The sequence below is a fragment of the Prionailurus bengalensis genome, chromosome D2 (genome assembly GCF_016509475.1).
Source record: "Prionailurus bengalensis isolate Pbe53 chromosome D2, Fcat_Pben_1.1_paternal_pri, whole genome shotgun sequence".
Taxonomy (NCBI): domain Eukaryota; kingdom Metazoa; phylum Chordata; class Mammalia; order Carnivora; family Felidae; genus Prionailurus; species Prionailurus bengalensis.
Window position 1 is genome coordinate 53993357 of NC_057351.1, and position 119597 is coordinate 54112953.

The 119597-nt window shown below is 37.4% G+C and overlaps 1 protein-coding gene across 3 annotated transcripts; it reads left to right on the forward strand.

Moving 5' to 3' along the window:
* Positions 1-2161: 2161 nt before the first annotated feature.
* On the forward strand, positions 2162-102908 carry TBC1D12 (TBC1 domain family member 12). 3 transcript variants are annotated; one of them, XM_043597022.1, is made up of 14 exons: positions 2166-3702; positions 39641-39764; positions 43221-43257; positions 64576-64691; positions 75924-76006; positions 79342-79459; positions 80648-80754; positions 86015-86095; positions 88978-89066; positions 90093-90164; positions 97037-97165; positions 97430-97539; positions 99970-100228; positions 101026-102908. In XM_043597022.1, the coding sequence occupies exons 1-14, from the start codon at positions 3639-3641 to the stop codon at positions 101092-101094; spliced, it is 1458 nt and encodes a 485-aa protein (XP_043452957.1). In that variant the 5' UTR covers positions 2166-3638; the 3' UTR covers positions 101095-102908. The 3 variants fall into 3 exon arrangements, with proteins under 3 accessions (XP_043452955.1, XP_043452957.1, XP_043452958.1); XM_043597020.1 differs by lacking the exon at positions 43221-43257 and having other exon boundaries at positions 2162-3702; XM_043597023.1 differs by lacking the exons at positions 2166-3702; positions 39641-39764; positions 43221-43257 and adding an exon at positions 46077-46128.
* The last annotated feature ends 16689 nt before the right edge of the window (positions 102909-119597 follow it).

Below are 119597 nucleotides of genomic sequence, written 5' to 3' on the forward strand. Positions count from 1 at the left end.
CCATACTTCATTTCTTTTTATGGCCAAATAATAGTCCCTCGTGTAAATATCACATTTTGTTTATTCATTCCTCTGTTGATGGACATTTGGGCTATTTCTGTCTTTTAGTTTTTATGAATCGTGCTGCTATGAATATCTATGTATAAGTGTTGCATGAAAATCTATTTTCACTTCTTTTGGGGTATATATCTAGGAATGGAATTACTGGGTCATATGGTAATTCAATGTTTAACTTTATGGGGGAACCACCAAACATTTTCCATACCAGCCATATCATTTACATTTCTACTAGCAAAGTTTGAGGATTCTACTTTTTCCACATCCTCTACAACAATTACATTCTACTTTTTTGAATATAGCCATTCTAGTCTGTTTGAGTGCTGTGCCATTGTGGGTTTTTTTTTTTTTAAGAGTTTATTTATTTTGAGAGAGACATAGAGAGTAACCAGGGAGGGGCAGAGAGAGGGGGGGACAGAGGATCTGAAGCAGGTTCCTCCATGACAGCAGTGACCCCAATGCGGGTCTCGAACCCGTGAACTGTGAAATGATGACTCTCATTATCTGATGCTCAACCAGCTGAGCCACCTAGGCACCCCTTAATAATTTTTAAAGTCATTGTGCTTTTGAATTTTTTTTTAATGTTTATTTATTTTTGAGAGAGACAGAGACAGAATGTGAGTGGGTTAGGGGCAGAGAGGGAGACACAGAATCCAAAGCAGGCTCCAGGCTATGAGCTGTCAGCACAGAGCCCGATGCAGGGTTCGAACCCATGCGCTGTGAGCTCATGACCTGAGCCGAAGTCGGATGTTCAACGGACTGAGCCACCCAGGTGCCCCAAGTCATTGTGGTTTTGATTTACATTTCCCTATTGACTAATGATATTGAGCATTACTTCATATGCATATTAATAGCTATTAGCATATCTTCTTTGGAGAAATGTCTGTTCAAGTCCTTTACCCACTTTTATTTTTACTCAAAAAAAATATTTATTTTGAGAGAGAGAGAGTGCATAGGGAAGAGGCAGAGAGAGAGAGGGAGAGAGAGAATACCAAGCAGGCTCCATGCTGTCAGTGCAGAGCCTGGGTCGGGGCTTGATCCCAGTAACTGTGAGGTCATGACCTGAGCCAAAATCAAGAATCTGAGGCTTAACCAACTGAGCCACCAAGGTGCTCCCTTTTACCCTCTTTTAAATTGGGTTGTCTCATTGAGTTGTAGGAGTTCTTTATATATTCTGGACACTAGATTTTTATCAGATATATGATTTACAAATATTTTCTCTTTCTGTATTAATTTTTCCAACTGTGTCCTAGAAGTAAGTTCTTCTGAAAGATCTTGACAATAAATACATTACTAACTATGCCTTTGCCACTTAGTCCTTCCTTAAGGCCTTCAAATATACTCATTATAAAAGACACCTGATGTTTCTTAAACTGGTTGCTGGGTACAAAGGTGTCCATTTTATTTACGTATTTTACTACTACTCATATATAGGTTATACTCTCTCTCATATAAAGAAAAATATAAAGGCTTGACAATGCTGCTTCCTGTCATTACTACCCCATTCTCCTATTTCTGTCCTCTCTGTTCATTGACATACTTCTAGAATGAGTTGTCAATATTTTCCCCTTCATTTTATCTACAGCTAGTTCCTCTTTAATCCTTTGCAAAACAACTGTGTTGCCCATCTTGAAATAATGACAGCTTTGAGCCTCTGCCCCACCTCCATCTTCATTCTTTCTTCCTAGGCCATGTCACTAATGACTCACCTTGTTGCAATATACAGATGACTCTTCAACCCTTGTCTCCAAACCCAAGCCCTTAACCCAAGTTTTAGAATTCTATCCTGGATATTCCCGGCCTTTTACTTTACCAGATATATTTCCCCTATTAATCAAGTTTTTTTTCCTCCCAATCCAAATCCCCATGTTTTCAAACCACATTAGTTTCAGTCTCAAGAGTTTTGTAGTAATTGCTGGTTCCTCCCTCTTCAATCCCTCCTTATAGCTGATCAGTTATCATGTCTTGTGACTTCTAAACGCCATCATTTCCACTCAGTGCCTATCACTCCATTTTAATCCATTATCACAGGGTGCTGGAATTATTTCAATAGCCACTCTGTGCCCGACTCCATTTCCTCTCTCCTTGAGTGATACTGGAAGTCTTTAAGAAAAGTCATATGATGTAACATGGTGCTAGATAAGAAAGGTAACTTAATATTAATGGAAGATGAAGTGGAGAGGGGAGAAGGGAGGGTGAAGCGCTGAAGCCCTAAATTATAGCAACGGCGATAGAGAAGATGCATGAAAAAGCGTAAAGTCTACTGAACAAGTGGAGCTGGGAGGGCTTACATCTAATATCCTGTATTCTACTCCTATAAATTAAGTACGTCAAGTGAATTTTTGTTAAGCGAGTCAAACCCGTGCCTCTGTAAGAATTGTCACGCTCGGAGAGAGCCAACCAGCCTCCACCATCCAGATGGCGGATCCCAGATTGGCCGCCAGAGTGTCAGGGAGTGGGCCTCTCTAGCTACTGTCTCTATGGTTCGCAGAATATCCAGTTCGGGGGTTTGACCCGGCCGGCGTTAGTGCGTGCGCGAGCTCTGGCGCGTGCCCGCTCTCCCGCAACTGCCAGAAGCCCGGGGTGGGAGGGGTGGGTCTGGGAACGTTGCGGCGGCGGCCGCCGCGGCCCCAGCCCCCAGGGCTATTCCCGGGCGGAGTTTGCGCCGGGGACTCTTCCGTCGTCTCCTCAGGCGGCGCTCACCCGGCCCTAGATGGTGGGTCCGGAGGATGCAGGAGCCTGTTCGGGAAGAAACCCCAAGTTGCTCCCGCTGCCGGCGCCGGAGCCCGTGGGCCAGGACAGGAAGATGATCCGGGCCACGGGCGGCTTCGGCGGAGGCGTCGGCGCGGTGGAGCTGCCGGTGGAGGAGGAGGAGGAAGAGGAGAAGGAGACGCCGCCTCAGCAGCTCCTTCGGCGCTACCTCGCGGCGGCCGGGGGACAGCTGGAGCCGGGGCTGTGCTACTGTCCACTTACCGCTGGCCAACCCCGCGCGCCGCCGCCCCCGGCAGCCCCGCGCTCGGACGCCTGCCCGCGGGACTCAGGCTCCAAGCACCGAGGCGCGGAGGCGGCGGATGCCCGTGCGCCGCGGCACAGAGGCATGACCAACGGGGATTCGGGCTTTCTGCCGGGCCAGGACTGTCGCGACCTGGAGGAGCCTCGAGAGCTGGCCCGCGCGGGCGGCCGGGACCCGCGCCACCGCCGCCTTCCCCCGGAGGGGCCTGGCGACGAGGGCGCGGACGGTGAGGGCAGTCCGTCCGACTGGGCCGCGCCACTCGAGCACCCGCTGCGGAGCTGCTGCCTGGCGGCGGCGGACGCCGACAAGACCCAGGGTGCGAGCAGCGGCTCGGGAGGCAGCCCGGCCAGCGACAGCAGCAGTAACGAGGACTTGGAACGGCCGGGAGCCGGCGCTGGGGGTCCACAGGAGGGCTCGTTGGCCGCCGCCTCCGCCGAGAGGACTAGCTCGGGCGCGGAGCCGCGCCCCGGCGTCTCGGACGTTCACGTGAACTCTCGGAACACGTTCGAGGTGAGCCGCGACCACCTGCCCCCAGCCGGGCCGCCGGTGCCCGCGCCCGCCGCGGAGCATGGCGCCGCGGGGACCTCGGCCCGGGCTCGACGGAGCGGCGGTTTCGCCGACTTCTTCGCCAGGTACAGCGCAGGCTGCGCCGGGGCTCGGGGAGGGTTAGGGGTCGCGACGGGGACCGGGGCCAGGGCGGAGGTCGAGGCCAGGAACTGGCCGAGAGCGGCTTGGGGGCCGTCTCCGCGCGGGCTCTTGCTGGCGTCAGGACTTAGCTTTGATTTGTCACCGGCAAAGAGGAACTGGGTCTGCATTGTGTTGTGTGTAGGAGAAGTTGCCAACTTTGTGGGGAGCGAATCTCTCTCCCTGTGGGCTGGAGGCTATACCTGTTGTTGACACCTGGTTTCCGTGTATTCAGGCCTTGCCAGCGTGCTAAAGACATAGCTGCAGTTTTGCTTCCTCCGGATAAGCAGACAACCTGCTCTGTTCTCGGTGTATTTTTACTGTACTACGAGGAGTAGGGTTGGGGAGTGGGGGTGAGCGCGGCGGTCTGTGTGTGCGGGTGTGGTTGTGAAAGAGAAAGGGAAGTCATTCTGCAGAGATGTCTAGTTGCGTGGAGCCTAAACCCATTCAACTAGCTTGGGAATTCCTGAAATTAGAAGTGATTATGTTTCATAGTGTTTAACTATTCGTTTTAATGGCCTTTATTAAAATGCAGTCAGTTTGGAATTTAGAATTTGATTACAGCCCTTAAAAAACCAAATAGCTATGGCGCTTTATCTAGAAAATCCCTCTTCTCTACTGCCAGATAGGCCTACGCTTTTTTTCAGCAACCTTTTAGTTTTTGATGCTATTGTATTTGTGTTTTGACCTGCTATTCTTGAAATTGAGATATGGTGCTGGACATTGCAGATTTCAGAATAGGGCTTTGATAGGGATAAATAGTAAGAAATTACTCATCCTATTGCTCATTAACGAAATAGCAATTTTCCTGGAGTCAGATCTTGATATGCTTTTTTCCCCCCTTAATCTCTAGGCAAATAGGAAAGCATTCCCAACTTGTAAACTCTTCCAGAGTTCTCCTGTGTTTTTGTTTCCTTTTCAGGGATCTTGATAGGAGTGAAAGAAACAAATTATACAGCTCAAGTTTTAGAGGATTATACAATTAGTGTGCATATTTGTAGACACAGGCACAATCTTCTCATTGTAATATTTTTTTCTACTTTATTATCCCTTATTTTTCCTGCTTATATAAATTCACAAATAATTTATAGTTTTTAAATCAAGATTGGGAAATCGTAATCTTGTGTTACTCATAGGATAAAATGTATAGTAGTGAGATCTATGTGGGTATAGTTGCAAAAACATACTTAAAGCTTATAGTGGCAGTATTCTAAAAGCTCTCAAGGTGAACTAAGTTTATACATTTGTGAACTTGTGTGGCCTTTGGGTGGTTTAGTGGTCATGTTTTGATGTCAGGCAATTTTAGACTTGGAAGGGGCTTTGGAGATCACTAATTGAACCAGTATACCCAGAGTGCCTGCTTTGTGCCACCACTGGGAATAGAGATAATTTGGACACTGGTCCCTTACGTGGTGGTGGAGGGCAGGCTACTAGGGATTAAGTTTGAAGACAAATATGTATATATACATCGCAATTTATGAATAATAGGGCAAATTTATTATAATAGGCTTTTTCATATTAACAGTAGGCAGGAATTTTGATGTAACTAAATTTTTTCTTTAATCGGTTCATAGGACTTCACTAATAGTACTTCAGTTAATAAAGCTATTTGACATTCACGTAGCCACATTACTCATGTGCATCAGAGCACTGAATTTGAGTCAAAACAGGTACCATGAAGTTAATTTCTTTAAGCCCCAGGCTTGCTTGCTTTCTATCTATCTATCTATCTATCTATCTATCTATCTATCTATCTATCTATCTATCTATTTTGAGAGTGAGCTGAGGAGGGGCAGAGAGAGAAGGAGAGAGAATCCCAGGCAGGCTTTGTGCCATCACTGCAGAGCCAGACGAGGAGCTCCAACTCAAAAACGGTAAGATCTTGACCCCAGCCGAAGTCAAGAGTCGGATGCTTAACAGACTGAGCCACCCAGGCGCCCCTAAGTCTTGGTTTTCTTAATTTAAATCTGAATGTCAAGATTCTAGATGTCGTTACTTCTTTGTATAACATTCTTGGAAAAGGGCACAGTCACATTTAACCAAAACCTTAACTGAATTCTGAACACCCTAAAGGCAGAGACTATGATACTTTCTGAATCTACAATATCTAGCAGTGGTATGAAGAACTTTGCTCAAGTTGTGTTGAATTGGAAACTTTTATGGACTCTTTGTCTATTATTCTCTAGGTAATTTTGAAGAGATCTTCTATTCCTGGGCAGAATGATCAGAAATTTCCCTTGCCCTGACAACCTAAGAGGTTTTTTCCCCCCCTTCGTGTGTATAATTGTCATTCTTAACTCGGAAGCTCTAGATAAGGGATCCCTTTGGAGATATCTTGTTCTTGGATGTACTCTTGTTCTTGGGGGCAACCCCTACTGCAACTTAATTTTTTTGATGAGGAAGCACACTATCTACATAAGGTGGTTTCGTTAGCTCATGGCAGAGATGGAATTAGAAGCCAAGATTCCTGATTTTCAGACCAGGGTTACATTTGATCATAATTTGTATTCACCTGTGGCTTTTTTTTTTCCTCTCTCACCTGATTGTCCTCCATCTTTTCCTTCTTTCCACTGCCTCTCTTTTCTTGGCAAAAATCTGTCATAAATACTTTTAAGGAATAGTTTCATGTTTGCTTTAAGTAAAGAGGGGAGTATTTTACAGCAGCATATCTATTACTACAGAGTTATCTTAAAGTTTTCTAAATTGACAGAAGCTTCATTGAGTAGAGTAGAAATTATGTAGGAGCTAAAGGAATTTGGTCCAAGGTGAGACTGCTCTATCCTCATCTCCTGCTTTTTCTCCCCTCCCTTCCCTTCCAGGTGAGGTGAGTTGTATTTCAGTCCCTGTTGGGAACTTGCCTCAGCTTCACATGGGCATCTCTCTGTGAATTGTGACTTGACTATGGGAGCCCCGCAAGTAATATTCCCTCAGATCCTTGGCCTTTTCCTGTCCGTAAATGTTGTAAAATGTTAGGTGACTACCACTGTCTCTACTATCACCAACTTAACAGTGAGAAGGAGATGAAAACTTCAAAAAATCTCATTTCCAGGTTAGCCTTCATTCTTCGAGGATCTCTTCATTACTCTTTTAAAAATAAATTTATTTTATGGGTCCTTCAGGCAAATTCATGTCTTTTTTTTTTTCAAGCTAGAATGGTTTATTTTTCAGGTAGATACAACCCTTTATAGATGTATTTTTTAAGCCATTTAATTCTCTTGCGTTTTCTTCAGATTGGCACAGTTATGGTTATTTAGAAACACACAGGTATCTGTGTCTCCAGGTAGTGCTGAGATATATATATATATTTATATATATATATTTTTTCACAAAGTCTTCATGTGAATTGTGAGAATTTGGTGGCTTTAAAGGGCATAGCTAATATTGAGAAGTATTGAAGACTCTTTCCTTCTTTTTAAAAAGAAAGTTGACTTTATAGATTATGAAACCTACAGATCCATGTAGCTTTTTCTAGAATTATTGACTTCTGAAACTTACTAAATGTTGTGGCAAAAAACTTTTCACAAAACTCTTTTTATTACACTTAGGCTGCACTTGATCTTAGCCAAAAGGCCGAGAAGCGATCACACTTAGGCTGAATAGTGAATACGAAAAGCTTTTTTAGTGATTTCTTTTTGTATCTGTACAAACTCCATTCTCCACGATATCAAAATTATTCAGAATATATATTTTTGTTAAATATGATATTGAGAATTTTAAATTCCTACAATTATAATTTTTCTTTACTTAACGTTCTCAGAAACAAGATGTACCACATTCATTTTTCACCTAGAATTTACACTCTTTGGCAAAATCATAATTCACCTAATTAACATAATTCACAAGCCATCATAGATTTCTGTCAGGTAGGACTCTCTTATTTGTTGCACAGTGTGTATTCCTCCCAGCCGACTAAAATAAAAACTACAGTGAGGCGCCTGGGTGGCTCAGTCGGTTAAGCGTCCGACTTCGGCTCAGGTCACCATCTTGCGGTCCCGTGAGTTCGAGCCCCGCGTCGGGCTCTGTGCTGACTGCTCAGAGCCTGGAGCCTGTTTCAGATTCTGTGTCTCCCTCTCTCTCTGACCCTCCCCCATGCATGCTGTGTCTCTCTCTGTCTCGAAAATAAACGTTAAAAAAATTTTTTTTTAAATAAAATAAAATAAAATCTACAGTTTCAAAACCTATTTCTCAAAAAAACTAATTTAACATTTTAACAAAGAGGCAAAATACCAAACTTCTGATAAGTTTTAAAAAAAGCTTTTCTTTTCTTTTCGTTTTTCTTTTCTAATGTTTGTTTACTTATTTTGAGAAAGAAAGAGTGCCTGCAAGCCAGGAGCAGGGGAAGGGCAGAAAGAGAGAGGGAAAGAGAATCCCAAGCAGGCTCCACACCCAGTGCTGAGCTGGTTAACAGGGGCTCAATCTCACAACTGAGATCATGACCAGAACCAAAATCAAGGGTCGGGACTCTTAACTGACTGAGCTACCCAGGAGGTCCAGCATTTCTTTAATATAGGTGTGGTGTAATTCTGTGTAAGGAGAATGAAGGAATATCTGGATCTAAATATTACATTTTTGTTACTACACAGAGATTATAAAAGTAAACATGAAAATAATCATTTCTGTGTCTGTAATGAAACTCCTTTGGACATTGCTTATATGTTAATATAAGTAAAATGTTTGAAATTTTTAGGAAAGCTGAAAAGAATATGTAATTAATTGCTCTAGAATAAAAATAAGAGTCTCTTAAGATTTTAGAGTGTCATGAAGCAACCAATTATATTAGACTTAGGAGCTAATGGCTCAGGAGTGTTTTTATTTGTTTCCTGTGTCTGATACCCAGCCCCTCAACTCCGTCAACTCCCCTCCCCCTCTCTAAACACAAAGCACTAAATCACTGGAAATCCAGCTCTGGTTTTCAAGGATTTTACCTTAGAAATTCATGGTTTTAAGGTGGATGCTTGAAAATGTGGTAATCTGAATATAAATCAGGTATAAAATAGTGGGAAACTACAATTTTTATGAGACTAAGATAATTTTAAGTACTCAAATATTATTTTGAAGTGTGAGATTAAATCAACATTTTTAACACAATATCCCAATAACAAAGCAGATTATTACTCTTTGGTAGAAATTTTATGAACTATTAAAAATGGGCATAGAGATTTACTTTATTTTTAAAATACTTTTTATTTTAGACTAGTGTTAGATTTACAGAAAAGTTGCAAAGATAGCACAGGGAGTTCTGGTATACTCCTCACCCAGTTCCCCTTTTGTTAACATCACATTGTGGTACATTTTTCACAACTAAGAAACCACCATTTGTGTATTACTATTAATTAAACTTACATGTCATTCAGCATAGAGATACTGACTAAAAGATTTTTATTTGGTGCATAGTTGTGTTTTACTGTATAATAAACCTTTAAATTCGAAGGGACTTCAGGGATCACTTCATTCATCACTTAATATCCTACATAAAATCAACAGTGCTGTTATCAGAGAAATCTTTTATTTGCTAGATATCACCTAGTAAGGTGGTATTAATTTAATATTGGAAATGAGTTAGGCATGGTAGTGAGTTGTTCTTTCAGGGGGGTCCTAGAGCATTGATTTTTTAAGCTTTCAGTTCAAACTGTTTGGGGCATGGGGCACCTGGGTGGCTCAGTTGGTTAAGCGTCCAACTTCTGCTCAGGTCATGATCTTACAGCTCATGAGTTCAAGCCCCACATCGGGCTCTGTGCTGACAGCTCAGAACCTGGAGCCTGCTTCAGATTCTGTGTCTCCCTCTCTCTCTGCCCCTTCCCACTCATGCTCTGTCTCTCTGTCTTTTTTTTTTTTTTTTTTTTATTTTATTTTATTTTATTTATTTTTTTTTTTTCTGAAATTTTGACAAATTGGTTTCCATACAACACCCAGTGCTCATCCCAAAAGGTGCCCTCCTCAGTTGTCTCTCTGTCTTAAAAATAAATAAAACATCAAACTATTTGGGGCAGTATTTACAAGATTTAACAACCAGTACCTACCTATGTGCCTCTAGAAAAATATGAAATCATATTTTAATTCTACATAATTTCATATTTGTCCAAAATTATTTTTTGTGTATTTTCTAATTCTGTAAATATTCCTGTGACCTTTTAAGGAATTTTTTATTTTACAATTTTATTTTACAATTATTTGCCCACAGTGAATTAATAAAAGAATCAGAACTAGACCAAAGATCTGATTCCTAGGATTTGAAGCTAATGTACCAATTTCTGTGAATCATGAGAAGTTTATGAACAAAAACATAGCTTTTGGTGTAGTGAAAATACTATTTGAGAGATAAGAAACTTGGGTTTTATCCTGGGTAGCTTTTGCCATTAAATAATTGTGTGACCTTGGGCAAAATAATTCTAGATTTTTTTTCCTTATAATTTCTTTGGAGTAGGAGAGAGAATAGGGTAATGAAGTAAATTCTAGTTAATCAACATATTGGAATTTGAGACCTTAACTTCCTGACCATGAGTTATGTCTCAAAGGTTGCCAGTGTTCTACTTGGGCAAACTAATAGCTTAATGAATAATTCCTAACTTTTGTTATACTTCAAAATTACCTGAAAACACATTTAAAAAAATTGGATTCTCCAGAATCCACAACCCCTACCTTGTCAGATTCAGAGGACTTGCTTTTTGGCAGATGGCATATACAAACTACAGGATAGTGTAGTGATAAAAAATGCTGGTTCTGGAATTAGATCGCCTTGGTTTGAATTAGTTTACCTAGCTGTATAATTCTGAACAAGTTACTTGACCCCTCTGGACCTTCGCCAAGTCATCCATAAAGTAAAGATAATGGTGATACCTACCTCATGAGATTGTCCATGAGATAATGTTCTAAGTGCCTTGTACTTGTTGTGTGGTATAGGGGGAAGGTTCAGATGTTGTTACTTAAACTTCATCAAGACAGCCACAGTCCCTTCCCCAGCTTCATCACTGAAATCCATTGGTAGAGAAAGAAAGAAAGAAAGAAAGAGAGAGAGAGAGAGAGAGAGAGAGAGAGGAAGGAAGGAAGGAAGGAAGGAAGGAAGGAAGGAAGGAAGGAAGGAAGGAAGGAAGAAAGAAAGAAATGAATGGATTTTTTTGTGTACTACCTGAAGAAACATTACACAATTTGTGTAGTAGATTTTTAAACATAATTTGTATTTGGTATTGGATGGGTGTTAAAATGGACTGTAATGTAATAATCTAAAATTTTCAGAAGTCTTTGAAGCTTTGACTAAAAAGCAAATCTGAGAAGGAACTGAAAGGAAGGAATGTTGAGAAAGATTAAAATATTTGTATCTTTTATTGTTTTAAGGAACTTATAGACAGGCAAAGCCAGTTTTTAAGTTAAATTCATAAAATGTTTAGCTTGGCTTACTCATACATTTCATGCTTAGTATGTTGTGGTGGGAAAGCTTTGGGAAGAGTGGAAACATTTGGAGATTTTTGAGGTGACACATCTGTTACTCATCTCTATGTGTACTGAGAAGGGAAAGTCAGTCCTTTTTGAGGCTGCATATTTCTTCCTGGGAACTCCTTTTAGCTACGCTCAGTTGTCCCCAGGTAGTTTTGAGTGATAGTTGCTTGGACCCTACTACAGTAATTCTTAAACTTTCGTGTATTTTAAAATTACCTGGAGGGAGGAGGTTGTTAAGAATTCAGATTCCTTAAGTTCCCCCCCCCCCCACCACCCTAATCCTTTGATTCACTAGATCTTTTGTGGGGCCCAGCAGGAATCCAAATATTTAACTAGGACTCCCCAGAAGGATTCTGATGCAGGTGGTTCCCAGACATTATTACTGAAATAATTGTTGATAGGCAGGTCTCCTCAGATAATAATTGAAAGAAGGTGCAACATGCATTTATAGCTCACGTTACCTTATTGTTTTAAACTTGGATCATATGTAGGTCCTCTGTAATTGGAGAGTGTAAGTACAGATACAGTAGAGAAATATTTTGCTGACCTTCACTAGATTGAGAAGTTATCTCTGCCTGATTAAATCTTAGCTTCCTTTTTTTATTCCCCCCTTTAGTGGGAAGGGTCCTTTACTTTTATTTTATACTATGTGGAAAGCCTTGCTTGCCTGTTCTGTGAAAAGCTTTAACTTTCAAAACCTTACTCAGATCTTTTCAACATAGATCTCTCTTTATTTATAGCTCATCAAAAAAAAAAAGGTGTTAATTTTCCTCCTTCTGCTGCTAGTTGTAACTCTTTTCCATGCCTTTAAGAAAAACTACTGCAGATTGCACATGGCTTATTTCCCTCTAGAATTTGCTGTTTCAGCCTTTCTTGGACTTCTTATTTCTGTGGCCAAAAGAAGAAAGAGATGGAAACCCATGTGACTGTCTGGGTTTTCAGCAGGCTCTTTCCTGCAATTAAGAGAAGTTTACCTTAGGAAACCAAACTACAGGTTGTGCTCCTAGTTAGAGCTTGTTTGAGAGTGAGCTTGATAATGTGTTTAATTTACCTTTGAATTTGGCTTTTTGATTTCTTTTTAATTTGAATTTTATTTTGGGATACATTTCTTGGCTAAAAAATATTTCCATCTGTCTGTTTCTAACCCCACAGAGATTAAAACATCTTAAGTTTGGAACTGAACATGATAGTTTTGAAATCAAATTATGTGCTATTTTCTCATATTTTCCAAAATACTGTAATGTATACCTACCCATCATACATGGGGCATTATTTACAATTTCCAAATCTGGTTTTCATCAAGAATGTTTGTAGTTATCGTCTAGTCAAGGAGGGGAAATACTTTTGTTCCCCCAAGAGAAAGGTAGTCACAAACTGTAAGTTTAATTGTTTTTTGTAAGAAAAACAGAAAATGCTCATTTTTTGGCTTAAAAAATAGAAATTTATTTTCTGCGAGTTCTGTAGGTTAGAAGTCCAACATCAGCCTCAATGGACTAAAATCATGATGTCAACAGGGCCCCATTCTTCTCTAGAGGCTTGAGGGGAGAGGGTCCATTTCCTTCAGAAAATGCTCATATTATTTGCTTTTGAAAAACAGGACGGGTTATGAAATAAAACTGAGGATAAATACTTTGTTTCCATACTATTCCAGTTAAGGTGGTAAGAAAAAAGATAAAGAAGATTGAAAGTTGTGAAGGTGTAAGTTAGAGACAGAAGAAACTGTTAAGAGAATGAGTTTGAAGATGTATGTACAGAGAAAAATTGTCGAGGAACATACATGTCGTCGGTTGGAATTTAGCTCTGCACTTTGGCCTCTAGGCTTAAGAGTATTACTACAGATTATGCTTATATTTACTTTTCTACTCTGCTTACCTCAATGCCTTTGTAGAAGTTTCTGGCAACTTCTTAAAGATATCTGCTATACCTCCCTCTTAACTTCCCTAGTGTTCCATCCTCTCATGGCCTCATAATAGGTCATATTGTGCAGCAGAAATATCTTTTAATGACAACTGATATATATAAAGTTTTAATTAAGGCTCTAAAAGTTTAGGTATTAATATGATAGATTCAGATATTAGTACAATTTGGGGCACCTGGGTGACTCAGTCAGTTGAGTGTCCGACTCTTGGTTTAGGCTCAGGTCATGATCCCAGAGTTGTGGGATTGAGCCCCACATCAGACTCTGCATGGATCCTGGAGCCTGCTTGAGATTCTCTCTCTCTCTCTCTCTCTCTCTCTCTCTCTCTCTCTCTCTCTCTCTCTTTTCCTATCCCTCTGCCACTCTCCCCCACTCGCACGCTCTTTTTCTCTCCGTAAAAACTTAAAAAAAAAAAAGAGAGAGAGGTGCCTGGGTGGCTCAGTAGATTACGGCTGTAACTTCGGCTCAGGTCATGATCTCACGGTTTCGTGACTTTGAGCCCCTCGTTGGGCTGTGTGCTGATAGCATGGAGCGTGCTTGGGATTCTTTCTCTCTCCCTCTCTCACTGCCCCTCTCCTGCTCATGCTGTCTCTCTCTCAAAAATAAGTAAATAAAAAAACTTAGAAGAGACACTTACTTTGGTGACTAGAAGGTTACTATATTGCTGGAAGATAGGTTCTATGATGGGTACCATCAGTTCAAGAAGTACTTCTAGGTTGACCTGAGCAAAAGGTCAACAAAACAAACCAACAGTAACCACCACCTTAGAGCTAAGTGTGTTTGTCTCTTTATTCTTAGAGAGTTTAAGGCACCTGATGGATGTTGTTTAGCCTCTGCTTGATTTCTTTTACTAACAAGGTCAGTTTCCTCAAGGCAGCCTATTGAGGGTGGTATTAATTGTTAGAAGGTTCTTTATGTGGAATCACAGTGTATCTCTTTGTAATGTTTCTGGTCCTGATTTGCGCTTTAGAGCCACAAAGAATAAGTCAGGTTTTTTTTGTTTGTTTTTTTGTTTTTGTTTTGTTGTTTTGTTTTGTTTTGTTTTTACATAATCACCCTTCAGAAATTTAAAGATTATTTCTGAACCTCTTTTTTGTTTTTGGACCCTCTGGCCTAAGCATACATAGTTCTTACGAGTTAGTTTGCAGTTTTCTTACCATTTATTTATTCAACAAATGGTTTTCAGCCCTATTATGTATATGAGGCACTAAGGAAATTAAGCAATATTAAACTTAAGGTGGGGGAGTCACATAAATCAGTAGTTACACAGTACTTGATTAGTGTTATAAAAGAAGGTACAGGATGAATCAGCAGCACTGAAGGAGTGATTAACTTTGGGGTAGGAAGTTAGGAAGCTTAGGGGTAGGTAGATGAAACAAGAATGCTTGGGAATGGCCGAGATTGGAATGAGGCCAACTGAAGACTGTACAGGCACACAACATGATGTGCGGAATTTATACATGAAATAGCACAGCACTTTTGGGACTGCAGATACTCAGTGTGACCGCCTTTAGTGCAGGTAAGGTAGAGTGTCAAAAACTGAGGCAAAAAGGTTGAAGCTACATTATGAGGAAGTTTATGACAGAAGTTAACAATTTGAACTTATTCCATGAAGGGTAGCAGTGCACAGGACCTTTGATGGACTTTTAAAATAAGGACAGCATGCTCAGAATTGCATTCTATTTTATTAAAAAATTTTTAACTTGATTTATTTATTTATTTATTTTTTTAAATTTTTTTTTTCAATGTTTATTTATTTTTGGGACAGAGAGAGACAGAGCATGAACGGGGGAGGGGCAGAGAGAGAGGGAGACACAGAATCGGAAGCAGGCTCCAGGCTCTGAGCCATCAGCCCAGAGCCTGAGGCGGGGCTCGAACTCCCGGACCGCGAGATCGTGACCTGGCTGAAGTTGGACGCTTAACCGACTGCGCCACCCAGGCGCCCCAAACTTGATTTATTTTTGAGAGACAGTGCAAGTGGGGCAGAGTTGGGGGCAGAGAGAGAGGGAAAGAGAATCCTGAGCAAGCTCCCCATTGTCAGCGCAGAGCCCGAGGTGGGGCTTGAACTCACAAACCATGAGATCATGACCTGAGCTGAAACCAAGAGTTGGACATTTAACTGACTGAGCCACCCAGGCACCTCCATTTTATTTTATTTTTTAAATGTTTATTTTTGAGTGAGTGAGAGAGAGGGCGAGAGAGCACACTTGAGCCTGAACTGGGGTGGGGCAGAGAGAGAGAGAAGGACTGATGGGCCGAATGGGCTCTCTTGCTGACAGCAGAGAGCCTGATGTGGGGCTCGAACTCACAGACTGTGAGATCATGACCTGACCCACAATCAAGAGTCAGAAGCTTAACTGACTGAGCCACCCAGGGGCCCCTCAGAATTGCATTTTAGAACACTGACTCTTGCAGCAGAGTGGCAGATGATTTGGGACTTGTGAAACCAGGGCTTGGATATACACTTGTGGTAGTTGATGTAAATAACAGTCAATCTTTGTCAGAAGGAATCACTAACAAATTGAATGACATATCTTACACACCAGTAGCTTTTTTGTGAAGCTTTAAGGGGGGAAAACTTTGAATCTGATTTTTGTTTTGAGGGAAGTGGGATGACATGAAAATGGAGAGTCATGTGAAAAATTATGTCTGTCATGTTTTATAAGGAATTTGATGAGGGGGAAAAGACCCCATAATAGCTCTTAGGCTTGTGGTTTTGCTGTCATGGATCAAAAAGGAAACAACTTCAGGGAAAACCCTGAGAGTGTAAAGTTGTAAAATGAAGACTACAGCCAGTGTGCACACACGTTCTGTACATTGCTTCATAAAAGTGGATGCTGGCAGTATGCCTTTTGGCCATTTTTGAGGATTGAATGAGGTAGACGAAGTAGCGAGACTTTGTAATTACTTGTATGTGTATGTATCTCTTCTAGTAAGATACAGATTCCCTGGAGAAAGGGAACATGTCTTTCTTGCTCTTTTTTTTTTTTTTTTTTTTTTTTTTTGTCTCTGCATGGAAACATGGAGCCTTGTATGTATAGGAACACAAGGATTTATTGGATTAAATACTGTTTAAAAGGTATAAGAATGTAATACAGTTAAACGTCTGGAACCTTTGAAGTGGTCACTCTGGGAGGCTCTCTACTTGTTACTTTAATAGGTATCATTTCTCAAAGTATTTTGGTGCCTGTCTTCGGGGAGATGTTTCTGTAGGAGAGAAACCAGTTGGGCAATGTAGGATGGGACTGAAGAACTGAATGTTGGAGGGGAGTCAAAGCTAAAATACATTAGGAAGCCAACCAAGCAAATTCAGTTGTACATTAACTGTACTGGAAGAAGTACTCTAACTAATATCCTAGTATAATAGATTTATCCCCATATTAGACATAATATGTGAATAGTTGAGGTTTGTACAAACAGGCATAAATGATTTCACTTTCATATTCTTTTCAAGGATTAAGTAAAGTCAGAGAGACTTGGGGTCTACCAACCCTTAAATTTGGTTATCTTGGGTAGATCTGGCTATATCAGTTTAATTTTGGTGGAGCCTAAAACTCTTGTTACTTACCACTGGGTTTGCAAAACAGTCCATATTTTAAAGGACTAACTTTTATATAGATTATGAAAAAATCTATACTACACCGGCTATAACTGACAGTGTTACAATGTAAAAGAAATGTGAAACTCTGATAAATGTTGCCTTTATGATGTTGCAAGTTTTGAAATATCCTTTATATTTTTTCCACTTGTGAGGTAAATCATTTTCTTTAGCTTTTCTTTTTTTTTTTTTTTTTTAACGTTTATTTATTATTGAGAGACAGAGACATAGAGTGTGAACAGGGGAGGGGTGGAGAGAGGGAAGACACAGAATCTGAAGCCGGCTCCAGGCTTTGAGCTGTCAGCACAGAGCCCGACACGGGGCTCGAACTCACAAACCTCGAGATCATGACCTGAGCCGAAGTCGGTTGCCCAGCCAACTGAGCCACCCAGGCACCCCTTCTTTAGCTTTTCTGACTAGCAAAACAAATTATTCTCAATTTCAGTAGAACTAGATGTATCACTCTTTTATATTTTTGATCTTTTACTGATAGCAAACACACTCATCTTTTATCATTTTATTCATTATTCATTCTTTATTCATTCTTAAGAAACCGTACCAAATAATATTTGTTTACTGTCACACATTTGTCTATTATTAGCCTGCATTTTAGATTTGGTAAAACTTAAAACCAGCTCATGTAGGGTAAATAGCTTTCAATATAAACAGTTTTGTATTTTCTTTAAAAAGCTTTAAACAGTGAAATTTAGTTTTCTGTTTAATATTTTTAATTCCAGACACAGCCAGAAAAAAAAGTGAATCTCCTTGAAATAGTTCTTACTTTACAAAGTTGTGTGGTTTAGATACAGTTTTTGGTTTGGCATACTTATTAATACTGAAAGATGTGGGTTTAGTCTGTTAATTAAACTGGTGACCATGTTTTAAGAACTGATAACTGGAAGTTTAGTTTTAGAAACCTGTTAAAATTTTATTATAGTGAAATACATATAAAATTTACCATCGGTAGCATTTGATGTATTCATGCTGTTGTGCAGGCATCACAACTGTTTAGTTCCAAAACATTTCATTACTCAGAAAGGAAATTCCATGTCCATTAGCAGTCACTCCACTCCCTTCTCCCCCCAAGTCCCTGGCAACCACTAATCTATGTCCTTAGTGGGTTTGTGTATTATGAATATTTTGTATAAATGAAATCATATATGGCCTTTTGTGTCTTCTTTCACTTAGCATAATGTTTTCAGGGCCCATCCATGTTGTAGTGTGTATCAGTACATAGTTTTGATGGCTGAATAGTATTCCACTATGTGGATATATCACATTTTGTTTATCCACTTATGCATTGACAGACATTTGGGTTGTTTTCACCTTTTGGTTTTTATGAATAGTGTGAATATTTGTGCGCAAGTTTTTTTGTTTTTGTTTGTTTTTAATACCTCTCAAGTTATTTTGGGTGTTATATCTAGGAGTGGAATTGTTGGGTCATATTCTAAATGTTTAACGTATTGAGGAACCACCAGTTGTTTTCAACAGCAGCTGCACCATTTTACATTCCCACCAGCTGTGTACAAGGATTCCACTTAATCACCTCCTCTCCCAACGCCTATCATTTTCCTTTTTTTTTTTTTTTTCTTTTTCTAGTTATAGCCATCCTAGTGAGTATGGAATAGTATCTTATGGTGGTTTTGCATTTCCCCAATGGCTAATGATGTTGAGCATATTTTCATGTGCTTGTTGAACATTTGTGTATCTTCTTTGGAGAAATGTTTATCAAATCTTCTGTCCATTAAAAAATTTTTTTTAATGGTTATTTATTTTTGAGAGGGAGGGGGAGGGGCAGAGAGAGAGGGAGACACAGAGTCTGAAGCAAGCTCCAGGGTCTGAGCTGTCAGTACAGAGCCCGACGTGGGGTCCCAACCCGTGAACCCGTGAGATCATGATCTGAGCCAAAGTCTGACACTTAACTGAATGAACCACCCAGGTGCCCCACTTTTGCCCATTTTAATTGGGCTGTTTGTAGTTTTGTTGTTGAGCTATATGAGTTCTTTATATACTCTGGATACTAGCCCTTTATTACATATTGGTAATTTGGAAATGTGTCCTCCTGTGGCTTGTCTTTACACTTTCTTGATAGTATCATTTGATGTACAAAAGTAGAAACTTTTTAGATTGGCTATATTGCACTTCTAAGTATGTGTAACCAACTTAGTTTGTACTTAGGGGAAATAAAATATGTATATAAGCTATCTAGAGCATAGAGACAGGAAAGTACAGGATGTATGAAAAAGTATAGAGTTTGGCTCATATGTTAGGGTTATTTTCTGCAGTTTTAAGGAACAGAAGCCCACCTAAACTACCTTAAATGAAGGAAGGTTTATTATAGGCATGTAATAGGCATCTTGTGGATATTTTGGAAATACGAAATAAAATATATCTGGACTATATAGAATGCCTGAAACAGTGGTTTCTCGGCTTTTCAAGGGATGGTTTTTCTCATCTCTTTTCTGTCTCCTGGTTGTTCGATGCATGGTTTCCACCTGCAAAAACCCTATAAAGCTATCTCAGCTCTCTCTACCTGATTATCAGTTCATGCATCTTCCAGCCTTCGACTGACTCAATCTCTAAGTCTTCTATTTAAAAATCCTGGGAGGGGGCGCCTGGGTGGCTCAGTCAGTTAAGCTTCTGACTCTTGGTTTTGGCTCATGTCACTATCTCATGGTTTGTGGAATTGAGCCCTGCATTGGGCTCTGTGTTGGCAGCGTGGAGCCTGCTTGGGATGCTCTGTCCTCCTGTCTCTCTGCCCCTCCACCACTCATGGTGTCTCTCTCTCTCTCTCTCCAAATAAATAAATAAATTAAAAAAAAAAATCCTGGGAATCTGATTGTCTCAGCCTATGAATGAATTTGTTCCTATTAGAGTGCAGTCTAATCAGCACTGAAGCGCAAGGCCATATGATACAAATGCAGTCACATTGGGCTACTGCTTCAGCAGGGATTGGTGCAAACGCACAAAGAAGTGGGAGCAGGTCGCGGGTATGCTGCAGCTACATATGTTTTTCTTAGTTGTGGAAATAATAGTGGGAACTAATGATGGAAAGATTATATGGGTACAAGTGGTGAATAGATTTTAATACTAGGGTGAAGAATTAAAATTTTTCCATAGATATTAGGGACTGTTGAGGATTTGGGGGCAAAGAAATAAAATGATCTGTTCTTTCCTATTCATACTTTGGAGTTTATCCTAGTCAGAATGAGTTGTCATTCTCCTCTCTAATTTCTGTTTGCCTGAATCCTCCCTTGTTCATTCAACAAGCATATTTGGACACCAACTCTATTCCAGGAAAGAAAGGAGCTAGAATAAGGCCTTTCTGGTAAAGTCAGTGATGGTCATATTGTGGACATAAATTGAAAGGCTATGATGTGATACTAGCAGGGAGCATGAGATGGGGGAGACAAGATTTACTTCTCTTCACTGAGTCTGGCTTATAAGTCTACCTTCAGATTCATTCCAGTGCTTTACGTGACTTAGGAGAGAGGGTGACCACAAAGACGTAACATGACAGAGTGTTTTGGGGTGATGGAACTGTTCTGTACCTCAATTGTGGTGGTAGTTGCACAAATCTGTATGTGTGGTGAAACTTACAGAACTGTACATCAAAAGAAAAACAGCCAATTTTCATTTTGTGTTAGTCTAAAAAATAAAGTATGTACTGACTTATTTTAAATATCTTATATGCAGGGCATTGTCAATGTTGCATAATCCTGTTCTCAGAACATTTATAGGTTAAAAAAGCACTCAGATCAGTATATAAGATAGTGAAAAATATCAAAAGGGAATGATTCAAGAAGAAATGGCTCATAGAGGAGAAAGGTTTATGGAAATAATAATGGCTCGTTAGATTGCCATTAGACTAATGCTATAGACTGAATGTTTGTCCTCTACTCCCCATCATATTTTGAAACCTAATCCCCAGTGTGATAGCATTTGGAGTTGGGGACTTTGGGAGGTGCTTAAGTCTTGAGAGTGGAGCCCCAATGATTAATGTCCTTATGAAAGAGCTCCCAGAGAGCTTTCTCACCCCTTTCACCCTGTGAGGACAGAGGCAAAAGACAGTAGTAGTCTATGAACTGGAGGGAGACCTTCACCAGACGCTGAATCTGCCAGTGCCTTGATCTTTGACTTTCCAGCTCCAGAAATGTAGGAAATAAGCTTCTGTGGTTTGTAAGCCACCAAATTTGTAGTATTTTGTTATAGTACCCCAAGTGAACTAAGATAGCTACAAATAGTTCTCTGTAGCCACTCAGATTTGCACACTTTCATGTGTGTAAACACAGCACTTGGGATAGAGTGATGAACACAGAGCTCACAGTCTAATACAGTGATAACATCAGAAAGATTGTATTCTAATGAGGTATTCTAATTTTCAAGTATTTTTTGGCTCTTTTACTTCCTTTACCTTTCCATATCAATTTTAGAATTGTCTGTATCTTACAGATAATCCTTACTAATTAACTTGGGGAAGAATTGGCATTTTTACCAAATTGAATTTTCCATTCGTTGAATACAGCAGCTCTCTCCATTTATTTTGGTCTTTTTTGATTTCCCCCATCAGTGTTTTATAGTTTTCAGCATACACATCCTGCTCATGTTTTGTTAGATTTATATGTAACTACTTAATATTGGAGATATTATAGATGATATACTTCTTAAAATATTAGTTTCCAATTATTCATTGCTAATGTATACAAATATGATTGATGTTTGCCTTACATTCTATAACCAAGCTAAATGTATTTATTCTAGGAGCTTTTTTTACGGATTCCATGGGATTGTTTAGGTAGACAATAATGTTTTGTACAAACAGGGAAGCTTTTTTTTTCCTCCTTTCTAATCTATAAGACTTGTTTTTTCTTATGTTACTGCACTGGCTAGGACTTTCAGTATAATTTTGAATGAGAGTGATGACAGCAGGCGTCTTTATATTATTCTAATATACAAAACATTTGATCTTTCACAGTTAAGTATGATGTTAGCTGTCGGGTTTATGTGTGTGTATTTAAAGGTACCCTTAACCAGGCTAAGGAACTTCCATTCTATTTCTGATTTTCTGTGTATTTTTGTTTTTAATCAAGATTGGACTTACGATATTGTCAAATGTATCATTTGATATGATCATAAGGTGTTTCTTCTTTAGATGGCTAATATGGTAGATTACTCTGATTGACTTTACAGTATTGAGTCTTTCATTCTTGGGATAAACTCTACTTTTCTTTTGCTCTTATTTCTGAATATTGTCACTGTTGATTTTTTTTTTTTTTTTTTTTTTACTTAACACTTATTGAGGTATCATTGACATGCTATATAACCGGTCCATTTAAAGTGTACAATTCAGGGGCGCCTGGGTAGCTCAGTCAGTTAAGCGTCCGACTCTTGGTTTCAGCTCAGGTCATGATCTCACAGTTTGTGGGTTTGAGCCCCACATCAGGCTCTGCACTGGACAGCTGCAGACTCTGCTTGGGATTCTCTGTCTCCCTCTCTCTCTACCCCTCCCCTGCTATCTCTCTATCTCTCTCAAAAATAAACATTAAAAAAATTGTACAATTCAGTGGTTTTTAGTATATTCATAGAATTGTGCAACCATCATCACAATTAGTTTTGAACATTTTTATCACCCCAAAAAGAAACCCTGTATCCATTATTGAAGGTTAAGTATATATGAGTATATTTTACCTTTATTATAAATTTAAAAAACTAACATAATTTCTTTTTTGTTTATGCAAGAGGTATAAATGGAAAAGTATCCACAAATGTGGATTTTTATTCATCATCATCAGTGGTTATCTTGCCTTTCTTTCCCAGCTGTCTTTTAGAAAAATAGCTTACCTCCTGGTGATTGCAGTACTTTGTTCATGTTTTGCTGATGTTGTTCCTTGTTACTCATGTTCTTGTTCTAAAACTTCTTTTCTGTACTCTTTCTCTTCTTCTGGTGGTTTCTATCTTCCCTCTGAATGTCTTAGGGTACTACATGGGGAATAGAGCGATGAAGATGTTCCTCATGAAGCATTTGATACATAGTGTAATTAGTATGTAACACAAAACAAAAAATATTTTTGTAAGTTTTTCTTTCCCTTTAATTCTATTCTGTTTTGCTCTCTTCCTGCAGCAAAAGAATAAAAAGATTTCTATTAGTAAAGTATTGCCCAAAACTTATATACTTTAAGATATAAGATAGGGACACCTGGCTGGCTCAGTTGATAGAGCATGTGACTTTTGATCTTGGGGTCATAAGTTCAAGCCCCACATTGGGTGTAGAGATTACTTACAAAGAAATAAATAAGATATTTAAAAAAAGAAAAGAAATAAGACCTACAATAAGGTGACTTGCTGACATGAACACAGAAGAAAGAATAAAAATAGTTTATGTTTTTGAACTTTAAATGAATAACAAGAAACATTTTTGCAAGGTCTAGAATGGAAGAGAATAGGAATGGTTGTGAAGCTCTTACAGGTCCCTAGTGATGTGACTTTGGCGAGTGATTTTGTAGGTTTTCCTGGGGTGGTAGGGTAGCACATTGAATCCTTGGGTAATTTGATGACAGCTGTAGACAGCTACCCAAGAAAAATTTACATAAGCACATCGTTTACTTCAGGTTATACACAGAGGGGCGCCTGGGTAGCTCATTTGGTTAAGCACCCAACTCTTGATTTTGGCTCAGGTCTTGATGTCATGGTTTGTTAGATCACGCCCCATGTCGGGCTCTGCAATGACAGAGCTGCTTGGAATTCTCCCCCTATCTCTCTGCCCCTCCCCTGCTCGCTCGCTCTCTCTCTCTCTCTCTCTCTCTCTCTCTCAAAAGAAACTTAAAAAAAAAATAAATAAATAAAAAACAAATTGTGCATACTAAGAAGACTTGTGGACCTCCTCTAGCTCATTCATGTAGGGTCATTGTGATGAGAACTTTTGACCTACTTACTCTCTAAAGTCCCTAGCAGCTCTAAAATACTTAAAAAAAAAAAAAATTATAATCTTCACTTTCAGCCTTAAAATTCTGTGTGGGATTTTTTTTTTTTTTTTGACAAAGAGTAAATAAGACTGAATTCTTTTCTTTTTTTGATAGTTCTGATCTCTGAAAATATATAGGTTAGTCTAGCAGTGTATATTAAATAAAAATTCTGTATTTTTTGATTTATACAATTTGTAATAACAAAGACAATATCCAGAAACAGCCTGAAAAAGAAAATTCTTGGAATTAAAAAAAGCCTTAGTTATCTGGCAGAAAAAGTACTTTTTTTTTTTTTGCATATAGTCAGCTGAAAGTCTTTTTCAAGTGAAAAATGATTGAGGTTTGGAAAGAATGTAAGTAATCTTCATGCCAGATCTTTAATCCAAAATACTCAAGGGTAGCCAAAGTACTGAATTTTAAAGAGACAGTACTACTACTTCTTTGAATTAATTATGCAGTCAACTGTGGCATTCCATGATCACTAGATAATGTTTTCTTTTTGGCCTTTTATTATGCTTCAGGGAAAGTTAAGTACAAAGTCCAGGAAGTTGATGTGTTTTCAGCAGTCCAGCTTCTACTGAGACAGAGTTGGAATATAAGGTCAGGATTTCTAGTTGTTGTTGCTCTTGTTGTTGTTTTCTTTTTATTTTTTTAACATTTTATTCTTTTGATTAAAGTTGGATTCCTGTTTGGAAAAGCATTCTAACCCCTTTTCATGTACAATTCCATTTAAGTGATGATTAGAATTTAATCTAAAAAATTAAAATAGTCCTATAGATGTAAGTGTTAGGCAAAACAGTCCCCCCCCCCCTTTTTTTTTTCCTGGAGCTGACATTGTGGGCAATAAGAAGATCGAGAACTTAGGTGTTCTCAGTTTTCTATAGTGTCAAATTCCATTGTCCCAGAAGCTATGGAATTTACATGGTTTTGTCTTGGGTATATAAGTGGGTTTGGCAGTTCTTGAAGACTGAAGCCCTGGAGATTTTGCTACTTTAGAAATCATGGTGTAAGTTTTGCCCCTTAAAAAGGTTAGCTTTATCCTTTAATAAGGTGTAGCAGGCAAGGAGTCTGATTGTTTTATCATATGTTATTCTTTTTGTGTGATAAAAGAAATCTTGGAAACATGAAATACACAGGTATGTTAAGCAAATATTAATAAGTATTAATACACAAGAGTCATTCACCAACCTTTATTATGAAAGCCATGGAGAGAGAAGAGCAGACCTTTTTTTCTCTTTCTCTTCTAAAACCCACATCAGTTTTTTTCTTGGTGTGTCTCTTTTTCTTTTTTATATTTTCAGCGATATGGAAACCCTGAACTGCTGTTTCTCAACTGGTACTATTTCTTAACTGATGCAACAGATTTTCTCATTTTCTTTTTGCTAAAAAGAGCAGGCACAAATTTAGAGGAGAGAATGGAAAATAGTGTGTTTGTGTCTCTCTGTGTGTAGACAGTTGTGTGTGTGAACATAGTGTTGATTGGGGATAAGATGTCACAGACTGAAAAAAAAAAAAAACACAAAAAAACCAACCCACTCCAAACAGGAAACACATAGTTTCTAGTGTATCTGAATAACACATGATATTTCTAGTATATCTGAAGCAATAAGATACTTTCAGGTTATAAAAACTTGACTGTCAGAATTTGGGGAGAACCAGTAAATAGCATCTCTTTATCATACTGTCTGAGTTTGGAATCAGTAGGAAAAAGAAAACACAGGACACAGACAAATGGGACCTAAAAACATCAGCTTTATGCTGATGTAATTTGTACTGAACGACGACGTGTCTTTGGCTGCAGTGTGCCTCCTAATACTTCACCTGATGGAATACTCCAGCTGGTCACTAGCACTGCAGGCCTTTCCTTTGAGGGTCAGAGGCAGGGAGCTACAGAGGAAACTTAACGTCGTGTTAGGAAAGCAGAACAAACTATCTTTGCTGTTAGCAATGTCTTTCACCAAAATTTAACCCTGCAGGTGGAAGAGTTACATAAGAGGGCAGAAAAAAGCCGGGAGTGTCCCTCCCCTTCCATCTCTCCCCTGAAACATGAAGAATACAAAATAGGAGTGACCTTTTCCTCCCAACACTGCCACATAAATATCACTCATACAGTCAACCTCTATCTCTGGAATCCAGAGAGGAGACTTGTCCTCTTTTTTTTGCGTATGTGTGTGTACTTGAACACATTTGGTTTGTTTTGCTAAGAATCTTTAGTATTGGTTTTAATTTAAGAAATTTGAATATGTTGGGGGATAGGAAAAAAGAGAACTGTGCGCGCGCGTGTTTGTGTGTGTGTGTGTGTGTGTGTGTGTGTTTAGTTTGAAAAGGTGGTGAGGAGGAACGTAGTCCCACACATTTGTATGCATTGAGACCTCAAATTCACCAGTCCCCTAGTAGTGGATTGGGGGACTATGGACGGGGCATAAGAAGAATGACAGCATATGACATATTATTTGGACTATTAATGTACCTTTTCATTGTGTTTTCCCTTAGGATTTAATAAAGTGGTATTCTTTTCCTAGACTAACCAGTAGAGCCCATTTGATCTGTAATGTGTGTTTTTTTTAAACGTTTATTTTATTTTTTTGAGACAGAGAGAGACAGAGCATGAACGGGGGAGGATCAGAGAGAGGGAGACACAGAATCTGAAACAGGCTCCAGGCTCTGAACTGTCAGCACAGAGCCCGACGCAGGGCTCGAACTCCCGGACCATGAGATCATGACCTGAGCTGAAGTCGGCCGCTTAACCGACTGAGCCACCCAGGCGCCCCTGATCTGTAATGTTTTAATACAATTTCATGTATTTGTAACAGTTTCTTAAAATTACTTTTCATTGCAAATGTATGCCTTTTATTTACAGTTTTTGTAGCAGGGGATAACCTGAAAACCTAATCCAAAATTTCTTAGTGGCATAAGAAATTAATGTGGAACATTATCTGGTGGCCTTTCTTAGCAATTGGATACCTGTTGGCTCATCTTTCTTTTACAGAAATTTCTTATAGTAACCAGTGCTTATTGGATATGTAAACTTTGATTTGTTTTTATGATTTAATGAAAATTTAAACTTCATGCTGAACTTACATTGTAATATTATACCAGAATGTATATTAAGCCAGGCTTTCTGTTGTGGAGGCTATAAATTTATTTTGCTTTTTTCCTTTTTTATCTTTTCCAGTCATATCAAGATTCTTCAGAAACTACATCCATAGAAAGGCCTACTGTTGTTTAAGAATTTAATATTCCTTGACTTTAATTTTGGAAGTCTAAAATATCCTTGTAAATTAATTTCACATGTAAACCCACAACACATCTTAACAGATTTTTTTGTGATGCAGGATACTTTCTAATGGTCTTTACAGAAAGATTCATGTATATTTGGCATTTTGGCTGTGATTTATAAAGAGTTACAGAGTTCTAATGCATAATATTAGTATGTATAGACTAGTTTTTCATATGAGAATGTGTTTGGTAGCGATTACGATACATTAATTGTAGGTACAAGTATAGAGACATGACCACCCCCAAGGGATCTCTGTAAATCTCTGCGCTTGGAGAATTTTCTGGTCTGTGGTTATTACCCTCCTTTGGTAGAGCTACATCTTCATGTGAGGTTGTGGTCTCCTCATTCTGTTGCTCTGTCTGCATTCTCAGCCAGGTCACATTATTTGAAGCTGTTTTTTACTGCATTTGAAAAAAATGCACAACCCCTTCTATTTTATGTTAGCCTGCTTTAATTATAAATGTAATTCTGCATTTCTAGTATAGAGAATGAAATGCTGTTTTTTTTTCCCCCTTCATAAAGCTACCTTGTTTATGCATTGTGAGGAGAGAAGCGATTTATGGGTTTTTAGATTTGAAACAAGATTGTAGTGAAAGATCTGACACTTGACACTGGACAGTGATTAGAGTTGGTGGTAGTTGTAAAAGAACAAACAAAATTTGTTGCTCGTTGTATACTTCTTTCCCCCCACAAGAGCTAATTGTTAGCATGAAGTCTTATGATCCAGTAACTATGTCAGTCTAATGATTGAGACAAAATTATATATATACGTGAATTGACCTTAAGACAAGTACTGGGGTACCTGGGTGGCTCAGTTGGTTAAGTGTCCGACTTTAGCTCAGGTCATGATCTTGCAGTTTGTGAGTTCAAGCCCCGCGTTGGGCTCTGTGCTTACAGCTCAGAGCCTGGAGCCTGCTTTGGATCCTGTGTCTCCCTGTCTCTCTGCTCCTCTCCTATTCACGCGCTCTCTCTCAAAAATAAATAAACATAAAAAGAAACTAAAAGAAAGAAGAGTACTTAAAATCTGAAATGTTTATGAGCTTCATCCCAAATAAGTGTACCTAAGTTTATGAAAAAAGTGGATGCCCAACACCATGCAGGAAAAGGCTAGTTTTATAGCTCCCCAAATGGTAGATTCAGAACATGCAGTCTTTTAACTGTTTTAGTTAGCACTCTCCAGTTACCAGGGAGTTCCAATCGAGATATTAGGTTTACATAACTTAATAAAAACTAGTATTTTTTTGACATATATGGAAGAAAATAGGTAACAGATGCATGAATTATGGCGCCCAGTGTACATTGGTGAACCCTTTGCCCAGTCTCAGAAATAGAACATTATCAATACTGTTGAAAATATTCCTATGACTGTCTTACCATCCTGTTCACCTCTAAGAGGTAACAACTAACCTGAACTCATTTGGCAATATAAGCAACAGTTTTTGCCACAACATTTTTCTTATTATTTTATTATATAGATTTTTAGCTTCAGAAAAATGGTATACTGCCTATACTCTTGTGCATCTTGCTTTTTTGTTGCCTTTTTACTTTTAATTTTTGTTTATTTATTTTGAGAGACAGAGAAAGAAAGAGAGACTGAGAGAGCATGAGCAGGGGAGGGGCCGAGAGAGAGGGAGAGAGAGAATCTCAAGGAGGCTCTGTGCTGACAGAGCTGGATCTCCCAGAACTGCAAGATCATGACCTGAGCTGAAATCAAGAGTTGGACGATTGACTGACTGAGCCACCAGATGCTCCTTGTTTGTTTGTTTGTTTGTTTGTTTGTTTGTTTTAAACTTAGCATTGTTTTTAAATGTTTATTTATTGATGAAAGAGTGCGTGAGTGGGGAAAAGGCAGAGAGAAGGGGAGATAGAGAATCCCAAGCAGGCTCTGCACTGACAGGCTGGCAGGCCCTGCGGGTCTCGAACTCATTAACTGTGAGATCATGATCTGAGCCAAAATCACAAGCTAGACACACTCAACTGACGGAGCCAGTTGAGGCGCCCCTTAGTTTGCTAATATTTTGTTTAGGATTTTTCCTCTATGTTCATGAGTTAGATTGGTCTGTTATTTTACCCTCTTAAGCTGTTCTTGCCTGGTTTTGTTACTGATTTCATATTGGCCTTACCTATATGATTAAGGATTTTTCTCTCTTTCAAGTCTCTAACGCAGTTTATACAATATTGGTATAATCTGTATCTTGAAAATTTGGTAGAACTCTCATGTAAAACTACCATGCCTGATTTTTGGGGGGAGAAATTTTAACTTTTCAGTTTTTTGAGTGAATTTGAAACTATTGATATTTTCTCTTTCTCCCAAGTCTGTTTTGATAAGTTATATTTTTGCATAGTTCTGTCCATTTTGAGAAATGTCCTCAATTATTGGCAAGGAGTTGTTTACAAATTTCCTTCCCTTTAAAAATTTTGCTGCATCTTCTCATTACTCCTAATTTATTTATTTCTATTCTTTTTCGCGTAAATCTATTTTTTGCATAAATTTGTTTTACTAAACTTGACAAAAGACCAACTTTCGGCAGTATTAGTCCTCTATATTTGATCGTTAGTTAAATAGTCTTTTAATTAACAGCTTTGTTGAGGTATAGTTTACATACCATAAAATTCACTCATAAGAGTACAATTCAGTGTTATTAAATTTATATAGTTGTACAGCCATCAGCAAAATCTAGTTGCAGAGCATTTCTATCACACCAGAGATCCTTTGTACCCATTTACTGTCAATTCTTATTCCCACCCCCAGGCAACCACTAATCTACTTTGTCCCTATAGAGTAGCCTTTTTTGCAAAGTTCATATAAATAGAACTATACATGTGGTCTCATACATCTGACTTCTTTCATTGAGCATGTTTTTTAGTTCATCCATGTTGTAGCGTGTATCAATTGTCTCATTCCTTTTTATTGCTGAATAGTATTTCATTGCATGAATGTACACATTTTGTTTTATACATTTAGTAGTTGCTGGATATTTAGCTTGTCTTCACATTTTGGCTATTAGGAATAATACTGCTGTTAACATATCTGGGCAAGCCTTTGTTTGGACCTGTGTTTCATTTATCTTGGGTAGACATCTAGAAGTAGAATTGTTGGGTTGTATGGTAACTTTATGTTTTACTTATAAAAGAAACTGCCAAATTGGTTTCCAAAATGGCTGCACTGCTAAACATTCCTACCAGCAGTGTTTTCCAAGCTTTTGCACCATTTTACATGTCCATCCGTTCCGGTTTTTTCACATCCTTTTAAACTTGTTATTATTTCTTTTTTGTTGTTGTTTTTAAATAATAGCCATTCTTAGTGGGTGCGATTGATAGCTAATTGTGGTTTATGATTTGCTCCTTCCTGATACTAGACTGTGGACCATTGTTTGTGGTATTCACATATACTCCTTTTTATTGGTAGTAATGTCCCACTTTTATTTCTGCTTTTAGTGATTTGAATCCTGCCTTTTTTTTCCCTTAGTCATCTAGCTAAAGGTTTGTCAATTTGTTGGTCTTTTCAACAAGAGCTTTTAAAATTTTTCTGCTTTCTATTCTCTATTTCATTTATACCCACTTTAATCTTTATTATTTATTTCCTTATGCCAGCTTTGGGTTTAATTTGCTCTTCTTTTTGTGGTTTCTTCATGAGTGTAGTTAAGTAATTTATAAGAGATGGTTCTTTTTACATTTTTTTAATTTTTAATTTTTTTATTTTTGGGTGGGGAGGAGCAGGAGGGCAAGAGAAGGAGAATCTTAAGTAGGCTGCATGCTCAGCATGGAGCTGGACTTGGGGCTCTATCTCATGACCCTGGGATCATGACCTGAGCCAAAGTCAAAAGTTGGACACTCAGCTGACTGAGCCACTCAGGGACCCTGTGTGTTGTTTTTGTTTTTGTTTTTTTAATTTTTAAAAAAATGTTTATTTTTGAGAGAGACAGAATGAGAGTGGGTTAGGGGCAGAGAGAGAGGGAGACACCGAATCTGAAGCAGGCTCCAGGCTCTGAGCTGTCAGAACAGAGTCCCAACACTGAGCCTGAACTCACGAACTGTGAGACAATGACCTTAGCTGAAGTTGGATGCTCAACCAACTGAGCCACCCAGGCGCCCCCAGTTCTTTTTTAATGTACGTGTTTACTGTAAATTTCTCCCTTAGCCGTATCACATAAGCTTGGGTATGTTGTTTGTTTCAGTTCATCTCAAGGTGTTTTCTGATTAACCTTGTGATTTTATTTTCTTTGATCTACTAGTCATTTAAGACTGTTTTGTTTAATTCCCATGTATTTGGGAATTTTCAGTTTGTTTTCTGTTATTGATTTCTGGTCTCACTGTGGTTGAAAAAGATACTTTGCACGATTTCAATCTTTTTAAGCTTATTAAGACTTGTGGGTTAACATACATTTCATTTTAGAAGATGTCCTATGTGCCCTTGAGAATGTGTATTTGACTGTTTGGGTGGAGTGTGCTGTGTATGCCTTTTAGATTAATTGATTTATAATGTTTTAGTCTTTTCCTTTTTGATCTGTCTGGTTTGTTTTATGTATTATTGAAAGTAGGCTACTGATATATCCAGTACTCTAGAACTATTTCTCTGTTCAATGTTGTCAGTTTTTTGCTTCACATATTTTAGGGCTCTTGTTAGGTGAATATATAGTTATATATAGTTATATATAGTTATAGTTACATCTTGGGGTGTCTGGATGGCTCAGTTGGTTAAGCGTCTGACTTTGGTTCAGGTCATGATCTCGCGGTTCATGAGTTCAAGCTCTGCCTTGGCTCTGTGCTGACAGCTCAGAGCCTGGAGCCTGCTTCAGATTCTGTGTCTCCCTCTCTCTCTGCCCCTCCCCCACTCATGCTCTGTCTGGTTGTCTCTCTTTCTCTGAAAAATAAACATTAAAAAAATAATAATATAGGGGCACCTGGGTGGCTCAGTCAGTTAAGCGTCTGACTTTAGCTCAGGCATGATCTCGAGGTTTGTGAGTTCGAGCCCTGCATTGGGCTCTTGTGCTGATGGCTGAAGCCTGAAGCTTACTTCTGATTCTGTGTCTCCCTCTCTCTGCTCCTCCCCTGTTCATACTCTGTGTCTCTCTCTCAAAAATTAATAAACATTAAAAATAATAATAGTAAAATAATGGTTATATCTTCTTACTGGATTAAGTATTTTTTCAACATATAATGTTCTCCTTTGTCTCTAGTAACCTTTTTTGACTTAATGACCATTTTGCCTGACAGTAATGTAGCCAGTCCAGCCCTTTCTTGGTTATTATGTGCTTTCAATATAATTTTCAATTCTTTTATTTTCAACTTCTTTGTGTTTTTTTAAATGTAAAGTGAGTCTCTTGCTGTCAACTGTACTTCAGTTTTAAAAATAGTCTTTTAAAAATAAATAAAAAATAAAAATAAAAAGTAGTCTCTAAGACACATATGGATAGTTTTTAACTCAGTCTGCCAATATCTCTCTTTTGGAGGGTTTAATCGACTTAGCTTTAAAATAATTGTTGGTGAGGAAGGATTTACATCTGCCATTTAGCTATTTGTTTTCAGTATGTCTTTTATGGTTTTTGTTCATCAATTCCTCCGTTACCCCTTTTTGGCATTTAGTTGAATTTTTGTAGTGGACTATTTTGATTCCCTTTTTTCCTTTTCTGTATATTTTTAAGTTTAGTGGTAACTTTAGGGATTACACATAACATCTTAAACTTAAAACAACTTATTTTCAATAATATCAAGTTAGTCTCATTAATATACATACCCACTGCTACTACATCTGTGTCCTTCTTTCTTTATATTGCTATTGTCAGAAAGTACATTTACATTGTGTGTCCGTTAACATAAATTTATAAATACTGTTTTATATATTTGCCTTTTGAATTACATAGGAAAAAAAGTAGTGTTATAAACCAAAAATACAATAATACTGGCTTTGACGTTTACCTACGTAGCTAATTTTACAAATACTCTCTGTATTTCTTCTCATGGCTTCAGGTTGTTCTCTAGCTATTTTTCATTTCAGCCTGAAGAGTTTCCTTTTGCATATAATCTGTTGGTAATGAGCTCCTTCAACTTTTGTTCGTCTAGAAATGTCTTCATTTCTCTTTCATTCTTGAATGATGGATTTGCCACATAGAATTTTTGGTTGCTAGTTTTGTTTTGTTTTGTTTTGTTTCCTTTAGAATTTTAAATGTTATCCCATTACTTTTTGGCCCCCAGGGTTTCTGATGAGAAATCAGTTGTTAATCTTATTGAAGATCCCTTCTTTGTGTTATCTGGTTCTCTCTTGGTGCTTTTAAAATTTTCTCTTTGCCTTTGGGTTTTAGCAGTATGACTATAATTTGTCTCAATGTGTATCTTCTTGAGTTTATTCTGCTTGAAGTTTGTTGAGCTTCTTGGTTGTGTACATTCATGTCTTTCATCATATTTGAGACATTTTTAGCCTTTATTTCTTTTTTTTTTTCAGAGATTTTATTTATTTATTTTTTTATATATATGAAATTTATTGACCAATTGGTTTCCATACAACACCCAGTGCTCATCCCAAAAGGTGCCCTCCTCAATACCCATCACCCACCCTCCCCTCCCTCCCACCCCCCATCAACCCTCAGTTCTCAGTTTTTAACAGTCTCTTATGCTTTGGCTCTCTCCCACTCTAACCTCTTTTTTTTTTTTTTTCCTTCCCCTCCCCCATGGGTTCCTGTTAAGTTTCTCAGGATCCACATAAGAGTGAAACCATATGGTATCTGTCTTTCTCTGTATGGCTTATTTCACTTAGCATCACACTCTCCAGTTCCATCCATGTTGCTACAAAAGGCCATATTTCATTTTTTCTCATTGCCACGTAATATTCCATTGTGTATATAAACCACAATTTCTTTATCCATTCATCAGTTGATGGACATTTAGGCTCTTTCCATAATTTGGCTATTGTTGAGAGTGCTGCTATAAACATTGGGGTACAAGTGCCCCTATGCATCAGTACTCCTGTATCCCTTGGATAAATTCCTAGCAGTGCTATTGCTGGGTCATAGGGTAGGTCTATTTTTAATTTTCTGAGGAACCTCCACACTGCTTTCCAGAGCGGCTGCACCAATTTGCATTCCCACCAACAGTGCAAGAGGGTTCCCGTTTCTCCACATCCTCTCCAGCATCTATAGTCTCCTGATTTGTTCATTTTGGCCACTCTGACTGGCGTGAGGTGATACCTGAGTGTGGTTTTGATTTGTATTTCCCTGATAAGGAGCGATGCTGAACATCTTTTCATGTGCCTGTTGGCCATCCGGATGTCTTCTTTAGAGAAGTGTCTATTTATGTTTTCTGCCCATTTCTTCACTGGGTTCTTTGTTTTTCGGGTGTGGAGTTTGGTGAGCTCTTTATAGATTTTGGATACTAGCCCTTTGTCCGATATGTCATTTGCAAATATCTTTTCCCATTCCGTTGGTTGCCTTTTAGTTTTGTTGGTTGTTTCCTTTGCTGTGCAGAAGCTTTTTACCTTCATAAGGTCCCAGTAATTCACTTTTGCTTTAAATTCCCTTGCCTTTGGAGATGTGTCGAGTAAGAGATTGCTACGGCTGAGGCCAGAGAGGTCTTTTCCTGCTTTCTCCTCTAAGGTTTTGATGGTTTCCTGTCTCACATTTAGGTCCTTTATCCATTTTGAGTTTATTTTTGTGAATGGTATGAGAAAGTGGTCTAGTTTCAACCTTCTGCATGTTGCTGTCCAGTTCTCCCAGCACCATTTGTTAAAGAGGCTGTCTTTTTTCCATTGGATGTTCTTTCCTGCTTTGTCAAAGATGAGTTGGCCATACGTTTGTGGGTCTAGTTCTGGGGTTTCTATTCTATTCCATTGGTCTATGTGTCTGTTTTTGTGCCATAGCCTTTATTTCTTAAACAGTTTTTTCTGCCCCTCTGTATTTCTCTTCTCCTTCTGGGACTCTTATGGTACATGTGTATGTGTTTACATTTGATAATGTCCCATAGGTTACTCAGGGACTGCTCTTTGTTATTCTTTCTCTCTCTCTCTCTCTCTCTCTCTTTTTTTTTTTTTTTTTTTTTGAGGGCACAAGTGAGCAAGGGACAGAGAGGGAGAGTGAGAGAAAGGGAGAGAATCCCATGGAACCTGAAGCAGAGCTCAAGCTCCTCTGAAGTGGGGCTTGAGCTCACCCAAGGCAGGCATCGAACTCAAGAACTATGAGATCATGGACTGAGCCACCCAGGGACTTGTCTTCTTTTCTTTTTTAAGTTCATTTATTTTTGAAAGAGAGAGAGCATGAGTGAGCACACATGGGCAGAGAGAAAGGGAGAGAAAGAATCCCAAGCAGGCTCCATGCTGTCAGTGTGGAGCCAGATGTGGGGCTCAATCCCATGAACCATGAGATCACAACCTGAAGCAAAACCAAGAGTTGAATGCTTAACTGACTAAGCCACCCACGCACCCCAACACTGGATAATTTCAATTGTCTTATCTTCCCTTCCCATTTGTTCATTCTTTCTTCTGCTTGCCATAATCTGATGTTGAACTCCACTCTGAAACTTTTCATTTTAGTTATACAAATTTTCAGCTCCAGAATTTGTTTGGTTCTTTTTTATAATACTTTTTCCTTATTAATATTCTTATTTTGTTCATACATTCCCCACCCCACCCCCATTTCTTTGTGGTTTCCTTTAGCTTCTTGGGTATATTTAAGACAGCTAATTTAACATCTTTGAGTAGTAATTCCACTTTCTGGACTTTCTCTGGTATGTTTGTTACCAGATCCTCTCTTTTCTGTAAATGGCTCTTTCTTTGTGTGTATTGTAATTTTTTGTTGAGAGCTGGACATTTTGATTATTGTAATGTAATTCTGTAAATCTGTTACTCTTCAGTGATTGCTGATTTTGCTTGTTGAGTGGTAGAGTCATCCAGTTATGATATTTCTAAACTATTTTGCTAAGTGTATAATCCTTTTTTTAAAATTTTTTTTTATAACGCTTATTTATTTTTGAGACAGAGAGAGACACAACATGAATGGGGGAGGGGCAGAGAGAAAGGGAGACACAGAATTGGAAGCAGGCTCCAGGCTCTGAGCCATCAGCCCAGAGCCCGACGCGGGGCTCGAACTCGCGGACCGCGAGATCGTGACCTGAGCTGAAGTCGGACGCTTAACCGACTGAGCCACCCAGGCGCCCCAGGTGTATAATCCTTTTTGTGTGTGGTCACAAATTTATGTTCTTATTATGTCTGCAGTCAGTTGGTAGCCTGACAAAGATGTATTCCTTAAATATCTGGCTCAAAAACAGGGACAAAGAGAGTTTAATCTGTTTTAATGTTCCAGTAGACACCACCAGTAAAAGGTATTGCAAGATGATTGAAACTGATACAGGTGTCTGTGCTGGTTCCTCAGGGTTCTGTCAGTCCAACCAAAATTCATGACCCCATATTTTAGAAGGCCATGATCCCAGCTATTCCTCCTGATACCAGTCAATCACTTCAGAATGATGGGCTCCTAATCCTCATTACTTTGGGAGGGAGGGGCTGAGAAATTGAGGGAAGGTGGTTGGTTTACCCATGCTGTTCACTTAGGAAAGATCAGCACCCTCTTCCTTCATGTACTTCCCTGTTTGTTACAAGTGTTTGATAAGGTTCTAAAGTAGTTGATTACAATTGCTCTTTCTAGCTCAGTTTTTACTTTGAGGAGGTACTGACCTCTGGGTCTTCCCCTTCCTCCATTTTGCGACAGTGATGCTTTTGAAGTGCAAATCTAATTTAAATTTGTTTTAAATTTGATTAAGGCCAATTTATTTTTTTAAATGTTTATTTATTTTGAGAGAGGGGGAGAGCATGAGCAGTGGAGACAGAGAGAGAGAGGAAGACAGAATTCCAAGCAGGCTCTGCGCTGACAGCACAGACATGGGACTTGATCTCATGAACCATGAAATCATGACCTGAATCAGAAATCAACAGTCAGACAACTAAGCCACCCAGGTTCCCCTGTTTTTATTTTATGTATAATGACTTTGTCATATTCAGTAATTTTTTGCATAAACCATGGTGACAAAGATTTTCTCCTGTTCTTTAGCATGGCTGTATGACAAACTTTTGGAGTGTTAGGCAGGCCACATAAGGGCTGGTAGGGGGAGCATAGCATGGCTTGGTGAGAACTGGCCAGGGAGTACAGGTGAGTTGTGTGGGGCTTACCAAGGGAATTGGTATATCACTGCCCCCAGGAAGTCTTTGGGGTGCTAGTTTACACATTAAGAAAGCTGCGGGAAAGCCATTTTCAGGCTGAGTTTGTCGATGCCGTAGGTTTGCTGAGGGACTACATGTTCTGGGCACATGACTGAGCAGAGTTCTCCTGGATGTCCTCACACCCATAGCACTGACCTACTCTGCAGCAGCTGGAAACCGTAAGACAGCCTCTTTCTCATGCAGCATCTCTTCAGTGCCCTCTATCAAGAACACTTAACAGTTTCACATTTATTTTGAAGGAGAAATGCTCATTCAAGTTCAGTCTGTTACTACACATGAGATGTCAAATATTTAAAATTTTTTTTAACATTTATTCGTTTTTTGATAGAGACAGAGCGTGAGTGGGGGAGGGGTAGAGAGAGAGGGAGATACAGAATCTGAAGCAGGCTCCAGACTCTGAACTGACAGCACAGAGCCCGATGCGGGGCTCGAACTCATGGACCGTGAGATCATGACCTGAGCTGAAGTCAGACACTTAACCGACTGAGCCAGCCGCGTGCCCCAAGATATCAAATATTTAAATTAATAGGCCATCCTTTGAGACTTGAAATTGCATGTTATAAATATACCACTCCTCCAACCTAGATCTTATTTTTTTTTAACGTTTATTTTTGAGAGAAAAAAGCATGAGTGGGGGAGGAGCAGAAGGAGAGGCAGAGAGAATCCCAAGCAGGCTGCACACTGTCAGTGTGGAGCCTAATGCTGGGCTCGAACCCACAAACCATGAGATCATGACTTGAGCCAAAGTCAAATGTTTAACTGTCTGAGCCACCCAGACACCCCTCCAACCTAGATCTTATTAAGTGGAAAATTGAGTCACTCGATATTGTCCCTGAGATGAAACTTCCAGAGTACCCTAGGTAGAAATTACTCTACATTTTTGTCAGTTCACCTCCATGGCACACCCAAGAAAATGAGAGTGTCTCTTTAACTTATTAAGGATTAATTATCCTACATTCTTTTGTAGGAGCTCATTTTTACCTTTCTAAACTTGAAGAATAGCTTTAACATTATGCTTTAAAATCTAAACTTCTTATTACAGTATTGTTTTTTTAAATAACATATATGATGGTTTGTACATAAACCAAGTTATTTAGGCTTCAGATAATCTGTAACTATTACTGTATGTAAATTAAAAATTTTCTTAATGACTATTTATATCACAGCTTATAAAAAGGGTTCCTATTCAGTTGGATTCATCAGTACCTTTCTGAGGGTGCCCTGGTCATGCTTTATTGATGGATACATATATTAAATATCAGTCCTGCTTACGTGTACAAAATATACTTAATTTGGTTGGTAAGTACCTGGAGATAGATAAAAATTTGATCCTTGTGCAGGTTTTCTTTAGACTTAAGTGAGAGATACACTTTCTTCCTTGGCTGTATATTGACTCTTTGGCAATAAGCTTTCTAGTATGTACCTGCCATAAGAAAACAATTTATATAAACCTGTATTATAGCAGTGGAGGATCATTAGATGACCTTTTATTGCAACAATAACAAATTGTTACTGAAAATAATTAGTATTTTCCCAACAATCTGTTTACAGGTTCTCTTTAACTTTTTTTTTTCTCAAATTCTTGACTTTTATTGTCAAGTACACATACAGTCAATTCTAGTATTCTTTGTAGTTGACTCAAAGCAGATGTTTCCATTTTATTTAAAGTTGTCATTTTCTACAGTTCCCAATTTGTTTATCTAGTATTTTTGTTGATGATTTTTCTAATATTTCTTTATAAGTCAGGTATTCTTAATTCAGCTTATTAGTCTAATAGTAGTGTAAGTAGTAGAGATACAGTAAAACCTTTGTTTACAAGCATAATTCATTCTGGAAACATGCTTGTAATCTAAAGCACTTGTATATCGATGTGAATTACAAGAACCATTGGCTCAGTGGTGATCATTTGACATTCGACGTCACATACCACTCCTGTTGCAAGCCATCGCTCATTTATCAAGTTAAAATTTATTAGAAATGTTTGCTTGTCTTGTGGAACACTTGTAGAACAAGTTACTTGCAATCCAAGGTTTTATGGTAATTTCATTTGGGGTGCCTGGCTGGCTCAGTCAACCGAGCATGCAATCAAGAGATCTCAGGGTTGTGAGTTTGAGCCCTGCATTGGATGTAGAGATTACTTAAAAATAGAAAATCTTAAAAAATTTTTTTTTTCATTCAAAAGTATTTTGTATTTGTCTTGGGAATAAATATACTTCAAAAAAATTATTAAAGGGTGCCTGGGTGACTCAGTTGGTTAAGCGTGACATCAGTTCAGGTCATGATCTTGCAGTTAGGGAGTTTGAGCCCTGCATTTGGCTGTGTGCTGACAGCTCAGAGCGTGGAGCCTGCTTTAGATTCTGTGTCTCCCTCTCTCTCTGCCCTTTCCCCCATCCCCTCAAAAATAAACATTAAAAAAAATAAAAAATAAAAAAACATTAAGTAGTACTCTGGTTACAAAAGACACAATTCATGTAACTTTTTCTGTTTCAGAAACCTTTTTCCAAAAAGGACAAAGGAACTCAAATCAGTTGTCCATAGTGCTCCTGGTTGGAAATTATTTGGTAAAGTCCCTCCCAGAGAGAATCTTCAGAAAACTTCCAAAATCATTCAACAGGTAAGTACTAATATTGCCATGTGGTTTGTCTTAGCTTTTGAAGTATTTTTTTCTTGATAATCATATTACACTTTCATTCATATTTTTCTACATATAAAATTTGAGGATTATTGGCTATTTGTAGTAACCTTAAATCTTTTTACAAAACATGCACACATTTTCAGTTATGTTTTATGGTACAGTGATTTTTTTTTTCCTACTTATTCCTTGGATAGCTTTTTGGTTTTTTGTTTTGTTTTTCTTCTTAGCTAAGCACTCTTACCACATATTCTGACTTCTAATTGAACATTGTGGTGTTTGCCAGTGGCACAGATTTTATGGATATAGGGAGATGTCAATTGATAAAACCATAGAAAGCAAAAACTGAGTAGATTTTGAGGTTGAACTTTGTCTTTGGTCACTTTTCTGGTGTTCTACCTAAACCAAGGACTTTGTGAAATAAGTGGGTGTGTAATCTGTTTCTAGTAACTTAGGAGCCAGTTCTTCTAATAGCTGTACTAATATCCATATTCTGAAGTTCTTAAGAATTTCAGATCTCAGGCTTCTGGGTGGCTCAGTCACTTATGCATCCAACTCTTGATCTCAGCTCAGGTCTTGACCTCAGGGTGGTAAGTTCAAATCTGGTGTTGGGCTTCACGCTGGCCATGAAGCCTACTTAAAAAAAAAAAAAAATGAATTTCAGATCTAATTTGTCTCCTGAACTAGTGTTTCATTAGTATTAGGAGATCAGTGAGGCTGGAAAGCAGTGAGTCTAGATCAGTTGCAGACATTTTTAAGTTCCTAGAAGTTGTTGCTCAGAAGACGATATGTACGTAATACATTTCCTGTTTCCTCTTTCAGATTCAACACAACAAGTATGTATAAAAATTATTACATTAAGACAATAATCATCATTCAAATTGGAAAAAATATCTTCCATTAAGGATTTAATAGTATTCCTTTTATTGCTCAAAGAAAAACTGGTTTCCCAAGTAATATAAGAAAATAATTTTTAGATCTTTACAAACATTTGTTATAGTTAATTTTATTTACAGTTAAAATACTGACTAGTTTATTTAGCTGCTGGGACTTGAAACTGTAGTTTGTGTTTTCCAAGCTGTGAGCCCAAGCACCCCATGTGCTGCAGCTTAGGCACAGCGAAACTGTGGCTGACTCCGTGATTACTCTACATTTGTTGGATACAGTGCAGACTGTTAGCTTGAGATTGTACACAGTTTCAACATTAAATGGCATCATATCTTTGTGAATCTGGTTTTTCTAAGACTGCTGTAATGAAAATCAGATACTGGGCAAAAATCAGTGTTTCACAGGAAATGAGCGTGATCATGTCCAATTTGATTTCAAAGTTTGTGAAATGATACAGTGCACAACAAGCATACATTTACAATTAGTAATTAATTGTGGTTATTTAAGAATGAAACCTTTTTTCCTTTAATTTATGTGTATTGTGTTTTCAAATGGCTACAAAGTGTTAGGACATAAATCCTTATTAAATTGTTAGACATACCTAGAATGATTTAAGTATTTCTGTTGGTTTAGGGGGAGCCATGAAAAAATTAATGGTATGCTAAGAGCACTGTTAACTAAGAAAGTTTGGAAATCTTTGCTATCTCGACATCTTAAATTTTAACTTTTTGTAAAGTCTGAAAGTAACTTCTCTTGTCTAGAGTTTTCCAGAAGACCAAGTTCGCCCTCTAGAGGCAAAACAGTGGTCTTGCTATTGAAGGTTTGTATTTTTGACTTTATGGTAGTTTACCTTAAATATGCATGTGCATACTTTTATCTTCATGTACGCAAACATTCTGCGATAGGTCTCTAAATAAATTACTGGTTGGATAATTATCTGTTTACTTATATGTTGTATACTTTTAGTCAGCTATTTTCATTTTGGAAAGCTAAGGTGTCATATTCTTTTTCATATATATTCTGTGAAAATTTGATGAGTGGTTAGGAAAAGAACAACTTTTCATATGGGAAGAGGGAGTGGAGTTGAAATGCAGTTGCTCTCCTCTCTAGTCCTTTGTCTGGCTTTTTACAGATGCTAGCTGCTCCTTTTAACTTTTGACCTTTCCAGCGATGAGTAGGTACTATTGTGTATTTTGGTACCTTTTTAATGGTTGGTGGTTTTCTGGGAGGTATGGTGGGTCATGAAGTCTTTGTTCTTCATAATAAGAAAAATATGTGTCCACCCTCAAAATATGTGTCTCCCATGTGATTGAACCTGTTTCTGCCTCTCCCTTTTTGCTTTCTCTTTCTCTTTCTCTGTATGTCCTTTATTCCCCATCTGTCTGAGTTTGCTGTCCTCTTCCCTGCAGTTGTCGTTTTCAAGGTGGGCATGATTTTCTTTATTGGTAACAGCACATTTATAACTTTGTGTCTCTGTTCCTGCTTGAAAACGTGTTTTCTCAGCCGTGACTTTTAAACTCTGTAAAACATGAATATAAAAATATATTTGAGACCCTTTACCATGTACTCCTTTTGAACGGATATTATATGTTTGGAGCCAGAAATCAAAAATGAAGATATCAGTAAAGCCATGAAGAATGTTAGGACACATCTTTCATGTTTTAAGGTAGGGCCTTATGCTATTCAGGCTGTAGAAAATGAAGGTAGCTAGTAATTGCAGTGTAAAAGTGCCTGAAAAAGTGAGTCAATGGTAAAAATTCAAAGGAAAAATACATTCCTTTGGGCTTTTTAAGCATTCCTTACTTGCTTTTTGAATGTGGCAAAATAGTAAGATTTATTGGGAGATTAAAATAGTAGTATTTCATAGTATATATATATTTTTAAAGCAGATATTCAGAAGGGAGTTGCTGTATTCTTGAGTATGAATGTTATTGGGCCAGAATTTTCTTTCTGGTAGAAAGACATCTATAAGATTATAAAGAAACTATATAGAAAAAGTAAAGGTTTGATTTACAAACTTTTTTTCTTCCTTAATAATTACACATGATTACATTCTTTATAAAACATAAATCATCATAGGAAGATATGTTTCATTTCACTTTCCCTTCACATTTTTAGGCCTTTTAAAATTTTTGTATGGAAGCACATATAATTATTTTTGTGTGTATATATTTATATATATATACGGTGTTATATATATTTTTATAACTCATTTCAAGAATAGAATGTCACTATATATATAATTTTTTTTTGCCTTATTTAACTTCATATGTTTTGCACCTACAGCTTTTCAGAGATACATGAACTTCATAAGTGAAAGATATTTGTAGATTAAGTATTTTTTTTTTAATTTTATTCTTCTAGTAAATTTATTAAAGGTCTGATCAATTTTAGTGCTTTTCCTTTAACATAAAGCAACATAAAAATCATTTTAGGATACTAGCAAAGTCAAACTGACCCAGGTTTGGCATTTAACTTGAATCAATTCCCAAATCACATGAATATTCATAATATTATTTTATGAGGATTATCACATGTGTTCTCTTGTAGGTGTGAAATTCCTGCTTGTGGCCTTTTGAACCTGTTGGTGAGCCATGTTAAAAATTGCATCTATTAATTATAAATAGTATTTCAGTTATATTGTGATTCAATTGACCTGTTTTTGGTTTTCCTAAATTAATAGGCCAAAGTTGGAATATAGCTACATAGCTTGTCTTATGACCTCCAAACTGCAAGTAAGAATGATTACAAATGAGCCATGTTATGTATAATTGTAACATGATTGCATAGTAGATTGAATATACCCCATTTATGTCAAACTGACAGTATTTTAGTAGAAAGTGACCTTTTGTTGCTAGACACTTTTATATTGGCATCTTTAAAGAGAAAATAAGATTGTAGTATTTAGATGATGATTCTAGTTTTTCATCACTCATGTCTTTTTCTGAGTGAAGTTTTAGTTGGATGGTTGAATCACTTTTATATAACTTTTGACAGGTCAGGGAAAAAGGTTTTAAGACACTAACGAATTCCTTAATCTGAGCATCTGAAAGTCTAAAAGAATAGGTTACTCTCCTCAGTTCAACCTTTGCCTTTGAAACGTTTTATTGCAGGAACAATAACATTATGGAAAGGACTAGAATATGTGAGCTTTGTGAGCAGTACTTAAATATATAACATTGTGAAAGTGTTAGAGCTTAATATTCTGGTTAATAGTTTTATTGGTGTGTATAGCATTAGAATATTTGAAAACAATTTGTTGGCTTTAATTATGCTTAAACATAGATACCTTTGGTGTATAATTTGAGTAGTTCATAAAGTACCTATCTCCTTTGTGGTTAAATTGTAGAGGAACTGGACTATATGCAGAATTTATTTTTGAAAAATCCTTAAAATTGTTACACCCTTGTGTTTTATTTTCACCTTTATTTACCTAATGTAATGTCACCTTGAGAAGGTAGTGAATAACTACCTTTCCAGCTGCATGTATTCTTTATTTTATAGTTAATGATAAATTATTAGGTCTTTTTTATGTGTGAATAAATTGATTTTATAAAAGCTAATTTGTATGGTCTGAAAATTGAGAGAGGAATTCATAATAGCTCAGCCTCTGCTTCTTGGAGAGGAGAAAAGCATAAGCCCTAAGAGAGAAGCTTATGTTAGTTAAAGAAAATTAAAAGAATAAAAGCAGTAAGTTCTCACAAATTGAATAGGGTAGGATTTGGGGAAAATTTTTTTTCTATTATCAGAGAAATAGACTTGGGAAGAGGTTACAGTCTGTAAATACTGACTACCTGTTATTTGATTCTGTAAATACAGTTTGAATATCAAAGTTATATTAAAAGTTATACTCATTCTGTCTTTATGTCAGAATTGTATATTATGTTAGGCATCAAATTAGACTAAACAAAATTGTGCTAATAACTACCAAAATAAAGCTTACTGAGGCATTCCTGTATGCAAAAGGGCAATGAAATGTATTACCCCAAGGTTTCATTTAAGCTTGAATTATGGGGCAGATTTTATTTCTGCTAATTCACAGCTTCTGGAATAAAATTTAGAATCAGCAAAAGCATCATAATTGGCTTTATCCTCTTTACTCCGTGCATGATGGTTTCCCTAGCTCTTGGATCAAGTTGTTGTGTGAGAGAGCCTCTTTATCTTGGGTACACATGTAGAGATGTCCACATGGGGAGTTACTTCCATTTCTAAAGTATTATTTTGGCTGTCTATAAACTGTTCACAGCATACTGAAACATGAGGGTTAATTTGGCGATGCAGTTTTAACATTAACTCCTTTAGGAGAGGTGTTCTCACTGTCTACTGAAACTCAAAGTCAAGTCAGTTTATGTGTCAGGCTGTTTTGGTTTTCATGTTGTCTTTGGAAGAGAAGCTCCTATTTTATTCTTTCTTCTCCCCAGTTCCAGTATTTTTCTTCTTTAAGAAGCTATTCAGAGACTCCTGCCACCCTCCCTTTGAACCCATAGTCTGATCTTTTCTCACATTTCCATCCTAGTACACCTTCCTTCTGGTAGAACCCTTTAGCTACAGAGCCCAAGGCATTAGAGTGTGGCAGAATACCATTCTGCTGCCAGCTCTCACCATGTGACCTCATGTTAGCAAACTCTAAGCATTTTCTCTAGCAGAAATTGAAGAACAAAATTCTTGAACTGATTCTAGATTCTTCTCTAAAATTGGCTTTTGTTTCAATACATATATAATTTATTTGACTTACATTGACTGTGTATAATACAATAGGTATGGTTCAGGCTCTTGGGATAGAAGTAAATGTGAGTCCTAGCCTTTAAATTATTCCGTATAACTGTGGGGGCGGGGGGAGGCAAAGCTTCCTCTGTAATTTTAATGATGTTGAGTGCTGTAGTGGAGTTGTGAACAAAGTATGAAGAGTATATATGAAAGAGTAATTAATTTTGCTCAGGGATGACCTAGGAATTGTGTTCTGAAGTGTAGTAGGTAGACAAGATGGGGAAAGCCATTCCAGAAAGAGGAAATTGAATGAGCAAGCAGGAATGCACAAGACTTGTTAATAGGCTAGTATATCCAGGATATAGGGTAGATTGTGAAAGGTCATTAGCCACCAGATTAGAGAGTTGGGTTTTATCCAAAATAATTTTAAATAAGGTACTGAGACACCAAACTCATACATTAGGAAAGTAATTCTGGAGGCATTATAGAAGCTAAATTAGAAAAGAGTGAGTTGCCAAACAAGGGCTTTAAGATTTATTTTAATAGTCTATGATTCTGGTTCCTAAATACAGTGGATTACCTAGAGAATGTACCAAGAATATAGCCCCATACATTGAGTTCCTAATGTCAGATTTGTGTTTTTCATTTCTTGTGTTTCTGGTTGGTTCTTTTTCAAATCTGCTATATCACTTTTTACAGTTTACAGTTCCCTGCTGAAATTTCAAGCTTGGCCTTTATCTCCTTAAACATAGTAAGTATAGTTGTTTCATAGCCTGTGTCTGATAACTCCAGTGTCTGGAAATTCTATAGGTCTGTTTGTATTGAAAATCATTTCTGCTAGTTTTTGTTAGATGCTGTTTTATCTCTGTGTGTGCCTAGTTACCTTTGCTTGGGTCCTGGATATAATATTTGAAACACTGTATGTAAAAAACAATTTGAAGGCTAAGGTGGTATCATCCTTGAGAGATTTGAATTTATGTCTCTCAAGTACCTGATGGCACTAGCTATTTAGTTTTTTCATTCATCAAGATGAGGCAGAGTTCTGATCCAGTCTGTTTTGGACATTTTTCTTACTGAGTTGAAAAAGTTTTTTGATTGTTAAACCAACTTATTCCTGGGATAAACTCCCAATTAGCCACAGTTGTTACCCATTTGGTGTATTGCTGGATTTCATTTACATATGTATTTCTTAAATTGATAAACTACTTTTTGAATAGTTTTGGATTCATAGCAAAATTGAGCAGAAAGTACAGAGAGTTCCTATATATGTCCTGTCCAGACACATGCACAACCTCTCCCTCTGTTGACATCCTGTACCACAGTGTGGTACATTTGTTACATTCAGTGACTCTACACTGACCCATCATAATCACCCAAAGTTATAGTTTACATTAGGGTGTACTCTTGGTGTTGTATGTTCTATGGGTTTTGACAGATGTATAATGACATTATAGTAGCATATGGAATATTTTCACTGCCCTAAGTGCTCTCTGCTCTGCCTGTTCATCCTAACCAGCACGCCAACCCCTTGGCAACCAGTTATCTTTTTATTGTCTCCATAGTTTTTCCTTTTCCAGAATGTCGTATGATTGGCATCATTCAGTATGCAGGCTTTTCAGTTTGGCTTCTGTCACTTAGCAATATGCATTTTAGTTTCCTTCATGTCTTTTCATTGCTCAGTAGCTCATTTCTTTTTAGTGCTGAATAATACTCAATTGTGTGCATGTGCCATAGTTCATTTATCTATTGTCTGGATGTACCATAGTTCGTTTACTTACTGAAGGACATTTGGGTTGCTCCCAAGTTTTGGCAATGATGAATAAAGCTGCTGTAAAACATCCATGAGCAGGGTTTTTTTTTTTTTTCTTTTTTTTTTTTTAATGGGTATAAGTTTTCATTTCATTTGGGTAAATGCCAAGGATTCCGATTGCTGGATCAATATGGTAAGAGTTATGTTTAGTTTTGTAATAAACAGCCAAACTGTCTTCCAAAGTGGTTATACCATTTTGCATTCCCATCGGCAGTGAGTAAGAGTTCCTTTTGCTCCACATCCTCACCAGCATTTGGTGTTGTCGGTGTTTTGGATTTTGACCATTCTAGTAGGTGTGCGGTGGTATCTTACTGTTATTTTAACTTGCAGTTCTCTAGTAGCATATGAGATGGAACATCTTTTCTTATGTTTACTTGTTATCTGTATATCTTCTTTAGTGAGGTATCTCTTGAGATCTTTTGCCATTTTTTAATTTGGTTGTTCATTTTATAACAATAAGAACAACTCAATAGACAAATTTTAAGAGTTTTTTGTTTATTTTGGCTAAATATGCTGTTCTTTATCAGAGGTATCTTTTGCACGCATTTCCTGCCAGTTTGTGGCTTGTCTTCTCATTCTCTTACATCATCTTTTACAGAGCAAAAGTTTTTCATTTTAATAAAGCTTCTCAATGATTTCTTTCATGGATTGTGCTTTTGGTGTTATAGCAAAATAAAATCATTACCATGACTAAAGTCATTTACATTTTCTTCTGCCTTCTAGGGAGTTTTATAACTTTTTCTTTTACATTCATGTCAAGTTACTTTTTGTGAATAGTGGAAGGTCTGTGTCGACATTCATTTTTTTGCATGTGGATATCCGGTTATTCACTGTTTGTTAAGAAGACTTTGTTTGATTGTGTTGCCTTTGCTCCTTTATCAAAGATTAGTCAACTATTTTTGTGGGACAATTTCTAGACTGTTTCTTCTGTCTCATTGATCTGTCTCTGTCAATACCACACTATCTTGATTATTGTCGCTTTCTTATAAGTCTTGAAGGCAGGTAGTATGAGTCTTCCAACTTTATTCTTCAGTACTGAGTTTGCGATTCTGGGTCTTTTGCCTCTACATATAAACTTCAGAGTCACTTTGTTAATATCCACAAAATAACTTGCCAGGATTTTGAGTGAGATTGTGTTCAATCTGTAAATTTGGGAAGAATTGACATCTTGGCAATACTGACTCTTCCTAACTATAAATAAACATGGCATATCTCCCCATTTACTTAGTTCTTCTTTGATATCTTTCATCAGAGTTTTGTAATTTTCCCCATGTACATCTTGTACATATTTTATTAGATTTATACCTAAGTATTTCATTTCCTTGGATACTAATGTGTTAATGTGTTTTAATTTTTAAATTCCATTTTTTATTGCTAGAACATAGGGAAGCAATTGACTTTCATTGTATCCTACAACCTTGCTATAATCTCTTGTTCTAGGCATTGTCTATTCTTTCAGATTTTGTACAGTGATGATCTTTTAAAAATTTCATTAGTGGTTTCCCTAGAGTTTGCAATATGATTTTATTTCCTGCTAGTCCAAGTTCATTTTCATGGAACACATACTATTTCACAAATAGTGCCAAGTACTTTATCATATAATCAAATCCCTCCCTTCCATCCTTTGTATCATTGCTGTAATTCATTTCATTTATATATGAGTATATATACTTAAAGATGTATGTGTATATACACACACAAATATACATATTTATAAATACAGATGTAATTGGATATGTCATTATTTTGAACAAGCTGTTATCTGTTAGATCAGTTAAGAATGATAAAAATAATAAATTTTTATAGTATTTTTTAATGTTTATTTTTAAGAGAGAGAGACACACAGAGCACAATCGGGGGAGTGGCAGTGAGAGAGGGAGACACAGAATCCAAAGCAGGCTCCAGGCTCTGAGCTGTCAGCACAGAGCCCAACGTGGGGCTTGAACCCGTCAACCATGAGATTACAACCTGAGCCAAAGTCAAACGCTTAACTGACTGAGCCATCCAGACACCCTTAAAAATAATAATTTTTATTTTACCATTATATATTCCTTCCTGATGCTCTTCCTTTCTTTGTATACAAACAAGTTTCTGATCTATATCATTTTCCTCCTCTCTAAAGAGCATCTTTTAACATTTCTTGCAAGACAGAGCTTATTGATAACAAATTCCTTTAATTTTTGCTTGAAAAAGTCTTTATGTCTCTATTTCTTTAATTTCCTTTTGAAAGATCATTTAGCAGAATACAAAATTTAGGTCGTTGCATTTTTTGTTCCAACACTTTAAATATTTCTTTCTTCTTGCATGATTTCTAAGAAGTTGAATATAATTCTTTCCTTCTTTATAGGGAAACAGGCTCCCCACCAACCCCCTCAGTGATTCTTTCAAGATTTTTTCTTTATGTTTGGTTTTCTGTTGTTTAAATATGATCTGCCTATGTATAGTTTCTTAGGCATTTATTCTGCTTGGTGATCTGTAGTTTGGTGTTGACATTAATTTGGGGAAATTCCTAGTTATCATTGTTTCAAATATTGCTTCTCCTTTTTTCTCTTCTCTCTTCTTTTGATATTCCCATTATACATATATTATATACCTTTTGTAGTTGTTCTGTAGTCCTTGGATATTCTGTTGAGTTTGTTTTTTCCAGTCTTTGTTTTTTTGTTTTTGTTTTTGTTTTTGGTCAGTTTTGGAGGTTTCTATTAAGATATCCTCAGGCCCCGGGGCGTTTGGGTGGCTCAGTCGGTTGAACATCCGACTTTGGCTCAGGTCATGATTTCATGGTTTGTGAGTTCAAGCTCTGTATCGGGCTCTGTGCTGACAACTCAGAGCCTGGAGCTTGCTTGCTTCAGATAATGTGTCTCCCTCTCTCTCTGTCCCTCCCCTGCTTGTGCTCTGTCTCTCTCTCTCTCAAAAATAAACATAAAAAGCAAAATCCTCAAGCCCAGAGATTCTTTCCTCAGCTGAGTCCCATCTACTTATCAGCCTATTTAAAGCATTCTTCATTTCTGTTGTAGGGCTTTAAAAAATGTTTTTATCTCTAGCATTTCTTTTTCATTCTTTGAGTTTCCACTTCTCTTACATTGCCCATCTGTACTTGCATGTTGTCTACTTTTTTTCATTAATATCTTTACCATATTAATCATAGTATTTAAAAAGTCTTTGCCTACTGCCTCCAACATTCCTGCTATATCTGACTCTGGTTCTGATGCTGCTTCAGCTTCTTTAAATTGTTTTTTTTGCCTTTTATTTTGCCTCATAATTTTTTGTTGCACAGTGGACACAATGTTCTAAGTAAAAGGAACTGTAGTAAATAGACCTTTAGTAATGTAATAGTAATATGGTTTGGGGAGGGAAAGTTCTATACTCTTAAGATTAATTAGTAGTCTTTTGGTGATCTGGTGTGTTTTTGGATTGTGAACTTGACCAGTACGTCTTAGTATCTGTCCCTGCTTAGGTGAGAGAGGATGGCCAGAGTGGGCTGGAGTTGGGTGTTTCCTTTCCCTTAGGTAAGTTAGGCTGTGGTAAGATAGTTTCTCCTGAAAACAGGCCTTGTTAAGGAAAACAGATGCTCTAGAGTATTTCAGAATAGTTCCTTTTCCCTGCTACTGCTAGGGGCCTGAGGGCATTTTTCTCTGATATTGACAGTGAGGACTTGGTAGAGTTCCTTTAGAGGTAAAACTCACAAAAGTATGTGAGATTGGGTCCTCTTGGAGTTTTAGTTCTTGCCCTGTCCGCATTGAGCTTCCAGGAATTTTTCAATGACAGAATTATAGTTCATGTTTTCCAACTCTGGCATTTGTTCCCACAGAGGTTTTTGCTCATGGTTTTCTGTCACGTTTCTGTATATCCACCTATCTGTCTCCATATTTTGGTCACACTTTGCCCTGTGACCTGACTTCTCTGATGGCTCTAAGAAAAATCAGTAATTTTTTTAGTTTGTTTGACTTTTTTATTTTTAGAATGGAGTGGCAGCTTCTAAGCCTCTTACATGCTGGACCAGAAACCACAAGTCAATTTGCTAATCATTTTCATTTGAGATACTGGTCTATAATTTTTTTTTTTTTATGTTTATTTTTGAGAGAGAGAGACAGACAGAGCTGAAGTGGGGAAGGGGCAGAGAGAGAGACCTAGAATTCGAAGCGGGCTCCAGGCTCTGAGCTGTCAGTACAGAACTGATGTGGGGCTCCAATCCATGAGCTGCAAGATCATGACCTGAGCAGAAGTCAGATGCTTAACCAACTGCACGCTGAGCCTTAGAATCTGCTTCAGATTCCCTCTCTCTCCCTCTGCCCCCTCCCCGGCTCCCCGCTCATACATGCTCTAAAATAAAAGAAAATAAATACATTTAGTTTCATAGATTTTTACCTCTTCTTTCTGTTTTTTATTTCATTTATTTCTGTTGTTCATTGTTTACTTCTTTGCTCTTGCTTTAGAGTTCTTTTTCTCTAGTTTTTTTAAGATGGATCATTGATTTTAGGGCTTTCATCCTTTTAATGTAAGTGTATGAAGCTATAAATTTTATTCTAGCCTTGCTTTAACTGTGTTCCACAGGTTTCATTATTTTCATTTTTCATTCCATTTAAAATGTTTTCTCTTTCTGTTATTTATTTTACTAATGATTATTTAGAAGTGTCTTTTTAATTTTCAGGTTTTTCAGAATTTGCCAGAAAAGTTTCTATAAATGATTTTTAATTTAATTCCATTATGGTCATAAAATATACATTATGCAATTACAGTCCTTTTCAATTAGAGACTTGTTTTGTTTTGTTTTTTACTTTTTTCCCCCAATGTTTATTTTTGAGAGACAGAGTATGAGTGGGGGAGGGGCAGAGAAGGAGACACAGAATCCGAAGCAGACTCCAGGCTCTGAGCTGTCAGCACAGAGCCCGATGTGGCGCTTGAAACCGCAAACCATGAGATCATGACCTGAGCCGAAGTCGGACGCTCAACCCAACTGAGCCACCTAGGCACACTGAGACTTGTTTTATGCCCAGGACATAGCTTGTCTTAGTGAATATTCCTTGTGCACTTGAGAAGATTTTGTATTCTGAAGACGCTGGGGGAGCATTCTATAAATGTCAGTTAGGTCATGTTGGAAGATAGTGTTGTTTGAGGGGCGCCTGGGTGGCTCAGTCGGTTAAGCACCCGACTTCAGCTCAGGTCATGATTTCGCTGTCTGTGAGTTCGAGCCCCGCGTCGGGCTCTGTGCCCACAGCTCAGAGCCTGGAGCCTGCTTCAGATTCTGTCTCCCTCTCTCTCTGACCCTCCCCCGTTCATGCTGTGTAGCTCTCTGTCTCAAAAATAAATAAACGTTAAAAAAAAAAAAAGATAGTGTTGTTTGAGTCCTGTATAATTTTGCTGATTTTGTTTGTTCTATGAATTACTGAGACAGTAGTAATAAAATCTCCACCATAATCTACTTCTCTGTTTCTCCTTTTGCTCCATGTGTTTTGAAGCTTTGTTTTTGTCTTCTTTTTTTTTTTTTTTAATTTTTTTTTTCAACGTTTATTTATTTTTGGGACAGAGAGAGACAGAGCATGAACGGGGGAGGGGCAGAGAGAGAGGGAGACACAGAATCGGAAACAGGCTCCAGGCTCTGAGCCATCAGCCCAGAGCCTGACGCGGGGCTCAAACTCACGGACCGCGAGATCGTGACCTGGCTGAAGTCGGACGCTTAACCGACTGCGCCACCCAGGCGCCCCAGTTTTTGTCTTCTTGATGAATCAACCTATTAAATATTTGTCTGACTTTGGCCACTGCAGCTTGCTTTCAGTTAGTGTTTGCATGATATTTGTTTTTCTATCCTTTTTCTTTTTATTGATCTTTATATTTAAAGTGGGTTTCTTATATAACATATATTTAAATCTTTTGTATACTGTCTGGTAAGTTTTGCTTTTTATAAATGAGTGTCATTTAATGTCGTTATTGATGTGACTCTTTTTTGAATTTACCATTTTGCTATTTCTTTTCAAATTGTTCCATCTGGTCTTTGTTTCTTTTTTTCTTTTTTCCTGCCTTCTTTTGGATTAAGTGAGTATTTTTAGTACTCCATTTTCTTTCCATTAGTTTATTACATATACTTTTGTTTCAGATTTTCAGTGGTTGACTTGACAGTTCTCAAATGTTTTAATTTCACAACTCCTTTGGATTTGTAGTTATTAGTAAGACCTCAAAGACTTTTTGCTTCAGGCGATTATCAGTTCTTATACCCAAAATTAAAACTGAAATGAAGTATTTATTCATTTAAAATAATGATAATAAAGTCATTACATGGTAGTGTAAGTAACATGGTAACTCTGTTTTACAAGTATGTTAAAACTAGTGGGAAGAGTGACATTATTTTACATTTTTTTCATATCTCTTCGAAGTCTGGTTTCATAAAGAAGGCTGGCTGCTTTCAATTTCTTGCTATATGTTATTTTAGATTACATCTGTGAAGGAATCTGGCTTCAAACATAATGAGACAGTGTTAAAAAACAAAATTCAGCCGGTCTAATTGGTTTTATTTAAGTGATTTATGAATTGAATAGCATCCCATTCAGCAAGTAGAGGGGAACTCTGAGGAGTTGTATAAAAATGGAGGGTTTTTATAGGAAAGAGAGTAGTGGGTCAAGACGTTATTAGCAAAAGAAAAGAAAGGATTGTTTTAGGCCTGGTTGCCTTTCTTTAGGGAAGACCCCTTAAGGGGTCTTATCATGCAGATTACTTCATCTTCCTTTAGGGGAATGGTGAGGGCCCATGTGACAGATTACCTCTCTGGTGCTGAGCAGAAAATTCCTGACCAATTATACTGTTTTCTGGGGAAGGTGGAAACGGTAGTCAGGTTAGGTCAAGTCATTGAGTAGCCTAAGTGACTCCATTTTGGGCCTGTGGTTTTCTTTTTAACAACTGTAAAGGGAGGAGTGTTTTAATAGCCTTTTCAGATAATTGTGGATATTCTTTGGTACATTCAGACTCATCAAGTGGTAGTTTCTTAAAGGTAAGTTATATTGTGGAACCTGAAACTTTATAACTCTGTTACTTTAAAATCCATTGGTCTCTCTTGCACTTTGGATGTTTTTCTCTGTGTGTGGTTTCATAATATCACACATTGATCATTTGGAAGATACTGGTTTATTATATTGCAGATCATTTCAATGTTGTAACATTTTCTTATACAGTTTTTAACAATTACAGTAATATCACCACCGATTTCATCTGAAAATTTTATTGGAAACTGTCAAACAGATGGTGGCATTTACAGGTTTTGCAGAATTTTAGTTTGACTTGAAAGGTTGACTTATATTGTTGGCAATAATTACTTTCAGTTGCTTTCCTTGAAATCACGAGATCACTTTATCCTTTTTTGTTTGTTTTAATAAACTTTATGTCGGAATTGCTTTAGATTTATAGAAGGTTGAGAAGAAAGTACAGAGAATTCCTATACAGTCATCAATTTTTCATTAATGCTAATATTACTTGCATTATTCTGGACTTTTGTCAAAACTAAGAAACTAACATTGGTATACTGCTGTTAACTAAACTCCAGACTTCATTTGGATTTCACCAGTTTTTCTACTTATGTCCTTTTACTGTTTCAGGATCCAATTCAGAATACTACATTGTATTTTGTTATAACGTTTCTATGTCTTTTGCCCTTTGACAGTTTCTCAATCTTTCCTTGTTTTTATGCCCTTGACGCTTTTGAGGAGGTCAGATATTTTCATGTATGTTGCTAAAAGAAAAACTCCACTATTTTTTCTCTACCCTCAGTATTTCTGACACCAACTGTGTAGGATTTTTCCCCTATTCTGACCAATTTTTTGATGCCGGCTGGGTGTCTTACAATTTAGTTCAATTCTGACACTATTTACCTGGAGTGAGGGTCAGATTCCACAGGTTAAGAGCTCAGCCCTATAAGACAGCCTCTCCCTTTTTTTTTAATTAAAAATTTTTTAATGTTTTCATTTATTTTAGAGAGAGAGAGAGAGAGAGAGAGACAGAGTGTGAGTGGGAGAGGGGCAGAGAGAGACAGACACAGAATCTGAAGCAGGCTCCAGGCTCTGAGCTGTCAGCATAGAGCCCGACGCAGGGCTTGAACTCACAGGTGGTGAGATCATAACCTGAGCTGAAGTTAGATGCTCAACTGACTGAGCCACCCAGGTGCCCCTTTTTAAAAATTTTTTTAATGTTTATTTTTGAGAGAGAGACAGACAGCCGGAGTTGGGGGGAGGGGGGAGGGGGAACGGGACAGAGAGGGAAATACAGAATCCGAAGCAGGCTCCAGGCTCTGAGCTGACAGCACAGACAGATCCTGACATGTTACAGAAACTGGTCTGGATCACCAAGCAGAAGAACCAAGAGACACTTGGAGATCTTGGAAGGCAGGAGATTTATTTTATACCGGTGGGCTCAGAGGAGATTACTCTCCAGAGGTCTGAGCCTCGAGCATAAGCAGAGGGGACAATTTACAGTCTGTTCTAGCCTGGCAAGCAGGGTGGGAAGAAAAACCCAGTAGTAAGAAAAACCCGGAAGGGAAGTATTCAGGCAGGGACTGGAATTCCCCTATCAGTCTTGTCAGCCATCTTACAACAGATTTTTCTCTATCAGTGTGGGGCTGAAACTCACGAACCTTGAGATCATGACCTGAGTCGAAGTCAGATGCTTAATTGACCGAGCCACCCAGGCATCCCGACTGCCTCCCAGTTCTGAAGCCCATTGCAAGTTCAGGCTTCTAGTACTTCTGACCAAACAACTATAAATTGCAGACTCCCAGGATTCCTTCCTTGGGTTTGATAATTTGCTAGAATGACTCACAGAACTCAGGAAAACAGATTACTTACTAAGATTGCCAGTTTATTATAAAAGGATACAACTCATGAATAATCATATGAAAGAGATACATAGAGCAAGGTATATGGAAGGGGCATGGAGCATCTATGACCTCTCCAGGTGCATCACTTCCCACATGCCCATATGTTCACTAACACAGAAGTATTCTGAGCCGTTTGTTAGAGTTTTGGGGGGAGTCTTCATTGTGTAGGCATAATGGATTGAATCATTGGTCATTAGTGATTGACTCAATCTCCAGCACCTCTCCCCTCTCCAGAGATGGGGGGTGGGGGGTGGCGGTGGGGAGGGGGCTGAAAGTTCTAACCACGTCAGTACTTGGTCTCCCTGACAACCAGCCCTGATCCTGAGGACATCCAGGAGACTTCAGCTATCACCTCATTAGCATACTAAAAGCCACTTGTTTAGGAGATTTCAAGGGCTTTAGGAGCTGTGTGCCAGGAAACAGACCAAATATATGTGTTTATTATGTCACGTCTACAGTTTGGGTTTGTTTGATGATTTCCCCATGACTTGACTGGGGTTATGTTTTTTGTTTGTTTGTTTGTTTGTTTTCGAGGAATACCATGGAGATGAAGTGCCTACTTTATACAAATTTGAGGAAATATCTACCAGATACTCAATTCTGAATGACTATACTTGCTATCAGTTTTTCTTTTAATTAAAAATAGTGCCCATAATAAAAGAGGTTTGTCCAGTTTGTCACTCAAATAACTGGACAAATGCTTTTTCTCTAGACAACCATTGTACTTCGTGTGCAGCAGAAGTTCCTTATGTATATGTCTCCTTTTATCACATAGAATATTAAAGCGATATTAATTATATTAAATCTTGACCTATAATAAGTGATATTTACTATTTAATCATAGACATTCTTAAACTGGCCAGACCTACTCTATTCCCCTTTAGTTGTTTAACTTTTGAGTGCGTGCCACAAAGAATACAGTGATTAGTAGTACAGTTTCGTGCCATTGCCTTGATTTGTGCTAGTTATATTTAACATTGCTTTAGCACCATTAGAGCTCATGTTAATACATTGACAAACCATTAAGAATACAGATTTGACTTTACAGACTCCGTGGAAGCATCTCCGGGACATTGTTGAGAACTGATGAAGTTGGGTTTGTGATACTTTATCACAATCTACCCTCAATTTGAATACAATGTAATAACAGTATATTGCCATTCTTTCCCTTCTGATTTTTCTGCTGTAAACCCCTTAATAAATTGGTAATATTTTTGCTCTAAGTAGTCATATATCCTTTAACATTTTTAAATTCTTCATGTCTTCCAAAATGTCTTATATTTTTCCATATTTAGTATTTTGGTGCTTTTCATTTCTTTGTGTAAACTCATCTTTTCATATGATATATTCTTTCCTCCTTTTTAAAAAAAATGTTAGGGATGCCTGGGTGGCTCAGTCAGTTAGGCATCCAGCTTCAGCTCAGGTCATGATCTCACGGTTTGTGAGTTCAAGCCCCACGTCAGCCTCTGTGCTAACAGCTCAGAGCCTGGAGCCTGCTTTGGATTCTGTGTCTCCCTCTCTCTCTGCCCCTTCCGTGCTCAAGCTTTGTCTCTCTTTCCTTCAAAAATAAATAAACATTAAAAAATTTTTTTAAATGTTTGTTTATTTTGAGAGAGAGCAAGAGAGCATGAGCAGGAGAGGGACAGAGAGAGAGGGAGAGCGAGAACCCCAAGCAGGCTCCTGCATTGTCAACGTGGAGCCCAACTTGGGGCTTGATTCCATAATCGTGAGATCATGACCTAAGGCAAAACCAAGAGTTGGATGTTTAACCCACTAAGTCACCACCCAGACACCCCTGAAAAATGCCCTTTAAAATATCTTCTAGTTCAGGTCTACTGACCTCAGATTCTGGGGTTTTGTTTGTTTGAAAAAAATGTTAATATGTGCTCTCTCTCTCTCTCTCGCTCTCTCTCTCTCTCTCTCTCTCTCTCTCTTTTTTTTTTTTTTTTTAAGTAAACTCTGCCCAGTGTGAGGCTTGAACTCAGGACACCAAGAATAAGAGTCACATGCTCTACCAGCTGAGCCTGCTGGGCACCCTATGCTACACTTTCATTTTTGAAAGATCTTTTCTCTTGGTATAGAATTCTAAGTCAGCACGGTTCACACACACACACACACACCCCGTTTTATTATTTTTTTTCTTTCAGCATTTAAAGATTTGTCCATTCTCTTCTGACTTGCATAGTTTCAGATGGGTGTGAATATTTAGGTCTCTCCTAAATGGCCTGTGTATTCAGTGATGACTTTACATTTTGGTTGGTGGTAATATCAATACTTCTCATCCCTGAATGAGCTCTGGGGGACTGTTTTGCTTACTCTTCCCAGGCAATTGTTCTTTCCCCAATAGTTGTTTTTTTCCCAGACTTGTGTTTGGCCTTACCATATGTACAGGTTAGTATTCAGGTGAAGACTCAACAGGACTCCTATACAGATTCCTAGAGTTCTTTCTCAGTGGAGTGTTTTCTTTTCTGCTACTCTGGCACATAAACTTTGGCCTCCTTCAGCTGTTCTAAACTAACAGCCAGTTTTTGTTTGAATTTTCCCTTTCTGTACTGATGTCCAGAATAGCCTTCATGCACAATGGGGTGATCATTAAGCTTGCCTTGTTTCCCCTTTGTCAGGGATTGTCACAAAGGTTGTTTTCACCAAGAAAGTTGGTATGAATTACCTAGTCCACCAAAGGGGAATCTACCTATGTTTCTGAAGAATTGGCCAACATGTGTGTTGGTATGTGTGTATAATTTTTAGGAATATAGATGTAAGTAAAATGCTTATTTAAATTTCTAATTACATATTCAAATCACATAGTATATAAAATAATGTATTAAGAAATAGTGCTTTGGGGTTACCTGGTGGCTCAGTTGGTTAAGCATGTGACTTTGGTTTCAGCTCAGGTCATGAGCTCCTGGTTTGTGAGACTGAGCCCGGCATTCTTTATTGTCACCACGGATTTGCTCTCTCCTCCTCCTGCACGCACATGCTCTCTTTCTCTCAAACTTAAAAGAAAGAAATAGTGCTTTTTTATTCAAAACTGTTGTATACATCTTTGACATCAATATGTTCAGCATCACTGTGACCAGTTTTGAAGTCTCTAACCCCAGAGCACATTACTTTCACTCTTGTTCAAGGTATAGAAGATACAGTGCTTTTTGATTCTATGTATTATCTTCTTATGAGAAATTTTGTGTCAAGTCTTAAATTTCCAAATGCATTACATTTTTTCTTTTATTTGTTCCATAGCTATAAAATTATCATCTCTGCAACAAAGTCTCTTAGTATGTTGCTTTTTAACGTTATGTTTAAAGGCTCTTTACTGTAGTTTGCAGTTGGATGGTTATACCTCCAGAAATCCTTACTTTACTTTCAGTTTCTTCTACTCCAGTTAAGCAAACAACAAAACTCCCTAATCAACAAGTGACCTTCCAGATTAGCATTGATTGAAGTAACTTCAGGATAATGTGTCTTCTCCAAATTGTACTTTGCTGTTCAAAATTAATAGAAAGCACCTATAATATGAGAGATGTTTATTAGCAAATATGCTACCTGTTTTCTGAGAGATTATTTTGTGGAAAAACATCTTTTCTCTTTATGTGTATAGAGTATCTCCATACCTTGGAATTGTAAGACAGTTTTTCTACTTTACATTCATGGAAATAACAACAATTAAGTACCATCTTTTGATCAGGCTTAGAATTTATTGCTTGTCTGATGCAAATTTTTTGTAGTAGCAGAATAAATTATTCTACAGATATTTGCCTGCCTGCCCTAAGCATTAGTTCACCTACTATTCTAGTTACTGCAGTTAAACATATTGCATAGGACAGATTTTTTTTGAGTGAAAAAGAACAAATTAAATGATAAAAATAATAAATAGGCTTCATTACAACATCCCATAGAAATACATTGCATATATTAAATATTTCTTTTCTTATATTTGGCAACTACTCATAAAATAGGTCAGTTAAAACAGATTTTTTTTTGACAGAAAATGAGGCAGAGTCTTAACAGTATTTTCAGACAGTGGATGTACTGTAGATAGCATTATTTACTGATTTCCTTGGACTATGATATTTCCAGTTGGTCTTTAATATTGTAAAGTTCCTTTATAGCCTATAAAATTACCAGTGCTTAGCTCATTATTAAACTTTCCTTGAAGAAACATATGGGGAATTTTTACGACATGATACACGTGGAATTAAAGTGAATTCCATCCATGATATATTGTTTCAACTACTTTTCCATCATGTGAGCACTGTGACTGCCTACTGCCCTGGACTCAAGAGTTACTTGAGAGTCATGTGATCTGCTTCAGCTATATAGGCTCTGATGGACTCATTGATGAGGTTTATTTCTCAGGTCACTGATGCTTGTGGAGTGAGATATTTACTGAGAACTTCCAGGAAGTTCTCTTTTCTGAGAGTTACTAGAAGAGCAGCTGAGGGATCTTTGAACGTTACATCATAAGGATGTGACAACTGGCATTGCTGCATTCATTTCTGTGAGCAGCAAGCCAGCCTCTCGATGAAGCCCACACTCAGAGGACATGGCTGAGAGACTGGCAGAACCTCTTGGTCAAAGACCAAAGTTAGCTAAGTGTGTGGAATATTCAGTCCTGTGATCTGATAAATTTGCCTACGTCTGTTTGAGTTGGGTTTTTGTTATATGTGATTGAAAAAAAAAAACCTGGGGCGCCTGGGTGGCGCAGTCGGTTAAGCGTCCGACTTCAGCCAGGTCACGATCTCGCGGTCCGTGAGTTCGAGCCCCGCGTCGGGCTCTGGGCTGATGGCTCAGAGCCTGGAGCCTGTTTCCGATTCTGTGTCTCCCTCTCTCTCTGCCCCTCCCCCGTTCATGCTCTGTCTCTCTCTGTCCCAAAAATAAATAAACGTTGAAAAAAAAATTAAAAAAAAAAAAGAAAAAAAAAAAACCTAACTAAAGGATATCATCATGCGATCAGTTTTGAAAGTACTGATGCTTATTAATATTTTACTATTTCTAATATAATTTGTAACTTTAATCACATTAGAGTAGCATTTTTAGTTCAATTCAAATTAATATTTGAGTCATTTGGGTATATAAATCTATGCTGTTTTAATTTAGGGCTGGATTGATACTGTGTTTCTAAGGTTTTTTGGTTCATAACCCTCTAGAATCTTAAAGCATTTTTATGCTAAGGATGTCTGATGGGAAATGCAAGACCTACAACTTCTTTCTTGTGAAAAATTCTTGAATGACAATTGTGTATAAAGCTCATTTGTAAGGTAGATACATAAATGATATTTAGGTACCTCTTTTTGTGTCACCTTTTATATTAAATGTGTACTTATTCGGTTAATTTTTAATGGCTTTAGGGGTACCTGACTGCCTCAGTCAGTGGAGCATGCAGCTCTTGGGCTTGGGGTTCTGAGTTCAGGCCCCACATTGGCCATAGAGCCTACTTGAAAAAAAAATAAGAAAGAAGGTAGGCTTTATCTAGACTTTCAGTGGCTCTCCATTTTGCTTATGAATTCCAAATATTTATATGAATGGAAAATTCCATAATTTAGCCTACATGTTTCCAGCCTTATTTCTCATCCTTTTCCATATTCAGTGAAATTAATGTGTTTCCCTGATCCATGCCTTTGCTTCCCCACCCCTTCCCTCTGACTTGTTCTTTCCAGTCCTTTCTGCCTGTGGAATTAATACCCATCATTTTTGCCCCAGTTCTGATCCTACCTCTTCAGTAAAATCTTTGTCCATTATCGACCATGACTGTAAATGATCTCTCTTACAAAATACTTTATTTCTTCTTGTAAGAAAATTCAGATAATACTGAATATGTTAAAGTAAAACAAATCTCCTTCATTCCTAGTCCCGTCCTCCATAGGAGAACCTCCTCATAGTTCAGATCCCTTGGTGTTTTGTTAATGTATATTTAAGCATATGTGACATACTTGGTTATCACTTCTTTTTTAAAAATTTTTTAAATTTATTTTTGAGAGAGAGAAAGAGCTGGGGAGGGACATAGATGTGGGGGACAGGAGATTCAAAGCGGGCTCTTCACTGACAGCAGCGAGCCCAGTGTGAGACTGGAACCCACGAACCGTGAGATCATGACCTGAGCTGAAGTCGGATGTTCAACTGACTCAGCCACCCAAGCACCCCAATTATCACTTCTTTTGACTACCATATTGGAGAGCACAATTCTAGAGGCTTAATAATATTAAACTTTGATTTTTCTTTTGACAAGAATATTTCATATTGCATCATAACAGGAGACACCAACTGGTGTCTTCTTGTGATGTTTAGTTGAATCAGTGATACAGTGTCAGCTTGATCTATCCACTTTAAAAATCCCCATTATTCTCTCACTGAATGATTTTATCTAATTCTTTTAAATTGTTAGAGACAGCAACTTGACTGTTAATGTAGTAAGGTAATAGATTGTTAGAAAGCCAGGCTCTGGAGCTACGCAGTCTGCCATTTATGACCTTAAGCAAGTCTATATGTCTTTGTGCCTTAGTTTCCTCTATTGTGAGTTAAGTGCTTCACAGGTTTATTTCAAGGATCAAATGTGTTAAATGTTCAAAGCATTTATTTGGGAAATACTTCATTGGATGATATTCATTGTATTCTGTCTGGCAATGAGACCAGGTCACATTGTAGGAAAACAGAGTGCCATTTAAATGATTAAAGAAACCTCATGTATGTCTAGCATCTATGATTTTTAATAAGAAAAACATTAGCAGTAAGGGGGATTTGTTATATTTGAGTTTGTAATAAAGAAAAGAAACACTGATCATGGAGCGCCTGGGTGGCTCAGTCTGCTAAGCATCTGACTCTTGATTTCAGGTCATGTCATGATCTCACGGTTTGTGTGAGTTCCAGCCCCGAGTTGGACTCTGCACTGGTAGCACGGAGACCACTTTGGATTCTTTCTCTCTCTGCCTCTCTCTCTGCCCCTCCCCTGCTGGTGCGCACACACTCTCTCTCTCAAAAAAAAATCAACATTAAAAAAGATTTTTAAAGAAACATTTAAAATAAAAAAATATTGATCATAATTACATATATATATCCTAGATGTTAGGAAAGAAAATTTATGAAAAAGAAAAATGACGTTTTGACTCTGAAAGCTGTACAGTTCTTTGGGATGGGAGTTAATAAAAAGGGCATACAGAGTGTTAAATAACTTGAGAAAGAAGTCTCTAAAAATCCAGCATAATTATCCAAAGGAGCTCTCAGATTAACAGAGCATAGATTTATTAGATGGAAGGGGAGATGCAGAACTAAAGAATTATAAAATAATAATATAAACCTTTATAAACACTGGCAGTAACCGTAAACTGGAGTTTATAGAAAATGATTAAGACAGCATAAATTTTTTTAAAATATCTCAAATTAGAAGATTAAGTTTCAATAAGACCATCACATTTTTAAGAAAGGTAGAACCATCAGTTTATTATTTTACAACTGTTTGATTTGGTAGGGGAAAATAGAAGTTGGAAAAGATAATACAAAAAGAATTGTAGGCCATGGTAGGAAAACAGGCAGTAAGTGAAACACTTGATCACTTTAAGTGCATTTCATTTTCTTCATTTAAATTAATGTTTTCTGTAGCTGCCAGTAAAGACTTGCAGATCTACTCATGAAATTGTGTGTTATCTTTGAGAATTTCATTAAAATTGTATTTGTTATCTGGAGATGATCAAATCTAGATCGATTTGTTTTTATTTACTTATATTTTTAGAAAGGAGAAAATGTGGATTCTGGAAATTATAATCCTGTAAGCTTGTTATTGTTCTTAAATTTCTAGAAATAATTTCAGTATAAATCTGTGAACATTTATGAAAAAATGCTCAACTGTAGAAGTATAAAGGTGTCCACCAAGAACATGTCAAATTAATTTCAGTTGTTTTTTGAATGATAGGATCATCATTTCAGATGAATTAGAAAAATACCATAATAATAGTGTCTTAATTTTAATTATGTATTTGACAATCTTTTGCCATATTTTTAGATAATATATGATGGTAAATTGCTGTTTAAATTTAGAGTAGTGGGTAGATTTATAGTATTTAGATTCAAAGTAGGTCGAAATTGAAAACCAGTATTTGGTTACAGGTTCAGTGTTACTTTTGAGAGAGATCTTCAAAGCATTACAATAGGATTATCTATATCTTGTGTCAACATTTCCATTATTGATCTGGCTGAAGGTTTAGAAAGTAGGTTTATCTGATTGTAGATTATTCAAAGCTGGACTTGGGTAGCTGATACCATAGAAGGCACCCTAAAGCCTTCCCTCATTAACATAGTGCATTTGTATCTTCCCTCTCTCTTAACATACTTTGATACTTTATATGTAATATAAACTCATGATTTAGTTTGCTTCAGGGAAAAAAGTGACTTTTTTTTTTTGTCTGCCTGATATTTTTACCAAATTAATGTATGAATTCAATATATTTTTTACAATAGTATAACATTCTTAATGATACAGATTTAATAATACAAACTGAAAATTGGAAAAGACTCTGCATAAAGTATATTTTAATCTCTTCTAGGAGTATGAAGCACGAACAGGGAGGACCTGTAAACCACCACCTCAGTCTTCAAGACGTAAGAATTTTGAATTTGAACCACTTTCTACCACCGCCCTGATTCTTGAGGATCGACCATCGTAAGTATTATGGTGGTCATCAGGCACACTGTTTATATTTTAAACTTCAATTTAATCTTGCTTACTATTTCACACAAAATGTAAGAATTGAATACAGAAATGGCTTTAAGAAAATTTTAAAAATCTCAGTCATGTATCCTAAAACTAATAAGGAAGAATATATTATTGATGTGCAAACTTTATACATATTTTCTAGAAGTATCTCTAAGCCAATGAATGAAACATAAATCTTAGGTGGCTTTTTATAGCTATTCTTACTTCAACCCTCCTGCCTTATCTTAACAAGATAAGGCATTTATTTTTCCTTTCTTGCCATTTAATAGGTACTTAAGATGTATTGGTCTTTGCCTTTTGGACAAATTTTGAAATTTGGGAGCTTGAAATAATAACTACTGATTTGTCAACTAGTTAGTTTACTATTATTAAGAATATATTCTTGAAGCACCTGGGTGGCTCACTTGGTTAAACGTCCGACTCTTGATTTCAGCTCAGGTCATGATCTTGCAGTTCATGGGATCGAGCCTCTCATCAAGCTTTGTGCTGACAGCGTGGAGCCTGCTTGGGATTCTCTCTGTCCCCCCTCAACCCCTCCTCTGTGCACGCGTGCACCTTCTCTCGCTCTCTCTCAAAATAAAGAAAAGCTTTAAAAAGAAGAATATGTTATTTTTTATTATTTTGTTTTTGAGAAAGAGACAGCTCAAGTGGGTAAGGGGCAGAGAGAGGGGGACAGAAGATCCAAAGTGGGCTCTGCACTGATAGGAGCAGGCTCCATGTGGGGCTCAAATGCACGAGCAATGAGATCATGACCTGAGCTGAACTCATATGCTCAACCGACTGAGCCACCCAGGCGCCCCAAAGAATAGAAATACCCAACAAAACCAATTTAAATTCTTCCCTTTTTCTGCCCTTCCCATCTCAGCCTTCCACAAAGCTGCTGTTCTTTAAAACACTGTCTCTGATTTGTTATCATACAAAACACACCTTCCCTAAAGCAAGACCCCTTGGTTCTTCACTTCTTCCCCCTTCTTGGGCTCTCTGGATCTACTCTTTTTCTTCTAGACTTCTCTTTCCTTCCAGTGTAAAAAATTCCTAACCTGTCTTGTCATTTTCCTGATCTGCACCTTTTTCCACCCATTATCATGGGAAGCATAATAAAAGAATCTGGGGCCAAACAGGTAGAGGTTGAATTGAATATTTTTTAGACATTCTGAGAGAAGAAAGGTTGGACATAAGTACATTATTTTTTTTTTTTTATTCTTGTTACATTCCTTCATACTAAAGAAAGTGTGATCATGACACTCCTTTTTAAGGATTTGCTGAATATGTTCATATTTCATTTTTCCATTGGTTTAAAAAAAAAAAAAGCTTTTTAGCGGCACCTGACTGGCTCAGTAAGAGGAGTATCCTACTCTTGATCTTAGGGTCATGAGTTCTAGCCCCATGTTGGGTGTGGAGCCTACTTTAAAAAAAATTAAGGGTTGCCTGGGTGGCTCAGTCAGTTAAGAGTCAAACTCTAGATTTCAGCTCAGGTCATGATCTCGTGATTCATGAGTTTGAACCCCGCATCAGGCTCTGTGCTGACAGTGTGGAGCCTGCTTGGGATTTCCTCTCTCTCCCTCTCCCTGCCTCTCCCCCACGTGTGTTCACTCTCATATTCTCTCCCTCTCTCTTTCTCTCTCTCAAATAAACTTTAAAAAAATTTTAAAGAGTTTTTCAGAAATTCAGTTATGAGAACATGTCAAAGTTTCATTTCAGTCTTGCTGCCAGGGAGAATTAACCAGGCCAATTCAAAGAGTAGTCAGATAAGCAAGAAGAGAATACCTGGTTAAAGATATTCAGACTCTTGACGCTGAGCAGGTAGATAACTGCATTCGGAAGAGTGTTCGTAAACTTGTTAAAATTCATCCAAAGTGGATTAAGCTCTTTACCAGGACTGTTCATTTCTTCCCAGAAGTTCATAAAAATACCATGCAAAAAGTTCCGTTCTAGTGTTCGGGCCATATTTTTCTTTACACCACACTTTATTTACAACCAAACCTATTTCTTTAAGTCCTGCCTTCATGCCTTTGCTCGTTTATTGCCCTCACTTGGGATGCAAATATCTTATTTCCACTTCTCACCTACCTAATTCTTTAAGGACTAGGATTTACCTTTTTTTTTTTTTTTGTAAGTTTATTTATTTTGAGAGCTAGAGAGAGAATACAAGCAGAGGAGGGACAGAGAAAGGGAGACACTGAATCCCAAGCCAGCTCTGTGCTGTTAGCACAGAGCCTGATGCAGGGCTTGAACTCAAGAACTCAAGAGATCATGACCTGAGCCAAGATCGAGTCAGACGCTTAACCGACTGAGCCACCAGATGCCTCTAGGCTTTATCTTTTCCATTCAGTTAAGTCTTTGGCTTCAACCTTCAGTGATTTCAATATATTAAATTTTTCTTATAACTTATATAAGGAGTTCCATGAAATTGGAACTTGAAATAGTACACTAGACAAAATAAATTTATAAGAGGATCTCAGTGTACCAAAAATGTATAAACAACTGAAAGAAATGACTTTTTTCACTCTACTCTCTGAAATTCATATATTAGTTATAAATATTACAGCTTCTATGCTGTTTGTGTGAGTTTGTTCATCTGTAGTACAGACATTCAAGTTGATAGCTACTGTTCCACTCAGCTCTGAGGTGCTGTGATTTTTAAAAAAAATTTTTAATGTTTATTTATTTTTAATATGAAATTTACTGTCAAATTGGTTTCCATATAACACCCAGTGCTCATCCCAACAGGTGCCCTCCTCAGTACCCATCACCCACTCTCCCCTCCCTCCCACCCCCCATCAACCCTCAGTTCTCAGTTTTTAAGAGTCTCTTATGTTTTGGCTTCATGTTTATTTATTTTTGAGAGGCAGACAGAGCATGAGCAGGGGAGGGAGGGAGGGAGTGAGGGAGGGAGGGAGAGAGAGAGAGAGAGACAGACAGACAGACAGACAGACCCAGAATCCAAAGCAGGCTCCAGGCTCTGAGCTGTCAGCCCAGAGCCCAGTGCAGAGCTTGAACTCACAAACCATGAGATCATGGCCTGAAGTGAAGTCGGATGCTTAACTGACTGAGCCACCCAGGTGCCCCTGAGATACTGTGATTTAATTACAAATTTTGTTCACCTTTCTAAAATTGAAGGGGTCTTTTGGGAGAAAGTGATTTATATGAATTAACATTTATATAATCAATAAACAATGCAGGTTTAATTGTTAATTTATATAATATTATATAATATAATTATTAATTTATATAATCAATAAATATTATATATATAAATATATATAAAAATATAATAAATATATTTGAGCCAGTTCAACCTTGCCTTCACAAGCTGAGAATTTGGAGGAGAAACCTATGTAATCTGTAGTTTTGTTCTGTTTCGGAATGCAGCCAAGTTCTGTTAAGGTGGCATCTGCAAGGGGGTGGAGAGAGGGACAGAAGTTTTCCCTCAGCATGAAATTGATGTTGGAAACTTCCTCTTTCATAGATCACAGTGATAATGGGAGGAGAGGAGGAGTTTCCCCTTGCAAAGGGAATTTGTGAATTGGTGCCACTTTTCTTTTCTTAGCTTCTGTAATTTTGCAGAAACATCCAGAATCATTGGCTGCGTAGGTTTTTATAGTTGAAACTTCTTTATGTATGAAGCAGCTATAGTATTTAATCATCTGAAGTCCTCAGATTTCAAATACAGGAATTTTCTCTCTGCCTACTCCTCCCTTAACCCACCTCATAATAAAGCCAGCCTTGGACAGGAAGGTAAGAGTATCCATATGAGCTGTGTTGATAGGAACCTCTTCTATGTTACTGTTTTTTTTATAAAATTTTTTTAATGTTTATTTTTGAGAGAGAGACAGAGCATGAGCAGGGGAGGGGCACAGAGAGAGAGGGAGACACAGAATGTGAAGCAGGCTCCAGGCTCTGAGCTGTCAGCACAGAGCCTGACATGGGGCTCAAACTCGTGAACCGTGAGATCATGACCTGAGCCTAAGTCAGATGCTTAACTGAGCCACGCAGGCGCCCCACTCTTCTATGTTTTAAATCACTGATGCTTATGGGACTTTTTTTAAAACCACCAATGGATAGAGCTACGTCTCTTTCTCTTCTGGCTTCTTGGCTGAGTTACTGTACACACAGTACCAAACAAAGTGGAGAAATTCTTAAAGGTGCAAGTAAAAGGTGACAAAAAAGTAAAGTATAAGGGCACCTGGGTGGCTCAGTCGTTAAGCATCTGACTTCAACTCAGGTCATGATCTTACAGTTCTTGAGTTTGAACCCCCCCATGAGGCTGTCTGCTGTCTGTGTGGAGCCAGCTTCCCATCCTCTGTCTCCCTCTTTTTGCTCTTCCCCTGCTTTTTCACATTCTCTGTCTCAAAAATAAATAAACATCAAAAAAAATTTTTTTTGATATAGGTTTTTATGTGATAGCTTTGAAAAACAGCAAATGTTCTTACCATGTTTTTTAGCATGATCCACTATCTTAGATATTCATTAATGGCTTCTTCTCTTGACCACCTAACTAATTGACATTTTTCTAAGGGACAATAGTAAACCATATCTTTTTCTTAGAGTGCCTAAGAGTACTGAATGGGGTGCTTAGTTTTTCCTGGTTGATTTTATTCACTCAGCCTTTGATTTTCAAGACTGAAGAATCCTATTTTTTTAATTAGTTCCCTAGGCAAATGACTGTAAAATTAATGATTTTTTTTTGGAAGAAAAAAACACAAAAAAACAAGTCTGTGTATGTATTTGTTTTATGTTTTATTCATTCACTGTCTAGCTTAGGGTACTAAAAATTCTGGTCTTCCTCAAAGTATCAAAGATTGGTTAGGACGTTTACCATATGGACTCTTCATGTTTGGACCATTGAATTTGTACTCTATACTATGTACCAAGGCTTTTGCGTTTATGATGATTGGAAGAAGGGGATACCAAGACTTATAATAATTAATAAGCCAATTATTTATTTACTATTTTGTGTTGGAGTACATATATAAGTACTCATTTTCAAAAAACTGAAATCACAATAGAAAAACCTGACATAGGACTATCTGAAAAGTTCTGTTTCCTGAACAGTGTTTAACTCCTTCCTGCAAATTATTTCATGCTAAGACTGACGTACTTACGACTGGCACAAATAAAGCTATCTGTTTGCCTCTTCTCGAAATCTTTCAGGACTAGGTCAACATAGTTTGGGGAGTTATCTGGAAAAACCAAGGTGTGAGTGTCAGTGAAACAATAATGCATATAAAGGGACTGTACTCTTTTTATTAATTAAGTAGGCCTTTATAATCATGGTTTTGAGGCATAGTTCTGTGTTTACTTAAAATCTGTGATCTTTGTGCTTATTCAAATTTAGATCCGTTCCCTTACATAAATGACCTGGATGGCAAGTTACGGTTCCTTCTTTTTCTAGAGTCTAGACCTAGAGTCTCCATTATGGTAACAACTAGCCACAGGTGGCTATCTAAATTTAAATTTAATTAATTAAAGTTAAATAAAATAGAAAATTCATTCCCTCAGGCACACTAGTCACATTTCAGGTGCTCAGTAGCTACATGCGGCTAGTGGCTACTACATTTTAACAGCACGAAAGAACATTTTTATCATTGCAGCAAGGGTTAGTACTGGTCTAAGCCATGTGAAGGGACTGTAAAGTTGTGCAGAGGAGAGATCTGTTTAGATCTAATTCCACTTTCTCAGTAAATAGAAGACCAGATCCCCCAAGTTGTGCCCTTAAGTCTAGGCTAGTCTTTTATTGAGACTTATGGAAAAGAAATAAGAAAGAATGAACTGCAAAAAGCATTAAGATTCATACCAGGAGCAGCAGGCAGCATTGTAACTGAAGGGAATGATCAAGCCTTTTCGGTGGAAAATAGTAGTAACTGGTGAGATATCTTAAGAGTAGATTTGTAGTTCAAAAACTGGAAATGAAATTTGAATTAAGCTGTTTCTCCCCTGGTAAAATAAAAAATTTCTAAAGGTAGATCAAACAATTTTCTGTTATCTTAAGAGTTCAGAGTGCAATCAGGAAAAACTGACAACCAGAACAGTAATTTCAAGAAGAAAGACTTTAATAGAGTAATTTATTACTCTTAATTTATTATTAAGGTTGTTAGAAGGGCTAGAAAAGGAAAAGAAGGGGATAGGAGGTCAAAAGATTAACAGCTTCAGAAAAGCACTTACAGTCTGGGCTGGAGGAGCAAAAGAGAAAACAGTATTACTGAGTCCAGGATCACTGTTTACTTGAAAACTAGGTTTATATTTGGCTTTTTTCTCTTTTTTTCTGTGGTCTCATTTTCATCACAATAAATAAACTTTTTATTTTCTTTATATAGTAATAACATCTGAAATTTGGACACCATGAAATCCATTCTTTTGTGGTATCAAATTATATCCAGAGAGATAGGATAGTTTGTAAAAGGAAATGAGAGACTCTTATGGCTGGGTTTGGGCTTAACAGTTGGTTAGGACCTGGGTGAGAAGCAGCATTGGACAACTTCAGTTTGTAAGGTTTAAGGGTAGGCAATACTAGGAATCATAAGGTTTTTTGTTTTTAAAGTTTATTTATTTGTTTTGAGAGAGAGTGAACACAAGCAGGGGAGGGGCAGAGAGAGAGAAAATCCCAAGCATGCTCCCCACCGTCATTGTGGAGCCCACTGCGGGGCTTGAACCCACAAACTGCAAGATCATGACCTGAGCCAAAACCCAAGAGTTGCCCAGGCTCCCCAGAATCATAAGGTTAATTAATCTGGGCTAAACTCAATGGATTTTGAAAGTGGTTGGAGTCAGGTGAAGTTTGCAATGGTCCCTGCCCTTTAGAGCATTATTATTGTGTAACTGGTGTATCACTCAGCAATTACATTCAACTACAAATAAGAGACTCCCCCATATAGTGGCCTAAACACATAGGGATTTATTCCCTCATATATACATGGCCCAGAGTTGGGCAGTTCAGAGCTAGTCTGGTGTCTCCATGCATCGAGTACCCAGGTTCATGTCTTTCTGTTGCACCACCTTCAGCAAGTGACTTCACTCTCATGCTGACTTCGGGCTTGCAATTGGAACAAAAGTGGTTGAATAAAAGGCCTCTTGCAGCTGAGTCAACTTTCCTTTTTGGAAGTTTTCCAAGAGATTCCACAGTCCCTTTTCTTTAAATCTTATTAGAAATAATTCTGTGTTTAAAGCTAGATGCTAAGGAAGTGGAGAAATTTGTCTTTTATTATAGGATGGCAATCAAGGTTCTATTTTTTTTTTTTTTGGCCTTTTTTGGATAAAATATTCTGTTGACTTTTAATTTCATCTATTATTGATGAATTGCCTATATTTTTAATATTAGTAGTTCTCTATAGTTTATATATCTTAACTCTTCATGGACTACCTTCAAGTAATATTATACTATCTCACATATATAAGAACATTACTGTTACTTCCACTGTACATGTTATAAACCCCATGTATTAGGGTTCTCCAGAGAAGTGGAAACCCCATGTATTAAGGTTCTTATTTTTATATATCTTATTTGTATATAAGGAGATTTATTAGAAGGAAGTAGCTGTCATGAATTTAGAGACTGAGAAATCTGAAGATCTGTAGTCAGCAAGCTCTGGACCCAGGAGAGCTGATGTTCCAGTTCCAGTTCAAGTCCTAAGTCTGAGAAATAGGAAAGCTGATAATGTAATTTCCAGTTCAAGTCCAAAGTCAGGAGAAGACTTATATCCCAGCTCAAAGACAGGCAAGCAGGCAGAGAGAGAGAGAGGGAGAGAAAGTTTGATACACAAAACTAACAATCACACCCTCCATACATTTTTATTATTTTTTTCTTTAAACCTTCTTTTATCTTCTAAGAAGTTGTGTAACTAGATTCCCATCTGGTATTATTTACTTCTACTGCGTGTTCTTTTAACACTTTTTGTAGTACTGGTCTGCTGTCTGAATTCTTTTATTTTCTGAAAGCTATTAAGATTTTTCTTTATCTCTGATTTTCATGAATTTGATGATATGCTTTGGTGTGGTTTTCCTCATATTCCTTCTCTTTGAGGTTCATTGAAACTAACGTGTCTGCATTTGTAATTTTGTATCAACTTTGGGAAAATTGTAGCCTTTATTTTTCAACTATTTCTTGTCTGCCTTCTCTCCCCTTTTTTCTGAGTCAATTAAACATGTATTATGTTGCTTGATATTCATATCCCACAACTCAGGCTGTTTTGAGGGGATTGACAAGGGGTATTTTTTTCTCTTTGTATTTCATTTTGTATAGCTTTCTATTCTATTTTAAAGCTCACGTTTTTCCCCCTGCAATTTGTAATCTCCTGTCAGTCCCACCTTTTGTGTTTTTCAGTTTAGAAATTGTACTTTTCGGGGCACCTGGGTGGCTTAGTTGGTTAAGCATCTGACTCTTGATTTTGGCACAGGTCATGACCTCATGGTTCATGGGGTCAAGCCCCACGTCAGCCGAAGCCTGCTTGGGATTCTTTCCCTCTCCCTCTCTCCCTGCCCCTCCCCTGCTTGTGCACATATGCATGTGCACGCTGTCTCTCTCTCGAAATAAATAAACATTTAAAAAAAATTGTACTTTTCATCTGTAGAAGTTTGATTTGGATCTTGAGCTTTTCTTATTGTGTTCTCCTTCTACCTCCTTGAGTATATTTATTACAGCAGTTTTATCATCCTTGAGGTATAATCTTGTTATCTAACACTTCTGCACTATTTCTATTGATTATTTTCTTCAGTATAAATTGTATTTTCCTGCTTCTTTGCTTCCAGGTAATTTTTATTGGATACTAGATTTTGTGACTTTACATAGTTGGACACTGGACTTTTTGTATTCCTTTAAATATTTTTTGGCTTTAGTCTGGTACCAAGTTCCTTGGAGTTGGTTTGTCCCTTTTAATCTAATCATTATTAGAGTGGTTCCAGAACAGCCTTTAGTTTAGGGCTAGTATCCTTACTACTGAACCAATACCCTAATGATTCCACTTGATACCCTATCTGTTAGGACGACTTTCCACTCTGGCTGGCTCAGTGTAATCTTTGAGGATGTTCTACCTATTCCTTTCTAGTATTTCTTACCTTGGATACCGTAGTTTAATCACACACCTGCATAAATAGTACTCAGCCAGAAATTTGAGAGGACTCCTCTGTAGCTCCCTTCCTGGAAAATTCATACTCCTTGCTTCCAAACTCTGTTTCCTCAACTAAGCAGGACTAATGGACTTGGGGTACTTCCTTCCAGCACTGAGACCTGAAAGTCCCAGGCCGTATGCTTAGGCATTTGCAGAGTTTTTCTCATAAGGATCACCGTCTTGTGCTGCTTATTGTCTAATGTCTAAAAACTATTGCTTAGCATATTCTCTTAATTGTTCTAATTAATCAAGGCAAGAGAGTAACCCTGGTCCCTCTTATTCCATTATGTTCTGAAGAAGTCTTAACCATTATTCCTCTCTGTTACAACTACTGGAGGAATCTATCTTGACAAGAGAGGAAGAGGCAAAACGTTTAATTTGAAAGTTTGTCACATATCTTTCCCCACCCTAGCCTATTGAAAATAATTCAAAGGGTGCCTGGGTGGCTCAGTTGGTTAAGCATCTGACTTCAGCTCAGGTCATGATCTCACGGTTTATGAGTTTAAGCCCTGCATTGGGCTCTCTGCTGTCAGCGTGGAGCCCACTTTGGATCCTCTGTCCCCTTCTCTTTCTGCAACCCCCCCCCCCAACTGTGCTGTCTCTGTCTCTCTGCAAATAAATAAACTTAAAAAAAAATTTTTTTAATTGAGGGACATCTGACTAGCTTAGTCATAGAGCATGCAACTCTTCAACCTCAGGGTTGTGAGTTCAAGCCCCACATTGGGCATGGAGCCTTCTTAAAAAACATTTTTAAATAAAATAAATGAATGAATAATTAAAAAAAACATTTTAAAAACCTGACTCCTCAAATTGGACATTATTATGATATATTTGGATATTTGGTAATATTTAAATATTTCTTTTGCTTAGTCATATATGTAAGTCACCTACTCTGTGAAGTAGGTGAAGCCATTAATTTTAAAGCCAAAATATAGTATATGCAAGTGAGTAAGTGATTATCAAATTTGTAGTTACAATGTTATCTTAAAACTCTGAAGTAGAAACCAATTTGTTATAAAAGTATACCTGCACTTACCATATGACCCAAGAATTCCATTGCTAGGTATTTACCCAAGAGAAATGAAAGCAGATACCCACACAAAGACTTGAAGTGAATATTTATAGTAGCTTTATCCATAGGCCCTCAACTGGAAATAATCTAAATGCTTATCCACATGGATAAATAGAACACTACTGACCAGTTAAAAGGAATACATTACTAGTATGCAGAATAACATGGATGAGTTTCAAAAGTATGCTCAGTAAAAGAAGCCAGAACAAAAGAATCTATATGAAATTCTTTAAAAGGCAACCAGCTAATGTACAGAGATAGGAATAGAGATATGATTGCCTAAGGTGGGTAAGTGTTGAGTGCAAAGGGGACATAAGGAAACTTTGTAGAATGATGGGACTGTTTTGTATCTTGATTGATATGTTGGTTGCACAGGTATATATACATTTGGGTTGTTTTTTTTTTTTTTTTTAAGTTTTTATTTATTTTGAGAGAGAGAGAGAGAACATGAGCAGGGGAGCAGCACAGAGAGAGAGGGAGAGAGAGAATCCCAAGCAGGCTCTGCACTGTCAGCACAGAGCCTGATGCAGGGCTCAAACCCATGAACCGTGAGATCATGACCGGAGCTGAAACCAAGAGTAGGATGCTTGTTGACTGAGCCACCCAGGTGCTCCTATATACATTTGGTAAAACTCGCCAAACTCTGTTCTTGAAAATATGTTCAGTCATTTTATTGTATGAAAATTATACCTCAAAAAATTGACTAAAAAAAACCCTGGTAAGTGAGCTTAATCACTTAACTTAGAAATATTGTCTGAAATCTGACATATTTAAATAATTATAAACATGTATACATAGAACATAAAATAACATTTATATAATAAATATTAGCAACTTGGATTCTAATGCTTTTCTAAAATGCAGAGTTTTCAACCTTTTACTTCTTTAAGGTATGAAATGAAAAGGTTAAGTTAGAAATTCTTTGTATTTGGCTATAAAAAGGAAGAAGTTTACATTTAAAAGTTAATCTTTTAAAATTGACTTAAAACCTTTTTTTTCCAGAAATCTTCCTGCCAAATCTGTGGAAGAAGCTTTACGTCACCGACAAGAATATGATGAAATGGTGGCTGAAGCTAAAAAACGAGGTATAAATTTAACTCCAATCGGTGTATTTAATTTACTGATGTCAGTAGGAAGCTAACCTGTTGGTTAATTTCAACAGGAAGGTGGATGATGAGATTGATCAAATTCATCTTTTTTTATTTTATTTTTTTTTTAATTTTTTTTTAACGTTTATTTATTTTTGAGACAGAGAGAGACAGAGCATGAACAGGGGAGGGGCAGAGAGAGAGGGAGACACAGAATCTGAAACAGGCTCCAGGCTCTGAGCAGTCAGCACAGAGCCCGACACGGGGCTCGAACTCACGGACCGCGAGATCGTGACCTGAGCTGAAGTTGGACGCTTAACCGACTGAACCACCCAGGCGCCCCCAAATTCATCTTTAAGATAATGCTGTTTTCTTATTTTTCTAACTAAATCTGTTCTCAAAAATGTCTTACTTTTCTGCCAGTACTTTAACTGAGGAGAAAGGCAGTAGACTATCTATGAGGGTTCTTGGACAACTATTATTTTAACTTATGAATGGCAATGATATGAATTTATTTCATGAAATTCACTTCTTTTATAGTTTTTAAGCTTTTGGTATTTTATAATTTAATAATTGTAACACCTTCCTGTATGACTTTGAGAATATGATTTGAAATTAGAATTTGCTTTTGTGACTTAATGTAGTCTTTCTAGAATCCCAATTGTGTCATTTGGACAGGCACATGAATGTATACTGTGGTGTATAAATTCACACCTTTGGGGCATGCGGGTGGCCCATTCAGTTGCGCTTCCGACTTAAGCTCCGGGCATGATCTCACAGTTTGTGGGTTAGAGCCCTGCCTCAGGCTCTGTGCTGACAGCTCAGAGCTTGGAGCCTGCTTCGGATTCTGTGTCTCCCTCTCTCTCTGCCCTTCCCTGCTCGTGCTCTGTCTCTGTCTCTCAAAAATAAATAAAAATGTTTAAAAAAATTAAAAATAAATTCACACCTTTATTTATTCATTCTCTCCTCCAGCCAAAAAGTAGAACATAAGAGTAATTTAACAGTATTTATTTGCTAAGCACTGTTAGTTCAGGGTACATTTTTAGAAAAGATATTATACAGCCATAAGTATTTTTAGAAATGTGCCTTTTAGCAGCTGATTTTTTTCTTTGACCTTAAGTTAATGGAATACTATAATATACTGTAATAGGATACAGTTCTATTTAATGTCACTATTTTGGAAATGAGGTTAATTTTTTAATGTTATAAGAAACCTATAAGGCAGTTATATCTTTGTAAAAGCCCTAATCATTTATACATTGGATAAATTTATTTTATTTGAAATATTCCTAACATACCCAACACATTTTAATTGACTCTGAACTTTGACCTTACTAGTTGATTAATATTTAAGAGAGTTATTGATAAATACACAATCCTACAATGTGATATGATAGAAATAACATTAAATTGAGAAATCAGAGGGTAACAGCTTTAATCCTATTTGATACTACTTGGATGTGATGGTAAACCTTCACCATGGTAAACATTAGGTAAACCTAATGTTAGTTTCCTCAAATCTGTGAAGTGTGGGATTCAGGTTGACTGGATTTAGGCTTTCAAGTGTTCTGTCCACACTTTTGTTTTAAAAGCAGTGAAACTCTCTCCAAAGAAAAGTTATATAGAATATGAATGCATATGACAAGGTAAAGAAAGTAGAGCTGGTTACTTGGCCTCCCACTTGCCCCTTAAGATGATTTCTGAGGCATTTGTGAAACACAGTTAGTAAGCATTTTGGCTAGCTGATCTCTGAAGTCCCCACTGGTTCTAAAATTATATATAACTGTAAACAAATAAATGTACAAAACAGTATATATAATTATATATTATATTAATATGCTTATATATTAATATAGTATATATAATATGCTAAAACATACATTATATATTAACATGACATGTTACATATATAATTTTATAAAATTATAATTGTAACATAATATATAACATAGTAAAGTATATACATAATTTATAATTTTTTAAAATGTTTTTTTATTTTTGAGAGATAGTGTGTGAGCAGGGGAGGGGCAGAGTGAGAGGGAGACACAGAATCCCAAGCAGGGTCCAGGTTCCAAGCTGTCAGCACAGAGCCTTATGGGGGGCCTGAACCTACAAACTGCGAGATCATGACCTGAGCCAAAGTCAGATGCTCAACTGAGTCACCCAGGTTCCCCTACATAATTATCTTATATATTTTATGTACCACTTCTTTTTTTGAGGCATCTCTTGTTTCAGAATTGTGATTTCTGATTTTTGTTAGGTATATTATAACAATATATATAATTACAACAAATACAAATAATTGTGTGTTATGTATATAATTATGTATATATTGATCACTTCTTTTTTTGAGGCATCTCTTGTTTCAGAATTATGACTTCTGACTTTCAGAGGGGTGTTGTATATGTGTATTATTAGGGTTTTTTAATTTCAATCTAATTAGTAAAAGCAAGACATCATGCTAGACAGGGTTAAGTGTAATAATGTCACTGGCAGAATTATTTTTTAATGTCATGTGCTTTTATCTAAGGAAATTCATAAATCCCTTCCTTATATGAAAAAAAGGGTATTGGTTAATTGCTCACAGTTGTTTAGGTTTTACATAGTTAATTCATGACAAATTTCGGTTTGTTTATTAAGTATAAATAGAATATGTGATATAGTAATCTATTTTTCTGACCCTTTGTTCTGTTTACTTTAAAAAAAATTTTTTTTGCATTTATTTATTTTTGAGAGACAGAGACAGAGCATGAGTAGGGGAGGGGGCAAAGAGAAGGAGACACAGAATCTGAGGCAGGCTCCAGGCTCCAGGCTCCAGGCTCCAGGCTCCAGGCTCCGAGTTGACAGCACAGAGCCCGACGCGGGGCTCAAACTCACAAAAACAGTGAGATCATGACCTGAGCCGAAGTCGGATGCCCAACCGACTGAGCCACCCAGGCGCCCTGAGTTCCATTTACTTTTTTAGAAGAGGAGATGTAGGGGCACCTGGGTGGCTCAGTCAGAAGAGCATGTGACTTGATCTTGGGGTTGTGAGTTTGAGGCCCACATTGGGTACAGAGATTACTAAAAATGAAAACAATAAGCTAAAAAAAAAACAAACTTAGAATAGAAGGTTTTACTTTAAAATTACATTAATCAAGTTTATTTTCTTTCTATTTTTCCCCTGCTTCGTTTCTTCCCTCTTTCCCCTTCTTCCTTCCCTTCTTTCTTCTTTCCTTCTTGTTATCAGAATATTCTTATGAGAAAGCTTATATTTTAGACTTAGGTAGAAGGAAAAGGGCATCATGATCTAGCTTTTTTGTATTGAAATAATTTTTACTTGTTTAAAACAGAAATTAAAGAAGCCTATAAAAGGAAAAAAATAATGAAAGAACGATTTAAACAGGAAGAAAATATCGCAAGTGCAATGGTAATTTGGATCAATGAAATACTGCCCAATTGGGAAGTAATGTAAGTAAGCAGACTTTTCCTCAATTCAAGTCTGTCTCCAAAGATCTCATGTTTCTAGTTCTCTATTTTTAGTATTTCCAACATGTGTCTTATGCTTTGGCTAAATTATACCTTTAATTTTATACATCCCTCAATCTCTTAATACATACTTCCCTTACTGACCACCCTTTCTATGCCTGTCAGAATCTTACCTTTCCTTTGAGGATATTCATCTGAAATGCTAGTTGATCCATGAAAATTTAATTTCCTCAGTTATCATATTTTTAATTCTAACATATCTGCTGCAAGGTGCATTATTGATGTAATAGCAGGTTTTGCAAAGAAAATACTAAATCTGTAATTCATTGTAAGATGCATTTGTTAAATGTTAAATATTAAAGTGATTTTTAATATACCTCTCTCATAATCATAAATACGCTATATATGATCTTTCCCTTTTCTAATGTCCCATTATACTTTGAGGCTAATATACTTCTTGCTTTACTTTGCCTTTTATTTTCCGATAATATTTTTGTACATGCCATATATTCCCTCTAGACTGGAGGGTAGGAGATGTGTTCTGCAGTGTAGGATACGCATTGGGAATTTGTTGAATATTGATACATTGTGACAGGTATCAAATTAGGCTCTTTACATAAGTAATCACATTTGATTCTTACAACCTTTACTCCCATTTATCTTATAGAGAAGCTCGAGGTTAGGTTAAGTGATTTGCCCAAGGTTATACAATTAATGAATAGTTAAACCAGATTTGAACTCCCGTCCATCTGACTCTAAAGCCCACACTCTTTCAGCAGACACACTGCCTCTCAAAGACAAGGCCTTACCCATAATAAATACCTTGTGATTTTTTTTTTTTGGTACTGAGTTGACAGAAGATTTTTATGTTCCTTTTATCCTGTTTTTCATGACTGTCCACCTATTTCTGATTCTCTCATTGTACCCTGTAAGTGGCAACTGTAGAACGCAGCTCCCTTTAAATTACTATTGTCCTTCTGTAGGGTACCATATATTTTCTAGACTTCTGTTGCCTACAAGCATGAACCTCACGGAAAGAATGCATCACATGCTTAACTATGTTCTTAAAAATCATTCAGTCATTTGGCCATAGACTAGCTAAACCATCATGCAACTAGTGTTTTGGTATAAAAAGTAACTGTGTCCTTTTTTCTCCCCCTTTAATTCTAGGCGTAGTACAAGAAGAGTTCGAGAATTGTGGTGGCAGGGATTGCCCCCTAGTGTTCGTGGGAAAGTTTGGAGTCTAGCTGTAGGAAATGAACTAAATATCACTCCTGGTTTGTATTCTATATTCAGTTACTCCCACACATGAAAACAGCCATCTCCAGAATTATAAAACAGATTAATAGACTGGCCATTTAAAAAGGCATTATCATATATAATGTCATTTTAGAGCATGTTTCATTCCCACTCTCTCCAAAACCTGGTATGATTTAATGAGTAAGTTATTATATAAATAAGGTTTGTGGGTTTTCCTTTAGTTTACAACCATCAGTAATATTTTTGACATCCAGATATTTTCACTGCAGGTAACTTCTAGGATTCTAGGTAGTGGTGGATATAGAAGTATATACAAAGAAAAATAGTGTAATTGTGGAAAGGTTTCCCTTTATTAAAAAATATATATATATAGATAGAAGCCTATCTAAAAGAAATTTCTTTTCCTACATCTCTACCCAAACCAGTCCTTTTGGATTTTTTTATTTGAAAATTTCCAAATTAAAAAAACAAAATAAGACTCGCAAGGAACTGTTTTATTTTCTTATGTTTCTTAAAACCTTATAGGATAGAAGTAAAAGGTAAAGTGGTTTCGATGCAGTAAAAAATATAAAATTAGGATAATATCAAATAGAGGAAAATGTTAAATAGTTAATAATAAAAGGTACTAAATAGGTCTGAGTGATGACGTGGACAGTGGCACCATAGAAAGACTTGGGGGCTCTGGTATAATAACGGAAATAATATATTGTTACTGTTACTTTAAAATTTTTATATATCAATTTTTTTTAAGTCACGTGATAGTAAGGTACAAACTATATGCTTCTTCCCTCTCTTCTACCCAAACTCCTGCTTTTGATCCTATCAGATCTTTTTTCTGTGCTCGTAAAAAAAGTGTGCCTCAACATATAATTTTTTTAAAATTTTTTTTTCATTTATTTATTTTTTGAAAGACATAGAGCACAAGTTGGGGAGGGGCAGAGAGAGGAGTCACATAATCCGAAGCAGGCTCCAGGCTCCGAGCTGTCAGCACAGAGCCCAACGCGGGACTCGAACTCACAAACCATGAGATCATGACCTGAGCCGAAGTCAGACGCTTAACCGACTGAGCCACCCAGGCGCCCCGAAATATGATAATTTTTAAAGCTTCTCTTTTTCTTTTCTTTTTATTCCCACAAAAAGGAATTTATGCCATCAGCTTATTCTGTGGCTTATTTTTTTCACACTTTAATCTGTCTTGAGCACTATATATAAGTGTACCTTATACATACTGTAGCTGCACTGTAGTCCACAGTTTGGTTGTACTGTGACTTACTTAACCATTTTCTTAGTGATAGCCAAATCAATGACATGTATGTTAAAAGAGCAATCAAGGTACTGTTTCTTACCTCTCAAAAGTGATTAAAATGAATGAGAATAACCGACATAGGGGATGACTGATAATACTATAGAAACATGTATTAAAAGCCTCAAAAAATAACCTTTGACCTATTTATTCTAGTTCCAAACAATAAGAACATTATCAGGATTGAGTGCAAAAGTTTTTCTACAATGATGCCCATTGTAGCAAATCAGTGTTGTATATATAACTGGACAGATTAATAACAAAAATCTAAATATTTATCTTTAGTCTTCAAAGTGATGCCAACTTTGAGTGGCATGATTGTGAATGATTTTTAGCATTGATTTTCACAAATATCCCATAATGAAGATGTTATTTTAACCAGACCTTTTTTTTTTTTAATTTAAAAATAGAATTTAAAGAAAGCATTAAGTGGGGTACCTGCTGGCTTAGTCAGTAGGGCATGCAACTCTTGATCTTGGGGTCATGAGTTCAAGCCCCACGTTGGGGATAGAGTTTACATTAACAATCAATCAATCAATATTTTTTTTAATTTAGCTTAGAAAAGGTTAGAGTCTACCTGACCTAACTGTTCCCCCCAAATAAAACAAAGGTTTGTTTTGCTCTCTGTGCTTGAAACAGATTAAAAGGAAATAATTTTACATTATTGTCAGAACTTTCAGTTAGATAATTAAAATCCTTGATATTAAGGATTGTTGGACATATTATAATTGTTTAAAGTCTTAAGACTCGGTTTTGTATACAGTTGAGGTGATAAAGTATTGGTGGCTATTTGAAATTTGGTTTTCAGTTTTGTTGAGAACTTTGGCTTTAGAATGTTAAGTATCTGATAGCTTCTACATTAAAATATTGGCTAGGTGGTATTAAACTTTTGTGATACTGTAATCAAATTTGAAGTTCTTTTTTAAGCTCAAAATATAAAGTTAGTAACATAACTAGGTTATTTAGTTTCAAAGTAATTTTAGATTTTCTCTACTAAATAATTATATATTCAGGAATAGAATAGGTAATCATTCTTTTTCTTTAGTGGTTGGAAGGAAGCTAAATTTCAGTTGAAGTAAATTTACTTTTGATAACTTTGTTTACTTTAATGGCTCTAATAGTTTGAGTTTTTACCTGTTGCATTTGTTTTGATCATGAAATTTATAACCCCTGGAGAATAGTAAGTAAGAATAAAGGCTCTAAAGTCAGTCAGATGTGGTTCAAATCTTGGTTCCACTATATATTAGGTTTGTGACCTTGGGCAAATTATTTAACATCTAAGAGAATTAGTTTTCTTCATCTGTAAATGGAGGTAAGATTATTAACTATCTCAAAGGATTGTTCTAACAGTTATTTGTGATAATGAAAAATATGAATATAAAATTACAGTGAAAGTGAATTTGCTGAGAGTATATGCAGACAGTATTATCATTGCCAGAAAATGAGAAAATTAAACATACACTGATCTCAAAGTATTCTCTATTCAAGTCCAATATACAACTGTAAGTCTGCTTCAGGTTCTACGTTTGTAGATTCAGAGTAACATAAATAAGACCTGTGGAGTCAGGCATGGAATTGAACTGACATACAGGTCTTCTTCTTATAGATAAGCACTCTAAGTCTTCCCTGTAGAGATGTCCTTTGATGTTTTGAAATTCATTACCACATTTTTCTTATTGGATCAGTTTTGTGGCTTCCTAAGGTGATGATTTATTTGGTGAGCCTTTTTTCTTCCAAGATAGTTCTAAAGTTTAAGTGGAATAGTGAAACTGGACCTGGCTTGGAATCAGCTTGAAACCAGAAATTGTGGACTTCAGTTTGGTACCTGATAACTGCAAAAGAATTGTATATATAATTAAAAAATTATGTCTACCTCTTTAACCAAATTATTGATGGACTCAAATAATAGAAATTTAGACTTTTTATATTTTTAAAAATTTTTAAGTTTTATTATATTTTAGGTTTATTTAATTATTTTCGAGGTGGGGAGAGAGAGAAAGGGTGCATGAGGGGCAGAGACAAAGGGAGAGAAGGAGAATCCCAAGTAGGCTCTGCACCGTAAGTGGAGAGCCTGGTGTGGGCCTCGAACTCAAGAACTGTGAAATCATGTCCTGAACTGAAGTCGAGTCAGACACTCAACTGATTGAGTCACCCAGGCACCTGACTTTTTTTTTTTTTTTTTTTTTTTTCTGAGCCATTAGTAGTAATGAAAAATAAACAGAAGGGGGAAGAGATCAAAATAGTAAGAGTCTATTTGAAATGTATGTAGTCAGTTTTTTGTAATGATCTGATTCTTGGCAATGTAAGAATACTTTTTTTTAATTTTTTTCAACGTTTATTTATTTTGGGGACAGAGAGAGACAGAGCATGAACGGGGGAGGGGCAGAGAGAGAGGGAGACACAGAATCGGAAACAGGCTCCAGGCTCCGAGCCATCAGCCCAGAGCCTGACGCGGGGCTCGAACTCACGGACCGCGAGATCGTGATCTGGCTGAAGTTGGACGCTTAACCGACTGTGCCACCCAGGCGCCCCTAAGAATACTTTTTATGGTATATACATTGGAATACTATGCAGTTGTTTAAAAAAAAAAAAAAAGCAGATTTTATTCTACTAATAGAGAACAGCTTCGGATATAATAAAGCAAGATGCAGATCAGTGCTGTAATATGTTGCCACACTTTTTTTTTTTAACAGGAAGATATATCTGTATATACATAATAACATTCATATTTTCATCTTTAGAGTTCTGGTAAGCACAGTCACATCTGAGGGAAGGAAATATATTTTTCATTCTATACTGTTTTGTACTACTTGAATTTTTAAAAAATTCTTAATTGAAGGGTGCCTCAGTCGGTTGAGTGTCCGACTTAGCTCTGGTCATGATCTCACAGTTCGTGAGTTCGAGCCCCATGTTGGGCTCTGTGCTGACGGCTCAGAGCCTGGAGCCTGCTTCAGATTCTGTGTCTCCCTTTTTCTCTGCCCCTCCCCTGCTCACGCTCTGTCTCTCCTTCAAAAATAAACATTTAAAAAAATTTTTTTAATTGTTCATTGTATTGCCTTTAAACAAACTTTTTATTTAAAAAGATCAATTGAAACAAAAAAGTGTTCTTGGTATTTTGGGCAATATATAAATGTTGGTGTTTGGTAAGAAATAGTTTTTGCTATTCATTTGGCATTGAAATTTTCTGTTTTTGTGTAATTTAGAATATCAGCACAGAAAGTAAAGATAATTAAAATCTGAGAATTGAGAAAAAAAACTTGTTTCTTCTGTTCTTGAAGTTGGATAAGGTCCTGTGTATGGAAGCATAGAGTGGCAGTCTCAAAAAGTGATTGGTACTTAAAATGAAAAGATACAAGTAAGATTTTTGAATGCAAGCCCTCTGACCAAACTATGTGAAGTTTAGGTAGCTTTAGATAGTAATATCATAATGGAGAACCGGTTTCAAGAGAGAAGGAAAGCAAGAACTAACGTTTATTGACAGTCTACGAGGTGTCAGGAACTTTACAAAAATTATCTTGTTTAATCATCAGTATACCATGAGTAGGCATTCTCTTTCTCCAATTTACAGATGAAGAAAGCCAAGTTCCAGAGTGACAAAGTGACTTTCTTAAAGTCCCAAATACCACAGAGCTGGTATTTGAATCTAGGTCTGACTGACTCCAAAAATCATTTTTCTGCTATTCCATGATGATACTCCTTTAGCAAAAGTATTTCTTCCTGCCTCATACTTAAATTCTCTGTTGTAGCTATTTGGATGACCACTGTGCAGTATTGTTATTTTCTCTCTTTCCAGTTGTAGTAATAAATAGTTTTGGTAGCATCAGATAACATCAGTGTGCCACACTTTTGATGCCTGCTATGTAAGGGAGACCTAAGCTATAATAAGATTTTTCTCTTTATTTTTAAGAATATAAATTAAAATATATGAATGTATTTTCCTACTATTTATTAAGTTTTGTTTTGTTTTCCCCCAGAACTTTATGAAATCTTTCTCTCGAGAGCAAAAGAACGATGGAAAAGCTTTAGTGAAACAAGTTCAGAGAATGATACAGAAGGTGTGATTTTTTTTTTTTTTTTAATACAAATTTCTGGGTGAAAATCCAGTCACTGAAGATACCAGTGTGATTTTTACCATGTGTCAGGAACTGTAGTAATTGCTTTACATACATTATCTTCTTTAATGTTAATAGCCCTTTAAGTAGGTGGTTATCCTGAATGGTATAAAAGGAAACTGAGGCTCAAAGTAGTTAATTTGTAAGCAGTGAATCTGTGATGTAAACCCAGGTTTTTGGACCTTGGAGCTCAGGATTTATTCACAGCAGTAAGACTAATGGGGTGAAGTATTTTTAAGCTAACTCTTAACTTAAAGATAGATGGTCTTCGGGGTGCCTAGGTGACTCAGTGGGTTAGGTGTCCAACTTCAGCTCGGGTCATGCTCTCATTGTTCATGGGTTTGAGCCCCACATCAGGCACTGTGCTGACAGCTTGGAGCCTGGAGCTTGCTTCAGTTTCTCCCTCCCTCCATCTCTCAAAAATAAACATTAAAAAATTAAAAAGATAGATGATCTTCATTCCTCACTTGTGACTTCCTGTCTCCTCACTCACTTTCACTCACTACCTAATTAATACATTATTTATAATTATTGTGCCATAGCCTTTGTTCATTTAACTTACAGACTTCATCTTTCCTTCCACTCTCATCAGTTTTTTTTCCTAGTCATTTTGGAGAAAACAGGAGCACTTTTTTCCTGTTAACATTGTATATTAAATGTAGGTAAGTTTAGTCAGCCATCTCTTCTCCTTGAATAATAGGGTGCTATTTGTCTGCCAGTCACTTTTCTTTCTATATTTGTTTTACTTCATAGAAAGCAAACACTTTTCTTTTGCCAGTAAAACTCTAAAAATGAGCATGGTTTAGAATAGAGAAATGGTATACATTACAGAGTGGTTTCCTGTGAGTATGTAAACAACTTTGTTAAATTCCTTGAGTACTATTTTAGAGGAATGAAAGAAGGGTGGGGAAAATTGATTAAAGAAGGTTAGAGAGAAGACTTGATTTTGAGAAAAGTTCACGTAAGTATTGTTTGAGACCTATTAGCTACGTCAGCTATTTGTGGGAAACTAGAAGTGCAAGGAAGGACAAGATGTTAGCGGCTTTATATTGGCATAGCCTTAGCTGTTTATAATTCTTTTTGAATTTATTTTTATGAAGTATTGAAAATATAAGAATTAAAATTATAAGCATTTACTTTTGAGACATTTTGTCATGATTAAGTGGTAAAAGTTGCACTTTCGTAGATATTAATTGCGTGTAAGTGAAGAATTGTTCCAGTAAGGAACAGTGTTCTGTTTAAATTACTGATTTCTCATCTCCTGTGTGTTTATAATTTACAGTTGGCATTTAACTTTTTTAGCCATTGTTTTTCAAATATTACTTCTGCCACGTTGTTTCTCTCCTTTTTGGACTCCAATTATGTGTATGTTAGACCACTTCACAGTGCCCTACAAGTCTCATACACTTAAAAAAAAATTTTTTTTTAACGTTCATTTATTTTTGAGAGATTGAGAGAGAGTGTGAGCCGGGGAGGGGCAGAGAGAGAGAGAAAGGGAGACACAAATTTGAAGCAGGCTCCAGGCTGTGAGATGTCAGCACAGAGCCCAACACGGCGCTCCAACCCACAACTGTGAGATCATGACCTGAGCTGAACTCCGATGCTCAACCGACTGAACCACCCAGGAGCCCCAAGTCTTGTACACTTAAAAAACATGGTTTTCCTTCTGTGCCTCAGTTTAGATGATTTTTATTCCTATAATCAGTTTCACCAATCCCCTCTTTTCCTATATCCAGTCTATTAGATATGTCCAATGAGTCTTTAACTTCAGATATTATATTCTGTAATTCTAGAATGTCTACCTGATTCTTTTCGTAGATTCTATTTCTCTGTGGCAGTTCTTCATCTTTCCATCCCATACATTTCCCCCCATCTTTTCCTCTCTTTTCTTGAACATGTAACAGTCAATATTCTTGTTTATTCATTCCATTACTGGGTCATCTTCGTGTCTGCTTTTATTGGCTGCTTTCCCCTTGATTACAAGTCATATTTTTCTGCTTATTTGCATATCTTAAAATTTCCAATTATATGTAAATCACTGAATAAAGAATAATATAGAAACTGAAGTGGATGTTTCCCCTGCAGAGGAAGCATGCTCTTTTCTGTCAGGGAGTTGGGTTATTACTTCAGTTCAGTCAGCAACTGAGCTAGGTTGGGACAAGGTTGAAGCTTTAGATATACTTAATTCATTGTGGGATTCAAATATCTGGGTAGGAAGAACTGTCCTGTTTTTATTAGAGGCTCCTCCCTCCCCTGAGACACTCTCCCTTGTGATTCTATGTATCACATCAGTGTTATTTGGTTATGAAGAGGTCTAAGGGTTTCTCTTTTCCCAAGGTTTCTCTTTTCCCAAGCAGAGTACCTTTGTGTATGGCAAACTCAGTCCTGAGCTCATGCCCAGACTTGGCATATGCCTCTAGGAAGAAAAATGGCTATGTAGGAAAGCCTCTTTTCTTTCTGGAATTTAAATCCTCCCTGTGTCTACAGTTTTCATATGCCTTTTTAAAAAAACTTGGGATATTTGAAGCTTACTTGTTTTTTTCCCCAGTTGTTATTGTGGGAGTGATAGTCTGTCCTTACCTTGTATAAAAACTGGAAGTAGAAATCCTTCATATAGTTTTCTGATAAGTATATAAATATTTTCTTCATAAAAGAAACCCTTAAGTTCTAGTAAAAGCTATGTGGCATTTCTTTAAATTTCTTGATTATGAAGCTTTTAACTTTCCTTAAGTAACATCTGTGCTATATGATTATTCTGTGTGTACAAGATTGAACTGGTATATAGTCAAGTAATCATTTTAATTTTATCTACCTTGCAAATGCAGGTGTATCTGTTGCTGATCGGGAGGCCAGTCTGGAATTAATTAAGTTGGACATATCCCGTACATTTCCATCCCTTTACATCTTCCAGAAGGTGAGTGTTTCTAACCAGTTATAACTAGTTTTTTTTTGTTTTTTGTTTTTTGTTTTTTAAGTAGGTTTCATGCCCAGTGTGGAGCCCAGCATGAGGCTTGAACTCACAACCCTGAAATCAAGACCTGAGCCAAGACCAAGAGTCAGTCACTTAGCCAACTGAGCCACCCAGACAGCCCTGTAACTACTTAAAAAAATTTTTTTTAATCCAACAGAACAAATTCTCAAATTCATAGCTATTATTTTTTTAAAGGCAAACTATAAAAGTTGGAGACCTTTATATAGAAAGTGTGAAACTAGTGGGAAAATTCTAAAGGGATTTCTGTTATTTTATTCCACTAACTGAATGCATTGCCGTTAGCATAGCCCATGATACCTTTATTCATTAAGGTGCATTTCTTTGTTTTACTTTTTATTCTGTAAGGTATTTGAATTTTAACATTTTGCTTATTAGTCAGTTAACATGTAAAGAACTTTTGCCCAAACCTTAGTTTTCCAGAATTACTATTGAAATGGGAAAAAAATGGCTTATAAAAATCATTTTGTGCAGACGCTTACGAGTTGCTTGTGAGAAACATACTTTGTGAGAAATGATTACATTTTGTGTGGACTGTATATTCACACATGGAATTCCTCTATCTATAGATTGATAAAATGAGATAAAAATTTTTACCATTAAGATTAAAATTATTGATAAACATAACTGCTGTAGCTTGATGGGTTTCTTTTGCTGAAATTATATTGTATGAAGTGGAACAATCTGTTTTCATCATAATCTTGTACCAAATCTAGCAATCTTTAAAATGATAACTTGTATCTGTCAAGTGAGTTTATTTGGTTTTTTCAGGATTAAATATTTTTTTATTCTTTAGAGAAAATATCTTGGCAGAGTGTATTTAGAATATTTCTGATAATGATACAATATACTAACTAAAACTAGTCATTTAGGAAGTCTTTAAAAATTAATTGAGAATTAACTTAGAGACTATTATTTGTACAGTTTGACATTTCATTTTTCTCTCTTAAGGGTGGTCCATATCATGATGTCTTACATAGTATCTTAGGGGCATATACGTGTTACAGACCTGATGTTGGTTATGTAAGTATTTGTTTCAGTCTGGTTTTTGAATATAAACATTTTATCTTTGCAAAGTATCTTATATTGCACTAGCTCCCAAATGTCTGTATTCTCTATGTCTTATTTTTCTTCGGCCTACCAACTTACCTAGAGAGGAATCTTCCCAGGGGTTTATGAGACTGCCCACCAGATTTCTGGAAGAACTGCTGGTATTTCATTATTCAATTTGTAAACTTTTATTTATTGCCACTGCTGTTGGTATGGTGCTTTATCCCCTTCTTCCAGTGCCTGTGCCTCTAGAGATAAACCTCTTCTATTATGCCAGGTTGAGGGAAGGATAGGCATCTGTCCATACAGGATAGAGGAAGGAGACTTGGGCCTTTTATAAACTGGTTGAATCCTAGTTTTAGCCTTACCTCCAAATTTCAGAGGGACCTGATAACTTCAGTTTCTGAGCCTTCCAGATGTATGGCTGAATTGGCTTGCTGCTTCCTCCTCTGCAGATATTTTAGTTTCAGCATTCATCATTTCAGCATTTAACTAATTTAACATTTAGTTAAAATTTCTAAAATGCTGTTGACATTTTTATTTACTGTTTATATTATTTTCCATTCTCTTTGTCCTTCTAGGCTAATATTTTTTTTCTTTACCGTCATTTTAGTTGGATTTGGGAGGGAACAAAGAAAAATGTGAGTGTTCAATTTGCCGTGTTTAACTAGAAGTCATAAAACCTCATCTGCTCACCTCTGTCTTAAAATAGGAGAGTTTCAGAGAATAGGATTGTTGTCTGGTACAACTTAACTTACTCTGTTTTGTTACATGTTCACTTGTACGTTTGTTTATTCATTCACTCAACAAATACTTGTGTGGTCATTGCTATATGCCAGGCATTGTTCTAGGCACTTTAGTTACCTCAGTGAACAAAATAAAGATTATTCCCCTTCTGACACTTAGGGTTTAGGAGGAGGAGACAAACAACAAACAAATAAATCATGTTATATTAAAAGGTAATAAGTGCTACAGGAAAAGTAAAAAGTATGGTGTATAAAGGGGGAAAGTGCTAGGTTTGAGAATGGGACAGGTTTTGTATTAAAGAAGATTGTCAAATAGTCCTTATGGAGAAAGTAAATTTGGACGAGGAGTCTAAACTCTCTTGTTTGGGGTGCCTGGGTGACTCAGTTGGTTAAGCATCTGATTCTTGATCCTCAGCTCAGGTCTTGATCTCAGGGTGGTGAGTTCAAGCCCTGCACTGGGCTCCGTGCTGTACATGAAGCCTATTTAAAAGTGAAATGAAATGAAATAAAGACTCTCTTGCTCATGTTTTATGTCATAGAATTATAAAAACATTATGTAATGTTCACATCTTTTAAAGATTTTATTTTTAAGTAACCTCTACACACCCAATGTGGGGCCTTGAACTCACAACCCTGAGATCAAGAGTCACATGTCTTCGAACCGAGCCAGCTAGGTGCCCTGGTTATAGCTTACTTCTGAGTAGAATAAAACTCTTGAGTCTTGATTATCACCTGTCTGTAGGTCCTCTGATATAAGCTTTGCATTTTGAAGCAAGGAAGTAGGGAGCTATTAATTTGTCTGGACTGTAACTACTGTGAACTTGGCTTGCACTATGGTGGGGCTCTAAGGTCAGTAGATCATAAAGGTGGAAGTGAGGAGACTACATTTTCCAATATCTCAGGAGGAGTCAGAAACTGTAGACCAGGACTCCGGTATTACTGTAAGAACTTTGCAAGGTGTGTATCTTCCCTGCATTTATTTTCATTATAGTTTTCTGTTTGTCTATAGTGATTATAAGCAAAACAAAAACAAGAAAGATCTGTGTGCATGTGTGCAAAGGCAATAAAGAATAGGGAATATAAGTAGTTGACTTCCTCCCATGACCCAGCCAAGCTTAAGGGAAGGAAGAAAGATTTCAAGTAACAAAGTGGTTCAGTTACACAGGTATTTCAACTGGTAGTTTTACTTCTTTTTCTTTCTTGTTTTTTTTTCTTTTTTCTTTTTCTTTTTCTTTTTTTTTTTTTTTTTTTAAGTAAGCTCTATGCCCAATGTGGGGCTTGAACTCACAACCCCAAGATCAAGAGTTGCATGCTGTTTCAACTGAGCCAGCCAGGCACCCCTAAAGTTTTACTTCTTAAGCTGCGTGGTCTATCCATAAGGGTTTTTTGTTTGTTAAATTTTTATTTTGAATAACTTCAAACAGCAAAGTTGCACTAACTCCATCCCAGCGCCACTTCCAGGATCCAGTCAGAGTTGGATGTGGCATTTAGTTGTCCTGTTGCCTTAGTGTCCTTTCATCTGGAACAGTTTTTTAGCCTTTTCTGTCTATCATGACTGTAACACTTTTGAAGAGTCAAGCCTGATTTTATAATGACCCTTTTTTGATTCTTTTGCAGTAGTTTCCTGATCATTTCCTCATGGTTAGATTTAGGTTATACATTTTTCATAGAAATACTATGTAAATGGTGTGCTTATTTTAGTGCATCACATCACAAGTTGATAAATCATACAGAATATTCAAAAATTGGACTTTGAAGATACTGTAGAAATAACTTTATTTTTATTTCCTTTTCATATATACGAAATAGTGATATATGATAAATCTGAGCTTTAAACAGCTCTGTGATACACATCAAATAAAAATTCTAAGAAAGTGTTGTCAATGTTTAAGTGGCATTTTTCTTTTTTGGTGTGATGTAAAATAATGTTTTTTAAACAGCATCTTAGATTCAATTAAATATATTTTTAATTCCTTCTATTGGCTACTCTTCTATTACAGATGGTTAACAATTTTAATATAAAAATATATTTTTATATTAGAAATATAATCGTGGGGCGCCAGGGTGGCTCAGTTGGTTGAGCATCCAACTCTTGGGTTTGGGTCAGGTCATGATCTTGAGGTTTCATGAGTTCAAGCCCCACATGACCCCCTGCTTGGGATTCTCTCTCTCTGTTCCTCCCCAACTCACGCTGTCTCTCTCTCTCTCAAAATAAATAAACTTAAAAAAATTTTTTTAGGGGCGCCTGGGTGGCTCAGTCAGTTAAGCAGCCGACTTCGGCTCAGGTCATGATCTTGCGGTCCGTGAGTTCGAGCCCCGCGTCGGGCTCTGTGCTGACAGCTCAGAGCCTGGAGCCTGTTTCAGATTCTGTGTCTCCCTCTCTCTGACCCTCCCCCCATTCATGCTCTCTCTCTGTCTCAAAAATAAATGTAAAAAAAATTTTTTTTTAATTTTTTTTTAAAGAATATAATTGTAAACAAACAGACATGGTCTTGTCTCTGTACTGTAGTAGTTTCCTATTATTGCCATAACAAATTGCCACAAACGTAGTGGCTTTAAACAATATAGATTTATTATCTGGAAGCTCTGGAGATTAGAAATCTGAAAGTCAAGGTATTGGCAGGGCTGTTATCTTTCTGGAGGCTCTAGGGAAGAACTCACTTCCTTGCCTACTCTGGCTTCTGGAAACTGCCCGCATTCCTTGGCTCTTGACCCTGCACTTCCATCTTCAAAGCTAGTAGTATCGTATCCTCAAGTTTCTCTCTCTCTCATTCTCCTACTTCCCTTTTTTATTTATAAGGATCCTCATGATGATTACATTGGGCACACCCACCAATACACTTACATTGTGATCTCACCATCACAAAATCCTTAATTTAATCACATCTGCAAAGTCCCTTTTGCCATGTAAGAAATCATTTTCACAGGTTCCAGCGATTAGGATATAGATCCTGTCCTAGGCACGTTATTCTGCCTACCACAGGCTCTGTCCTCGTGGAATTAATACTCTAGAAAATCAAATAGGGAATTTCTGTAGATTTTGCCGAAAGTAATCAGAAGAAGCCAGGGAAGTAGGAGGAGAACAAAAAAATACTGGATCACAGAACCAAACGGAATTCTAGGAGCATAGAAAAGTGCCCATTGGGGTTTATAAGTACTGGTTATCCTGGCAAGAAGTTTCAAGATAGTATAGTAATGGAGTGGGAATCCAGACTGAGGTGTGCTAAAAACTTCAAAGAGAGCTGAGAAAGTAGAAATAGTGATTGTAGGCAAACCTTTCAAAACATTTGGTTGGGAAAAAGAGACCATGGTTTCATTGCAAATATCCTTAGTGGTCTTTTTATGTAAGTCTCTTATGCAAGTCTTTACCAGAAGTAAAGTGGATGATGAATTTTTTTTTTTTTTTAGTAAAAGAATGAGGTTTGTTTTTGTTTTTGTTTTTGTTTTAAATATTTATTTTTGAAGGAGAGAGAGAGAGAGTGAGAGAGCAGAGGAGGGGCAGAGAGAGAAGGAGACACGGAATCTGAAGCAGGCCCCAGGCTCTGAGCTGTCAGCACAGAGCCCAATGTGGGGCTCGAACCCATGAATCGTGAGATCATGACCTGAGCCAAAGTCAGATGCTTAACCAGCTGAGCCACCCATGTGCCCCAAAGAATGAGTATTTTTATAGCAGCAGTTCCATATCACTTATTCACTAAAAAATTCATAATAGTTCTCCATAACTCACAAGCAAGCATCTATATAGATGAGCTTTTTACTCAATGCCTTTCACTGTTTGTAAATACATCATACTTAAGTTCTCTCATTATAATATCTGATGGAAAAAAGTCTCTTAAACAAATGGTGTTGGGAAAATTGGACAGCAACATGCAGAAGAATGAAACTGGACCACTTTCTTATACCATACACAAATAAATTAAAAATGGATGAAAGATCTAAATGTAAGACAGGAAACCATCAAAATCCCAGAGGAGAACACGGGCAGCAACCTCTTTGACCTCAGCCAGAGCATCTGCTTACTAGACATATCTCCAGAGGCAAGGGAAATAAAAGCAAACATATGAACTATTGGGACTTCAACATTAAAAGCTTCTGCACAGCTCAGGAAACAATCAACAAAACTAAAGTGCAACTTATGGAATGGGAGAAGATATTTACAAATGATATATCTGATAAAGGGTTAGATTCCAAAATCTATAAAGAGCTTAACAACACCCAAAAAACAAATAACCAGTTAAGAAATGGGCAGAAGACATGAACAGACACTTTTCCAAAGAAGACATCCAGATGGCCAACAGACACATGAAAAGATGCTCAACATCACTCATCATCAGGGAACTACACATCAAAACCATGAGATACCACCTCACACGTGTCATAATGGCTAAAATTAACAACGCAAGAAACAACAGATGTTGGCAGGAATGTGGAGAAACGGGAACCCTTTTGTACTGTTGGTGGGAATGCAAACTGGAGAACAGTATGGAGATCACTAAAGAAAACTAAAAATAGAACTATCCTACATTCTAGCAATTGCACTATTAGGTATTTACCCAAAGGATATAAAAATACAGATTTGAAGAGGTACATGTACTCTAATGTTTATAGCAACATTATCAACAATAGCTGAACTATGGAGAGAACCCAAATGTCCATTGACTGATGAACAGGTAAGGAAGGTGGTATGTGTGTACCACACCATGCTATATACCACCTTCTTTATATATGTGTATACACACACATACACATACATACATACATATATACACAATGGAATATTACTCAGCCATCAAAAATAATGAAATCTTGCCATTTGCAATGACGTAATGGAGCTAGAATGTATTATGCTAGTAAAATAAGTCCAAGAAAGACAAATACCATATGGTTTCACTTATGTGGAATTTAAGAAACAAAACAGATGAACATATGGGAAGGTGAGGGAAAAGAGGAGAGAGGAAAACAAACCACAAAAGACTCTTAAAGATGGAGAACAAACTATAAGTTGATGGATGGAGGTGGGTGGGAGATAGGCTGGATAGGTGATGGGTATTAAGGAGGGCACTGGTTCTGATGAGCACTGGGTGTTGTATTAAATGATTAATCACTGAATTCTCCGGAAACCATTATTGCACTGTATGTTAACTAAAATTTAAATATAAAGTTAAGAAAAAAAGTTCTCTCATTATAATAAATCTTGTGCTTCAGCTGGACTGGTCCTACACCTCTTTACTCCTATTTCTTTTCTGCCACTGGAATGGTTTTTTCGTATTTCTTCATCCTACTTTCCAGGAACCCAGCCTCACTGTCCAACCTCCCACAACCTCTTCTTAGAATTTCAGCAGCAGTTCTCATACATTTCTTTTATTCTTAGTTCCTGATTTTCTACCTCAGACAGATGTGCTATAACAATGAAAGCAATCACCTGATTTTCACTATACTCTACTTCGAAAGACTTCAGACTTAGAGAAAATGAAAGTGAGACAATACATGGAGATAGACTTTTGTAACAAGTAAAAGCCAATACTTTATTCTTTTTTTCCAAGAAATTTTCCTAATTCTTTTTATTTTATTTTTGTTGTTTTGAGAGAGGGTGGAAGTGAAAGAGGGGCGTGGCAGAAAGAGACAATCCCATGAGGGAGAGAGAGACACACACATACACACAAGTAGGGCTCACCTAAAGTGGGGCTTGTGTTCACCCAAAGTGAGGCTTGTGCATACCTGAAGCAGAGCTGGAACTCACCCTATGTGGGACTCAAGGTCATGAACCTTGAGATTGAGCCCTGAGCTGAAGTCAGATGCTTAACCGACTGAGCTACCCAGGCATCCCATTCCCTAATTCTTTTTAAGCCATAACACATGAACAAGAAATGTAAAATTAGGGAGATTTCATAATTACTAGCAGGTTCTTTGTATTTACTTTCATTGGCAAATAATCCTCGTGGTCTAGTGGTTAGGATCCGGCGCTCTCATTGGCAAATAAAAAGAAATCTTGATTAATTCTACTTTAATCATTTTATAATTTTTTAAGAATACTGTAAGATAAAGTACATAGAATTATTATTGTAAGCATATTTTGATTAATTTCTTTTCTCTTTGAAGGTCCAAGGGATGTCCTTCATAGCAGCAGTTCTCATTCTCAATTTGGAAGAGGCAGATGCCTTCATTGCGTTTGCAAATCTCCTCAATAAGCCATGCCAGTTGGCCTTTTTTCGTGTGGATCACAGCATGGTATGAACATTTGGAATGAATCGTATTTTCCTTTAATTGTTGGTTTCTATAGTCTGAATGCTCTTTTGGAGGGAAAAACAGTAATTGGAAGACTAAAATAAGTTTTTCATTGAATTACGGTTTTGCGAATGCTTGATGAAAAGACTCAGAAAGAGGTGCTAAGCAAGACTTTTTGTTAATTTGTTATTAGGGATTTAATTTCTTTACTTCTAGAGTATACTCTAGTATACTCTTTAATAACTTTATTGATATTTCTATCTTTAGATGTTGAAATATTTTGCAACGTTTGAAGTATTTTTTGAAGAAAATCTCTCCAAACTATTTCTTCATTTTAAATCTTACAGTCTTACACCAGACATATACTTGATAGACTGGTAAGTCATAACATACATAAAATATAATTAAAAATAAAAAACCAAGTAGGGGCACCTGGGTGGCCCAGTCAGTTAAATGTCCGACTTCGGCTCAGGTCATGATCTCATAGTTTGTGGGTTTAAGCCCCACATCAGGCTTTGTGCTGACAGCTCAGAGCCTGGAGCCTGCTTCAGATTCTATGTCTCCCTCTTTCTCTCTGCCCCTCCCTTGCTTGTGCACGTGCTCTCTCAAAAATAAAATACTTAAAAAAAAAAAACTTTTTGTGTAATTCAGGAACTAAAGTAAATCTCATGTACAGGATTATACATCTGAAAACTTCTTCCCTTACAAATAGAGAAATTCACATTTTTGTGGGGAAGCATTTGATTAAGAACATGGACTCTGGGCTGGAATGAGAATCCCTCAGTTTGTATTTTAGTCTCTTATATAGAAAATGAGAATAATAATATCTATATCTTAAGTTGGTATGAGGGTGTTTTACATGAATTATCTCATTCAATGCCTAGTACATACTACATATACTCTCAGAAAGAGAGCCATTTCTTTATTCTTCACACACAAGAGCTTGTGATAGTTACGATAGTGGGTTTTTTTTTTTTTTTTTAAGGCTTTGTTTTTTCAAGGCTTTATCCAGCTTTTTGACAGAAGAGTGTAGCCTTATTTAGGTGCTAATGCCTTTTTTTCAACTTTCCAATTTCAACACTTCCTTGCCAAAGACTCTGGTGAGCCCGTTGATTACAGAACGTAGGGGTGGTGAATTTTGCCAAAGGGATGGTGCAGTTATCTTAAGATAGGTTGTTAAGAGTATGTATGAAACATTCAACCCTTAAATTCTAATCACCAAATTCAGTGGATTTCATGTAAATGATCCTAAGTTTTAATATAGAAAAATAAATAATTAATGGCTTTGATCAAATATGCTGTCTTACCAGTTTTTTGGGGCTTCTTTTATTTAAGATTTTTTTTAAACTTATTTTTCAGTGTGTTCTCATCCATTCCCACTAGGAACATTAGAGTTCCTCTGGGAAGGACCCAAGATAATGGGGGAGAAGAAAGGTTTTATATCATGAGACCCAGAGGACCAAAATCAAATACTAAGAGGGGGAAGGGGGGAAAATACTCAATTTTCAGGCCTGAGGAGTGTCAACAGGAGACAAACCAGGATCACAATTAATAATAGGGAGCAGGATGAAACCAATAATGAGTGAGTACTGTGTACTAGAAACTTCCTAGACAGTGGTAGTGCCATTCTCTCTCTCATTTTGAGCAATGAATTACTATTCTCTGTACTACCAAGGGCATGCTTTTTGTTGTGCAATTAAATATGTGTTTATAATGTAAGAAATAGACATGGGTTTTTGTTTCACTGCCTCTGTTGAACTTACTACATACAAATCCCACAATCGATTATGCAAGAGAAAAGAGGAATAAATAAGTGGCAGTGCTAAATAGGGTGGGAGCCTTTAGTTCTCTTCCTCAGGTTTCATCAGCACTACCTCAAATAAACACAATCTTTGTAAAAAAAAAAAAAAAAAAATGTGTATTTTGTGGGTGCCTGGCTGGCTCAGTATGTAGAGCATGCGACTCTTGATCTTGGGGTTGTAAGTTTGAGCCCCATGTTGGTTGTAGAGATTAGTTAAAAATAAAATCTTAAAAAAAAAAAAAAATGTGTGCTTTGCCAAGGCAGCTTTAAGAAAAGTTCTCTAGCACCTACTCTCCTATTTCCCCAACCAGAATGCCGCCCCGAAGCACCACTGGATAAAGAATTACATGATCAGACATTGTCAGAAAGGATGGGAAAAACCGTTTTGGTGATTCTGTTGGGAGCGTATACATGCTCCAAAAGAAGTAGTAAGTAAAGTTTGGTAAAGGGAAAAACAAAAACCCAGTAGATAGATGTCTGTGGTAGGAGAAGAGAGACAAGTCAGACATTATGATTTTTAGGTTAATAGATACTTGGGTTCCTCATACAATAATAAGTAACTTTTTTCAGCATTTCTTATGTGCCAGGCACTGTTCTAAATACTTTACATTTATTCCTTTAATTTTCAAAACAATCCTGAGAGGTAGGTAATATCATTCTTTGTTTACTAATGAGGAAACTGAGGCACAGCAAGGGTGGATATCTTGCTCAAGGTAACACTACTAATGTCAAACTCAGATATTATGGTTTCAAAGACCATATCCTTAACTACTAGGTGATTTTGTCACTCTCATATGTGTTAAGCCATATCTCTATGGAAGGTTGTAAATTCACATAATTTCGTTATTTGTTACTTTCCCACTGCTCAAGTTTTTGAAAGAAGGAGTTATATCTTATTTGCCTTTTTATCCCTAATTAAGCACTGTTGTTTTTATATAGAGATGTTTAATGAGTGAATGGATAAATGAATGAAAAATTTCAATGACTATTTCCCCCCTAATTTTAGGATCTTCACACTGTATAGCAAATCACTCCCACTTGATCTGGCCTGTAGAGTCTGGGATGTATTTTGCAGAGATGGGGAGGAATTTTTATTTAGGACTGGATTAGGAATCCTCCGATTATATGAAGATATTCTTCTACAAATGGACTTTATTCATATAGCACAGTTCCTAACTAAATTGCCAGAAGATATCACATCAGAAAAGCTGTTCAACTGTATTGCAGCCATTCAGATGCAGAATAGCACCAAAAAATGGACTCAGGTAGAGTGACCTCTTCCTACTTCTTCTAATAGATATGTTAAAACAATCAGTTGACTTCTTGTAAAAAAAAGTTACTTATTTCTCAAATGTTAGTACTTAATTAAAAATCAATTAAAAACTGATTTTTGACTTTGAAAGAGCAAGAGTTTAAAACATATTACTCCTCTTTCACCTATCCAAACCTATATTATTTTTATGTAAGTCCAGTAATGTTTTGCATTTAGTGAACTACAATCTACAGTGGTCCCATTTGCCAGAACAATTCTGTAATTACTTTGGTATCTCAAGTAGACAACAACTGTATTAAACACCTACTGCGTGCTAAGAGTTTGCAATAGAAAGTATATAATGTATGATTTGTAGCTTTTTAGATGCTTTTAGTCTTGTTAGGGAAGCAAACATTGGCAGTTTAAGTTAAGTGACATATAAGATAGCATTATCACTTGCTCCTTGAATGATAGACGGTAGGCATCATAAGCTCACAGTTTTATTACTTATGAAAATGAAATCTAAGAATACTGGTCCAAAAAAAAAAAAAAAAAAGGGAATATCGGTCAAGAAAATGTTCTGTTACCAAACAGTAATTTCATAATATTTGGCAAGTGATAAAAAACTGGAATGTATATACCATAAAATTGGGTTGAAACAAACAAGAGGATTTGAGAATGGCAGTCTTCCAGTGGACAGAGTTAAATATACTAAAGCCTTTTCGCATTAATAAGCTATAGTTATTTAAATATCTTAATCTGTGTGGTAGCTAATTTTGAGGATTAATCTTTCCTTTATATAATTTTCAGGTCTTTGCCTCTGTAATGAAGGATATTAAAGAAGGAGACAAGAATAATAGTCCTGCTTTGAAAAGCTAATCTTCAAGATTAAGACTAAATGTAATGTAAAAGATGTTTTTTTGATAAAAGTTTTTTGTTTCCTATGTAAAAAACATGGAAGAAAATGTTGGAGAAATCTAAACGAATCAAGACATGGGAAAGTGCTGATTTTGAATTCCATGACTGAAGTTAATGAAATGAGTAACTGATTGACAGTATTAATAAAAAAGTATTTTGTAGAGAGCCCTTTTACAAAGGAAAAAGTTTAAATGGCTAGTTCATACTCCATAATTTGGAGTGAACGGTTTAATGCAATAAACTTTTTTAACAGCTTTGGAGATTATTCAAATTTTTACATCTTTTCTTTCTTAACAGTTACATTAAAAGCACTTTGGAGGTCAGAGCAGATTGTTAAATACTACTTTAACTTCCAAAATACTATTTGAAATAAACACCTTAGTACAAACATTGTCTCCAGTTCTGACCTTTTGAAGATATTAGAGACCAAGAGTAAGCAACTTTGATTGTAAATTATTTAAGTCATTGAACTCATTACCTTCACTCACAGGTTGGGGGAAGTTTGGGTTTTCTGGGAACTGGAAATACTGGTGGGAGCTTGTTTCACATTCAATTAGATGTTTTCCACAGTATCATGTCTGTCTGTTTCTGAAGGGAAATTGTTTCTTAGGGAATTCCTGTCACTCAGAGAATTTTAGCCTTTCTGTTTCTAGTGTAAGAAATTGTTCTATTACTAGAATTATTAAATTCATCTAGTAATTTAAGAAAGCTAACTGGTAGAAGGAAAGTTCTTTGCACTTTAGTGGACTGAAGACTTGATTTTGGAAGTAAGTCCATAAATATCAATGAGATTTTTCACTGGTAAGAGTAAAACATATGAATTCTGAGAGTTCTTAAATAGCATGCTACTTGGCAAGATGTTAAACTTCTTAGTTGAAATTCCTTCACTGTCTGTAGAAACAAAATTTAATTCCGTTTTAAATTTGAAATCTTAATATGTAGCCAAGTCTATGACTTGTAAAACACTGTGCATAATTTTCTAATCAATGGAAATAAGAGTAAAAGAAAAAGATAAAATTAACTTTTTTCTAACAAGTCTAACTTTGATGGTATAGTGAATAAAGAAATTATTAATTATTGGTAAATTCATATGAAATTTATTATATTATGTTTAATCCTTGAACCTAAATCACTTGAGTATTATAAGTGATATCTGTATAACATGCTCTTTTGTTAATAATTAGATGTACAGTGTGCTTTTATGTTGCAGTTTGGTTTAAAACAAATCTTAAGCATACTATTTCTGGTAGCAGTATGTAGTCTTCAAACTAACAAGCCTGAGAACCTTGTTAGTTCAGTGACTGCCTCTTTAGGAGTATGGGACCAGATGGTGTCCATATATTTTTACCCCATGGGTCATTCTAGCCTAGGGACCACTAGTGGAACCCTCAGAAGTTAACTCCTATCTTTGGAGCTTACTTATTGGAAACTAGTAGTGTAATAATATTGAGGGAGTGTCCAGGGTCTTAATAGGTTTTAGAATGACATTTTAACTCTGGTAACTACTTCCTTGGTATTGGTGGTCCTGGTAACAGGGAATGTAACCGCTGGCAGTAATCTCATTGAAGTTATACTACCTGCCTAAATTTAATCTTACTTTTGTGTATTTGTTTCCTGAGTTGACCTAAATTACTGTATTACTTTTTCTCATTTTTATTATTGTACAGTTTCTTTACCTTTCAAATATAAATGTGTATATAAAATGTAAATACAAGGAATTCACTAAAAACCACTATTAATAATTACTGTGTAAATAAAACTTGTAAGCAGAGTAATTACTTGAAATGAGTGTTCGTTACTTTGGGGATAACTGGTTTATTTTACCACATTTGGAGGAAAAGAATAACCTTTTTTTTTTTTTTTTTTTTTTTTTGCCAAATTTCTTCTTCAGGGGATATTTTTAGTCCTTCAGCCTCTTGAGACTGACCATACTGGCAGTTCAAATATTGTACTGTATCTTCCTTTGAACCTACTCTACAGGCAATATAAGGTTGTTTTACATGGTCAGTGTATGATAGATTGTTTGGTTTTCAGTTAAAAAATAAGTTTTCCTAAAAATCTCCAAGATTATGTAAAATTTAATATGTATAATGTTTCGTTTGTCTACTTAATATATATATTACGTATATTATATATATATTATATATATATATATATATATATATATATATATATATATATATTATTTCTCATTTTATGTCCTTTCAGCCAGGTATACATTGTATTATTTAAGTGGTACTTAGAAGATCCCAGTAAGTAGCATAATTTTCTTTTTTTTTTAATTTTTTAATGTTTATTTTTGAGAGAGAGAGAGTGCAAGCAGGGGAGGGGCAGAGAGAGAGGGAGACACAGAATCCAAAGCAGGCTCCAGGCTCCAAGCTGTAAGCACAGCTGTGCTTACAGCTTGGAGCCCGATGCAGGGCTTGAATGAACTCATGAACCGTGAGATCGTGATCTGAGCTGAAGTCGGATGCTTAACCAACTGAGCCAACTAGGTGCCCCAGGTAGCATAGTTTTCTGAAAGCCCTAGAACATAGTTACGGTTTTTGCTGATTTCTTTTGCATTGATGATCTTCATATAATGTTATTGGTTTGGGTATGTTTGTTTGACTTTACAAAAGTTAGGTAGCATTTGCAAAAGGGCATTGGGATTGTGAAGCCTCCGACTTTAGGATAACAGCTTTCATTGTAGCTTGGGAATTGATGCTATTTTTATCTAGAGCAGTCAACATTTTAAGAGTCTATACTGTTAGTGTAATTCTAAATTATATAATCATGGAATAATTTATATTACTTCATAATGCCATACATTTTATTTTTCTTTTTCTTATTTTTGATTATAAAATTCTTTTGTATTCCATGAGCATATTCAGACAGCAGAGATGGGTATAAAAGAGGTGAAAAAACATGTGAAATAGCCATGTTTAATTTTCTACGACTAGTTGGCATATACAGTGTCAGAAAACAAAGTCTTACCTCTGGGGGAAAAAGTGATTTTTGTATTGAATTCATGTTATTTTGATGTTATATGTGATGCTGACGTGAGCACTCATGTTATTTTGATGTTATCAAAGCAGTGTCCAAAATAGGAATTCCCAAAATTAGTAAAACTTCATTAATTATAACTTCACTGCTTCACCCATGTAAAAACAAAAATTAAAACAGAAGATTTCAGGGAAACTAGTGACTTCAGAGAGAAGAAATCCTGGCCCGTTGAAAATATTTTTTGTTTACTAACAGTGTAATTGCAATAGAAGTGAAATACTTGGTACTTTAAATGAGAGTGGGAACATTTGCTAAGCCCTGCTAAGCATTGCCTCTTAATATTTTGATAGACTAAATAAAGTTGCAAGGCTTGGGAAGTTAGCAAAATTGCATTTCTTTCCAAACATTCTACCATTTAATGTGGTTTTATTATTTGCATATCATCCTGTGGGTTGAGCTTGTTTTCTAATAAATGCCAGAAGATTTGACTTTTAAAAAAATTGCAAAGTGTTTTCATTTGTTGAACATTTAAGTAAACAGTACTTTATGGTTTTATTTAAGGTAACTTGACTTTTGTACTATTGCAATATATTTGGAGAGTCACTTTTGTAATAAAAATGTAAATGATATACAGATTTGAAAAAGTATATAAAATTGACAGCGGTGCATGTATGTTCTCATTTTTTTCATCTTCAGGCAAAGTATCATACATAATGATACTATAAAACCAGAAAGTGAAGCTTCGGTTTTTCCTGATCTAGGCACTATTGATAATGTTGTAAGTAAATGATGTATTTTGATTATTACATAAATTGCAAAGCCTTTTAATTTTAGCATGTATATATATATTTTTTAATTTTTTTAATGTTTATTTTTGAGAGAGACAGAGCATGAGTGGGGGAGCGGCAGAGAGACAGAGGCATCGAATCCCAAGCAGGCTCCAGGCTCTGTCAGCACAGAGCCTGACGTGGGGCTCAAACCCACGAGCCGTGAGATCATGGCCTGAGCCGAAGTTGGACACTTAGCTGACTGAGCCACCCAGGTGCCCCTAGCACCTTAAGAAATTTTGAAAGGAAAGTATTTACTTGATTAAAACCTTGTAGATTGTACGTAAGATTCCTGAGAAGATAAGTTGAAAAGTGTTTGAATGATAGAGTTCTATTCTTAATGTATACCAAGTGATTTTTAAATAAATTATAGTGCACTAAGGAAATATCCCATTACTTGTAGTATTTCTTCTGATTTGATTTAGAAGGCCACTTATGTGAGCCCTTGAAAAGTAAACAGTTCTCGGGCACCTGGGTGGCTCAGTCGGTTGAGCGTCCGACTTCGGCTCAGGTCATGATCTTGGGGTCTGTGAGTTCGAGCCCTGCATCAGGCTCTGTGCTGACGGCTCAGAGCCTGGAGCTTGTTTCAGATTCTGTGTCTCCCTCTCTCTCTCTGCCCCTCCCCCTCTCATGCTCTCTCTCTCTCTCTCTCTCTCTCTCTCTGTCAAAAATAAATAAACATAAAAAAGTAAACAGTTCTCATAAAACTTGTTAGACTACATGTTTTACACTCCTTTAAAAATGCAAATCAGGGGCACCTGGCTGGCTCAGTAGAGTGTGTGACACTTGAGGTTGTGGGCTGAAGCCCCACATTAGGTGTAGAGATTATTTAAAAAAAATTTTTTTTTAATGCATATCAAGGGTACCTGGGGTGGCTCAGTCGATTAAGTGTCTGACTCTTGATTTCTACTCAGGTCATGATCTCCCCATCTGTGAGTTCGAGCCATGAGTTGGGCTCTACACTGAGCGTGCAGACTGCTTGGGATTCTGTCTCTCCCCACCCCTTCCCCACTCGTGCACACACTGTCTCACGTGCTCCTGCTCTTTCTCTCAAAAGAGGTAAAATAACTGAAAAAAAAATGCAAATCAAATCCTATCATTTCTTGCTCATGACCCTCTAGTGACATTCCTCATAATTAAAATCCAAACTTTTTTACTCTGCTCTACAAAGTCCTATCTGTTGTGGTCTCTGCCTGTCTCTGCAATTTCAACTACCACTCAGCCTCATTAATTCTACTGCAGACCTAATGGTTTCTTGCCATTTCTCAATTTGCCAACCTCCTATCTACCTAAGGGCTTTCATTCTTGCTGTTCCCTCTGAAATGCTTTTTTCCTAGGTCTTTGTATGGCTTATGTTCTCTTTTCATTCAGGTTCCTGCTTAATATCACCTCCTCAGAGTTGTACCTTTGTGTAAATATCCATCCTCTGTCATTCTCATGACCTTCCTCAGCTTCGTATTTCTTTATCCTATCACTTATCACTACCTGTCTTTTGTTTTGTTTTGTTTTGTTTTGTTTTGTTTTTTAAAGTAGGCTCCATGCCCAGTGTGGAGCCCAACACAGGGCTTGACTCATGACCCTGAGATCAAGAGTTTGATGCTGAAGCAACTGAGCCACCAGGGCTCCCCTGCCTGACATTGTTTTATTCCTTATTTGTTGTTTCCACTGCAGTGTCAACTCTGAGGTCAGAAACATTGTCTTTGTTTACCACTGAATTGCTAGTGCCCAAAATAGTGTTTGGCATTAGTCATGACAATTGGATGAAAAGATTTTTATTTTAGGCCATTCTTCAGTGAACTTACCTTTCATTTAAAATATTTCTGTTAGGGCACCTGGGTGGCTTAGTTGGTTACATGTCCAAATCTTGTTTTTGACTCAGGTCTTTTTTTTTTTTTTTAAACTTTTTTTTTTTCCTTTTAAAGTTTATTTATTTTGAAAGAGAGAGAAAGAGAGCACAGGAGGGGCAGAGAGAGGGAGAGAGAGAATCTCAAGCAGGCTCTGCACTGTCAGTGTGGAGCCTGATGTGGGGCTCAAACCCACCCACCCCGAGATCATGACCTGAGCTGAAATTAAGAGTCTGACGCTTAACCAACTGAGCTACTCAGGCACCTCTCTGCTCAGGTCTTGATCTCAGAGGCATGAAACCGAGCTCTGTGTTGGGCTCCACACTGGGCATGGAGCCTGCTTAGGATTCTCTCCATCTGCTTCTGTCTCTGCCTCTCCCTCTCCCCTCTCCCTCTATCCCTCTTCCTCTCCCCTCTTCCTCTTCTGCCTCTCTCCCTTGTTCACACACACACACACACACACACACACACACACACACACACACACAAACTCTCTCTCTAAAATAAATATTCCCATTAGATTATGCACTTAGGTAGAAACCCAACTCAGATGATTCTGGTTCATTCAGAAAGTTCACTTATAGGTTGGGTGAAAGAGACTGAGCTAAGAGATGTCAGAAATAGGAATATCAGGAGAGTGCTGGGGTCAGAAAAAACAAGAGATAATCATAAAGGAGTTTTCATAAAGGAGTGATTGATAGTGTCAGGTGGCATTGAGGTTGAGACAGGGATTGAGACATGTCCATTAAATTTAGTAGTGTGTAGATCATTCATTTCCCTAGTTAGTTTGGTATATATTGAGTGTAGCAGCCAGACAAATGGTTGAAGAATCAGTGGGAGGCAAGGAAATAAGATTGCTAGTGTAGATAATTCTAAAGTTAGCTGTAAAGGGAAAGAGAGAGCAGATAGTAAATAACTGGTAGGGAAGAAAGGAGGTTGCCTCTTTCCTTTTTTAAAGATGAAAGTGAAGTATTTAATGTTAAGCATTTAAATATTAATGGGAGATATTCAGTAGAGGTTTAAGAAATAGTGGGATAATATGTAATCTAAGATTCGTGAATAGGCTGCAGGGAAATGGATGCAGAGTATGACATAAGGGAAAGTGGAAATGGTGTTCAGATCAGATGAAAGTAGGTTTGTAAATTTGGTGTTGGGAATGTGAAAGGGGAGTTCTGTCTGTAGCAATTGTTTACTTAGGTAGATAGGAAGTGGGGCCATCTAGTGTCAGCAAGGGGGCATGGTTTTGTTTTTTGATTTCTGAATTTTTTTCCACTTCTACAATTGGGTGGATGGGTGAATCCATTAATATGAAAAGGATTTCTAAAAGAGAAAGACATTTTATGGGGGTGGGGAAAAATAATGACTTGTAACATCTTAGAAAAAAATATTGATGCCTCATCTGGACAGTCTACCTCTGACTTTTGTGTCCTGCCCTCGTGCCAACTCTGCTTCAGTCATACTGGCCACTTTCTAATACTCAAACATGCCTGAGCTTGTTCCTGCCTTAGTCTTTTTGCACTAGCTGTAGCTTCTACGTGGACTATGAGGGATTCAGAACACATCTTCCCAGAATGTGCCAACTTTGCATGCTGATTATTTTGAGCTGAAGACAAGGCCCAAAAGAGTTCAGAAGAGGTTTTTGGGGTTTTTTTTTTTTTTGGTTTTTTTTTTTTGGTTTTTTATACCTTCTCCATCAACTGCCTAAAAGAATTTAGATACAGGGCCTGGTCCAGGAAGAACATTATCACCAAAGATAGGTACAAAGAGTATGGACTAGAGATGGTAAGCTGGTAAGCTGTGGGGAGCTTGGTGCAGGGCCTGTTTGTTCAAAGTTCTCTCTGTGTCTCTTTCCCTCTGCATGGCATGGCTTACATTTGTTTACCAAACATTTGCTGTTCCCATCTTCAAGTGAATTGTCTTCCTTCCCTTTGAAGTCCCAGACCCCCTCCCCTTCTTCTTAGCTCAAAATGGTTTGTAAGCCTCAATTGCCTGACTATTGGGGAGACTCTCGATTTCACTGTGGGGCTTCTGTATGTATATAAGTAATTAAATTTGTTTTCCTCTTGTTAATCTGTCATATGTCAATTTGATTAGTAGACCAGATAAAAGAACCTAGAAAGGTAGAGGAAAAATTATTCTTCCCCTATAGCTGGCTACCACGAAGGAAAAAACTTCACTGGCTGAACACTTCGCTCTGAGGCTGCTGCAGCTGAGAGATCTTGGGATCTCTGGAAAAAAAAAAAAAAAAAACTAGCAGAAGGTAAGAATTCATACCACATCCATCTCCTGGATCTTTGCCTGCAGGGTTTGGTGGAAGCAAGAGTCCTTTCTTGTCCGTTTCTAAATTTAGATTTGCAGGAGGAAATATTTGTGAAACTAGTTCCTTTGGCATAGCAACTCTGGTAAAGATTTATTGTGAGTACTCTTGATTTTTATTGATCCTTTTCCTCCCAGAGATGGTCACTGTTTTTCTTTGTTTCCGTCTATCTTTGGCATAGGCCCATAAGTTGGCTGTTCAAGCCAACATTGTAGACTGGTGAGTTCACAATTGTCACCAGACCAGCATCTGTTTAGACAAACCGTTGTGAGCTAATGGGCACATGAGGTAAAGGCTCTTGATAAGGGACATCTTTGAAGCCAAAGCTACAAAATTGGTGGGCACAAGTCAAGCACTTTGGAGCTGTTAGGGTGCTCTCCAACTAACTCAAAGACACCTGTGTTAGGATAAGTTGGTTACTGAATGGGTTGCATTGACACCAGGTCACCTGCCAACCTCAAGGAAATAATCTGTGCAACAAGGTACACTGTGAAACACCAGAGTCCCCAACCCAGGGGAGTTTGGCTCCGAGAAACCCAAGGATTAGGGGTGCCTAGGTGGCGCAGTCAGTTAAGCATCCGACTCTTAATCTCGGCTTAGGTCATGATCTCAGTTCATGGGTTTGAGCCCCATATCGGGCTCTGTGGATGGCGTGGAGCCTGCTTGGGATTCTGTCTCTCCTCTCTGTCCCTCCCCACTTGTGTGCACGCATGCATGTGCTCTCTCTAAATAAATAAATAAACTGAAATAAAATTAAAACACCAGGGATTAGCTAAAGCTGTTAATATGCACAAGAGGAAAACCAGGTGAAGTTTTCCTTTTGTCTTGTACTGTGTCTTGAAAGCTTGGCTTTTTTGACCAGTGAGAATATTGTCTCTGGTCTCTGGCAGCTGGGAGGTACGTGTACCAATGTGCATCTTGGTGGCCAGTTGAATAGACTGGGGTTCCCAGTTACAAAGTCATAAGCAGCATTCTCTTCATCTGACTTTGTCAGCTTCAGACAAGTGTATCATAAGGGGCTTTGTCATCTCAGCCTTCATTGTTTTGTTGGTGCTGGAAAAAATCTGATTCCAGAAGTGCCTGCTCCGTGTCACAGATTAGTGAGTCTATGATTGGAAGTACCTCTTGTGGGAAACCAAGACACTGTTTCCACTATGCAGTTCTTTTTTTTTTTTTTTTTTTTTAATTTTTTTTTTCAACGTTTATTTATTTTTGGGACAGAGAGAGACAGAGCATCAACGGGGGAGGGGCAGAGAGAGAGGGAGACACAGAATCAGAAACAGGCTCCAGGCTCTGAGCCATCAGCCCAGAACCTGACGCGGGGCTCGAACTCCCGGACCGCGAGATCGTGACCTGGCTGAAGTCGGATGCTTAACCGACTGCGCCACCCAGGCGCCCCATCCACTATGCAGTTCTTAATGCCTCTAACCCTGTGATGAGGAGCTTTACTTTCCTAGACTATCTTCGGAGTGAATGTTTTGGATCACGGGGGCTGCATCTTCTGCACCTGCTCCAGGGATGCCTATTGTGTTCGTGATAACAATTTATTCTAATCTCAAAGAGTTCCCTCTGAGTTATTCCACAAAAAGGCTTATTGAATGGAGTTGCTATTATAACAAATATATCTTTGAAGGTCTTACTCATCAATGGCTAGATGATGGATTTCTTGAACTGCAAAAGCTTTTACATTTGAAAAATTTTTAGAGAGTTCTCATCGTAAACAGCTGTTGTATTGGTACCTATGGGAAGACTAAATTGAAAAGAGGACACAAGAAGTATAACGGCTAGCTTTAGGAATTCCCTTAATAAGAGGAAAGAACAGAAATTGAACTTCGAACAAAAATTAAAGACCACATCTTATGTAAATCTTCCCTTCTCCTCCCTCTCATATGCCCTTTTATGTCTGACTTTCCCTGACCCTTCAGAAGATCTTTTGTATCTCTGAGCCCAGGGTCTAAGCCCACCTCTCAAAGCCCTACACCATCTCCTCAGCCAATTCTCTTAGATCCTAAAACTTCTCCAGTTTCTCCAGAAAATCCATTAAATACCCAGTTGCCTGCTTTAACTTCCTTTTGTTTACAAGATTTACAAAGAGCACTCTGGCTTGATCTCCAGGCCCAGGGTGTACAGGTTACTTATGTTAATACTAAAAGAAGCCAGGAAGCAAATGTAGCACAAGCACCTAAGAAGGGCAGTAGGCACCTAAGAAGGGCTGTCTTTACTATTCTTATAACTCCTCCTAGTTTCCAGGTCTCTGTAACCAGTCTCTGCCAGCTTCAGGCATTCCTATGCAGTGTATTTTGCCGAAGTATCCTGACCTCCACTGCAAAGAATTCATGTTCCCTGGACAACAGCAGACCTTTTAAATTACAAAGACCTTTTACCTCTACTTTCAGAAGATCTCACCAAATTTAGAGTTGAGTTCGAAAGATTGGTGACCATTAACAGTTCCACTCACAGGAGCTGTATTGGCTACTACGGGGTGTTCTTCTTGTCCAGGATTATACTGTATAATCAAGACAAGCCACACAGCCCCCTGGGGAAAACCCCACACACAGAGGAAACAGGGCCAGAATTTCTTCCAGGCCCTCCTACAAATGACCAGGAAATGGCTCAGCTGAAGACTCATATTCAAGGCTTGCTTGATAGGAACAATATTGGAGAATTTCCCCCCACTTAGCATTGGTCTAAGGTTGAATTTTTCACTCAGAAAGGAGAGCATCCAAAGACCTTTGTTGAACACTTCTAAAAGAATTGTTTATTTAGGGGCACCTGGGTGACTCGGTTAAGCGTCCGACTTCAGCTCAGGTCATGATCTCACAGTTCATGAGTTTGAGCCCTGTGTCAGGCTCTATGCTGACAGCTCAGAGCCTGGAGCCTGCTTCAGATTCTGTGTCTCCCTCTCTCTCTCTCTGCCTCTCCCCCATTCACACTCTCTCAAAAATAAATAAAAACATTAAAAAAAAATTTTTTTTAATGTTTATTTGAGAAAGAAAGCGTAAGCCAAGTCAGCAAAGAGCCTGACTTAGGGCTTGATCCCACAAACCACAGATCATGACCTGAGCCAAAATCAAGAGTCAGTTACCTAACCAACTGAACCACCCAGGTGTAGTTGAACGCTTTATACAGACTTTTCAGTAATATACCACATTGAACACAGAAGCCCTAGTACATAAAAATCTTTTAATTTCTGCTGTAGTGGGAAAATTTCTCCCTATTATAAAAAAAAAAGCATGGTGGGGGTGCCTCAGTGGTTCAGTTGGTTAAGCATCCAGCTTTGGCTCAGGTCATGATCTCAGAGTTCGTGAGTTCGAGCCCTGCACTGGGCTGTGCACTGGTAGTGCAAAGCCTGTTTGGGATTCTCTCTCTTCCTCTTTCTCTGCCCCTTCCCCATTTGTGCTCTCTCTCAAAATAAACTTTTTAAAAAGTTAAAAAAAAATACAAGAGGAAACAGTTAAAAGCAACAGTGCTTGCTTTACAACTTGAATCTCTAGAAAAGCAAAAGCATGACTCTGAGAGTAACTCAGAATCTACTTATAGCCCTTCCCATTTGTCTCCAGGCAGTTGCAGGTACTGTAAAAAATCAGGAAGAAATTTTGGAGGAAAAACTGGCCTACACTTAAGAGAAAGGAAAGTTTACAGAACAACAAAACAATCTATCTAGACCCATCACCCCCAGAAGGTTTTTCTCTTCCTGTGGGACAGTTCCCCCATAAATCACAGGATCAGCTGATCCTCACCTGCACCCAGAGTCTACCATTAAACCTAAAATAGAGGATTAGGAACTGGATTTCTTTCTTTTTTTTTTTTTTTAAGTTTATTTATTTTGAGAGACAAAGAAAATGCTAGTGTGGAGGGGCAGAGAGAAGGGGAGAATCTCAAACAGGCTCCTCACTGTCAGCACAGAGCCTGACACAGGGCTTGAACTCACTGAACTGTGAGATCATGACCTGAGCCAAAATCAAGAGTTGGACACTTAACTGACTGAGCCACTCAGGCGTCCCAGGAACTGGATTTCTTAATTGACGCTGGTGTGACTTTCTCTACCACCTGTTCAGAGGATTTCTCTCTGCCTGTCACCTCTGATTCTATTCAAGTTAGAGGAGTCTCTGGGCAACCTATTTCATTGCCCATATCCCAGCTCACCCCAATATCCTTAGGCCCTCTTTAACAGCCATAATGCTTTTCTAGTGTCCAGCTCCTCACCAGCACACCTTTCGGATGGAGGTTTGTTATGTAAATTTAATGCCACTATAAAATGTAATAAAGGCATTTTTATTTCCCTATCCTCAAACCAAACCCCAGATTTCCTACTTTGCTTACTAGAAATTTATCTCAATTTAAATTCTTCTGAAAAGCATGAGTGTTTAAAAGATGTCCCAATTGGGGTCCCTGGCTGGCTCAGTCGGTGGAGCATGCGACTCTTGACCTCAGGGTCGTGAGTTCAAGTGAGTGAGTGCCTGAGTAAATACATACATACATACAGTCCCAATTAATCTCTGGGCTACACATGCAGATGAACTTGAATTGCTACGGAGTACGGAGCCTGTGCACATCACTTGGAAAAAGAATAAACAGATTCCATCAGTACTAGCCCAACATCTTTTTCCCAGAGATGCGGAGTTAGGAATTGGGCCTAGAATAGACTTTCTCTTGCAGCAGGGTATACTTGTCTTTACTTCCTCACCCTGTAACACTCCAATCTTGCCAGTAAAGAAAGAATGTAAATTTGACTCAGGCAGGAACCAAATTTATTAATTTGTACAAGACTTAAGAGTCATAAAATCTTCCATAATTCTTCACAACCCTGTAGTCCCTAGTTCAGCTACTATTCTCACTCACCTCAGTGCCTGCTGATGCAGCCTGGTTTACAGTAATTGGCCTCTGCTCAGCTTTCCTTTGAATCCCATTGAATTCTGACTCACAATTACTCTTTGCATTTGCTTTTAGAGGGAGACACTTAATGTAGACTTCCAGACTTCAGGGATATTGTGAATCTCCTCTGTGGTTTCCCAAGTCCTTAAAGCTGACTTGGATTCTGTAGCCTTCACTCAAGGTTCCACTCTTGCTATATGTTGGTAACTTTTCACTTTGTAATCAAATTAGGGAGCTCTTACACTCTCCCTCATTCTCCTAAAGGCGCTAGCTGAATGAGGCTGTAGAGACCCCAGATCTAAACTTCAGTGGGTGCAAACAACTATTACCTACTTAGGACATGAGGTACCTCAGGGGAGGGCACTCAAAAGCTCACCCCAAAATGCTTTGAGTCAATTTTGTCCATTCTTTTTCCCAAAATGAAAAAAGTGATGTATATTTCTAGAGCCAGCTGACTACTGCTGCCAATGGATTCCTAATGTTACTGCTTTACTAAACCTCTGTATGCCCTCTTCCCACATACCACTCCAGAGACCATTTCCTGGCCTTCAGAGGCACTAACCTCCTTTAAGACCTTAACGTTGTCCACGCCCCTAGCTCTTGGCTTACCTGATTTTGACCAACCTTTTTCTCTATACTGCCATGGAAATAATGGGAGTGCTGCAGGTATTGTAGGACAACCTTTTGCCTCCCAGATACGTCCTACAGCATATTTCTCATGCCAGTTAGACCTTGTGGCATCAGGGATGCCCTCATGTTTGTGTGCAATAGCTGCAGCTGCCACCTGGATTGACAGCTTTCATTAGGCTCCCTCGTTCACCTCTAATTTTGTCATGTTGTGTCTGCCCTCTTAAAAGTTCATAAGGCATAGCACCTCTCTATATGGTGACAACCACTTATGAACAGGCTCCTTTGACCAACCCTTGTATCATCTTATGTCATTGTAACACTTTTTTTTTTAAGATTTTAAAACAGGTTTTAATGTAATTTCTAACTCCAGTGTGGGGCTTGAACTCACGATCCTGAGATCAGGAGTTGCATGCTCTACGGACTAAGCCAGCCAGGCACCCCAACAATTTCTTTTTAAGTAGGCTTGAATTAATGACCCCAAGATCAAGAGTCTCTTGTTCTACTGACTGAGTTAGCCAGGAGCCCTGGTTGTAACAGTTTAAGTATTTTACTGCCCCTCCCTGATGATGGAGAGCCCCACTCCATTTCACATGATTGCACTGCAACTGTAGGAATGATTTCAAAGCCACGAGAGGACCTCTAAGATACCCCTTTGGACAACCTAGATGTACTTCTATTTTTTTTTTTTACCTAATTTTGGAAAAGAAATTTCCAGGGAAACATAATAGTTTCCTCACATGAAAGGGTTGAAGCATATTCTTTAGCAATGTAAAATCAGCCCAAGCTGCCAAACACAGCTGTTACTAGAGCTGGCATATTGGCACAAGGGAAAACTATACTTACTTACACAGACTTTTGGAGTCTGCCATGTTGTTGGCACAATTTGGAAATCCCATGGATTCTTAACTTCTACATTATTCCTATTGCTAATGGACATATAGTTGTTACCCAATTAAGCTATTCACCTCTTTTCTAAAAACTGTCTTTGTTCACTGTTCAGCCCATACCAAGCAGGCTGATACCATATCATTAGGAACTGATAGGGCTGTTAAATATCCCACTGCAAATGAACCCCCTATCCTTTTTCCACCTAATTTTTAACCCTGCTTTTTCTTGGCTGACATGATTAACGCTAAGGCAAATGCCCCACAATCTGAAAAAGACAAATAGATACAAAAGCGTGCCTGTTATCAGAGAGGTTATACATTGGGACAAACATGACCTTTTGGCTTGTACTTATCTCCCACCAAATGAGACACACTTGCAGATGGGAGATAGTTAAGGAACTAAAAACAATTGGTTTTGTCTTGGCTTCCACAAACCTTCTGATGAAAGTATTTCCCAGTGTGCCACTTGTAAATCTCACCAAATTTCTGGAATAAATCAGTACAACCATACCTTGTTTTATTGTACTTTGCTTTATTGCACTTTGTATATATTGCATTATTTTTACAAATTAAAAGATCTTTATCTGGCAACCCTTTGTTGAACAAGTATATGGGTGCCATATTTCCAAAGGTATTTACTCACTTCATGTCTCTGTGTCATATTCTGGTAGTTCTCACAGTGTTTCAAACTTTTTCATTATTTGTTGTGGTGATCTGTAATCAGTGATTACAACTTGCTGAAAGCTCAGATGATGGTTAGCATCTTTTAACAACAAAGTATTTTTTTTTTTAATTTTCTAAGTTTTTTTAATATTTATTTTGAGAGCAAGCAAGAGCAAGCAGGGGAGGGGCAGAGAGAGAGAGAGGGAGAGAGAATCCCAAGCAGGCTCCATGCTTTCAGCACAGAGCCAAATGCAGGGCTCAATCCCACGAACTCTGAGATCATGACCTGAACCAAAATCAAAAGTCAGATGCTTAACTGACTAAGCCACCCAGATGCCCCAGCAACAAAGTATTTTTTAGTTAAGGTATGTACATTGCTTTTTTATTTTATTCACTTATTTTTAGAGATTAAAAAAAATTTTTTTTAATGTTTATTTATTTTTGAGACAGAGACAGAGAGAGACTCTGAGCTGTCAGCACAGAGCCCGACGCAGGGCTCGAACTCATGGACGGTGAGATCATGACCTGAGCCGAAGTCGGATGCTTAACCGACTGAGCCACCCAGGCGCCCCAAAGATTTTTATTTTTAAGTAATCTCTACACCTGATGCAGGGCTTGAACTCAGAACTCTGAGATCAAGGGTCACACCCTCCATCAACTGAGCCAGCAAGGCGCACTGTACATTGCTTTTTTAGATATAATGCTATTGCATACTTAATAGAACTATAGTATAGTGTAAATATAACTTTTATATGTACTGGAAAACCAAAAAAATTAATTTGACTTGCTTTATTACGATATTGGCTTTATTATGGTGGTCTGGAATTGAAACCACAGAGTGTCTGAGGTATGCCTGTATACTTCAGGAAGTTCTCCTAGGCCCACACTGTCCTTTGTGACACTCCAAATCGATTTTATAAATTTGCCTCTAGGATTGAGAGACTGGTTTAATGGGTTGTGGGGTAATGTGCTTCGAGTTGTTCTTTTCTGTTTGCTCATCCTCATTATAATCTGTGTTTTTTTTCTCCCTTTGCAGGTGTCTTAGCACCCAGCCACTAGCCTGATTCTTCTCTCCATAGCCATCAGCTCAGCTTTTAATGTGTGCAACTTCCAGGGAAGTGGTTCAGAACAAGTCTCCCCAGAAGGCACCACTTTGGCCTGCTGATTATTTTGAGCTAAAGACAATTAAGGCCCAAAAGACTCAACACAAGTTTTTAACTTCCTCCCCCAACTGCTTAAAAGAATTTACATAGAGGGCCTGGTCCAGGAAGAAAGCTATCACCAGAAATAGAGTAAGGACTAGGTGTAGTAAACTGGGGGGAGCTTGGCAGGGCCTGTTTGTTAAAAGTTCTCCCTGTCTCCCTTTGTGTCTGCACTACACTGTAAACATTTGTTTACAAAACATTTGCTCTTCCCATCTTCCTGTGAATTGTTTTCCTTCCCTTCTTAGCGTAGAATGGCATATAAGCCTCAATTACCTCACCATTAGGGAGCCTCTCATTAACTTTGTGGGACTCCTATATGCACTAAGTAATTTGTGTTTCTCTTGTTAATCTGTAACATGGCAATTAAAAATTTTTTTTTCAACGTTTATTTATTTTTTGGGGGACAGAGAGAGACAGAGCATGAACGGGGGAGGGGCAGAGAGAGAGGGAGACACAGAATCGGAAACAGGCTCCAGGCTCTGAGCCATCAGCCCAGAGCCCGACGTGGGGCTCGAACTCACGGACCGCGAGATCGTGACCTGGCTGAAGTCGGACGCTTAACCGACTGTGCCACCCAGGCGCCCCTGTAACATGGCAATTTAATTAATAGACCAGACAAAAGAACCTAGTAGGGTAGAGGAAAAATATTCCTCCCATACAACTATCTTCCCCTGGGCTAGCTGGCTGCTTGACATTCAATTCTCAGTCTAAGTGTCTGTTACTTCCTCGGATACCTGACTACCTACTCTAAAGTACCCAGTCACTCTTATACCACCCTATGCTAACATTTTGCAGAGTACTTCTCACATGCCCACCCCCTACACATGCTTACCTGCTTTAACTCCTGAAATGTAGGATCCGTATCAACAGGGATCTTGTTTGTCTTGTTCATTGCTGTACAGCTCCTAGAAATGTTTCTGGTACCCAGGAGACATTTAAATGTAGGCCCTTAGGGGCGCCTGGGTGGCGCAGTCGGTTAAGCGTCCGACTTCAGCCAGGTCACGATCTCGCGGTCCGTGAGTTCGAGCCCCGCGTCGGGCTCTGGGCTGATGGCTCAGAGCCTGGAGCCTGTTTCCGATTCTGTGTCTCCCTCTCTCTCTGCCCCTCCCCCGTTCATGCTCTGTCTCTCTCTGTCCCAAAAATAAATAAACGTTGAAAAAAAAATTAAAAAAAATAAATAAATAAATGTAGGCCCTTAAATACAAGTGAATGAACAGACTTTGAACAGCCACTCTAAGGGAAGGTCTGCACGATGGTAAACGTGTCAGGAAATGTACCCGTGCACTTGTATTAACAAGTGTGGGGCCAGATGTTAGATGAGATGTCTACTTTGAGAATCAGATGAAATTGCCTTGAACTGCATCTCATGTGCATTTGGACAAACCTTCCCTACTCTCTTAGGAATCAGAAGGGAAGTCGTCAGCCTTGAGCTGATCATTGAAGCCTGAACAGCAGATGCTACCCGTACAGAATATATACAGAAAAGCAACAGATGGAGGAAAGATTTTGGGAGCTGGGCCACAATTGAATTCAAAAGAAGGAACAAGAAGAGATTTTTAATACATTAGAGGAAAACCCCATGAAAATCTGGGTTTCAACAGTAAGGGAGAAAGAAATTTTAGGGGATAGGTTGGGGAAGTCAAAAATCTTAAGTGAGACTGATAGCCATTGTCTTAGGTTAGAGGTAGGATTTAAGAAGAAGTATTAATCGAGAGATTAAGAGATTAATCAAGATAAAACTATATTAATACTGAAGTAGGAGTCAAAAGGCCTGGGTTTGGCCCGTTTTATCACAAAGTATCCATAGGCCTCTGGGCAAGTCAGTCTTTTCTGAGCATCAGATTTCTCACCTACAATGTAGGAATAAAAATAATCTCATCTCAGAGTGTTAGGAAGGTTGCTGAAGATGGTTTGATGGACGTGTGTTGCAAGCCCTTAATTTTGTAGTAATACAATCATTAAAGTTGTCTGGAGTAAGAAATGAAGGAAACAGGTGGTAACGCGGGTATACCACAAATTCCCAGAAGGGAAGGGGAGCCAAGTAATTTATTGAAAGGAACTGCAGACAAAGTGGAATTATAGGCTGAAGAAAAAACCAGCAACAAAAGTCCAGTATCTTCTTTCAAGCACCCATTCTAATGATTGGCTTATTGAATTCTTGAATCTTCTGTCTTTTCTACTGGCCACTCCTCTCACCTTATCACTACATTCAGTTCTTCCTTATCCAGAAA

What these genes read in the sequence shown, in the direction of transcription:
- TBC1D12 (XM_043597020.1), top strand. Translation starts at nt 2,771, where the DNA reads ATGGTGGGTCCGGAGGATGCAGGAGCCTGTTCGGGAAGAAACCCCAAG. An exon ending in TGAACTAAATATCACTCCTG is followed by an intron (nt 80,755 to 86,014) that starts GTTTGTATTCTA and finishes GTTTTCCCCCAG; the next exon opens with AACTTTATGAAATCTTTCTC. An exon ending in GCACCAAAAAATGGACTCAG is followed by an intron (nt 100,229 to 101,025) that starts GTAGAGTGACCT and finishes TATAATTTTCAG; the next exon opens with GTCTTTGCCTCTGTAATGAA.